Below are 108,837 nucleotides of genomic sequence, written 5' to 3'. Positions count from 1 at the left end.
CAGCAGGCTGCCATATGGAGGATTGGAGTGTGGCTGCTCCTATGGATCCAGTTTTGAGACTCATGGATCATGACTAGCACCCTCACTCCCCTACTAGTGCCTTCTGGGTCATGTAGATCCAGGTTTCTCATAATGGTGAGAGTGTGAATGTTTTCAGCTCGCTCCTAAGTGTGTTCGTCTGGGACCTTCCCCATCAATTAGGTACTGTAATTTGCCCTGCTTGATCTTAGAATTGAGGGCTTTTTGGATAATATATACATCCTGATCTTGTACTTGCTCTGCTAGTGGTGGTGATTGGACTTTATGGGGAAATGTGTTCTCAGCATAGGATTTTAGAAGTGAGACATGGAGTATGGGGTGGACACTAAGGGATCAAGGGACCTGGAGTTCAAAGGTGACCAGGTTGATTTGTTGCTTAATCTGGTACAAGCCAAGGAAATGGTGGTCTAGTTTCCAAGAAGGTCTGACCATGTGGAGGTGTTCTGTAGAAAGCTATATCTTTTGTCCTGTGGTATAGGTGGGGCCTTATTGTCTATGTTTATCTGCATGCTTTTTGTAGTCCTCTTTTGCCTTCTCAGGGTGTCCCTTCACCTCCTCTTGGATGTGATGGATGTATTGTACTAGATCTGAGGCCAATGGGTTGGGGGGAAGGAGGTTGGGTAGTTGTGAGTGAAATTGGGGGGATGGTACCCATAGTTGACAAAGAATGGACTGTGGCCTGTGGATGCATGGTCTGCATTAATATATGAGAACTCAGTGAAGTGAAGACCAGCCATCCTGGTGATGGTTAGTTATCACCATAAAATTTTTTCTAGGATCTGGTTGATTCTTTCCATTTGGCCATTTGACTGAGGATGGTAGGCAGAAGACAGGTGTACATGGAACCCTAATAGATGTAGGGTGTCATACCAGAAGTGGGCAGCAAACTGGGGCCCCTAGTCAGAGGTTGCATGATCTAGAAAGCCATGAAGATGGATCACATTATTTATCCAGACCTGGGCAGTTTTCCCTGTGGGGATTCTGGTAGGTCCACCATAAAGACTAGGGAAATGGCCTTCTAGGGCTGAGATGGGGTTTCTAGAGATTGGCATAATTCTGATGGGCAAGTGGCCTTCTGTTCTTCTCAGTGAATGAGGGGATCATGAAGGGCTAGCCAGGAGATGCCAAGGATCCAGAGAAAATGCAGGGAACAGATCACACCAAACTGTATTATTTCTGTGTCCCTGAATAATGACCACCAGGGAGACAGTCTCCTCCATAACCAGACCCAAAGACAATGAGGAGCCATCAATAGTTTCAACCATGTCAATCTTGGCTTTGTGTTGCAGGGGAATCTGTAGGGCCTGAGCTGTAGCTGCATCCATAAAATTGTCCATTGTTCCCGAATTGATGTGGGTTTGTTGGTGGGGAATCTGTCAGGGCCCCCCCCCAAGATGCACTGCTGGATAGACACCAGCTCCTAGGTGGGGCTCAGGGTGTGTCTCAATGAGGACTACAGTACAGGGAAATTCTATTTTCTCAAGCACCAGGTTGGTTCCACCCCCACCATGCCTGGACCAGATTGTTTTTCCAAGGTCTTTAGTGTTCATATTAGGTAGGCCAAAACAGCCTGGCCAGGTTCGCTGCAGTAGAAGCACAAGGGTGCTGATGGCACTGTTCTTTTTCTTCAGGAGTGAGCCACTGATAAACCAGATTGGCTTGCATAGGAGCAGGTGATACAGGTGAGGTCATGGTAGAAGGACTGCATGGAACCTATTTTCTCCTCTCTTTGTTCTCGCAGCCAATCACAGCAGCAAGATCCACAAGTGTGTCTAGGCCCGTAGGAATCTCTACATGGGCCAGCAGCAGAAGTGTGCCTATAGGAGGCCACTGTGCCTGTCTCCTCAGGGTGGCATTGGCCATTCAGGCTCAGTGTGGGTTATCAAAGATGGTTAATATCGACTGGAGAAAGGCATCTCAGTTCTACAGTACTGGGCTATAGCCTTCCAGCTGGGGTGAGACATAGTCTAATGTATTGACTGTCAGCAGGCTAACTACCAAGGCCACCTTGAACTGATCAGAGGCACAGATTTTGAGACACATCAGAAACTGAAGGCGGTATTGGTTCATGAAGCCCCAGAACTGCCTGCAGTTCCTGTCAAACTCTTCAGGCAAGGATATTGCAGACCCCTGTTTGGGGCAAGGCACTGTAGTCTGTGTTCACAGGATTGTAGTCTCAGCACTGAGCTGCCTCACTTGTTCCTGCAGCTGCTGGTTTTCCCAATCAGCTGTGCAACTTGGACCTACAGCACTTGATTATCTGCCTGGAGGAAGATGGCCCATTTGAGTGAATCCAATGGTTATGGTGGGTGTAGTGATGCTGCTGGGTCCATCCTTCTTACACTGGGCTCTGTCCTGCAGGGTTATTGTAGTCCAAATGAGCAGTCATGACCAGGTCATGGGCAGCCAGACTTAGTAGTGAGAGCCAGAATCCACACTCATAAGACAGGAGTCAAGAGTCAGCGGGGTCAGCACAGCCCACACCACTAAGTGAAACCCCTGTCACCCTCCCAATCCACTGGGATCTGCCAACCAAACCCCTTACTTAGCGAGTGCAGTTCAGTTGAGAGTGACCAGTGCTTAATTTGTAATGAAAGATGTGTTGGGGCTCAAGAAAATTTTTTACTTTCATAAGTGATGTGGCAAGCCCAGAGGTCCCAGGGCTATGAACTGCCAAGTCTAGAGGTGCCGGGGCTCAGCCCTGGCAAAAATTAAGCACTGAGGGTGACCGCCTCAATCAGGTAGGCTAAGTATAGTTCTGCTGCCCTTTACTCATACAATAAGGATAACATTTCATGACCGCCACATTCAATACTAAAGTGATTTATAACCCAACACCAGCCAAAATTGATCATTTGGGCAGCACAGCTCTGTCTGCTGGATACCTAGACAGAGTAGGTAAGTTGATGTAAATATAGCCTGGTCCTAAAGCATTCCTCCAACCCCTGGCTCATCACTAGCTGGCAGCAGAGAGCTCATTCAGACCTTGCTTAAAAATCATTATTTGAAATTATAAGGTTGGCCAACATTGCCGAAACGAATGCGTCAACATTGTCAGAAAAAACAATATCTGTGTGAAGAAGCTAGTCTTTGTTCATACTTTTCAAACCTATTATACTTTTTCAGGTACAAGTATTTTATCATACACTGTATCTGCTTCTAAGGTGTGTATTAATGTTTCAATTTCAATTCAAATTTCCAACCAATGACTAAATTGCCACACTGCATGTAACTAGTTAACCACTGGGGGGGGTGTTGGGGAAATTCAGGGGGGGGTATACACCCCCACTAGAGGGTGGGGGGTGTAGGGAGATACACTTGAGATGAGAACCATGAGTCAGGAACCGGAGTCAAGCCGGGTCAGGATACCAGGGGGTCAGAGGCAGGAGACAAGCTGGAAATCAGAACCACAAATCAGATACCAAAAGTCACACTGGGTCAAAATACCAGGAAATCAAGCCATGGGAGTGGGATGCACAAGGCACGCAGTCCAGAACAGGGAGAGGCCCAGTGATTCGGACAGCTTCCTTCCTGCTACTGGCTTAAGTAGGGCTAATGGGACTCTCCCAATTGGACTGAGCCTCAAACTGGAGCTGGGCATCATGGGTCCTAGGCAAACCCATGTTAGCAGACTGCTGCATGAGGGGTTGGAGTGTAGGTGCACCCATGAATCCTACAGAACCAAGTTCAAATCCTATGTGTCATGCCCTCAAGGGCAGAATTTGGCCCAAGGCATTTTGAATTCTTAACTAGATTTTGTGTCTGATTCTCCGTTATCTTGAATCTTGTGTAGTAATTTACACCTGTAAAAAGTGGTTATGAAATGCTATCATTCTGATTTGGTACCATTTTGCACACTCCTTGCATACACAAGGTGCAAGACAGTGGAGAAGCAGACCCTCTGTATTTTTGAGAACTATGAACCTGATCCTGAAAGTTGCTGAGCTCCATGAATTCCTATTCACCTCAAAGGGAATTGAAGCATCTCAAACTCACTGGATAAGATTCTCTATGATTTTCTGTACAAAGTAAGAAGACATAAGAGCATTATGATTATTAAGCTGACTTTTCTTAATTTTAAAAAAGCAACCCAAAGTGTTGTTGATAAACTTCTGTGTAAGAACATTTTCTAGCTTTGCAGAAAGGAAGGAGTAGGTAGGTATTACTGAATGAACAAACTGCACTATACCCTTTGAATACCTGAGGACAACAACATGCAGTCATCAAAAGAGCACTTGCATAGACTTGTGGTTGTACTTTGTACATTATGTCCTGATTAGAAAGGATGTAAGCTTAACAGAGAATGAAATTCAGACAAACAATCCTTTAGTTTTACCTGGAAGAGCTGCAAACACACTGGAGTTCACTCCTTAGGATAAAAAGCAAGCTTGAAAATTGCCACTGTTTATGTCAGTGATTTAACTCTTTTAGCAGAATGAAACCAGTCTAGCTGAGAGATAGAAGTCAGTGCGGTCTGGAGGAATGAGAACAAGTCTTGGAATTGGGGAATCCAGAATTCTAATCTTGGCTTTGTCAATTACCTGTGTCTTTTATCTATCTAATTTATGTTAGGATTTTATATTGCCTCCCGTCACCATAGTATCTGAGCATCTTCTGTGCAAAACCAATAGCAATAGCAAAACTCCTACTGGACTTCATGGCGTGTTTGACACTTCTGCCTTTTCTGGGGCCTGGTCTACACTGGGAACTTACTTACATCACCATAGCTTTGCCTCTCCGGAGCATGAAAAATCAGCACCCCTGAGAGACATAGCTGTGCTGACCTATCCCCGCATGTATACAGTGCTAGGACAATAGGAAGAGTTTTTCCATCAACCTAGCTACCGCTTCTAGGAGAGGTGGATTACTTATGCTGATGGTAGAACCACTCCTGTCGGAGTACGTAGCGTCCACACGGAAGCGCTACAGCAGCAGCTTTGCTACTGTAGCATTTTCAGTGTAGACATACTCCGGGTAAAAATTATGCTTGGAGTAGGGTTTTGGGATCTTTTATTAATTTTTTAAAAGGTTGATTTGTTCCATGTTTTTTCTTGAACAGTGACTTAACCTTTTGTCTCCACTTCCCCATCTATAAAATAGGGATAATACTTATTGATCTACCTCCCAGAGGCTTTGAACTTTCTTTCTGGATACCTATGTAGCCTCTACATCCAGTAGCATTTTATAGTGTCTTCATAATGTTAAATGTATACCGCACTATATAAATGCTAAGTTATTATTACTAGATCCTGAACCTGCCCTGGACCCCGATGGCCCAACCATCTACCCATTTTAGGTATTTCTAACAATCCCATCACATTAGAATCTAAAGTATTAAAAAATTTTTTAACTTGCATTAAATTTATGCTAAAAGACCCTGCCCACGACAAGTTGTTTACTTGTTTTTTATCTTTTGTTTGTATTTCCCCCAAGATGATACATCTGACTACTATCCTATCATCTTTCAAATCTCTTTTCAAGACTGACTTCTGTTGTGATAGCTACAAGAAATTAGCCACCTAATAGTTGTTAGGTAACAGAGTAGTGGGGGAATAATTTATGAAAAACAAAAACTAAACTAAACCCTCCACAAAAATGCTGATTTTTTAATTTGTGCCAACCATCACCTTGGACACTATGCTTGTATATTGTATCCCTTTCCCCCATCGTTTCCATCCATTGTTTCAGACAACAAGCTCGTTGGGGCAAAAACAGGGTCTTTATAAGTTGGGACGTTTCAGAGTAGCAGCCGTGTTAGTCTGTATTCGCAAAAAGAAAAGGAAATAAATTGGTTAGTAGCTAAGGTGCCACAAGTACTCCTTTTCTTTTTATAAGTTGGGAAAGCACTTAGCACATTGGGTGCATTATAGCAATATAAATAATACATTTATTTTCATTCAGTTCTCTCACATTCTTTCTTCAGCTTTTGTAATTGCAGGAAGATTTTTATTAAGCAGTTTTGTTTTGTGTTCTAAACACATTAGGGCTTGTGCTCAAGTAATTTCCCCTTGTAATGAGTTGCATAGTCATGAAAAATACCTGAGCCTTTACAAGTATGAAGCTTGACTCTGTCAGCTTTAGTGTTTCTTTGTAGTACTGTTTTGGGGGGAGTTGTAGATAATTAAGAACCTTAAAAATCACGACCAGGACCTTGAACTGTATCCCTTAACAAATGTGGTGGAGCCAGCGGACTGTGTGAGGCACTGGTGGCCTCTTAGAGCCAAATTGGTCCCTGGCTTAATGAGTATTACTAGTTACCCCAGAGATAAATGTGGTGCTTTTTCTTGCTTAAGAGATGAGCTGTTGCGCATTGCAAGAACTGTAGTTTCTGTGGCCTTCAGCTTCATTCCTAGATAAAGTGAGTTATATTTGTTGAAGCAGAAGGCAACAACTGCATTCGCCTTTAGCACTAGAGTTTTTCTCTGGCAGAATATAGCATCATTACAATCATTTCTTAAAGTTCAGAAACTAATGGGCCTGATTCTCCTGTCACTTGTGCCAGTTTTACAACATTGTAAAGCCACTGAATTCAACTGAGTCATTCTTGACTTAAATCCAATGAGGGGAGAATCAGGCCCAACGTTTCAGAAATTCAGTTTTCTCTGCTTGTAGTTAAAGAACATCTCTCAGGGGCAGGTGAAGTATGAAAACCCAGGTTATAACATCTTCCCACTTTATATGATGGTCTTAAAAAACCCATTTTGACCCACCTCCCTTCCCAACTACCTCCTCATCTCCCTTCATCTTTAAACCCATTAAAAGTCCTATACGCAAGCATGGCCTCAAGTTCTTCTCCTACAACTGTGTTCTTGATTTCCTCCAATCTGGTTCCCACCCCTCTCAAACACCAAGATCTTCAATAACCTCGTGGCCAAATCTCAGGGCCTTTACTCTATTTGCTGCCTTAGACACCATTGGTCATACTCCCCTTGAGATCTTGTCCTTTGTGCTTTCATGATCCTGTCCTCTTTTCATTCTCCTTCTGACTCTCTACTAATTTATTCAAACCTCCCTCCTCCCACTTTCTGGGAGTATCCCACACTTGGCACACTTCTGTCCTCTCTTTACATCCTTTATTTAGGTGACTCCATCTGCTAACATTCCTCTAACCACCATTTCTATGCCAATAACTCTCAGAGCTACCTTTCCTATGTGTATTAGTTACCTATATGGCCTGCATTACCATAGTATCTGACTGCCTCATAATCTTAATCCTCATAGCGCCCCTTTGAAGTAGGGAAGTACTATTATCTCCATTTTACAGATAGGGAATGGAGGCACAGAGAGGATAAAGGTGGAATTCACAAAAGTATTTAGGCACCTAACTACCATTGAAATCAGTGGGAGTTAGGTGCCTAAACATCTTTGTGAATCCCACCCTAAATGACTTGCTTAAGGTTAATGGCACAGCAGCAGCGCCATCCCTAGCGGGGTGCAGGGCCCAGGACAACTCCCGCTCGCCACAGGCCCTGCCCCCACTCCATCCCTTCTCACAAGCCTCTGCCCTGCCTCTTCCCACCTTGCTCTGACCTTGCCCCCACTCCAACCCCTCACCCAACCCCCCGCCTCTGCTCTGCCCCCTCCCCACCCCCATTCTACCCCTTTCCCCAAACCCCAGCCCCGCCTCTTTCTGGATTCTGTCCCCTCCCCTGAGTGATGCCGGGAGCCAGCGGGGCAGGGTGGGGCCAGATTGCTTGCTGCTGCCGGTGGCAGACCCCCTGCTAACTCTCCAGGCAGCCCTGGACCCCGTGTCCCGAAGCGCAGGGCCCCCCAAAGCGCAGGGCGGTTGCTCCAGTCTGTCCTATGGATGGGACAGCTCTGCACAGCAGAGACTCAAACCCAGGTCTCTCAAGTCCTAGGCTACTTACTAGATCAGCCGCCCTGGCTGGCCTATTTCCAACTATACCTACATCTTGGTCCATTTAGCTGACATCTTTTGACTTTTACAACATCAGCTTGAAATGGCAAAAATTGATCTCCTGGTCTGCCCTCTCCACTTCCTCCTTTCTCCATCAGTGTCAATAACACCACTAGGAACCATCCCTGTCACTAAAGCCCAGAATGCAGATGTCATCTTTGATTTGCTCTCCCTATCTCAAAACATCTATGCTGTTGATCTAAATCCTTTTCTTGCTGGTGTCATTTTATAATATTTTGTACTTATGTGTAGGGCCCGACCAAATTCATGGGCATGAAAAACACATCATGGATCGTGAAGTCTGGTCTACCCCCATGAAATCTGTATAGCATTGGGTAAAAGCACACAGAAGAACAGATTTCATGGGGGAGACCAGCATTTCTTAAACTGGGGATCCTGACCCAAAAGGGAGTTGCAGAGGGGTCACAAGGTTATTTTACTGGGGGTATTGCCATTCTTACTTCTGCGCTGCCTTCAGAGCTGGGCGGCCAGAGAGTGGTGACTGCTGACTGAGGGCCCAGCTCTCCAGGCAGCATCATACAGGTAAGGGTGGCAATATCTTGCCATACCATCCTTACGTCTGCACTGCTGCTGGTGGTGGCTCTGCCTTCAGAACTGGGTTCCTGGCCAGCAGCCGCCACCCTCCAGCTGCCCAGCTCTGAAGGCAGCACCGCCACCAGCAGCGGCACAGAAATAAGGGTACCAGTATCACAACCCCCCACCCCCAGTAACCTTGCGACCCTCACACAACTCCTTTTGGGGTCAGGACCCCTACAGTTACACCATGACATTTCAGATTTAAATAGCTGAAATAATGAAATTTACAATTTTTAAAATCCTATGACAATGAAATTGACCAAAATGGACCGTGAATTTGGTAGGACCCTATTTATGTTTATCGCTTTTCAGTGCAGGAGTCTGGTGCACTTTATTAATGTGGATATGTATTATTAGCTCTCTTACGGATGAGGTTACTGAGACACCAAGAAATTAAAGGGATGCCATTAATCTGTAATCTAATTTTTTAAAAAGTAGTTTCTATCCCCTGGTACCTGTTGTCATTTAACAACCAAATTGTCTTTCTTTTGAGGAAAAAAAAAGGGGGGGGGAGGTTCTCTCCACTGTTGCTCTGCAAAACACCCCCCTCCACCCAAAATAAATGAATAGCTAGACAAACGAACAAGAGGGGGAACTATGTACATGAGAAACCATAGTGTAATTGACTATTCAGAAAGTGTTGTCAAATGCACAAACAATTTTGCTAACCTTTCCATTATAGTAACGTTAGGTCTTATAACTATAGTAAGTAAATAATTTTCAGACAAAAGTGTGAACTAAAGCTCAGTTTCCCTTTAAGTGACTTGTCTAAGGCCATTCCGTAGATCAGTGGCAGAATTTGGGACTACAAGTCATGTTCTACTATGTACCAGACATATCACTTCTTATGTTTGTACAGCACTGAGCACATGGCTGCTATTAGATAAATAACTGCAGTTCATTTAGCAGACAGCAGCGCAAAGCACAGAGGAGTGGGGAGGGGGAACTGAGATCAGAACATAATTTTGTAAAATGTGGGTGCTTGGTTCCAAGGTTTTGGTTTGGCCTCAGCTCCAACTGGGCTTGGGAGAGAGAGCAAAGGGGTGTCTACTCATGTCCTGGCAGGGCTGCTTAAAGTGACTGAGGGCAAAATCCACCCCATCTGCCCTAATACAAACAAATCACGGCCTTTAGGTGGCTGACGAACTAAAACCACCCCTCAGGAGGGGTGTCACAGCCCCACCCCCAACGCTGCAGCAGTGCTGAGCTGGCCCGCACTCCCCCCTCCTCTGCGGCCCCGCCCCGGCCGCGCTAGCTGGCTGGAAGTGGCGTACGTGCAAAGCGGGCAGAGATAGTGGCGCCTCCTCCTTGTCCCTGCAACCCCCCCCCCCCCCTCCGACTCAGGCAGCGGCGAGGCGAAGGGAGGAGACGCCGACCCGCACCGGGAAGAGGAGGAGACCCTAGTTCCCGGCGCAGAGGGGAGAGGCCGCGGCCCCGGCACTCCCAGCTGCTTCCCTCGCCGGGGCAGCGATGAGGCGGTGGCGAGCCTGAGCCCCCCGGGGAGATCAGAGCGGCCTCGGCTCCCGCGGCTGCCCGCTCCCCACCCAGGAGGAGGCCCGGGCTTCGTCGCGGGAGGGAGGGAGGCAGGCAGGCGAGCGGAGGCCGCCGCGAAGCAGGGACGGCCATGATGCAGTAAGACCTACCCGCCCTCCCAGGCTCCCTCCCAGCGCGGTCCGCCTGAGCGCTGCTGCCCGCCACGAGCCCCCGGAGCACCAGGGGCGGGCGGCGCCATGGCCAATGACAGCGGCGTGGGCAGCGGGGCCGGCCAGGGCGGCGGCGGCGGCGGCGGCAGCGAGCGGGACCGGCAGTACTGCGAGCTGTGCGGGAAGATGGAGAACCTGCTGCGGTGCGGCCGCTGCCGCAGCTCCTTCTACTGCAGCAAGGAGCACCAGCGCCAGGACTGGAAGAAGCACAAGCTCATCTGCCGCAGCGGTGGCGGCGCGGCGGCGACAGGGGGCGCTGCCGAGCACCACGCTGGGGCTGCCGCGGGAGCAGGCGGCGGCGGCGGCTGCAGGGAGGAGGGAGCCGGGGCTAAGAAGGTGCCGCTGGGCGCGGGCCCCGGCGCTGAGGAGGAAGCTGCGGCGCCTCTGACCAACAACCATGTTCCCGCTGCCGCTGCTGCGCTATCTGAGGCGGCGGCCCCCGCCGAGGAGGAGGCGGCGGCTCCGGCCGGGGAGGCGGGGCTCGTCTACCGGGACAAATCCAACCTGTACCCGGGCGGGGGCCAGGCCGGGGCCGGCGGGGGCGCGCTGCGGCCGAACGGGCAGACCAAATCGCTGGTGCCGCAGCGGCTGGCCTTGGAGTACATCGTGCCCTGCATGAACAAGCACGGCATTTGCGTGGTGGACGAGTTCCTGGGCAAGGAGGTGGGTGGGCGCATCGCCCGGGAGGTGCGGGCCTTGCACCACACCGGCCGCTTCACCGACGGGCAGCTGGTCAGCCAGAAGAGCGACTCCTCCAAGGACATCCGCGGGGACAAGATCACCTGGGTGGAGGGCAAGGAGCCCGGCTGCCAGACTATCGGACGCCTCATGAACAGCATGGACGATCTCATCCGCCATTGCAATGGCAAGCTGGGCAACTACAAAATCAACGGCAGGACGAAAGTGAGTGACCCTCCTTCCCCCCACCCCGTCTCGCGCGCACACACTTGCGGCTCGGCCTCGACCCCCAGCTCCCCAGTACCTGGGGCTTCTCTCCTCGCCCATTTCCTCCTCTTGCGCGCATCCCCCTTTCTAGCAGCTCCTCTGAGGCCAAGCAGCTCCCTGGTTAATGCGTTAGATCATCGCCTCTCGCGGCCCTTCTGCCACACGCTGAAGGGGCAATTCAAGTGAGAGCTGAAAAATAAAATAGTGTAGTCCTGTTTCCTCTTGTCAAAAACGCCACCGACAGGCGAGCTCCCCTGATGCCAATATTGAGAATCTTAGTCAATTTTGTCCCTGTGCAGCACCAAAGAAACTGTGCTGGAAATAGCAACAGTAGGATTGCATGGACAGCGTTTTAACTGCTGTGTTGTCTAACCCTGTTTAAAACTCTCTCAAATTTTCATTTTAAGTGTAAGCATAGGCTTGGCAGGGGCCAAGGATTGGATAGTCCTGGAAACCAAATAGCTTCTCATTCCTAGAGGGTTGTCCCTAAAGTCAGGGTGGAGTAATGTGTATTGCTGGTGAGTGAGGTAATATTTTTTATTGGACCAACTTCTGTTGGTTAGAGAGAGAAGCTTTTGAGCCACACAGAGCTCTGGGAAAAATCAGACCTGAAGAAGAGCTTTGTGTGGCTTGAAATGTAGGGAAAAAAAAAAAGATACCTCACCCAACTTGTGAGTCTAATATCCTGGGAGCCACATGGCTAAAACTATGCTGCATACAACAGTGATTGCTGCTGTCAGTGCTGTGCCTGTTCTGTGGCTGACTTCCATTTCTAGGACAGTCAGTGGGCATGCTTTCATGAATGCTACCTCCCGTTGCAAAACTAATATGGTATTAAATGTCTAAACTCATGCAGCACAATCCTTGTTTGTGAAACACCGCTTCAGAAACACAGCTTCAAATAGAGCTCTCTCTTTGCATGAGAGAGATGAGGCAGGTCTGTAACTATACATGAATGTCAAGGTTGCTACAGGACTTGTTAGTTCTAATTTTCCTCTTCTCTATCCTCTTATATGCAGGGCAGTTTTTTGTTCTGAATGTGGCAGAAAACTCATATAGTACAGGTGGGAAAATAGTTTTGAAAATGATGCAGTTTTAATTGAGTTTTTTCCTTTTCTTCATGAGTAAAAGACAAGTCTGAAGTTATACTGTATCTGCTGCACACTCTACACAAGGGTGAAAATGATCCTCCTTTAAATTCTGTTTGAACTGGTGGCCCCTGAAAATTTGGAATGTGATGGTCACTGTCTGTAGTGCTCCCCTTAGATATTAAGTAATTTGATCACTTTGGAGATCTCATGCTACAACAGTGTTTGATCAGTTTCTCATAAACTGAAGCAATTATAAATTCTAAAATAGTAATTCTTGTTATGAATACTTCTAGCATTACTTACTGGGTATTTGCTTATGAATATGCTCTTGGCAGTGGAAGTTTTAGCATGTATGTAAATTAGTTATTAAATTACCATGAGTTGGATTGGTGTAGTAATACAAAAAGTGCTGTAGATAAGTGTTTGCATAAAACTGCCAGATATGAGACTATGGCTTAAAGTGACTATAATATGTCAGGTTACAATATTTGGCACACTTACGAATACAACAAAATAGAAATTTTTGGGTAAGTATCCAGGTTTTTTTTTTTAAAAAAAAGTTTGTAACTTGTTCACCTGTAGTGGAGTCATCATGAAGTGCTGTTTTTATAATCTACTGTAAAATGTAAGTGGTAAGGAGAGGAAAGGTGTGATTGTTTGTGAGACGTTTTCCTTGCCAGTTTTGCCAAAAATGAGTACATTCATATCTTCCTTAGTGTTTTTTTTTTTTGTTTTGGTTGAGACACTAGCCCTCTTACCATGGAATTCAAAGTTTCTTGTCATAGTCATCCTGACTTGCAACTGTTTTCTTTGGGTTCTTAAAGGAAAAAAAATCACAGCCTTTACAGAATACTGTATAAGACATCTCTAAGTTTAATAAAGGACTAGTAATAAGAAAAAATATCAAACATTTTAAACATTTGCAAAAAAGTTGAAACATCATTTTCACCTAAATCTCTGACAACTTGCTACTTCTGTTGCAACATAAGAATGTTAGTGTGAACTGCTAAAAAGCAATGTGTGTCTTGTTGCACTGTGACAGACTCTTGTTGCTGCAGAGCATCAGCTAGTAGGAAGCTATGGGGGAGAGGGAGAAACTGGAAGTGGGGTAGCCCCAGACTTCTTTTGGATTTAGTAAATTAAATAATTTCCTGGCTGATGGAGAGTATGTGTGGAATTTTGTTTGTGTACCTTGGTGTCCTCACACTTAATTTGAAAGGTTATTACATTGGAAACTGCTGGCTGACATACTGTGATTATGTGGGTTTCTTGTGTAACTCCATAGCGTGGGATTTGTTAGCCAGTTCATCCTTCAAGTAAGTATTCCCCTCAAACAATCCTCAAAGTTAAAATATTACAAAACAGCCTCTTAAAATCTGTCGCAGTTAGATCTGAAATTGGAGTAATACTATTTGAATGGTAATCCTGCATTATCCATAGCCTCTGCCTTTTTGTAATTCAGACCCCAGCCCTAAAAAGAAAAGGAGTACTTGTGGCACCGAAGAGACTAACTAATTTATTTGAGCATGAGCTTTCGTGAGCTACAGCTCACTTCATCGGATGCATACCGTGGAAACTGCAGCAGACATTATATACACACAGAGATCATGAAACAATACCTCCTCCCACTCCACTGTCCTGCTGGTAATAGCTTATCTAAAGTGATCATCAAGTTGGGCCATTTCCAGCACAAATCCAGGTTTTCTTACTCTCCACACCCCCCCCCCCCAAACTCACTCTCCTGCTGGTAATAGCCCATCCAAAGTGACAACTCTCTTCACCCCAGTCCTGCAATTTACGGTAGATGGGTAGTGTGTTGTAAATAGCAAGACTGGGGCTTAGAGGAAGGGTTATTGGAGTTGCCATGCAGCATCAAACTACTGGTTCATTTAGTCTGGTTCCTACCAGCTTCTGGCAGTGGCCAATACCTGTTGCTTCAGAGGTGGTTACACCTCCACAGCAGAAACTACCTGGCTCATTGTGAAATGATGTACATGGGCAGGAGAGAATTCCTTCCTGCAGTTAGTTCTAAATGGAGTAAGAATAAGACTGATGGAATGTGGTTAGTCCTACTTGGATGCAATCTATACCTTCTGACATCTCTGGGGATGTATTATGGACAAGATCCCTCCAAGAGATATAGGGGTTAGAGAGAGGTTGCTTTTCTCTCCCCTCTTTTTCCCTTGCTCTCCTTATAGTAGAGGCTAATGCTTGTGCTGCTGGGGGTAAACTTACTTCCTCAGCAACTTCAGCAGGGACAAAGTGGAAGTCAGTGGATTGACAAGAATCGTTCTCTTGAGTGGGTTAAGGGATAGACAAGAGGAGAGAACAGGTATATTTCTGAACCAAGTTTATTCACTTACTCCCACAGCTAACAGGGACTAGGAGTGCTATGAAAACTAATATTTATTTCTTCGTACCTCAGCCTCCATTAACTGTACAGAATTGCACTTGTGCCACTCCTTCAGAGTGCTTTCTCTGTCTGGCAAGAGTAGTTTCACTATGCTAATCAGGATCACCTGATTGAGTAGTACAGTTCTGGGGAGGAAAATAGTAGAGATGGAACACACACAAGGTGGATAGGACAGAGACAAAGAGGAGAAGATGTGAGGATGATTGAGACCCATGAACAGCAGGGGGACTGGCTGTGCGCCAGCAGCAATGTAATAAATACAGAGCCAGCAGCAGTGTAATAAATGCAGAGGAGAACCCAAAAAGTAAAGCATGGGGGAGGGGTAGAGTAGTGGAGACTTCTTACACAATTCCAACCACTGGCTGCTTGGTAGGAGGAGGGAAAGAAGGCTCCACATTTATTATACAACTGTTACATAAAACTGTTATGAAAAATGAGTCTCTTCCTTCCTCCCCCCTTCTTTTTGTCCCAGGGTTGAGGGAATTGCAATATGTTAAGAATCTGAGCATCCACATTCCTGGCAGATCAGAGAGCTAAGGGAACTGCCATTTGGCCTTGCTGGTGGGGCACCTTTCATTTTGACCTCTGGTTACCAGGCTTAGTTCTGGGTACTCTGTAGTCTAGTAAATTTTCAAGCCCTGTTCTGAACAGTCCTTACACCAAATGTGTGCTTTTTTTGGTAGCAAAAACTGCTTTTCTTTTTTTAAACAAACAATGGCACACTAGAAGTGTGATTATGCTTGATTCCCAGCTATACCTACTGATCCAGCTTTGTGTAAGCCCCAACATACATGGGTATCTGGTATAATGCACTTTGCCACGCTATAGCTTGCATATTTTTTTACTGTATTAAGTACAATTCGCTTGTTATAGGGACAGTTGCAGTCTTGCCTTCCAAACATTCTGTTTTTTATATTTGTGTCTGTAATATTTTGGATTGCTTAGTATGGGTGTATGGAGAACATAAAAGAAGCCTTATAATGTGTATCATAACGAAGTACTTTAACAGCATAGTAGGTAAATCAGCATAAAATACCCTGGGCTACAGGGATCGTTTTAGAGTTGGGCTTTGCTCTGGCAGGACAAGAATGCCCTGCTTTACTAGCAAGGTCTGGTGCAGTATACTCCCGTAGCACAAGTACTCTAAGTAGTTCTATTAAGTGATGTCCCTAAATAGGATTTTTGTAAAAAATTTTGAAATACAAAACTAAAAGTTGGCCTTCAGAATTGTCTCTTCAATAGTGAAGGTATTTTCTTATGTTGGTTAAAAAAAAAAAAAAAAAGCATGCGTGTACTTGTCTTTCAGCAGTTTTCTCTACATTTTTCTGACTCTAACCTTGATGTTTAGACACCTAGTCAAAACAGTCCTTATAACCTGATTCAGTAAAATCTCGTCTGGCCTTTTGTACTTGCGACTAGAAAACTGATGATTTTTGTTGTTGTTGAGGGTGTGGAGAGGGTGAATATTGGCACAGAAGTTACCACAGCATTTTTATTGAATCTTTGACCAGCACTGGTCCAAGCCCTGTAAACAAACTTGTTCTGTTAGGAGAAGAAATGAATCATAAATGACTCCAGTCCATAGCCTGCTGTAATAAAAGGGTAGGAATTATGTTGAGTTTCATAAATGTTTCATTGGTTGAAAACATCTGTAATATTTTACACCTTTCTCAATCTTCTACCTTCTTTTTTCTAGAGATGCAAAAGCAAAAACTCTCTGCTTTAGCTAATAGCTGGGTACCTTTACAGAAGTGAGTGGATTGCTGATGAAAGGACAAAATGCCATTTTAATGGCTAATACTATTGAAAAACATCCAAACATTTAAGTAATTGATTTCCGTACTGAAAGCAGTTGCTTTCCATACTCACTAAGCAGTTGAGACATGACCATTCACAAGATCATCAGTTCAGATTCAATCAAGGCTTATATAGTGGTTGGGGGGGGTCATTACCACTAGGAGGCTATTTAGTAAGGGCTAGTCTACACTGGCAATGCTAAAGCGCTGCTGTGGCAGCGCTTTAACATGCCTTGTGTGGTTATGGCACAGCGCTGGGGGAGAGCTCTCGCAGTGCTCTTAAAAAATCCATCTCCATGAGAGGCGTAGCTAGCAGCAGTGGGAGCACGGCTTCTAGCACTGGTGCACTGTCTACACTGGTGCTTTACAGCACTGAAACTTGCGCTCAAGGGGGTGTTTTTCACATCCCTGAGCGAGAAAGTTGCAGTGCTGTAAATTGCCAGTGTAGACAAGCCTTAAGTGTAAGAAAAGAAGTAGTAGCTGGGCCTTGAAATGTTTACCCAACATCTACTAGCCTGAGGAATGAGAGGTCGGGTCTGTTAGGGAGGGTAGACTGATATTTTGGGAGAGGGAGGAGAAGAAAGGAAATATAGAGGTGGTAGAGAACATAAGCAAGTGGAGGGACAGAGAAAAAGAGACGGACATTGATGACGCAGGAAGAGAGAGATTTATGATCTATTACAGGGAAAATAAAAAAAGGGAAGTGCAGCCCAGGAAGGGAAAAGACTATAGAACAAAATCAAGAGGTGTAGTAAGTTAAGTTTTTTTTTAAAGTTTTATTTAATATAAGTGATGTGTTACAATTAAATGCAATACTCATCTGTTGTACTTTTTTTACATTGCAGGGAGTGTGGCTTTGTGGACATCACCTAAAAAATATTTCTTACACTACTTAGTAGGCTTAGTTTAATTAAGTCAGTTTAAATTTATTTTTAAAATCTACTTTAAACCAGTGTAGATGCCTAACAGATGCACTTGTTTGCCTTAATTTGATAATTAGCTGTGCAAACTAAAATGACTTAAACTTAAACAAGAGTTTATTTACATTAGGGGCTTGGCTGGTTTAAGTAGATCAATTGAAAATCAACTTCCTCAAACCACAGTGACTTTAAAATCTGCTGTATTTGCATTCCTGATCACATTTAACATCACGGTGTGAAAGTTTCAGGTTTCTCAGATGACCTTCAGGTAGTCAGAACTTCACAGTATACTCTTTTGCAAAGATAAGGTACAAATGTGACTATTCTTTTCAAAAAGAAAAGGAGTACTTGTGGCACCTTAGAGACTGACCAATTTATTTGAGCATAAGCTTTCGCGAGCTACAGCTCACTTCATCGTTGCATCCGATGAAGTGAGCTGTAGCTCGCGAAAGCTTATGCTCAAATAAATTGGTTAGTCTCTAAGGTGCCACAAGTACTCCTTTTCTTTTTGCAAATACAGACTAACACGGCTGTTACTCTGAAATCATTCTTTTCAAAGCATGCCCTTTTTAAAATCAGAAAGAATGTATTCCTAGAGCAGTGACTAAAAAGTGGGTAGCACATTTAAAACAAATTGTACTTGATTCTCCACTGCACTTGAGTTCTGCTTAGAAGCAATGGGGAGGGGAGACTGGGAGGGAGTCATCTGTAGCTTCCTGGTTGCCTATTATTACTTAATATTTGTATTTCTGCTGCACTTAGGGCCCTACTCAGAGAGCAGGACCACATTATGCTAAGCCCTATACAAACACAGAACGAAAAGGTGGGGTCTCAGCTATTTTGTCCTGGTTTACGTTAAAGCTGCAAGGTGAGCAAGTTTAATTTACACAGTTGATGTAAGGTCTCTCAGGGTCCTTAGTCCAGTGGAGAATTGGGTGTGTTAGAGCCCCACTCTGACATGCCCCTTACCTGCCCAAGTGCCTCCTCCTTCTCTTTACACTAGGGTAAAACTCCAACACATGGTGCAGTAGAATTGGCAGAGAAGGCTTCTAAGATGATGGTGGAGATTCCCCTTACACAGGGGGCATTCTCTAGAGACAATCTCCTGGGTGCTTCGCACTATATAAATTCTCTTTTCACCACAAAAATAGTGGAAAGTGAACTTTGTGGACTGGAGATTCTGGACTATTGGTTATGAACCCTTAAGTGTAACAATATACTGATTTCTAAAATTACCATTATCTTGCTAAATTGTTAAGTATTATGGGGAATTAAATCCAGTGATACAGCACGTACCACTGGATTTAATTCTGAGTCTGTAGCCAAGTTGCATTCTGGACAAAACGCTGTTTTATTCATAGATTCATAGATATTTAGGCCAGAAGGGACCATTATGATCATCTAGTCTGACCTCCTGCACAATGCAGGCCACAGAATTTCACCCACCACTCCTAAAAAAGACCTCACACCTATATCTGTGCTATTGAAGTCCTCAAATTGTAGTTTGAAGACCTCAAGGAGCAGAGAATCCTCCAGCAAGTGACCCGTGCCCCATGCTACAGAGGAAGGCGAAAAACCTCCAGGGCCTTCCAATCTGCCCTGGAGGAAAATTCCTTCCCGACCCCAAATATGGCGATCAGCTAAACCCTGAGCATATGGGCAAGATTCATCAGCCAGATACTACAGAAAATTCTTTCCCGGTAACTTGGATCTTACCCCATCTAAAAACCCATCACAGGCCATTGGGCATATTTACCATGAATATTTAATTACCAAAACCATGTTATCCCATCATACCATCTCCTCCATAAACTTATCGAGTTTAATCTTAAAGCAAGATAGATCTTTTGCCCCCACTACTTCCCTCGGAAGGCTATTCCTCATATTTTGGACTCCTCCTCATATTTTTTCTCTCTAAATTACACCATATGAGAATCTAATTATGTGTCAGAGTACTATCCTCACTGTTTTTCCTGGTATTGGTATTCCTGGCAAGTTGGGGATTTTCTTTTTTTGGCAGTATAATTTCGGCTGTGATTCTGATCTTTTCCAACCATTACACAGAGCAGGCTTTGCATAAAAGGTCTTTTCAGTTCCCAGTCTGTAGAACTTGCTTACATTAGTAGGATTACATCATATTACTACTTTTGGAAAGTTAGTTTCTACGAAGTCAAAATTATTTCTAGAAAGTTAGTAAATCCAATCTAATCTTACGAAAGCTCCAGCATCTATATCCTAACTTTTACAGTACATATGCCCCCAAAATCTATCCCTACTATACTACTCTTTTATATTGTCTACTCAGTCATAATTTATTCTCCTGCTGTCAGTCTGCTAGTGGTCCTTTCTGGTAAAATTTTACTTATCCAAAGCTATGGAGAAATCTTTTTCCTTGTGTGGTAGTTCATTGAAAGCACATTTCGTATTCCAGTATGTGATGTGGCTGGACTAGCTGGATCTTCACTCTCTTCTGCCTTTTGGTAGGGCAAAGGGTTGGACACAACCACCACAGTTATTTCATCCCATCACAGTTGGCTAAATCTTGGTTTACACACAAAATTTAGGTTGACATAGTTCTGATGCTCAAGGGTAAGAAAAATCCACATCCCTGAGTGATGTAGCTATGCCAATCTAAACTCCTGCTATAGGTGTAGCTAGGTTGATGGGAGACTGCTTCTGTCAACCTAGCTACCATTGCTTGGGAAGGTGGTGTTCTTACAGAGAATGAAAAACCCCTTTCATTACTATAGGCTGTGTATGCACAGGGTTATGCTAGCATAGCTACAGCACCGTAGCTGTGCTAGTGTAGTCCCCAAGGCATAGATGTGGCCTAAACTTATAGGTTCTCATAGTGTCTACTTCCACCTTCAGTGGTTGAATTACAGTGGGTGAGGAGGCTGGTTTATATGTTAAGCACAAAAACCGTGCTAATTCAGCATTAAAGTGAATGTTTTAGTCCATCTTTCACTCACTTTTTATTCACCCTGATCCTCGCTTTTACGAAAGGTGATTATATAGGTAAAGAACCTTTTTGTTTTTAAAAATAGGGTCCTCAAATGACCCTCTCTCCATTGCATGTGTGCTTGCTGCCCAGTTCTTTAGAAAAAGAATGTTTGGCCATGTGCTTGTCCTCATTTTTGTGAACAATGGTTTAGCAATTAAAAACTGCATTTTACTGTGTAAACTGAGTACTGACATAACCACATTGTATATCTGTGTAATATTTTTGTAAGTAGTTGAATTGATAATGTGTACTTTAACATACAATAGGGGCAATGTGGGTTAGTTATAAGAACATATACTTTTGCATAGCCTTACTTCATTGTTTTTAACTTTTGTAACCTTAATGGAGAATGAACAGAAACACTACGTCTCCGTCCCATTGTATCCTTTCTCAGCCTCTCCTTGCCCTCTTCTTTTTCTTGGCATCTTGTCCCCTCTTCTCAGTCCATGTTTTGTTTAACGTTCGAAGTACAACCTACTTTCTGCTGTTCTTTGCCTGCTCCTTCAGAAAGAACCCTGCTCCTTCTCACAAAGGTTGTGATGTGCAGCCCCCTTCTGGCGTCTAGTTCATGTTTGAATTATTGGTGGAAAAAAATGTTATAAACTTCTTTTAGATGAAAACTTATTTTTCCTCTCTTAAAGATGGCATATTGACAAGGTCTTTGCTCGTGGCTTGAGTCAGGCCAGAATTCCTCTAGGTCTGAAAAGATTCTTGTTCCTTTCACTTTGAGACACAAATGGGCCTGCCTCCTTTTGAGACCAACTGCCAGTGTCTCAGCTTGTCTTTAAAACAGCTTGTTTTACATTGGTACTGATGCTGAGGGGGACCAATGAGGTTCATGGTTCTGAAGGACTGCGAGGGTTATGACCAACCACTGCTTCCTCTGCAGCTTCTCCTTTGGTGATGGGAATATCTTTCTTACTTCAGACTCCCAACAGTGAAGGTGAGTCGCCCACCTATCTTCCTAGAGGCCCCCTCCAGATTTTGACTCAGAGAGTGATTCCAGAGTGTCGCCTATTCTACACATCGTAAGAGTCTACTTCCTCCATGTGTCTTGGTATCCATCGCACTGAGGTCCTATCTCATTCCTTTATAATGCCCTTTCATAGCCATACTGGAGCCCCGGGGTTCCTTATTGGAAACACAATTCACATACACCATCCCAGAGAGAGAGTGTTTATTTGGAGGCAGAAAACTGCTCAGCCTTAAGAAACCCCTCTTGAGATTCAGCATCCTGAAGAACCCTCTGAGGAGGAACAACGTCAAGAGGAGGAGGACATCAGTCTGTGCCAGGATCGGTTACTGTCCCAATAAATGAGGTCCCTTTAGAACCTGAAAAAACTGGCAGATGCCAGCTACTATAGCCCCAACAGCCAAGAAAGCTGACAAAAGGTATTTTGTGTCTTCTGGGGGAGCTGTATATCTGTATTCTGATCTTGTAGTAAGGCTTTCGTGTAGTAGCAGCTGCAAACAAAAAGAGCAGACAGCATCACTCTAAAATAGCCCTAACTGAAAGAGGTCCAAACATTTTGGATCCATTTGCTCATAAAAATTATTTATCTCCAAGTTTGCAGTTGAGAATCTGTAATTATCGAGCACTCGTAGAATGGTATGTTTGTTTTTTTTTCTCAACTGCATTGGATTTGCAGACTTTATTGAGAAATTGCCACAAGATCATAGAGAACAGTTTCTGTAATTACTGAAGGTCAGTTAATAGCGAGTGTCTTTATGCACATCTGTGGCTGCTGCAGATGCGACTTCATTCTCTATGGCAGTACCAGTGGTGATGCAGCGCTCATCCTGGCTCTGGACATCAGTAATCCCAAGAGAGGTCCAGTCCATGGTAGAGGATCTTCTGCTTGAGGGCCCCAGTTTATTCAGTAGGAAGACAGATGATGCCGTCCATGCTCTTTAAGAATTTCTGCACTACCTCTGGGTGCATATACAGCATGCTTCCTTTTCACTGCAGATATGTCCCAGTCTTACTCAAGGCAGAGAACAACCCCCCAAGCTCCTTCTGTTATCAGAAACTCTCAGAGCTTCTTAGGAAGTGGCACAGATCTAGAGGGGTAGGGGGAAAAGATCAACCACAACTACTATCACTTCACAGTCAAAATTTTCCAGTAAACAGTCCTTCTGATTTGTTGTGTGACAGCTACAAACTGACCATGACTCTGACTCCTATTCCTCCTTCTCTAAAATTCTTGGAAACCTCCTCTTCCTATTTTGGGGGTTATGGAACATTATACCTAAGGCTACATTTTAATCATGGCAGTCACGGATTCAGTGACTGTACCAGACCTCTGTGACTTCTTCAGCTATCAGCAGCTGAAACTGTGGCAGAAGCTGGGGCTGGGGCTGGAGCCGAGGCTATGCTCCCCACATAGCCACGCGGCAGGGGCCGCTGCCGGGGCCATGTGCTCCTGCCCTGCAGCATGTATGGTTATTTTTAGTAAAAGTCACAGTCTCCGTGAATTTTTGTTTGTTGCCCATAACCTGTCAGTGACTTTTACTAAAAATAATCGTGACAAAATCTTATATCAGACCAGGGTCTGAGAGATCATTACTTCTGATTATACAGTTCAGTTCTGTACTACACCTACCCACAACCCACCTTCCCAGTCCTTATTCAGGCACCCCTCTCACATGAGACTAGTCATCTCTTGGCTGAGCTCTCTCTCCTCTCTGAGCTGAAGAGGTTCCTCCACAACACAGAAGAAAATATTTCTGTTTCAAATACTACTTCATATCTAAGAAGAATGGCAGTTGGGAAACTATTCTGGACCTCAGAATGCTCAGCATGAATGTTCAGTGGGAGGGTCCGAGATTGAAAGTCTGCACCACAGTTAAACAGGTCGTTAGCCTGAGTCAGCTGGCATGGGTCAGCCACAGGTGTTTAATTGCAGTGTAGACAGAGCTTGCCTGCCTTAGGGGAAATTGGAGACCATGTCCATGCTCATCACTCGACTTCAGACGGTTCCTCAAACAACGGGAAGGACTTGTGACAGTGTACTGAACCACATGGTTTATTGCATTTCTGTTATGTTGCATGCCAGACTACGCCTATGTTGCATGCAGGGTTGGATGAAGTCCATATTCACCTTGTTAGATTGGGTCGTGGCTTCCAAATCACTAAGAGTGGACTATATATAGCACCTGAAGAAAAAGCAATTGCTTACCTGTATAGGAACGCAGGAGTGGAAGCAAGAGTAGTCAATAGGTGGACCGTGGGCCAAATCTGGACTGCCAGAAGCTTTTGAACAGACCATGAAATCTTTTTATTTACTTATCATCATTATTCTTCTTCTTTGTATTATTTTTCTCTGGAGTCTGGACCTTGACTATACTTGAACAAGTAATTTGGACCTTGTCAAAAAAGAATTGATAACTCCTGATCTGGAAGGGACCTCCTGGATCAGAAAGTCCAGCCTCCTGCTATTGCAGGCAACCTAGTCATGTAATCCTGTCTTTAAATTTATTAAGCTCCATCTTAAAACTAGTTAGGTTGGTTGCCCCCACTACTCATAATGGAAGGCTGTTCTAGAACATCACTCCTCTTTTTGATAATTAGAAACCCTAATTTCCAGCCTAAACTTTTGTAAACGTTTGTAACTGGAGTTTTTAGCTATTTGTTCTCCATATAAATATATATTCCAGGACCCACCCTCGATCCCTTCAGTTATGGAGTTCTGTAGCATGTGGATTTTGCGGTGGAGAAGGAACTGAGAGGTGGTTGGGCCAGACCTACCTTTATGCCTTCAGTACAAAGCACAAAGACACTCAGTGCATGCTTGGCCCTACTGGACACTGCTGGCCAAAAGATTCCAATCTATCCAAGCATGGTGTGTGTGTACAACACATCTCAAACTTGAGTTACTGTGCAGATAAGTAATTTCTCTTTGGCTGTGCCTCAAAGGGCCAGAAATTTTGAGCACTAAGGTTGTTCCTATTGTTATGAAGGCCAGGAGTCCATATCCAAGAGTAGGAATCTAAGCAAACATACTTTTTAGAGAAGCAACATTTCAGGTGAATAGTTATTTCTTCTCTCACTAATAATTCAAAAACCAGCTAAATAAGCTTTCCTAAAACTATTTGGAAAATAAACTATTTGGAGATTTGGAAAATCTCTCCTTAGGGTGAAGGCCAAACACATTTTATCCACAAAGAATAACACTTCAGAAAACTCTGACTGAAAAGAAGGCTTTAAGTAGGTTTTGTAACCTAACCCCGTGGCTCTCAACCTCTCCAGACTACTGTACCCCTTTCAGGAGTCTGATTTGTCTTGTGTACCCCCAAGTTTCACCTCACATAAAAACTACTTGCTTAAAATATCAGACATACAAATACCGAAGTGTCACAACACGCTATTACTGAAAAATTGCTGACTTTCTAATTTTTACCATATAATTATAAAATAAATCAACTGGAATATAAATATTGTACTTACATTTCAGTGTATAGTAGATAAAGCAGTCTAAACAAGTCATTGTTTGTATGGAATTTTAGTTTGTACTAACTTCGCGAGTGCTTTTTATGTAGCCTGTTGTAAAACTAGGCAAATATCTAGATGAGCTGATGTATCCTCTGCAAAATCTGTGTGTACCCTCAGGGGTTGAGAACCACTGATCTAACCCATGTCCCTCAATACTCTAATCAAGGCTCCTCTACCTCTTGTGCTGTTTGGGAAATAACTAATATGTAAGCAGATGAACGGTTCTTGGAGTTTCTGAAACCATGATTGGAAGCGCTTGGTAATACCAGAAAGAGACTTACAGATTAGACCATATATTAATGCTAATAAAGTAATATATTAAAGGAACAGACCTTTTCAATGAATGGACAAGAAAGTTATGTGAATTCCCCAGCTTCTGCTACTTATATGAATATACTGGATATTCTATTATAATAATTATCCATAATAATTAATTATCCATAATATATTATCCATAATAATTCTGGATGCCTCTTGTTAATGTTGTTTCTTTGGCTACTATTTTTCATTTGCATGTGAACAAACTAGAGGATGAAATAAGGTCCATTTTGGAAGTGGGGGAGAGATGTAGAGAATATTTATTGCTATAATTGGATGGGTTTTGGTAATGCAGAATGCCAAATGATTAGAATATAGATTTCCTTTTGATGGTATAAATAGTATATGAATTTAACAGCCTTCCCCCCACCCCCCTTTTCAGGGACTCCATATTCACTTTCAATGGACCTTTTCAAATCCCATTCCTTTTTGCATAGTTTTTCATAGCTCTTTAAAGGAGGCACTGTAGTGCTTATTGCTTAGTCATTTAAGATACCCCTCCTGGATTCTGAGGATGACTGGTTGCATTTTACTGAGCAAATCGTCAGTAGAAGATCAGAATTAGTTGGCCCATGACCCTGCAAAAACTGCTGGCAAATTGGGGTCATAATCTCAGGTTGAAAACTCCTGAACAGGACACTAAATGCAGTGACTGCAGACGAACTCGGTAGCCATTATGTGCTTAACAGTGTTGTTTTAATTTAGGATTTCATTACTTTTCGTTGTTTGCATTGGGAGTAAATACTTGAGCAATTTTAACTCAAAATTAATATTTTTATAGGAATTTAACTATAAATAATACAAAATCCCTTTATTACAAAACTCTACAGCCTAACATCTCAGATTTCTAGTGGGCACTAACAGCAACTCTTTAAGACTGGCTATTATTTTTATAGTTCAGTTAATATAGTCCAAACACAATTAGGGCATGATTGAGCTAAAAGCTACTTTTTATGGCGACTGACCTACAAAAGTTCTGATCTCTACAGTAGAGGCTATTCAGACTTTTGAGGACCCATAGAATGTCTGCACCATTTCTTTCCCAAGACCAGAGACTGATGCTATCCTGCATTTCAGTAAATGTCAGTCAGGATTTTGAAAACAATTTCAGATGAGTGCAATGCCCGTTTTAGGGACCCCTACTATGTTTTACAGGGAGTGGGTGGTTAGCTGGAGTAGAGTTTCTAATGGGCAATACATGGACCGAAGATTGCAATTTAAATATATTTTAAACCCAGTTACTGAGGGATCCCACCCCACAGCCCTCCACTTGTTATTTTCAATTGTCCAGTTAATAGTTTGGGGTTCTTAGCAAGGGGATGGAGATTTCTGTATTGACGTGCCTTTCCTGTGACTACTAGGTTGACCTGTTGTGGAGCCAAGATCTGTGACCTTGCAGTACTTCTGCAGTTCAGGAGGCTGCAGATATTTTTGGCTAGATCAGCTTTTTAATTGGTATAACGATGAGTAATTTAAATTGATAGTATTCAGGAGTTGAATGTGCTTGGAAGTTATGTAATGTAGAACTTTAATTTCTGTAGGTCTTAAAACTCTCCATACCCCCATACTGACAAGTATCCTCCTCTAAAATTCCAATAGACGTCTCTGCATTCTTAAAGATCCTGTAGATGTGGAAAGAGGAGAAGATGTAGTGGCAAGAAAAGTTTTCAGAGCTGTTCCTGGTCAGTTTTGCTAAATCCTGAGTTAATTTTTTACGGTCTCATTTTAAACATCCATTCAGCTAACATTCACCACAATAGTGAAACTCAACAAACAGCTTGTGCTTCATTAGAACATTTGATCTGTTTTTAGTAAAGGGTATCAGGCTCTTATTCATTTAGGTTGAAGTTGTTCCATTGCTGTTAAGATAGCTGGCACATAGCCATGGCATTGTGAGAAAGGAAACTGTGGCCAGTTGATAACGGAATCTTGAGCTAATTAAATTTCAGCTGGCATGTTATATTATGCCCAGTGAAATAAATGGTCAGTCATACTGTTGGATGGCTTAACCTTATTTATGGTCTGAAGGGGGGGTGGAGCCTGAGCCAGTTTTGAAACCCTCTTATTCATAAAAGTAAATCCATCCTTTTTTTTTTTTTTTTTAAGTACTGTTGTTTTGATTGATGGAAACAGAAGAAGCAAATCTTATGGCAAGTCAGTATGCATCTTTTCAGTAAAGGTACAGTGAGTATTTGTTGCTGTACTACAATGCTGCCAGAGTAAGTTGGCTGGAAGTCTGATTACTACTTGCCTTTTAAAGGTGTGCTGTCAACTTGAAATCTGATTAATTTAAAAAGAGTTAGTCTCCAGTATTAAACCTGCCATGAGTACTTTTGCCAGTTTTTGTGGTTGTAAAGCTGTATTTTTTTTCCTATTTTTAAAAAAATTATTCCTTTTCTATTGATGTGTGAAAGATCCACTGAACAGGGAAAGGTGACTACAGTGAAATGATACAAAACCTCCCAAACTTTCAAATACACAAAACAAAATGTTGGGGGAGGATGGCCCAATCTCCCCAAATCTCTAGTTTATTTTTTTTACAGTAAACTTAGGTATTACTTATAAGAGTAGGTAAAATATCTTCAGATAGGAGTGTTTCCCCCCCAGTCTCTCTCCCTCCCCCCCCCCCAAAGACTTATACCTTATAATTTACAAAATCAAGCTCTTTCAAAGCCCACAATAAACTGAAGTGTTTCAATTAATATTTAAGTAAAAAATGGTTCTTGTTAAACATTTATCTGCATTATTTGCACCTCAAACACTGCAGCATTGAGAGCTTGAAACTGATTATAAACAAGACTAAAACTGACTTCATTTATCTTGCTTGAGCTGAGAGAAATTTTAAAAATAGACTAGTATCAGTCTAAAAAAAGAATTTATTTAAAATATTTTTAAATTTTAGGTATAGGCAACATAAGGAAATACAGTTAGTAACTTGATAGTGTACCTCTATATAAGGAAAGGTGGCACTCTGTACATTAATTCACTGTCACTTTTGGATCCTTGGTTTACATTCCATGCGAGTGAGCATCATTGAATCACTTTAACCTTCAGTAGACATTTGTCCTCATTACATAGCTATCATTTGGCAGCCTTACTTTGAGAGAAGCCAGGAATGGAACCAGAGGAATGTTTCAGGTTAGGATTGAATAATGTGGGGAAGTTTTCACATTACTTTCCCAAAGCATGCCGGTTTCTAATCACTCCTATTTATTGAAATTCAAAGCAAAAGGATAGGGATGAGAAGGAACTTAAGTAAAAACTGATATGTTCAAATAGGCTTAAATGGAGAAAATACAATGAAAGTGGATAGGTCTCTTATGTGCTCCATGATACCAATGGGATGAGCAAACTCTACAGTGGAGGACTCTGTACAAAACTGGTGGTTTAAGAAGGCGGGGGTGAGTATCCCAACTGATCTAAGTTGTCTGTGTACAGCAGGAAGGAAGTGGAATTTCCCAGAGGAACTGTCTGGTTGGAGAGCAGACCCTGCCTCCGATGGGTTGATGCATGGGAATCTGAAGAGATTCTCTCAGAAATTCCTTCTCAACAAGTCTCCTCTTGTGGCTTTTACCACTGGAATGGATAATCTGGCCATTAGAGCTGTTGTTTCAGTTCGTATGTCTACAGACTGATGAAGGCTATGTTGCATTCAGAAGGCTTTCTTAGTAATCAAATGCTAGAAAATTACTCTTTTTATAATGTTGGAGCCTGATACCAGGCCTCAGTCCACTTGGTGGGCTTGCTGTTTACTATTATAGGAAATAAAGTAATTATGAACTTATGGGAATGAAATATTGTTAGCCTGGTACTTGAAAAATATAAATCTAATTTTATGCCTATTTTTAGCAAATGCACACTCAAATTGTTTCTGCACTTATCTTTGAGCAGCAGATCACCATTTGGTCATAATATTGCAATTCTGTCAAAATTAAGCCAGTATTGTAACAGTCTGCTATAACAACTTATACAAGCACAAATGGTAACTGTTTCTGGAGGTAGAACAACATGTTAGCTTTCCACTCCATTTAGTGTACTTGGGGAAAAATAGAAGAACCTATCATAACTGAGTAATTTTACCAATTAGTTACAGTAGTTTTTGATTTAGAATTAGCTGCATACGATATGCTTAGTTTTATTCATAATACTTTTTTATTTTAACGTAAGTATTAATATCTAAATATGGGATGATTCGGCAATTCAAAGCTCTTGTGTTAAAAGGACACAAAGTTAAAACACATTTTTCTGACTAAGTTTGACCTACTGTTGTAATGCATAAGATTAGTTATGCTTAAGATAAGAGAAAATATATACTTTTCTTTTCAGTTTTCTTTGTGCATTTGACAGCTCTCTGTGTATCAACAGTTTCCTCAATTGTGTTATCTAATCATTCAATCTCCTGTTTTGAATCTTTCACACATCAGCAAGGAAGAGATCTAGTTAATACTTAATATAGGAAAAAGTGAAGTAAAACTACAAAATTGGCAGAGGGAACTTGGGAGTAGGGGTAGTACTTGAAGATGCATTTAACTTGCTTTATAAATTGACCATGTTTCAAGTTGATGGTATCCCTTTGAAAATGACCAGCCAAAGCATTACTGGGTCTTGTCCCCACTAATAAGCTTTTTCTGTACTGTTGCAGAAAACCACAAATTTTTGCAGTGTAGGTACACTCTAGAGTCTGGAGATTAGCTCCAAAGGAAAAGTTGAATCAGGGCTTCTTTAAATAGGATACAAAAGGGACTGTTTCTTCTCCAAAAATGTTTTTATTTCACTTAAATTTAGGCAACTTCATTTTTTTTTTTTTCCCCCTGCACTGCATGAAACAATGTGTAACTCCTCTTCAATCCTGTAGTGGAAGGAACAGGGTCAAGTACTCTGTTCTCACTTCTCTTTAACATTTCATTTTTTAAAATACCCTTTCAAAAGCTTGTCAATGACTCTTTAAGGCAAATGGTTTGCTTTGTTTCAAATCTGTGAATTTAACTGGAAAGCATTATTTTTTTGAGACCATTGTTATTTACATTGTGGTACTGTCTAGAGGTCCAAGGCCGTTTTGCTAGGCATGTACAAACATAACAAAAACAGTCTCTGGTCTGAAAAGCTTACAGTCTAGGTAAGTAATGTAAGTGACGTCCTAACTTAAAATAGTTCTGGAGATAGCTTTCTGTTCTTTGTTGTTGCTGTTAAATTAGAAAAAGGTCAGTGTAAATTAAAGAGGTGTGTGTGGTAAATTTAAATTTGTGCTTCTAAGAGGTTCCAGACCAGGGATGGGTAAACTTTTTGGCCCGAAGGCCACATTGGGGAGGCACAACCTTCCCTACCCGGCCCTCCATACAGTTTTGCAACCCCAAACAGCTTGGCCCCACCCCCTATCCAACCCCTCCCACTTCCCACCCCCTGACTGCTCCCCTCAGAACCCCCGCCCCTATCCAACCCTCCCTGTCCCCTGACAGGCCCCCCCGGGACTTTCACGCCTTTCTAACCCCCCCCCCCCCGTTCCCCATCCCCTGACCTCCCCCCCCGAAACCTCTGCCCCATCCAACCATCCCCTGACAGGCCCCCCAGCAGTCCCACACCTATCCAACCGCCCCCTGTCCTGTAACTGCCCCCTGGGACTCCCTGGCCCCCTTACCATGCCACTCAGAGCAGCATGTCTAGTCGCCGTGCCGCCTGGCCGGAGCCAGACACGCTGCCGCGCTGTCCTGCAGGAGCGTGCAGCCCTGCCGCCTAGAGTGCTGCCCACGTGGCGGCATGACTGCAGGGGAGGAGGGACAGCAGGGGAGGCACCAGGGGCTAGCCTCCCTGGCGGGGAGCTCAAGGGCCAGGCAGGACGGTCCTGCAGGCTGGATGTGGCACGCAGGCCACAGTTTGTCCTCTGTACTAGACTTACAGCACAGAAACTGAAGCAATCCTTTTAGCCATAGAATAGAGCCTTTTCAAGCAGTACCAATGTGCGCTTCCCCTGCTCTTCTGACATGTGTGTTTCAGCTGTGTTTAGGGGGAGCGTGTTTTGGAGGAGCATTGTCCATGCCCATTCTGTCATTGTTATATTATCCGGAGACTGCTAACAAAAGTGCTAATTATGGTGAGCTTTCTACTTGGAGCTGATCTGTGGATACCCCATTCATCTAGGCCATTGAATGATGATCAGATAGTACCTGCTCTTAAGTGCTGCTCACCTGGGCCAGATTTGAACTGGTGACCTACAGGTGAAGAAATTGATGTCCCATTATTTTATCTGTGTTTAGCAGTCTAATCTCACCTAACGGACTTGAAAAATAAAATATGAAAAATTTAAGTAAATATTGAAAATAAGCCGGTTACACAGCCTTAAAGAGAAGCTATTATTTAACAAGGGATTCTGCATTTTTTAGATTATTAAATTTAAATTTTCAAAATTTTAAAGCAACTAGTGGGATACTGAGATAAAACTAAAGCTTCACTAGGAAGTAGATGCTGCTTCTCTTAATAGAACTTGGAATTTGTGCCTTTGGTTATTGAAGATGAACCTGGATAGGAACCAACTAGCTGTGACAAATGCTGTACAAGATGGAAATAATGCTGGTGGGTTACAGGATTCATTTAGAGGGAAACTGTCATCAGCTTCAATTGAAGGTATAGGGTTGCCCTTTTCTAGTGTGGTTTGCAAACTTAGGATGCTTTTGGATCCTTGGCTGTATCTTAATATGGAGTTACCAGCAGTAGCTCATAGTACTTTTTCCATCTGTAACAGACTGCAACTTCTTGATTATTCTTTGATCTGGATCTGACCAGAGTTATCCATGCTTTTGTCACTTCCAGACTGGATTATTGTCCTGTGCTCTATGTGGTGTGGCCTTTGAGAAATCTCTGTAGACATTAGCTGGTGCAGAACTCCATGGCCTGCCTTCTGAGTGTTTTGGATAGGCATGAGCACTCAATACTTCAGCTGTATGCTCTACTGGTTTCCTGTTTAGTTTCAGGAGCATTTCTAGGTGCTACTGATACACTCCCAAATCTGAGATGTTTTATAATTCATTTGTTTAAAAGATTGCCTTCTTTCCTATGTCATGCAATTATAGTTAAGGCACAGTGGAGTGCTTCAGTTGTTTAATGCTTGGCACTTGGTTTCATGGGGTCAGTAGCCGGGCATTCACCATTAAAAAACATGCTTTTGGAACTTGTTCCCTCAATCGTCAAAGCCTGTGTTTGGCAAGCTTTGGATCATGGTGTAAGTCTTCTATTTTTTTCCCCCCATCTCCCTTCGGTCAGATTCTTGTTTCAACATTTTTTGTCTTGTTTGTTGGATATCTTAAGTCAGTGAAGGCTTACGAATGGTACTAGAGTTTAAGTTTTGAGATCAGTATGTTCTTAATTGTAATAGTCTAAAAGACCCATCAATTAAAAAATACTACTTCAGTGTATCAATTTGCTGACCAACAGGGGTAGTGTTTCTGAAGTGTCATCTGCCATTAAGAGACGAGCATTCACAGTGTGGGGGATGACACATCAGTGACACGTACTTCTTAAAGGCATGTGAAAGACTGTGTGTGGCCATTCTCTGTAGAGGGCAAATTTCCATTTTTAAATTATAGTCCTTGAGTTGCAGTAAAAATTTGGGACTACTCTCCTCAATCCATAGCATATCTTCTATTAATTTCAATGGGAGGTTTGCCCAGAGATCAAGCGTGGTATGTAGTAACTAAACTGATCTATTATTTAATTTGTTCAATGTTTTATCGTTGCATTCATTATTATTACTGAATGGGGAAAATTTGCTAACCTTTAGAAACTTCTATTTCTGGCCTTTGTTTCTCTTCCTTTCCCCTTCTTTTTTGCTTCCCTGTGTCTTGTCCTTTTTGCATTTCCTTCCTTGCAGCAACTCCCAACTCTTCCTCATTCACTTTTTAAACTAAGTAGTGAGAAAGATAGTTTACACTTTGAAATATCATTAGGTTTTAGAATGAACACCCTAGTGAAATTAGTGGAGTGGGGAGTTCACACCTTTTGAGCCATTGTTTCAAGGTTTCTGCTGACTTGGGCTGACACTGCATTGATTTATAGCCTGACATTTGGAATACTTGTTTTACAGCCACTGGAAACGCTTTTTTAAATGAAGACTTAGATTCTGCAAATTCTGAATCTCCCATGTTGTTCACAAATATATTGTATGGGCCAGATCCTATCCATGGGGTGTGAGTATGACACCTTTGATCTGAAGTATTATAACTAGTCCTTTGTAGTCTTTCTCTAGGAAGTATGGTATATTGAAAAGCCTGTCTATCCTCCATAATGACAGGTTTCAGAGTAACAGCCGTGTTAGTCTGTCTTTGCAAAAAGAAAAGTAGGACTTGTGGCACCTTAGAGACTAACCAATTTATTTGAGCATGAGCTTTCGTGAGCTACAGCTCACTTCATCGGATGCATACCGTGGAAACTGCAGCAGACTTTATATACGCACAGAGAATATGAAACAATACCTCCTCCCACCCCACTGTCCTGCTGGTAATAGCTTATCTAAAGTGATCATCAGGTGGGCCATTTCCAGCACAAATCCAGGTTTTCTCACCCTCCACCCCCCCACACAAATTCACTCTCTCACTTTAGATAAGCTATTACCAGCTGGACAATGGGGTGGGAGGAGGTATTTTTTCATATTCTCTGTGTGTATATATAAAGTCTGCTGCAGTTTCCACGGCATACATCTGATGAAGTGAGCTGTAGCTCACGAAAGCTCATGCTCAAATAAATTGGTTAGTCTCTAAGGTGCCACAAGTCCTCCTTTTCTTTTTGTCTATCCTCCAGTTTGCTGAGAAGGTTGCTGCTAATTGGACTTGTGGTGCAATATATGTAAGAACTCTCATCTTGAAGGAATACATCTGAGAAGATGGAGGTGCATATTTGCTGTCTTGAAATCATTCTTGGGTCCAGATCATTGTGTTGCTCTTTCTTCCAAATGTAAGACGGCTTAAGAATGAGCATTTACTGTTTTGTAAGGCTGCCAAGTACTCGGCCTCCTTGTTCTTTGTCTGGTGCGGGATTCCCCTTTCTATTCTTTCAAACGGGTGGAAGAGGAGAAAAACTGCTTTTAGTCACGTTTTATTTCAGCGGAATCTTTTAACTTTCAGTTCCTGCTAACTAGTCTTTCTCCTTGGTTCATTCTGTTCTTGAATGGTGTCTATTTGGCTCACTTTCCTTGACTTGTTTTCTCACTTTTGTCCCTCAGATGGTAGCAGTTACCCAGTGTTGTCCACAGCAATTATGATTGACTCTTGTGACATAACTCTAGTCAACAAATTTAATGATTACTTGCTGTGAAAGATTAAGTCAGTCTTGTGGAATCCTATCCCCCCATTGGTATAGGAAGAACAAATCTTTTTGAGGGGTATATTCTTTCTCTTTTCATTAGTCACTATAATGGTAAAGGGCAGCCTAGTAGACTTTTGTGTCTGGTTTTGGTAACCTTTCATGATGGTTTTTTCAAAGTTTGGTATAAACAAATTTGGAACAGATCTAGCCAAGTCCCTTATTAGATTGCTGACATCTGGTGGTACAACTGATTGACTTTTTGTGGTGTGTGTATGTGGCAGGGGGAAGTAGGTGTTTCTTCCAGAATTCCTTTGTTCTCTTCCTGTTGACATCCCTGATTGCAAGTGACCCTCCCAAGGAGAAATGGATGCTGCTCCCTCTTAACTAGTCAGTACTTATCTGTTGGCCAGAGTGCATTACTTGAGCTTCTGCACTCTGAAGTGGTGTCTACACTAGGGAATCCTAACGAATAAAAATTCTTACAAACTGATTCAGTTGAATCTGTGGTAGAACTGATCGTTTTTCATTTTTTGTTTTTTTTAATCTAGTATAGACCAGGCCTGAAGGTGCTGTCATTGAAGCACTCCCATTTTCCATTGCCTGAGAGAGGAACAAGGGATTCTAAATCTGATTTCCCCACCACAGCTACATGCACATGTGCTTTGTAAAATGCACAATGTTCTTAAAATGGTAAACATTCTGAGCTGGCCTTGGCACAAAGTCATTCTATGGTTATTTATTATTTTCCCTCAGACACTCACTCTTGTTAATGTTGATCTGTCAGTAAACAGAACTACAAAAGAAAAGCCTCACTCTTCTGCATGTGTGGCTGTGGCACATGGGTCAGATGTGGGTGCTGAAGTTGTGGGGAACAAAGGTTTAAGGTGCCCCTTATGCAGTCTCTTGCCCACTGGGCTTATGTTGTTGCTTGGATTGATGGTTTCCAGGCAATGATACATGCTGTTCTTTGTTCCTTTTAAACCAGGATTTGAATTGTTGTGAAGTGTTCAGTGGTGAATGTCTGAACTGGTTAAAATGTTTACCTTAGAAACTCTCTGGTTTTAAGAAGCAAAAAATAATTTCAGAGGGAAGCTACTTTTGAATGGTAATATCAAGACTTATGGTAACAGCATGTGCAGTGACCAACATTTTGGCTTGTCTTTGCTCCGAGTAGGTTGAGATGATGTATAGAAAAAACACTTATCTATTCTCGAAACTCCCATTGTCTCTACCATTAGTGGGGTTGCACATGTAATGATAAGAAAGTAAAGAAAAGTTGTGTAGACACATTTTATAGGTTAAAACTTATAAAGCCGAATGTCATCACCATTAGGCTGTATGTTTCTCTTTGGTCACAAATATTATTTTATCAGATTTAAGTACAGTTGAAAAGTATTTTAAAGCAGTAGTTTCTCTTTTTCGGTATTACCGTCCTCAGGGTGGATTAATGTAAATTACTGATTTTAATCATGATATAAATCAGCAAGCAGGAAACTTTGATTTAAATAATTTCTATTAATCTTGTCTTGCATTTGTACTTTTAATTTTTCTAAAGAGCAGTTGATTCTCATTGGCTCGTAACCATTTAAATGGGTGTGTATAATATAGCCTTTACACTAAATTTGATGCCTTTTTTTTGTTGCCCAGGAAGACACACTGTCTTGCACATTTATTTAAGCAATTATAAAGATTATCTACATCTATTCAGTTTCTTAATTTTTGCATTTTTTATTATGTTATAAATGGAGAATGATACTTTTTTTATTTACTGGATGTTTGGGGTTTTTTTTACTTGTGATTTGTGACGAAGCTCAGTTTGGATGGAAGTTCAAATTCAATTTGAAATGCATAAAAACAGCATTTTTAAAATGTTTATTTGTTAAATAAAATTACCTTAAATAAGCAAGATGCATAAGAAAGTTTATAAAAATGTGTTGCATTGAACTAATTGAATTATTAAAGGCAATGTTATCAGTAGTTTGTGAATTGAGCTGATTGTTTCTAGTCGTCATATCCTTCAAAATTTTAGAACCAGTAGACCCACAGGCGCTGACTTTCCAAAGTGACGAGGGGCGCTTAACCCCTGGCTCTGCCTCAGGCCCTGCCCTCACTCCACCCCATCCTCCCAGCGCACTGCATCTTCGCTCTCCCTCCCAGCCTCCTGCACACCACGAAACAGCTGATTGCAGCGGGAGGGAAGCGTGGGGAGGGAGGGGGAGGCGCTGATCTGTTGGGTCTGCTGGCAGGTGAGAGGCACTAGGGGAGTGGGGGGGAGCTAATAGGGGAGCTACAGGTGAGTGCTCAGTACCCACCATTTTTTTCCCCGTGCCACAGTGTTGATGCCTATGAGTAGGCCACCTCTCTCACGTAGCTTTTATTAATCGATCGGAAGAGGGAAAACCAAACCAAACTAAACTAGATGAAAAAACTGAAATGAAGAAGATATTCTCTGTTTTTGCAGAAGAGGCTACTGCTATCATAAGCTGGTTTAGCCCTTCAGCAAATACTGATTCCAGTTGCTTAGTCGGTGAGTTCCACCAGTTCAGTGGCTGACTTTCTTTAAAACTTGGCAGCAACTTGTACTGCTTAATATTACATTATTTAATCTAAATTATTTTAATAATTATAATAAGTTTAGGCCTTAACATAGGTGGTCATAATTTCAAATAGGCTCATTTAAAAAAAACAACTTGTATTTCATTTAAATATTTTTTTAAATGATTTTTTGAGATTTTTTAACAAACATTGGTTTTTACATTGACCTTTCCACGTAATCAGCTACTGTTTACATTTTTATCAAGTTTTCATTCAAAAATTGTATAAGTACCAAGATGCTACCCAAATAATCAGAATAAATATTGGGTAGTATGTCATGCCTAGACTGGAGCACAATTGGCAGCATTAAATGATATACAATATATACAAATTGCCCACTTTTAAATGTGCTTTTTACACATTTGTGCTGAATATCTGTTTTAAAGAGGTGTGATTATAGCAGCAAGCCTTTCTGTTCATTAAGACTTTTAGTTAGTCTCTGAGACTTTGACCTGGGCGCTAAACATAGATTGTGTAATCTTAATCTGTTTTCAGACATATACTGTGTACCTCAACGGTGTTAAAACAAACATATACTAATATGTTAACCTTCTTATTAAAGTGGGTCCAATTCTACTAACTCTCCTTGCACAGAACTTTTATTTTGGTCAAGAAAGCTTACTTGTAAGCTAAACTCCAGTATTAGAGTTCCTGTTGTGCCTTTAATTAGAAATAAGATAAGTTTTAAACAAAAAATGAAGCAGCTGGCTAAATAGGGTTGCCAACCCTCCAGGACTGGAAATCTCCAGGAATACATTCAACAAAAATTGGCAATCCCATGGCTAAAGCAAGTATTAGTGATTCCTTTTATTCATGAAGTGTCTCCCGGTACTAGGAAATAGTGAATTATCCTGCTAATCTTTTATAACATTGAGTGGGGAGGGGGAAATCATTAATTTTACACACAACTCCCTATATTAAACTTGTAATATCTTATTCAAGGATGGTACTCATAAGGGGTCTAGTATAGATTTGAAATGCATGACTTGACACTGCTAGTATGTCAGCCACACACTGTTAATTATTGCAGAGAGGCTAAATTTGATTAAATTTTAAACATCTACTCTGTATTATCAAAGATTGTTTGTCAGGAAAAGGCCTTGCAGTTCTAAATTACAGGGAAGGAAACAAGCTTATTTGGACATAAAGGGGACATTGGTACCAGATGTGGGTTTTGAGGGAAGTGGAACACTTTTATACGCTTTGAATTTATACAAAGTACTTAACTTAGTCTCCAGAAATCTATACTGTAAATTCTGTTTCAAAATCTTAGGTGGGGAAAAGCTGTAAATTAATTAATGCAAGAATAGGTTTAGGAGAGGGGTCTATTTTTTTGTGGAAAATGTGTCCAATTTTTCTAGTACAAAGTGAAACACTAAAATGTTAGTTACAGATTATAGGCGAACATTTAACAAGTGCCCTATGCTCATGTTATTTATTGTGGGTTTTTTTTTAAGGTTACTGGTGTTGCTGTTCATACAAACTACGTTTGTGACTGTTATGGTACCTTATTTCTGGTAATTACGAATTTTTCAGGTACTATAAATAAGTAAATAGAAATTTGTGTCTGTATCCTAGCTGTATGGGGAAGGAGAGGGAAAGTACAAAGTAAGAAATAGACATAAACTTCCTACATCAACAATATAAATAAATAATAAAAACATAGGGACACACTGATAGTCATTTGCTTTCAAAAGCTTTTAACATCCACCAATTTTGACAAAGAAGGTGTACCCGCAGAAGGCTTGGAGATTTGCTTGGAGTGAGTGAGCACCCAAACATAGATAGATAAATAGATAGATATATCAGTGTTTGGGTGCTCACTCACTCCAAGCAGTAGGGAAAGAGAGAAGCAATAAAACATGGTACACTAGTAAGTAGTTGGAGACTGGGTCCAGGGCTATAGACCAAAACCAATGAGATCAAACTCCTCTTACTAACTTCTAAGCAAAGTAAAAGTTGGATTACTTTAGGAAATCAGAGATGGATGAACCAGTTTCGATAAAGAGAACATACTTGACCAATATTTAAACTAAACCCAAGCCTCTGTTTTTTGAACTCAAGTTAAAAAATATCTGGCTAACATAATTAGACTTTTAAATGTGTGCATCTACACTTCCTGGTTCCATCAAGGTCTGAAAACAAGAATGTCAAAATACTGTGAAAAGGCCTGTTCCTTTTCATGATACTTTGACATTCTTGTTTTCAGCCCTTGAGGGAACCAGGTTTTGTTCGTGTGTAATATAATATGTATGTATATAATGTATTAGGACTAGATTTCCTGGATCTCATTTAAAAGCCCATCAAGATTTCTGTGTATGTGTATATGCATATAATATGGAAGAGATTACTGTGTAGATCACCTATCATTATCATATGCACCACCTGGAGCTCCCTATTGCATAACCGTGTACTGTTGAATACAAGAGAATTCCATTTTAAAGGGGCAGTTAGGAGAGCTTTGTGGAGACACAATGACAGTGTCTGAACTCTTCTCTGCTAAATGATACACCAGTTATGTATAGTGTGTGCCCGGATGGTTTAAGGCTTGGTAATGTGATATGGAATCTCAGCTCTTGGTTGCTGGGTCATATTTAGACTATTTTAGTAACCTTAAATTTTCTACTTTCTGACCAAGCAGTTATGAAATGCATTGATTTTTAATCTATCTTAATGGACATGTCTATTTTCTTTAAACTGCCGTTACGATTGGAATTAATTGGTGGCCCAGAAGGGAAGTGAAAGAAATTCAGCAATCCTCACACTGCTAATTAGGCTTGTGTGCAGTATGTCAAATCTTGCACTGTCTATGCTTTACCTGCTTTCGGATAGATTAAAACATGTTAATCTCTTGGATTAAATTAATTAGAACCAAAATCCCATGCATCATTTAGGGGGCAAGGAGAGTGGAAAAGCAGATCCTGAGCTGTCAAACTTTCTAGGGTACATATGTTACTTCACTTATTTTGCTAGGTATCCTATGGTAGACTAGTATTAAAAAATAGCTCTCAGAAGAAATCTTGTTTTGACTGACACAATGTGGGACAGTCATTCATTCATTCATTCATTCATGGACTGCATGAAAGCTCCCTAAGAGAATATAAACTACTGCTCATATATAGGCATCCATTGGTCATTCCACCACTGTAGAGGCTGTTTCCGCTTTTGGTTTTTTCCCTTCCTTCCTCAGAGGTCAGACTACCACATCATACCATTTGACACCAGTTTATTTTGCTTCCACCTGAGAGGGCGGCTTTAGGATCACTGTTTTCCATCTTGCAGATTGCAGAGAACATCAAATAGAATTCTGTTTTCAGTAATTGAAATTTGTTGACCTTCATTTAAGGGCAAGCTGTGTTATACCAATAAAATAAAAAATAGCAGGATCTTATTAAAGGGAAAAAGGCAAAATACCACACTTATTGTGAATACAGAAGGAATCATAGTAAGCAGTTAGTTATAGCGATAACATTCCATTCAATCTCATATTTATTCACACATTCATTCATACAAACACACACACACACAGGTTCTGCAAGGTTGTTATCATAGTTACCAGCCTTAGAGTTGCTCATGCCAAGCCACTGGCCAGGTGGCCTGGACATGAGGAGGGAGCAGGGCCTTGTCAGATGCTCATCTGATGCTCCTGGAAGTTGGTTTGCAGAATCAGACCCCAAAGTTCTCACTTTTTAGAGTCTATTTTTATAGGAATTTCTTCCTATGCCAGTCTATGGGAATTGCTTCATCATGCTGTTGCTGAATCAATCAGCAGATAGCACTTCCTGGCGGCTCCGTGCTGCTAGATGTTATCTTGTTCTTTGGTTCTCCCATTCTTGAGGCTGTTGGGTGGATTCCAGTCTGCCCTCTGGGGGTCCTCTGGTTATTTCCACTTGACGCCTTCTTCAGCCAATGGACACTGGATTCTTAGCCTGGCACCTCCCTGATCATTCAGTTATTATCCACACCAAGCATCCATCCACATACATCCTCTATCTCTATTTGAATCACAATTGTTAATACAACAAAAGGGTGGGGAGTCTCTGGGTGCTGTTTCTGTTGTTAGAGTATTGCTTTGAGTCTCTCTCTCTGTGAATTGCTTTGAGAACAGACTCTGTCTTAGAATGTACTAACACAATTAGCAGCTTGCAAGTTTCACACATAGAGGGAGAGAAACAGTACCAAAAACCAAGAGACCTCTTAATTAGTAATACCCTGGAATTTAGACTATGGGGAATCAAACTCATTTGTGATTTTAATACAGAACTTCTTTAATATGATCCAACAGCTGCAGTGGAGATCCTCTGTGCTGAATCCTCATTCCTTCTTGCTCCCTCACTGTGTGTTTCAGTGCAGCCTAGCCTAGCCTAGCCTAGCCCACTATCTCACCACACTCTTTTTCAGTGGCCATCTTCAGAAACACAGTGGAGCAGTCTGTCCCATTACACCAACCTGCCTGATCCAGGAGATCAGTTCCCACAATGTATATGTATATGCACACGTGTGTGTGTGTGTGTGTGTGTGTGTGACGGTGGCCAAGTTCAACCTAGCTCCCACTTCCTGGTGGCTTTCATCAGCAGAGCAATCTAACCCATACCTACTTCAACTAGCAGATAATCCAAATAGCTGGAATCTTCAGGGAAAGGTAAGCCTAGGCTTCGTCCTTCCTCATTCCTCCATCCGTGTTCACTCCAGACCTGCCAACCAACACCTCCATCTTGTTCGGCCTGCCAGCAGTTGTCTGCAGAGCAGTGCAGTGGATAGTGGTTTAGTAGCTCATTCTGTCTTGCCTCTGGACAAATCAAATGGCTGTAATCCTGTAAAGAGAGATTGCTCTTTGAGGAGAAAAGGGCCACAAATGCAGTGTAATTGTAAAGCCACTGAATCAGCACCAGTCTGCACATTGCATTTTAGAATAAGAGAAGCTTCCCAGATATCAGTGCTCCTGTCCAGCCTTTCTAGACACCTACAACTTCAATCTCTACCTTGGCAATGGACACTTCTCTGTCCCTTCAAGGTAATCATGTACTCGGTCAATAGAGAATACCTGTAGAAGTGACTGTCTTTCTACCCACCTAAAACATTCTGAATCTTGAAGTAATCTCATTGAAATGTTTGATCTGGCCAGAGACCTGGAGGATCATTACTATCTTTTCTCTTGCAGCTTTTTTCAGTCTTGGGGCAGGACTAGTAGGAGTTTTTTTCCCAGTTTCTGATGTTTCTTATTGGAGACTTCTGTCTCCTGTTACCAAAAACATCCAGTAAAAGGGGCATCAATTCAGGCTAAGTCTTTGGACACAACTTCTAACCAAATGGAAAATATTCCAAGTTTACTTCTGCATTATTTTCAGTATTGCCTTCCAAAGGGTTAGATAGAAATAAAAATAAAGGTATTACACCTTAATTTTATATATGTATACATACACACACACCTATATCATATAAACACAGTGTGATTTCATTGTACATATATATAACTGCTGTATCCTTAAGTAGCAAAATGAAAACTCTCTTAAATATGAATAACTTTGAAGTACGTGAGAACATATTTATATTGTTTGGGCAAAGAAAAAAATACATTTCATGGACACTGTGGAAACTGTAAGCTTTCTAGTTTTCCTTTAGAGTAATTCAGTTGGGGGGAGGAGCAGGAGAATGAATAATAAGGCAATATATGTAAATATATGTAAATATAGTATGTGATATCAGTTTATTGCAGTTTGCTTTCCATTTTGCTCCTAAATGCTGAGTTACTGATATGACCAATATATATTAGCTAGATAAAGTGTCACAGCAAAACTATTTTCTTTTAGTATTTGCTTCTGCTACTAATAGACTGTAAAGTAAAAATAAAGTTGGTTTCTAAGCATTGAGAGTATTTTAGATTCATATGAATCATAGAAAACACACTCAAGCATTACTGACAACTGACTTTAAACATATTTATTGGAAATCCTACATTAAAGGATTGAATGGTGATAATTGGGTCTTCATTATACTATCTTAAAAAGGGCTCGTAGGTCTGCGTCTTCAGATGGCTTTGAAGGCTCTCCTTTAAATTCAATAGGCAGAATTGAAACTGTACAATCCAGTCTCCTGGATCACGTCAAGAAACAGTAAATTAAGAGAATCTTCCTGTAACTTACTCATTTGGTTTCCTTCCAGAGTTACAAATTTGTGGAAGCTATGTTATTCTGAGTAACTTGTCTTCCCTGGATGCACTTAAGGGTCTTAAAAGGAGTATTTTCTGGTGGTTAGAAGGGACTGGTATGGTAAGCAGGATTTGTAGGTTTTACTCTTGATTCTCACTGATTCAATGAATGATCGTCAAGTCATTAGGAGAAAACTGAGACAGAGGTTCTGTTACATGCGTTTAGTAGTACTGTTTCATCTGGGTGTTGAGGCTTAATATCTGTAATGGAATTATGTGGCACTTCTCATCCAAATATCTCAAATAACTTACCATTTAATATATTTTAATATTCCTTAACATTTGGATGGAGGTGCAGATGAAATTATAACAGCTGGGGATAGGTGTGGGTGAGACTGGATCCAGCAAAAACTTTACTCAGCTTTTAAAGCTGTGCAAGTTCTAGAGGACCAGATACTGGTTCTGTGGTAGACTGACATTTTTCAAAAGAGAGGTTGGCTTTCTACGGAAGCCAAACGTCTTCCTTTTCAAAACTAGCTTCATTTTTCATTCGTTAATTCCTGTTTATAAAAAACAGGAAGTTACAGAACACTAATATGACATTGTTTGGTACCATAAACCCACAAAATCTAAACAATACTGAATTAATCTTCCTGTGGCAACAGTGATAAATGTTGACCTTGCCAGATATTAGGTCACATTACTCTGTGTAATATGTTTACATAATGTGAGGCCCTGTAACAGTGAATGCATTTAAGGGATTAAGCAAACTCTGAATTTTGTGGGTTTTGTGGCTTTGAGACTTCTGCTGTAATGTCAAATTAACTTAGCTTTTTGCATTAACGTGACTATATGTCCATACTTTATGTTAAGGTTCACCAAATTTTAAACTTGTATTTACTGACACCATCGTTAACAAAGAGTATATTCTAATTTCTCTACATAGGACTAGATTTGTGTTTTAAATGTTAAAATACGTAGGTTGGATTTTACTCTTGTAGCAAGATCTTCTTTTCCATTTATAATTAACACATGGAAACTTCAGACTGTAATAAGTTTTTACTGAATGAACCTTAAGTGCTTTTAAAATATGCTATTAAAATACCCTCCGATCTGTGTGTCAAACAGCAATTTCTTGCATTTGGAATAAACTCTATAATACCCTATGTTGGTCTATATTATAGAAAGAAACATTTTTAAAAAAGCTTTGCCTCGAGAAATCCTCTCCCAACCACAGTATCAAAACATAGTGCCAGCAAAGCATGCATTGAAAGGCTTCAAATTGTGAGGGGCATGTTTTTAATGTGTTAAGCAAGGCATAAGCTATACAATTCTTGTTGATTATAATAAGATTAATATGACTGAAACTTTGCTCATCCATTTGAAAATTTAGGGTTAGGGTTTGAAATTCTGAGCTAAATTTGTTAGTCTAACTTTAACTCAGTTAGTGATGCCTTGGCTTAGAAAGGATCTCTAGACAATGGACCTTCATTAAGTTTAGTTTGTCAGGGTGGGGAGGAAGCCATCATACCCTTTCCATAAATGCAAAAGTCATAATTGTCGTTTAAAAGAAACAAAAAATATGGTGTATGATTATAGGTACCAAGGTATTATGATGATGGGTGGCAGTATAAAATCCTTAAATTTTTCATGTGAAATTGCTTAGCATGGGAAATAATTCAGATAGATCTAATTCACAAAAAAAATGGAATCTGCCACTTGTCCATACCCATCTTAACGAACTATCAATTAGAAAGCATAGATGGGGTTCTTCTATGGCAGGTTTGTTTTATATAAAAAAATATTTTGAAGGAATGATTTTTATAATATAGGCTTTAAGTTTTCATTTGCAGATCTGCCTTTCATTGTGGAGTCATTCAAACAGGTAGGGAGTAAGAAGTTCTACTTGATATTTCCTGTTGCTAGGATTTTTGTTCAGAGTCTTTCAGTGAGTCAGGTCTTGTGGAGCTGAAAGTAAAGAGAATGTTTTTCATTTTTGTAAATTGTTTCCATAGCTACACCAGTTCAGGGAGCTTTCAATGGATGCTGATGCCTATTAACAGGTGTGAGTTGGAGTAAAAGCTTTAAGTGTGAACTGACATAGATGAAGTGAAGAAATCCATTTTAACAGGTAGGAGAAATGTCCCTTTGGTTCATATGGTGATTCTTTGATTGCAGGCAATGGTGGCTTGTTATCCAGGCAATGGAACAGGATATGTGCGTCATGTTGATAATCCAAATGGAGACGGAAGATGTGTCACATGTATATATTATCTTAATAAAGACTGGGATGCCAAGGTATGTAGTTTCTCTTCTATATAGGAGAAGTTATTAACAAACTTTTTCCACTGTGTGTGTGTGTGTGTGTGTGTGTTTAGGAGTCTTGCTCCTGGTCCTGAAGCTTTTCGTTGAGCTCCATGTCACTTATTTTATTTAAATTAAAATATAAAGTAGGAGAATTCCTTGTAAACCTTGGTGAGGTGTACCAAATATTAAGCATTATTGCTTCGGGGTTTTGAAGGATATTGATAGAACCTCCTGGAGTGGGAGGCTGGAAGGGACTAATAAGCTTAATATGGTATACTTTTAGTACGTCTTCTTTGATTTAAAAATAAGCCAATTACACTAGTATCTGAGCACCCCAGATACCTAAAAATTATGTTAAGCTTATGTATAAATACACATTAATGTAATATAAACAGAACAAACCTCTCTTTCCCAATTGATATTAAACAAAAAGTAACTGAAGAGGGAATGTATTAATGAGATTCAGTATGAAAGTATAAATGAAGGATACTGTATTTGCTTCAACTTTGTAGTGCATGTGGATTTTTAAATTTTTATTTTTTAAATTTTTTTTTAGTCAAGCTGGCATTAAACAGTAGCCAACACCTATTCTGTCTGAAGGGAGAAGCTGGAGGTTAAGGAGTTGTTTTAAAAACACCAGTTGTACCATTTTAACTATATCAGTATAGTTCAAAGCAATACAACCCCCTCTAGTGTGGACACACATTATACCAGCATTAAGATGCCATATATATAGCTTGTACTCATACAGGAAGCGGAATAAGCTATACTGGTATAAAGCACCTTTATAGCGGCATAACTGCAACCATCCTAGGGGTTGTACCGGTGTAACTATTGTGTTGGGTTGTTTTAAATCTCCGTCAATCAAAATAGTCATACCAGTACAAAAACAGCTTATAGAGCAGGTCTAAGACTTAGAAAAGGTCTTTTATGAGCTCCCAAAAAGTCTAATGTACTTTATGGCAGAATTAATAAATTCAGGTTCTGAAGGATATCTGCCTTGCCTGGAATCTTGTTGATGGTATAAGATAATGTCTTCACTATATTGTTGATATACTGGCAAAGCCTTTGTGATATAATCTAGCTCATAAACTACTAGATGGGTACCATGGCTGTAGCTATCACTGTTCTGATCATTCTGTGTGCAGGATCTAATAGAAATCTCCATTTGGCTTTAGCCAGTAGTTTTCTAGTTACTCTCTAGGATTTGGGGCTTGACCAACATGTCTAAATGCAGTTAACACTTTGGAAATGTTGGTAGCTAATCCTGGTTCAGTTTCGCCGAACAAGAGATGCAGAACTATAACATGAATTCAGACCCTGACAAAGATTGCATTGCCAAGGGACTAAGGAGCAATAAATTATGTAGAGATTATTCCCTATTGTTAAGTACAGAAGAAAAGCTCACTCATGATTGTCGGAAAAGTCATGTGATTTATCAATACATTTCTGTTGCTTAGCCTTAAAAGTGAGAGAACTGATAGGAGGAGGAATATTAACCAATCTGATCTGATATGCAAATCCCTGTGCTTAACTGGCCACAGCTGAGTTCAGTGATGATAATTTTCATGTTCAAAGGTTTTCATGACACACACTATTTCACTCTGCAGCCCTGTGGGGTAGATGGTATATTTGTGTACAATTTGAAGATTTTAAATCTGAGTTGGAGTGAGTGTAAGTAGCCAGGTCAGGGGGAGCCCACAAAGCCTGCACCTCTGACCACCCTATGCAAAATGGTAAACCTCTTTCATTTAAAAAGTAAGTTACTAGCCCATTTTGGCATGGTTGCATCCTTCAGACTGTAAAGAGATTGGTAGGGTTATACATTTTGGTGATTTTCCTTAAAAAATTACACAAGGGTCTTAGCAACAGCCGCCCAGACTGGCATTTGGAGCACTAATTACTTTGATTTTATTGGGGGAGTTTTATGCCACAGAAAAGGTGCAAAGATCAGTTCATGGCTTTGAGGAGGCTTTCACTAGGTGTAGTGAGTTCTTTCCTGTTCACTGATTAAACTATCTGTAGCTGACCTGCCTCGCCTGAACTACCAGTATGATTTCTGGCCCCAAGGAGAAGCACAAATTGGTGGAGGAGCAGAATAGAGCCAGTCCACTCCATATCCTCGACAGTAGCAGCAGCCTTCCTAGGAGAAGGATGAAGGAATTACAGGGATGAAGAATAGGCAGGCTCTGGTGAGGTAGAAGGAAGGCATCATTGGGTGGAGAAGGGACAGAAGGAGGGGGGGAAGAACCATAGCCTCCGCATAATCACCGAACTACTGTCTTTCTCTGGAGAAAATGAAGGCCCATTGAAAACAATGTCAGAGTTGCTCTAGAGGTGCCACAATAGCATATATACTAAAGTACTAGAATGGTTATGTATTGCTAAAAAACTAGGGATATGATACCCTCAGAGCAACCAGCTGGAGGGAGGCGTGATGTGACCAAAGACAACCAGGACAGGATCTTTAGAAAAATATTCATTGTGAGTAACTCTCTCCTTTTTCTGGTGTTGGTATTCTGTAGCTATGCGTACTCACCCACCTATTTAAGAGCTCCAAGTTTGGAAGAGCTTGAAATAAGTGGACAGTGACATGGCACCCAAAGAACAATGATTCCCAAAAGCTTAAAAAAAGAGTTGTCAATTTTTTTCTTATTTTAAATTACAGCTTCGTGAGTTTTAAAATGTATCATTAGCAAATCAATAATTGCCCTTGGAGAGAGCGAAACCTAGTGGGGCTCAGAATTAGAACTCTGCTATTCTGAGCTGTGTTGATTTTGCTTTGTGGTTTCGGTCATCACTTTAACATCTGTCTCGCTTCCTCAAATGGGTAATGGTTAAAAAACAAAAAACCTTTTTAGTGTAAAACAGGTGTTGAGAGTTGCTATTTGTAAAGCACCTTGAAATCACTGGATGAAGAGTAAATATTTATTTACGACTGTTTTTTTTGTTTGTTTGTTTTAAATCACTTAGGTAAGTGGAGGTATTCTTCGAATATTCCCAGAAGGCAAAGCTCAATTTGCTGATATTGAACCCAAATTTGATAGACTGCTGTTTTTCTGGTCTGACCGCCGCAACCCTCATGAAGTGCAACCAGCATTTGCTACAAGGTAAGATGAATGAGATGTAAGAATCTACTTCACAAAGCTTCTGTTAAAGGAAGAAGAACATATAATGACAAACTAAGAGCAAGGAGGAAATTTTAATATAGTATGGCCTGAAACAGAGCCCATTTCTTGTACAATTTGAGGCTCCTTTGCAAACATACAGAGTGCCATCGTGCTGTTGTCTTTCTATGCATTTTCTCCTCTTTCTAGAAAATCTAGTTCTGGGTACAATTTTGAGTACTCAGAAAATCCTTTTTTGTACATAAATACTCAAAACAGGACACCACTGGTAATTTTGATTTCACAAAGCTATATCAGTCTCATAAATGGGCTGATACAGAGCACATTGTTAGGGCTACTAAATTCACTGTCCATTTTAATCAGTTTCATGGTCATGAGATTTAAAAAAGTCAATTTCATGGTTTCAGGTGTTTACATCTGAACTTTCATGTGTTGTAACTGTGTGGGTCCGACCCAAAATGCAGTGTCGTGGGGGGGTGTTGCAAGGCTATTGTAGAGGGTCGTGGGATTGCCACCCTTACTTCTGTGCTGCTGCTAGCAGGAGTGCTCCCTTGAGAGCTGGGCAACTGGAGAGCAGCAGCTGCTGGCTGGGCACCCAGCTCAAAAGCCAGCAGAAGTGAGGGTCACAGAGTATGGGGGGTGGGTTACCATATGTCTGGGTTTTCCTGGCAATCTCGTGCCCAGGGCAGGCAGCTGGAGCTGCAGCCTCCTGCTTGGGTCAGGGGTTGACAGCCAACCTCACTTCTGCGCTGCTTTCAGAGCTGGGCACCCAGCCAGCAGCCACAGAGTTTCCTGCAGCTGGAAGAGGTTCCTGGAGGTGGGTCTGACTCAGCTCCAGGAGCAGCCCCTGCAGGGGAAGAGGAAGTCCCCTCCCTCTCTAGCCCAGGCCAGGACTAGCAGCTGGCGGCTGGTGCACAATAGGAGTCCCTAGCTGGGGTGCCCCCAGCCCTGCCCCTCCCCTACAATAACCAGATTTCACAGTCCGTGATGTGTTTTTCATGGCCGTTAATTTGGTAGGGTCCTACTCATAGTCAGTGATGTCTTCTCACTGATTACAATTGACTTTTTTTATTAGGCCTGTATTGTATTAATTTTCCTTCTTGCTCCTAGTTAGACACCATGTGTCTGAGATTGGCTAGTCACAGCAATTTTCTTTGCCATTCTTTTAATTTGGGGAGGTTACTGTCTTTTTTTATTTTAAAATTTCCTTCGTTCTCCCCTGCCAGCTTTACACCGCAAAAGTGGCCATGGCTGGGGAAAGGATGGGATGCTCCTCTGTACTCAACTCTCTCTATTACATGGAGTACTACGTTGCTCCTTGTCTGAATCGCAAACAGAACTTAACTAATGCGCTACTAATTCTACAGCAGAGCGGTAATGGTGGTGAACACATCTGCGGTCACTGCCAAACCTGGGTCTCCAATGGGGCATTACCAGGTGTTATCTGCCAATCCACAGGGGGGACTTTAACTACTAAATCATTGTAATTATTAATTTTGTAGAACCCACATTTCATGTTGCACATTTTGATAGGGTCAAGATGTAAAAGCTGGGATGCTAGTAGTGAAACCCATACCAAATGTTGCCCCGAATTTTAATTCCTTGCTCTTTGCATAAAGGATAATTAATTTGAGCAAAAATGTTTCAGGCTTTTTTGAGGACAAGGATCCATAGGTAGAAAATGTGTTTTCCTGTTTTTAAATTCTTGCTACCTTTTTAGGAGTGGCTATAGTCAAAACTGCTGGGAGTAGAAAGCTGAAATTAGGTAGGGGGGGAAAAAGATGAAATAGCCCTCATTGAGCCTGTTGACTGTTTTGATTACATGGATTTGGTGAGGCAGTGTGGCCTAAGGGATACGATAGTGGGCTGGGAATCGGGAGATGTCAGTTCGATTCCTGGCTCTGCCACTGGCCTGCTAGGTGACCTTGGGCAGATCACTTCCTTGCTCTGTGCATCAGTTTCCTCATCTGCAAAATGGGGTAATGATATTGGCCTTTGTAAAGTGCTTTGAGATTCTACTGATGAAAAGCCCCTTATAAAAGCTAGATGATGATGATTACGTACTGTTTAGCAGTGTTTCCTGCACATCCAGAGTAGGATAATCCTAATCAGAACAAAAGCACTTTTTAAAGCAACGCCACAAGGGAATATAGGTATGTGTGTGTCAGACTAACTTGGGAGCACAGTGTATGTGTTTGATCTTGTAGGAAGTGAGTACATTGGATGAATTGCATCGTAAGACCAACGTCTCACTCAGTATGCACCTTCTAAGGTGTGCACTCGCGCAAGATGCACATTAGGTGAAGTGCGTGAGGAGGAAGAGGAGCCCTTGGCAGATTTACTGAGCACCTTGCACAGAACAGGGCATTCTGGTGGTAACTAGCCAAATAGAAATTTCATAGTCTGAAATTTTCCTTTTATTTGAGGGGTGGGGGATGGGGACGGGGACGGGGGAGAGAGAATTCCATTTAAAAAAAAAGTCTAAACCTTTTAAGAGAGTGAATATTCTGATTGAAAGTTTAAGTACTCAAAAGTTAAGAAATATCAAGGTCGATGTTGCCCATAATTACTTGTGGCAGCAAAGGTTACTGTATTTCAACACTAGAACAAGAATGATGAAAGTCTAATGACGTTGCTGCTACTCCCTAAAAATCTGTTTTGTGGAGAATTTCACATCCAGAACCAAGTATCTGGATCATATGGAAAATTTAAGTTATGTAATCAGATATGTCTATTTTTATGTGAAGAGTGGAGTAGAAAAAAATTCTAACAAAAAAATTAGCTCATAATTTATCTGGACTGGATTTTAACTTTGATTTTCTACTATACTAAACTGTGGTGCATAGCAAAGGGGAATTCTGCTTAACATCATTTTGAGACTTTGGACTTCAAGCTATTTGCTACTTCTAATGCTTTAAATAAATCAATGTATATTTAAACATTAAATTTTCAAGTCAAAGCAGAAATACTCTGGCAGTATTTTGTTTGTCTAAAAGAAAACCTTACTAACTAATGCAAGCAACAGGAATTGGAGAATTCATGTTTCTCTACATGTTAAGAATGTAAACTAGAAGCATAAATAGCTTCCATTTATGGAACACTTTTAATCTGAGTCATAAAGCAATCTACATATTTCAATTTACAGAAATCAGCTGCTCCTGGGTTGAAGCATGTTATTGTTTAACAGTGTACAGCAACACTACATGACCGCGAAGGACAGGCAGCTTGTTGAAAATTTGTGGGTTTTTGATTAGGCAGAATGTAATAACTAAATAGGCTAGAGCATAAAGGTTCAACACCCCACCTCCTTTGCAAAAAGTACCATAGGATTTTTAAATACATGTGTGCGGGACCTCCTCTTTATTCTGTCGTGTTTGAAGATTGTATTTGCAAAGGCACAATACCCCTGGAAGCTATGTTGGGGCATTGGTTCAGTACTAATTCAGATGAAAGGGTGCCACTTACTGAAACTACTAAAATATTTCTGAAGTGCCTATCGTGCACTATACGGGGGCTATAGAATGCTGGTTGATCTGTCTGGAAGGGATAATTACTTCTCCCTCCCAGTGAATGATCAGCATGACACTACCTTGAACCTGCTTAATTTATGAAATATGAGACCACAACCTAAGATGGTCTGGCTGCAGACTATACAATACAATTTCTGAATGTGATTTGGTTAATAATTGTATAGCATTTACTGGAAAAATGCAGATTCATAACATCAATGGCAAACCCACTTTGTCTTTTCAAATGACAATTTCCTTCATATAAACGTTATTAAAACAGTAGAAATTAACAGAAAATCTTCTCCCCCTATTCCCCATAATCCTACTCTATCAAATGTACTGAAAAAAACTAACAATTAAACGGGTTGTATTATGTAAATAAACATCACTGTTTGTTTTCCAGAGTTTAGGAATTCATTTGTTGTATTTTCATCCATTTTATAGGTACGCAATAACAGTGTGGTATTTTGATGCAGATGAAAGAGCACGAGCTAAAGTAAAATATCTAACTGGTAATGAATCACTTTTGTATATTATATATATTCTTGGCTTTCTGGAAAAGACATCTAAATATTCTTAACACCAGTCACCAAGAGAGGGTTAACGTGACTTGTGTAGTCATGTTTTAGAAGAACGGTGGTCCAGTGGTTAGGGCTCTAGCCCAGTGGTTCTCAAACTTTTTTACTCATGACCCCTTTCACATAGCAAGCCTCTGAGTGTGATTTCCCCCCCCCCCCCATAAATTAAAAACACATTTATATATATATTTTAACACCATTATAAAAGTTGGAGGCAAAGCAGGGTTTGGGGTGGAGGTTGCCAGCTCACGACCGCCCCCATGTAATAACCTCGCAACCCTCTTGAGGGGTCCTGAGCCCCAGTTTGAGAACCTCTGCTCTAGCCTGTAACTTGGGAGACGCAGATTCAGTTCCCTGCTCTGCCAAATGCTTTCTGCATGACTTTGGGCAAGTCACGTAGCCTCTGTGTATCTGTTCCTGGTCTGTAAAACTGGGATATTACTTCTCCCCATCCCTAATATCTAGGATAAATACATTAGAGAGTAATGGGGGCCTTCCAAGTACCTAAAATATAAGTTAATTTTAACAGTTGGACAGGACTTGATAAATCCGCTTGAATGGAGTGTGTGTATTGAAAAGCAAAGAAAGCTAAAACTGAATATCTGGAATAAAAGAATTGAGAATGTATTCATTTACAATTGTTGATTTTTGTGATAGTCGCTGCTTCTGCAAGGCTGCCCTAAGCCCACTTAGCTAAAATCTGCCTTCCTCTTGTGGTTTGCCCTTCAAGAGGAAGTTGATTTAATTTTCCTGTGCAAATAAGCAGGCTTTATCAGAATGAGCGGCTTAGCTCTGCTGCCATCCATGAAATTGATGTGAAGTAGTTGATGGCATTGGCAGTAAAGGTCAATTTAAATATTTTTGCATATATAGTTATAGGGCCAGATTCCCAGCTGGTGGGAATTAGAATACCACTACTGAAGTCAGTGGCTCTATGGTGACTTTCACCACCTTGAGAATCTAGTTCTAATCTGACTTCCTCTGAGTCCATGAGAATTTTGACTCTGATTTAAATGGGAGCCAAATGTGGGAGCAGATGCACACACTGCTTACGATTCCTGTTTGTCTTGGTACAGTTGATGACATCACAGACTCCTAAAGCAGTATGAGGAATGCAGCTCCTTCTCTGCTTTTGGTGTCAGTTTTCCAGGGAATGCAGAAATCTGAGCACTTCAACTCTGGCCTTGGTAGATGATAGGTCTTTCTTTTGGTTTACCATTAATATGTATAGATTTAAAAATTATAAAACTAAATACTTGATTTCTGTTAATGATTTGGAGACTTAAACAGTTCGATTTTACTTTAAAGTATTTCTGTTCACTTCTAATGAAAAGGGCAGGAGAGGTGGCAATTTAGGGTATACCTCAAATAGGATGTTGTATATTAAAAAGGATAAAGATGTAATAAACTTCTCTTCAGTAATTCTCTTCACAAAAGTAAAATGATGATGGACCAAATGCTGAGGTTCCCTTGACTTCTTTGCAAGTTTACCTGTGTAAGGACTGAGCCCTACACTTTTGAAATGGACTGTCTGAAGTTAGGCTCTTAACTCCATATTTGAACAGTTAAGTAAATGACTCCGTTTTCAGCCATAATTCAGTCAATTGACACCTACGATCCAAACTTTAAGCACCAAGGTTTGAAAAAATTTCTCCTGAATATAAAAGTAGTTGCTCAGAATTTGGCTCATCAGGAGGTAATAAGTATATGAATTTGTATTTTATTTTCTGAAGCGTGTTAAACACCTTTTGAAAATACCTATTTTGTATGGTACCAAACTTTCAACAGGAAGGCATAGAAGTGGCACAGTAGTTTTATTATAGCACACTCTTTAGCACATGCCTAAACATTATGCTGATGTATTTTTTTTATTTTTCTGCAGGTGAAAAAGGTGTGAGGGTTGAACTCAATAAACCGTCTGACTCAATTGGGAAAGACGTTTTATAAAGCATTTCATCTAGCCAACTCTCCTTGCTACTTTCCCCCAGTAAACTATTAACTTTTGAATGTGAATAATGGGATAAAGAAAAATTGACAAGAAATCAACGTTTTAATAAGGAAACAAACACAGCGTTTCAATGTTGCATCGAACAGAAGATTTTGACTGCTGAAGCATTGTGCTATGTGATTGTGACTCCAGACCTGTGACTGCTTATGTAAAGAAGATAAGCAATCAGTAAGAAATAGCGTACACATATGGACATGAAATAAGTGCCCTACATAGAATTTTTCCATTCTTATATTTTGCCAGACCTGTCATCCAATTCATCTCTCCCTTTTTTTATACGGTAAAGTTTGGATTTGGGGTAATTTTTGTATGACCAGGTACAATTTATCAAAATTGAGTAAAAATACAGTATTCTCCAAAATATCATTGATCTATTTTTGTAAAACTGTTCATACTGTTCTCTGCCATGAAATACCTAATTTAATATAAGAATTGCCAGTAACTGATGATCACTTTAATTTTCTTTACATCTAAAGTCAGAAAAGGAGCACTTTAATTACCAGCTAAAAACCTGATTGTTTTACGTTCATATCTCACACTAATTTGAACTTTTAAAGATTGCTGCTGTATTGTTTTTGACTGTCCTTTATGAAACTTGTTAACAGAAACAAATCACTATCTTACTATCAGCAACTTCTAATTCATGGTATTGTATGTTGAATCCACAGAGGGGAAGGATTCTGTTTTTGTTTTTTTTGTTTTTTTAAGTGACTGGCACTAAGTGAACTTGACACTATCTATGCTGTAGGTGGCTTTGGGGACCTGGTAAATACCGTCAAGTTCCTAGGATACATAAGGGCTTTCCTAGGCTTTTAGAGGTACCCAGAACCTCCTCCCTATGTATTTGACAGGAGAATTCCACCTTTTTCTTCCTTTCTGAAAGTTGTTCTTTTACTGTATATAAGTTAATAGAACGTTGAAATTCACAAACTTTGTGTTCTTGCTGAATATTGGTGTCCCATCTGGTCTGCAGGCTGCCGCCTTGGTCTGTTATAGAGTATCAAGGGAACATTCAGTACCTTGAGGCTGAAGTGCATCACTACAAGCCTCATGTGTAATACATTTTCAGATGGTCACTCTGCTGAAGGATTTCCCCAAAAAGGCACTGGCCTTTGATCAGTCCTGAGCATTTAGCGGGAAAAAATTACTTTATTTTTACATTTTCATTTTTTGTAAAGGAAAAACGGACTTTACAGAATAAAGATGAGACATCCAAAAGCTTTGAAATTCTGTTACTTCAGAGATGGATGCTCTAGTCTTGAGCTTTAAAGTTTGAGAGAACAAAGAAAATCCTAAAAGGCAGCATCCAAATGTCTTTGGTATTTGAGCTCACCTCCTTCAATTTTTCTATCTGTCCTTGATTTCCTTACATAGCCAAAACAATGTGAGTGTACAGAAATATTTCTGTATATAATATTACAGCTTATGACAATTTTAGCATCTGTATAGTTTGTATTCAATCAGAGACCTTTTCTATGGAAAGCTCAGTAATTTTTATTAAAAAGATTACTATTCATGTAAAACATGAAAAAAAGACCCAACAACCCTAATTTTATTTAGTGACAAACTGACTGGTGTGTGTGTGGAGGGTGGGATGGGGCGTGGGGGAAATTCAGTATTGTGATACACTGGAGGAGACCATACGGAAAAATTCTCATTTTGTTCAGACCTTAATTAGTCCTCACCTTTTACAGTTTAGTTTCTCTTTCCTCCATTCCCAGAAAATCAGACAAGACACCTCTCTACTGTAAGTGCCTCTGCCAGCCTGACCAAGGAGTGCAGATCTTCATTACTGTCTGGTCTACAGTGTAGTGCATTGCATTAGGCCAGCTTTAACAAAACAAACAAACACACACAAAAAAGCCACCACTTTTCATTTTATCTGCTTTTGTATTATTTTGATGGAGATTTGATTGGTTTTGTTTCAGAAATGTACAGCATAAACCTTTCAATTCTGTTCCAGTCCCTCTGTAATTCAAATGTCTATTGCTGCAGGTATGCAAAGTATCAAATTCTAATCACTGTATAGGTTTCTGCTTGCCAGAGAGGTTAAAAAAAAAAAAAAGTGCTTAATTTTTTGCTTCATCATTTCTTGTCAATCATTACAAAAGGGTGAACAAATCAGAGCAGCCATTTCTTTAACAGTATCCTTTTAGAATCTGTTCATTTCATGTCAGTTGAAATCTTCAATCTTAGCATCACAAAGCAGGTCCCTGTTTAAAACTATTTTTTAAACTGTCTTATGACCTGTATGTGTTTAGTCCTGGTTAAATAAAGATAAAGCTTCATAATACTATTTTTATTCATGACATTAGCCAGCTGTAACACACGAGACCTTTTTCTATAACAGGCAAAGAAATTCAGGATTCATTTACAGATTGCTTATAAAGTCATGTAATTTGAAAAGCAGTGTTCGTTATAAAGAGCTCTCAAGTTGCTTGTAAAGCTAATCTAATTAAAAAGATGTATAAAGGTTCTTGGAAACAACGTGGTGGTTATTTGTAATTATGTAACTTTTTAAAGCCTACTCCGCAGCAGCTAATTTATAATCTGATAAAATAGGGGTGTGTGTGTCTGTTTTTAGCATTCAGTGATACTACAGCTACAGTCAAGGGTCTGCCATTTGTTTCCTTGATAAACTCTGTTTTTAATTATCCGGATGTGTGGTGTGTGTTTGTTTTTAATTGAGAGGAGGTTAAGAAAAAATTGGTGTCAGTTTTTAGACTTCGTGGATGAGCTGTATTGATGCAAATCGTGTTTTACACCAGTGCAATGAGTCTACATAGGGTGGGTGGTTTGTATTAGTGTAGCTACACTGGTGCAAAAAGCCCAACCCTTTACAGACAGGATTTTAGCACCTTAATGGGAGTTCCGTTGGTTTTGCAGAGTCTTCATGAATTTTGACCCTTGAGGACAGCAGTAGCATGGTACAGTGTGAGCCAGGCTTCCTGCTGCATGTCGTTCACGAACCCATGCAGATTATAAATGCTGTTCTCCAAGCCTTCTAGTCAGTCCTTTCCTGGCCACTGTTTGGTAAACAGGTTTCTGTTTTGCTGTGCTTCTGCATCACTCCATCTCTTATAAAGTCTCTTAAATGTACTAGTCTTCCTTGCAGTTGGTTCAGTAACAGGCCTAGAAAATTAGGGAACTATCAGCCTGTGTTCAGTTTGTACTGCTTCAGTGCCTGGGGTTTTTGGTACTTTGGCACTTTGGCACATCCATGGCATTTCTGGCACTTGGACTCAATCTTGCCCTGTTCCATTTTCTTTTATCAGTTTGTTGATGGCTACTTTAAAGCACTTTTTCAGCAGACCACCTCAGTGCTTTGAGGTCTGCTCGGTAGTTCAGTGCCAGGTAACTCGCTCTTCGTGTGATCTTTCTATCAGATATGTCTAATTAGGAAAAAGGCCTCTTGGCAGCTTCAGATCATGTCTGTGGTGGACTGATATATTTATTGTACAGTAGACCATGATGTGCAGTGGGTATCAGATTTGCCATCAGTGTCACACAGTAGAGTAAAAAATGGTGAGAAGTGTCTCTGGACGCTTGGAAGGAAGACACCTGTAAGCCTGGTAGCAGGCTGGCACAGAGTGCTTTCAAGCAGAAATACTAGAAACAGAAGCCTGAGGCAGTCAAGACTTCAGGTTACCATAATTTAGTCCAGGGACTGGGAAGTGAAATGACCATGTTTGCATGCACACACATCTCTTGAGAGTCACATTAGAGTTTTGAAACCAGGCTAAAAAAAAAAATTGCATTTTAACAATCTATTCAAACAAACAATTGCAAAAAAACAGCAAAGATTGCTAATGGACTATAATACTAACCTCAAAACCACAAACCCCAGCCAGTATGGTTTAAAGCAATATCCGTGTAAATGGCCTTCTCACACATACGCAGCTGCAGATACTCACAAACGCATTGTCAGTTCCCCTAGCAAATCAGGCACTGAGGCAACCAGACAACCTTAACACTGCCCTGTATTTTATACCACTCTTTCCTAGGGGATTAATCATTAGTTTCCATTTTCCGAAGGTTCCCACAGGACTCTTAACTAGTATTTTGCAATATTAGAATTGTGAGCTACAATGTTAGTAATTCAGGACCAAAACTTCAAAAGACACATGGGGTCTTGTTCTGATGTACCAAACAATGAAACATTATTCTTTTTTGTATTTGTATAGAAAGTAAACATGTAACATTATACAAAAATGGAGTCTCAGAACCAAAACAAAAAATTGTCTTACGTTTGCACGATGAAACAAACTAGTCTGTTGGGCAGGGGGGAGTGGTTAATTTGTTTTGTAGGTAGGCACTCACTAATATTTTTTGTCTGAACTAATTTTCTGATGGTGTTAGTATTTCCAGTGAATTGTGGTGCTGATTGGGATCTGTGGTCTGGCTTTAGTTCTATAAATTTGCATAGTTTTTGCTGGTATTAAAATTTCTATTTTTATATCATGGTAATATAGGTTACTTCCTACCACTCTTGCTTAACCCAAAAGACATGTAATGAAAACAACTTCTATACAAAGAATCCATGTGAGGGAAAAGCAGTTCAGCGCTATAAAGTGGTAACAGTTAGAAAAACAGCTGTTAGAAATGAGGTAGCCATTTATCTGATTAAGTTAATTAAGACATTATTGGGACTTTCACCTACCATCTGCACTTGGTCCTGTGTGTTGGTCATGAACCTCCGAGGGTGAAGAGCCCAGATAACCTAACAGTGTGTCTTGCTTACATTGACATGGCTTACCTTCTAAAGCAGTGGCGGGCAACCTGTGGCCCATGGGCCACGTGCCCCATCAGGGTAATCCACTGGCGGGCCATGAAACAATTTGTTTACATTGACCTCCGTAGGCGTGGCCGTGGTTCGCTGTTCCCAGCCAATGGGAGCTGCGGGAAGCAGCGTGGGCCGTAGGGGTGTGCTGGCTGCCACTTCCCACAGCTCCTATTGGCCAGGAACGGCAAACCGCGGCCACTGGGAGCTGTAGGCGGCCGTGCCTACAGACAGTCAATGTAAACAGATTGTCTTGCGGCCCACCAGCGGATTACCCTGACGGGCTGCAGGTTGCCTACCACTGTTCTAAAGTGTATCTTACAGTAAAGTCTTCATTTCTTTATAGATCAGCCTTGCAAAACTCCAGTCTCCCAGCTTAGTAGGAGATTTTCAAGAGACTTATTAGTGCCATCAACTACTGCGGAATCTCAGCTTTGATTACAAAATTTTTTTTTCCTAGTCCTTGTGGTTGTGAAGAAAACTTTAAATGTGAACTGCTACTGCACCAACATAGTCAGTCACTGTAAAGGGAGCTCTGTTCACTCAGCAGTGGGTTCTGCTGAACCTTCTGTGACCTTGGCTTCCCTTCTGTTCAGCATAACCTACAAGTCCTAGAGCTGGTAGGGCAGGTTACTTGGGTTGTCATTTCACCTGTGAATTAGTTTACTTGTGTTAATGTATTGAATATGTTGAACACATTAAAAGATTGTTACAATACTGTGACACTGGTGTCACTATAACATGGGGCATGACGGGAACTAGTGAGGTCAAATTAGAATATAGGAATCTTAGCTCTGATGCAGCTCCATTGCAGTCATGAGGAGTCCTCAGTGGGAGTTGGCTTGAGCCCATCAAGGGCACTGTCCGCTTACATAGCATTTCTATCAGGTGGTTTTTGGTTTGTTTGTTTGTTTTTTGCCTACTCCTACCAGCAGCATCTACGATTATGGTAACTGAAAGGCAATACTGAAAAATTCTCTATCAGTTGTATCTACTTTTAATTTTACTTTGTGTATTTGGCAGCACTTGCATGTCAAAGAGAAGAGAAATATTTTCAAAGGGACAATGTGATTGTAAAAACCCTCCAAATTGATTGGGGGCGGGCCTCAGGAGCAGGTATAATAGCTGAACGTGCTTTTAACTTTTTCCAGTGGACTAGATTTCAAGGTGACTGTGTACCTTTTAACTAGGGAAGTTTGAGACTTCAAATGTTGTTTATTTCTTGACTTCTTGTGAGTAACAGACCGCTAGATACTAATACTGAGTCAGGTAGGTTTCCCTTTTAGAAAGGTTGATTAAAATCACACGGGGTTGAGCAAACCACAATGCATAATGTTTAGGGAAAGAGCAATAGAAAAGCATTTGTATAACAGGGTTGAAGAATAGTTTTGTGAATTTAACACTGTGTAACTTTTGGCTGTTTTCCATTCTTTGCAAGTAGCCTGGGCTTAAGGATTTGATGCTTTTTGTATGCCACACGTATTTAACAGAGCTTTGGGCATGTATTCAGTAAAAATGTAATTGTTGCACTGTGGGGATGTTTTGGGGAGATACTGCAGTAAAGGTACCCAGAAATGTCACAAAGCTCTTGGCTATATATTTAGTGGGAATAAACAAAAGAATCTCATAATAAAGACAGGTTTCAGAGTAGCAGCCATGTTAGTCTATATCCGCAAAAAGAAAAGGAGGACACCTTAGAGACTAAGCATAAAATCTTCAGTTTCAATTTTTTAGGCCCCTAAACCACTTAAGTACTGTTGAAACTTCTACCCTAGGACAATGTTTAAAAAAAATTCACAACATAAAAATGAAAAAGAGGGGTCAATGATACTTTAGGTGGCTGGATATACATCTTTTTCTTCACCGATCATTTCATCTAATGTTAAGATCAAGAGTTTTCCTGTGACTTTAGTGTATGATACATATCCTAACTGGTACAAATAAGGAAGCTCATACAAGTTCAGGAGAGAAACAAGGATGTTTTTCTTTATCATATTCACTTATGCTTCAGCAAAGGCTGCCCAAACTGTCTATTGTATGTAGAATACTTGGCAAAAAAAGAAAAATTTACTAAGTCCTACAGGGGAAACAAGCCAGCAGCAGTGAGACAAGGGAACTGGGTCCCTCTGGTGGTTGTTTAAAATAAATATACCCTTTTTTAAAAAAAAACCTCTTCTACATTTCCTACTGTTTTCTGCTAAAAACGTCTTGGGGTAATGAAAAGGAGAGAAAAAGTCAAATTCTTCTATGTATTTTAGGCCATGAAGTGTGGTCTAAGGCCTGGCTTACACTAGAAAAGCTATACTGCTATAACTGTCGGGGGGGGTGTGTGGAATTTTTTTAACCGATATAGTAGTACCAATCTAAGCACTAGTCTAGAGAAATGTATACCTCTATAAAAGTTACCTTACACCCATATAGCTTATTTTGCTTCATAAAGCATCAGAAGCTATATCACTAAAACACTTTTCCATACCAGTATAACTGCATCCATGCTATGGGGCTTTTAACTACACTGGTAGAGTTAGAGTAGACAAGCACTTAGTCTGACAAACCTTAATGTAGATGATAACTCGGCTCACTGTTTCTTCAATGCTCCCTAGAATGCTTTTCATGCTGCTTGGAAGAGCCTCCGTGCCCTTTGTTAATTTTCTTTTATTCCTTTCATCCTCTTATTAAAGCCACCTTCTTCTCTAAAGGCTCCTTATGTGATCTCATCAGATCTGCTGGCTCCAGGCTGTCTTATCCTTGAAGCATTATCCCCTGGATTGTCTATCCAGCAATCTGTCTATCCAGGCTCTTATACTATACCCATTGTTGTGCTATCCAAGAACGACAATAGCCTTGGTACAGGGCCTTAATAGTAATACAGAAAATCAAGAATGTACCAAAGAGCATATTGAACATGAAAACACTTAGATTCAAGGTAGATTAAAAACTAAGTTCTTCAAAATTCAAAATACCATTGAAGCAGCAATAAACTACCTTCATTCATTCCCTGTCGTCCCCCCCTCCCTCCCAGTGGATTTACTTTTTTTCTTTTCTCCAGTGGGCCATGTTCTCACTCTTCAGTTCAACAAAATAAATAAAGCCTCCCTTAGCTGCAGCTCAGGGCTGGGTGCATACCCACAGGTAGGACAGAATGTTGTACATGGGATGGTGGGAGAAATTGGGTCAGGAGCAGAGGATGGTTATGCAGGCACGGGAGGGAGATTAGTTGCATCAGCCTGCAGCCTACTCAACCTGCTTGCAGTGGCCCCAGGGGTTAGCACAATTCGTCATTCAAAAGACTAATGCTGAGGCCAGATCTCAGCCCTTTATTCCATGGCTGGCAGAGCCTGTTTCCACTAGATGGCAACATGCTCAGTCCCTGAAGGAAGGGAAAACCTTGCGTTGGCCTGATCATGAGAAGAACGGAGTAGCTGAAACTCCCAGTGAACTCCCTAGGAGTTATGGGTGTTGGGTTCCTCCTCAGTGTGGCTCTACAGCACCCACCCATTCAGGACCCTACATATGGGTTTATAAGCAACAAAGAATGCTCACAGGATGGTTCATTTCTGGATTTTTCTTTGCGCATGAGGTAAGATGAAGAGCTTGGTCTCTGAAAAGTTGTCTAAATTTTCTTCCAAGCCCCCTTGAACTTGTTTCTCCCTTCTGAGGAATTAGACTAACCATTATGGTCTGTAGACAAGGAAAAGGGTCTAGCCACAATTGTGTTAGAAGCCAGAGACCTAATGAGTGTAGGAATTCTGCTTTCTGAATGCCCTAGGAAAAATTTAATTTTAAACACCTGTTTCTCCGGTCTCTTTGCTGTCTCAGGCATCCTCAGGAAGAGCTACTGGCTGGGCTGAGTTTCTCCACTGGCCCATTGTGAGAGTTGAGTGTCCTTGATGGGCCATCAATACATAGCTGTCTAACCCTAAAGTAAATCCATCTGGTGATGAGTCACCCAGGGATACAACACAGGTTTAGGATACAAGTACACAGCCAATATTCATAACTTCAAATACAAAGATACCAGATTTAACCAGGATAATCATACCTGCTGGATTGTAATGTTTCTATTGACACCTTACATGATACACTTTGTACAAGATTGATGGCAATTATATAACAGTGGTAATATAAATGGTCATCTTTAATCATCCAGCATCATAGGAGGTACTATATTCTTCATACATAAAGTTGAATCATTGATAGAAGTGTAAAACTTAACCTTCTACAAGAAGCACCCACAGCAATATGCTGGAAAGAGAGCTTAGAGGCATGCTAATACCTTCCAGTATACAATAACTATGGAGTCTGTTGCTTAAAGAGCTTTGAAACTATCTTCTACAACTATTGCACAAGAAATGCCTGGCTACCATTATACTTAATCATACAGCTTTTAACAGGCAGAAAGCCAGATTTTTTTTCAAAATGCTGTCCATGATTGCCAAATTCTTTAGGCAATCCAGTTTTGATTGATTGATTTTTTTTTTTTTGAAGGTGTGACAGGCCAACCCAAAAGACTTCTCAGAATGCTTTTACACTGTCAAAGATAGAATTGAGAAAAACTCTCACTATCCCCCAAACATCCCCCAAATAACTGACATGGTAGTTTTTGATTCTGTAAAGAAAGTATACACGGGTAGTATGTAAAATAACACTTGTTAAATGTGTTGTTACTGACAACTGAACAGGTAACACCTAAAATTACTTAACAGCTTAGAAAAAAAATCTGTGTTCAATTTGTATACTTTGACCCTATCCAAAAAATGTTGTCAAATGCAGTTTCACCGTCTCTGGTTTCTGTAGGTCTTTCATGCTGTACTAAGTGGAAAAAAATAGTGAGGGGGAAGATTGTGTAATTTTAGGGTTACACAAACAGACAGAACTTGAAGTGGATAAGTGCATACTTGAAACTACTATTAAGTTATTTTTTTAAGCCAACTAATAACCTGTAAGTCAGGAAATTTGCTTTCTTTCACTATATATTAAGTTTTGTGGAGGCATTTGTACAACTAAAATACATATATGTCCATCTAAACAAAACTGATGATAAAGAACAGGTCACATCAAGTCCTAAGATCAGTAGTTGTGTGATCATTTTAAACTTACTATTTCTGGCAAAGCATCGAAAACATCCCCTATAACTCTGTTAAGTAAAAGATGGAGACCGTGGAAGTTAGTGCAGCCTGTTTTTAACCAAATCTACACTATTTACTCCTGGGGGAATTCTGTACCAAAAAAACTAAAAATACTGCTGAAAGTATTTTAAAATTCTGCATATTTTATTTGTCAAAATAACACAATATAATCACTCCAGTTTCAATTATTCTGGTAATTTATTTAAACTACAATGCAGAAAAAAGGCACAACACATAAACTAGATCCTGAGCTGTAATTGAGCCCCACTGTGCCACTCTGGCACAGGAAAAAAGCCAGAAAGCACATAGCTCTTCCCAGCTGAGGGTTCCCTTGGTATGAAAAGAGTCCTGACTCCTGTTCACTGCCTGTCCCTACACAAGAAAGAGGGAGGGGTGGGGAAAGGAGCCCAGTCAGAACATATTACACTCATGCACTCTCTAGGGGGGGAGGGATAGCTCAGTTGTTTGAACACTGGCCTGCTAAACCCAGGGTTGTGAGTTCAATCCTTGAGGGGGTCTTTTAGGGATCTGGGGAAAAAATTGGGGATTGGTCCTGCTTTGAGCAGGGGGTTGGACTAGATGACCTCCTGAGGTCCCTTCCAACCCTGAGATTCTATGATTTCAAAATACCTGAAGATCACTGGGGACCCATCAGCTGGCATATTTTGGAATAACAGCCCCCTTCCCTGTACTCCCTACCAATCAAAAATAATGTATTGATGAGTTTAAATCAAGCATGTGCTTGCCCAAGAAGATGGCCGTATCACTCAGGGGACAATAAGATTAAGCTATATGCAAAAGTGCCTTCTGCTATTCTTTGATAGTGCACAGGGAAAAAGAAACCAAGTCCTAACCATGTAATGCTTTGCACTGTAGATCAAAAATAAACCTTGGAATTGCACCCAAAAACAAATGGGAAGACCATGCAATGAGAAAATGACAGAAAAGCAGCTAGGATTAAGGGCTGCTTATAATCTACTTTGCAGCATCAGTGGATTCTGGGCCATGTTCAAGAATTCATGGTGCCTGCAGCAGATGACTGACAGCCTTTTGGAAGAAGAAATGACTCAGGCGAACTGCTGAGATGGATGGAGAATGGGAGTGGGGAGCATTGGAGACAAAATCCCTTTGTCTAATAGTAATGTGCTAGGTTTGACCCTTTATTTCTAGTTATTAGTCAACAAATACGTGCAGCCATATGCTCAGTATTAAATCATAGACAACTGAAGACCAAGTGAAAGCAGGAAAAATCAAACTCACAATTTATGTTGCCTACTGACCATCTCCAGAAAGGTCAGTAGTAAACAGTTCATGGAGCACATTTAATAGAAGATTTTTCAGTCCAAAAATTTAGACCAGTTCTAATCATTTAGATTATGTCTACACTACAAAGAGAAGTCAACCTATGTTAGGCCAACTTAGAGCAACCACAGTAATTACTGTGGTGGCTCGTGTCCACAATACCTTCCTTAGGTCAGTGGGGCACATCCTCACCAGAAGTGCTTCCACCAACCTAAGAGGGGCAGTGTTGAGAGCTCTGCTGGTAGCTCCCTGTCAGGAGCTTGGATACCCCACAGGCTCCTACTGGGCCACCCAGGGCTTCTCAGCTCCCTGTTCCCCACCAGGAATGGGGTCCAGCCACCTGGCTCACCAGGGGAGTGGGGGCAGCTGGGTTCTAGCTGCCTGGTTTTCTTGTCAATTTCAAATTGGCTACTTACACCACTCTGGCAATGTAAGGGAGCCTTTAAACTTTTACACCTGTTTTATACTCTTGGGGGAATTCACTAACAATGGGAACAATTCACTAAGCAGGTAGTGTTAACATTCTGCTCTGTCTGAGAGGACAGGGCCAGCCCACACCTACCTCCTCAGAAACACCCTGAAGCCTAGCCCCTCCACACCAGGACCATTGTGATAGCGAGTGACAGAGTCGCTTGCTCGCACAGTCCCAATCCCCCTCTGGCAGTGATTTACATCTCCCCTAACTACTCCTGATGCCCAAACTGACACACCTATGCTGCCCTGGAGGGGTGCATCAGCGCTCTTATGGCTTCTCTTTACTTCCTCTTCAGAAATCTTTTTTCTGCGGGGAAGCAGAGAAAGCTGCAGGGGACATGAACTCTGCATACATGTGCAATGGCACAGAATCCCCCCCAAGAATAACTATCACTCCACAGCAAGGTTTGGGTTTGTGGGGTAGTTAAGAAGGGAAGGTTGTGCAGATGTTGGAGTGAACTGTTAAAAGTGACTACTGTTGTACAAAATGTGTTTAAAGAGCAAATAAAACAGTCATTGACAGTCACGTGAAAACCAGACTTAACAACCCAAGGTTCAGCATCATGATTTATTCAGAATATGCAAGACATTTTTGTTAAGGTCATTAAAACATTTCAGTAATGTCAGTATTTTAAAATTCAGTTTCTTGAAAAAAAGTACATTCTATGCATTCTTAGGGTTTTTTTTCCCCCTATACTTTGAAACTAGATATTAGTTAGCACAGGTCAAATTCCGTAACTGTCTGATCTGTTTATTTCTCATCTCAGAGGAAGTCAATTGTAAGCCACGTTACATTTATAACAAGACAACCTGTATTTACACTTTTGTCTGCATCATAGCCACCATATATACCTACCAGCAGTTCAAAAAGTAACCTAGTGTATAATAAGTTCATTGGGAAAGCTAGTTTAAACTGTGACAGTATTGCCCAAACCAGTCAGTTAAATACCTTTAGTGCACCAACAGAACTGTAAACATTTTAGTAGGCTTTATACATCTTACTTGGTATTCATAACATGTAATAGAATGCTGTTAGCATATACTGACTGAACTATTAATTAGGCTGATAAGGAAGCAAAGCAAAGCTCTGCCAATGATTGCAATGGGAATTCAATTGGAAATCTGCATTTAAATTCAGGCCTTCAGTTAGAATTCTGTAGCAGGACTAGTGATATGACACGGTCTTCTAGTTTTGCTACTTGTACTCAGCCCTATTTTTACTCTTGGTGGTTTTAGCCTTTAGCGGTCAAATATACAGAAACGCACACTACACATTCTTGGAGTTAAAGAGTGAAAGCCACTGAAGCGTCAATATATGCAGCAAGGCCAATGTGAGGGACAGAAGGAAAAAAAGTGGAGATTGTTGGACCATGAATTAGCTGTCACTGCCTGCATACCATCCACGCACATTAAAAACCAACCGAAGCGGCTAAACAAAAATTATCCTATTCCTGTCCCTCTTAACCAATGCTTCAAAACCCAGTATGTATCTCTAATAGGGCCTTAAGTCTACAGCCTAATGCTTCATCAAATGCATCAAGCAGTGTAAGTATCTAGAATCCCTCCCCTATCACTAATTTTCTACCCATGCTCTCCACTTACAAGATTATGCTAAAATAGACTTACTGTATTTTTTTTTTTTTTAAACTTCTAAGCTGCTCCCCATTTTTGCTGAAGACTTAAACTATGTCTACACTGCAAGCAAGAGGTGTGATTCCCCTGGTTGTTTATACATACTTGCACTCTCATCCAGCTAGTGCAAATATAAATAGTAACGTAGCAGCAGCAGAGATATGGCTGAGCAGAGTGCATACATTTCTACTGGTTTCAGGTGGGTATTGAAAAGAGCTAGAGTGAGTATGTGTACATGAGCAGGGGAATCACATCCCTCGCTGGCAGTGTGGATACAACCATAATTTAAATCTAATTCCATCCTCATTCCTACCTGCCCTTTAAAAAGTTTTGGGCAAAACTGGTATCTGGAGAGTCGGTAGCTGTGGCCAAAACACAATATTTGGTGTTATAAGAATATAAAAAAATGCCCACTATTTAACACATTTTCATTGTGGTAAACTGATAAGTTGGTATCAGTTTATGTGGAAGGGGACAATTTAGAAGTTAAATTTAAAAGGTGGCGAGGGATGAGTTAAAGAACATTTTGGGGACTGAGGAAAAGTACAAAAAGACAAAACATGGTTAAAAACGTTAAGTTGCTTTTAGAAATCATCTAAGATTTCAGAATCTAGTAAGTGTTACCATGGGAAGAGACCTTCTTAGGTTCTGCAGTAAAAATGTAACCCAACCACAATTGCATTTACTAAAATCAGGAGTGTATTTGGCCTGGTCTACACTTCAAAATTTATACCGACATAGCTATGTTGGTCGGGGTGTAGAAAAACCATACCTCATAGCGACACACTTATTCCAACTATACCACCAGCACAGACCACAGCTATATGGACAGAAGAGGGCTTCTGCTGGCACAGCTAAAATCGTTCAGGGAGGTGCTGTTCCCACACCAACAGAATTCCTCCTCCTATCACCTGTGCTGGCATAATTTGCTGATGTAGGCTTGGTAGCGTACATATACCCTTAGGCTCTTTGGGACACGAGCACCGGGAGAGTCTATACATCTGGTTTTTTTTTTTTTTTTTTTGAGTTGCATGTTAGGATCAGAACTGCCTTCCCTTCATGCCGAAATTCAGACTCCACTTTACACATATAGGAAAGTTACCAGCTTGGACAATACAGGCCAGCGTACAGGCACACAACAACAATCATAATTGGATAAATCCTGAGCAATGTAATTTGAAGATTTCAAACAATTCTTAGTACTTAGTTGTGATATTGCATTTCAAAGGTTATGCCAGACAAGAGTCTAGGTGTTCATTTATTTTGGTCTCCAAAACCTCGGTCTGGCAAACGGGACAACTAACTTTTTTATTCTGACTAACAGCAGAACTACAACTTTCAGAGGACACTGTTGGTTCAGCATTGTTTTTTATAGGAGTGTTAGTTCTAGAAGTGCCATCAGTACTCTCTCTCTTTATAAAGTAGTTTACAAAGGCAGATTTGTCTTCCGTTTTCGGCCGTTTCTGTGGTATACCACCACTTTCAAAGCTGCTATTTCCCTGGGATGAAACCCAGGATCTTAGAGTTGTCTCAGCTTGTTCAAAGGAAGTTTGTTTCGGTGTCTCATTAGAAGATGGAAAAACCGACTTGGCATTTGTAGGACTTTGGTTCAAATTTCCTCCATTAACAGGAGAAATTTTAACAGGCGACCCATCAACATTCCTGTAAGCTTTTGTATTAGCGACAGATATTTTAGGAAACTTGTGGTTCAAAGCAAAGCTGTTTTTATGATTGGAGCGATCAGTAAAAACTGGATGGGAAATGCTGGTACTGAATGTGTTTGGTTCAAATTTTAGTTCATTTTTAGGAACTGATCTTGCGGTTCCAGCTGCTGAATAACATTGTGGACTGGGTATTTCTCTGCCCTTAATACTGTTGGAACTTTTGTGTCTCTCAGAGGACCAAAGGCCTGCTCCTCCAAGCTGATATCCTTTTCCACTAAAAGGAATTAGGCTTCGTATATCACCTCCATGTATCCTTCCTGCAAAAGATGAGTGATTAGTAACTTTGTTCTAATCTACTACATTTGCTCAGTATCAAGTCTGTCAACTCAACAACTTGCTATTTGATTTTTAAGAAGTCAAATAGGACTTGAATACCAGACTCTTATTCCACAGCAGGATGGAGCTAAGTTCTGTGGTAAGATCCCCCAAATTCTGACACACTCGTGTGGCAGACAAAAACTTTTTCAGCAGCTTGATTTAAATAAAAAGGAGCTTTTTAATTAATATAAGCAGGACATATATATATGATTAATACAGTACCCTTCCTGTTTTTTATATTCAATTTTACGCTGTCACCATATTTCAGTCTAATATATTGTATATTTTCATATTGATAATGAAGTAATGCATCAGTAGATGTCAAGTGTGGGACTGGTGAGAAAAATGTTGATTTTGGAAGCTGGGTAGAGGACAGTTGTACCACTTGGCAGGTGGGAGAGAGGTGGGCATTGTGGGTTAATCATCTTAGCTGAAGCTTTCTGCTAAAGTCATCACCTGTGAAACAGTGAATATTGAAATTTTACACTCGTTTTCAGGAGTTAGCAAGCCACTGCGATAAATAAGGTGGTTAATTCATATTATTTCTGGCTAGTTAGATTCAGAAAGATAACATTGCTTAGCAGGTTCTCCTCACAATGATAAGGACAAGAAATGTCTAATAGCATTGTAGAACCTAAGCCTTTGACTCTGCTGTGCAGGGTAAAGATTTTGCTGCAAGTTCTGTGGCCCTGAAATACACAGGGCCATGCCTGCATAACTAGTTTTCTGCTTAAAATTCTGGGATGAAAGTTAATACGGATGGAATGACATTTTCATAAGCTGCGTCCCTTTGAATGGCCAGGTGCTGTGATTCTAATTATGATTCGCTAATAGTAAGATAGATCACAAGTAAATCCAGAAATCTGAGTTATTTATTTAGTCCAATATTTTTGCTCTAAAAATATGAAGATGACTACATAGTGCTGCACAGACCTTTAACTATGCTATAACTTTAATGCAACACAAGCATATAAAAAACCCCCCCCCCCCCCCCCCAAAACCATGTGAACCAAATCCAACATTACAGAAAATCTGAATACTGAATTTCTCCAGTATTTGATCTATTTTCATTTGTTGGAGTACTGTATAGGGCAGGAGTGGGCCTGAAGGGAAGAAAAGTGAAAACAGAGTTACATACCTTTGGTATCAGATGGCTCAGAGTTTGAAAGCTTTCCTAGCTGGGTTTTCTCCTTGCCTTTTTTAGAATAGTTCTCTGGCTCCTTTACTTTTGAGAACGTTCCTCCACAGGTCTGTTGGTGGTCAGACCACCAGAAGTCTCGCGCAGAGGGTGCCCTATTCATTGCGCGTTTCACATATCCATAATAAGGTTTTCTACTCTGACATGGGCCATTACATCGCCACCAGTGTTGGCGATATGAATCCACCTCATCATGAAAGTCGTGATAGATCTAAGCATAAAACAAAAACACAACAGTCATTTCCATTTCATATTAATCATTCATCTTTACATGTTTGAAATGTGCTAGCATTCTTTAACTACTTACTACTACCTCTCATGGGGAAAACCCTCAGAGAGCCAGGAGGAAAACAGCACATTATTTACCTGCTAGCAGAGAGCCTACCGTATGCATAGCAACCACTTTCAAGTAAATAGCATTTTTCCCTCCCTACAAAAATTAAAACGCCTGATATATGGACAGCACAATCTTGCATACTAATAACCATTAAATATTAACTAGCACTCTGTGCACTAAGAGATATTAAGCAATAATGGATCAATGCTTGTTTCCCTTTCATGAAGCTTTATTCTGCACCTAGACAGAGGAATAAATCAACTCCCCTCCCTGCATCTTTAAGTTAGTAACTGAAGTACAGAATCTTCTTGAATTTTAATGTTATCTATTCTTCTTCTTCAACTAAAGGAAAATGGTTGGGTCAAATTTGGCCCAAAATTTAGATACTGTAAAAACAAGGCTTTTATAAAACTTAAGACAAACAGAAACTTTCGCTGGATATTTTGTTTGAATTCATTAAAAAGCCCTATCTGCAACTGCTTTTTGCTCCCAATCAGTGCACTATAGTAAGAATGTGTGAAAACCAGGAAGTAAAATACCAAGTTTTGACTATAAACAAAAGAAACTGATGATTCTGTTTTCATTTTCTAAAAAGAAAAAAATATGGAGGAAGAACCACCATAATAAAATGTAAATTGGAGTTTTATTTAAAACTTAAGATATTTATCTAAGGCATTAGTAGTAACATAGATGTGAGCTTTAAAATACAAAATTTATGGTTAACGCAACAGTCTCTCTTTTATTAAATCTTAAAAGCAAACTGGATTTTTAGTTCCCAAATTGTATCCTGAAGTTGAAGTCTTTTTCCTTTAAGAGTTCATAACACTAAAAGTTTAAAAACAAATATTGAGCCAAAATGGCTCCAGAGATTTTTTTCTAAAAAAATGTATAATACAATACAATATACGTTTACAAGTTACATATTCCCAAACAGGTTTTACTGCACTCTCCTCAACCTGCTTGCTCCTCCCCTCCCCATAACTAGTACAAAGCTCTCTCTACCCAAAGCTGTTTATACCACCTACGGACTGGCTAACAATAAGTGCCAACATATTATCATACTATATTTGAAATATCCAGTTACATAGTACCTGAATAGAAAATATAGTTTAAATTTTCTAGATTGTATTTTGTTAAGTAAAAACGACTTACTGTAACATTGGCTCCAGTCATGCGATTGATACGACGCATGTGTTTGCAAAACTCTGGCCCATGGGATTCATGGTCTTTGTCATTGTTAGTGACAAATAATAGGGCATGAATCATTTCATGTAAGAGTGTCTGAAACAAAAGTCATTAAATTGCTAGATGTTTTCTGAAAAACATATGATATATTATTTTAAAATAATTTAGCTAATAGCCCATTTTGTCTTTACTATTTTCTATTTATCTTGATACAGATTTTATTTCCGTGCATTTGCAATCTAAGTATGGGTCATAAGAATACAATAACAACTCTCTGCTAAAAATCATCCTTTCTCTCCATATATCCTAAAGGGCATTCAAAGGGACATTACTATGAAAAATGACATTCAAAATCTGATCTCCCCTGACTTAGGCTCTTTTAAAAAAATTACTTCCCCAGGAGAAAAGCGATGCTTGTGAGCCTGCAGTAGGATGCAGATTTTGCAAGACTGCAGATCACTGAGCACTTTAGAATAGGAATCTTGTCTAACCTTAATTTCCAACCAGCTCACAACAACAGAACTGGGAGAGAACTGAGGAACAGCATGAAACTTACATGCATGATCAAATCCTCCTTTTTGTGTTACTGGGCTGCTCAGCCAGGAGATTGAATTGAAATAGTTTCATTTTGCATTCTGAAGCCAACTTTATAGTTTTAACATTAAGGAAGGGGATATTTTAAATCCCTCAAAAATATTTTTCCTATTTCTGGGAGTAAAATGGGTGAATGACTTTGGGTCTTACCCATAAGGGTGTCAGTTCAGAAAAATTGTGACTGAGATTACCATAATTTTGCATACTTAGACAACCACCATTAAGCAATTAATACAAGTTTCCTATCAAAGCAAAGACTATTTTATAATCTAGATAACATTGTGCATTAAGACCTCCAGTGCACAATTTAAGATAGGATACACTTCAGGAGATTTACAGTAAGTTTACACATAGATGAAATGTCTTAAAATACCTCTACAAGATCCTTTCTTGGTCTTAGCTTTAAGAGTGGCTCACTAAGGCGGATGGAACACATCCCACCTCTTCCTTCATAGCTGCACACTCCAGCACATCTAAAAAAGAAAAATAGGCAGACGGTAGACTTCTATTTGTTTTTGTAGCTGGTGGAGCAGAACTGAGAATTAAATACACAAATACTGGTCCACTTAACATTGCCAAGTAAACCAAGATTTTTTTTAACAACTCTCCAAAGAGCACAACATTGCTAAACTCCAAGACTTATCCAGAGTTTAACCAATAATTTTACAGTACAAACTAGGAAATGGCAAAAAAAAAAAAAAACCTACTTCCAAAATAGTCCTAAAACATATGAATCTATTGCTACTGCTTCGACCTGAGTTTCCCTTTTCTGAAGCCTTTCAAAACAAGTAATTGGTGAAAACGAAAACGGAGGCGCTACATCTTACAGGTTTCAGAGTAACAGCCGTGTTAGTCTGTATTTGCAAAAAGAAAAGGAGGACTTGTGGCACCTTAGAGACTAACCAATTTATTTGAGCATGAGTAATATGCAGTCACACACACCTTGAGTTTACCACACACAGACTAACAGCACTGACTGTGCAGCCAGTTCTAATCCCCCGCCAGGTTCACCTACTCGAGGGGGAAACACGCTCCTGGCGTGCGAAGCCAAGGGGGGATTCGCAGTTTGTGAAAGTGTCCAGGCGGGAGAGCGTGACACATGCCACTGAACAGGTCACGTCCCGAGCGGAGGTGGCAGGAATTAACTATTCCAAGTGAGCTAGAGAGGTTGCGACCCCCGGGGCCCCCTCCCGTCTGGCGGCCGCGGCGATCGCGCTTTAACTGGAGCCGCGAGTTCCTGGGATCAGCGCGGCCGCTCGATGCAGCTCCCCGGGGCCGTTCACTGGGGCCGGCTGCGGCTGCTCCCGCAGCGCCCCGAGCCCCGCCGCCGGCCCGTTCCAACAGCCGCCCGCAGCCGTTACCGTACAGCGTCATGCGCGGGCTCCACGTCACCGCCACGGCCGCCAGCTTCCCCCAGAAGAGCGTCTCGTTGAACTGCACGAAGAGGCCGCGGACGTCGGGGCTCGGGTCCAGCAGCTCCCAGGCCTCGTCCACCACGGAGAGCGGCCGCGGCGGCGCTGCGGAGCCGCGCGGGAACTCGCTACAGGCCGCTACCGCCGCCGCTTCCTCCTCTTCCTCCCACTGCGCCTGTAACCGCAGCGCCAGCAGGAAGTCTCTGTCCATCCCGGTGGAGCGCCGTCGGCCCGGGCCCGGGCCCGGGCGGGAAGCGCACTGGGCGAGCCCCTCAGCCTCCCGAGCGGCAACCGCTGACTCGGATTCTGGCGCACGCGCAATACAGCTGGGTACCCTCCTCTTGCCCCCTTCTCAGCACATGCGTATTCTACCACTTTCCTCTTGCGCGTGCGCCAAATAGCGTCCCGCACTCAACTTCCGCTCTGTCCGACGCATACGTACTACCCGGCGAGTACAGCCCCCTCAATCAGCGCTTGCGCAGTGCAGCCTCTGACGTAGGATTATTACGCCATTCAAAGGAGGTCGCTGTCTAGGCGCACGCGCAATAGGCCGCAGTAGCTGGGGCGTAATCCTGGCGCATGCGCCCTTTCCCAGCGCCGCCGTACCTGCTGTCACCCGTCTTCCGCTCTCGGTGTGTTGCGGCCTCCCTGCCGGCGGTACCGATGGCGCTGCCGCTGGGTGAGGGCGGGGGCGGGAGCCGGCTGCGGCGGCAGCTGGAGTCGGGGGGCTTCGCGGCGGGCGAGTACGTGAAGCAGCTGTCGCAGCAGTCGGACGGGGACCGGGACCTGCAGGAGCACCGGCAGCGCATCCAGGCGCTGAGCGAGGAGACGGCGCAGAGCCTCAAGCGCAACGTCTACCAGAACTACCGCCAGTTCATCGAGACGGCGCGCGAGATCAGCTACCTGGAGAGCGAGATGTACCAGCTCAGCCACATCCTCACCGAGCAGAAGGGCATCATGGAGGCCGTCACCCAGGCCCTGCTGCTGCAGGCCGACCGCGACGACCCCGCCCTGGGCGCCCGCCGCGCCGCCGCCGACCCCCACAGCAACCCCTTCCTCCCCCTCTCGGCCAAGGAGGCCGCCAGCGAGGAGGGGCGGCAGCGCACGCTCACCACCCTGCTGGAGAAGGTGGAGGGCTGCCGGGACCTGCTTCCCGAGAGCCCCGGCAAGTACCTCGTCTACAACGGCGACCTGGTGGAGTACGACGCCGATCACATGGCGCAGATCCAGCGGGTGCATGCCTTCCTCATGAACGACTGCCTGCTGGTGGCCACCTGGCTGCCCAACCGGCGTGGTGCCTACCGCTACGATGCCCTCTATCCCCTGGAAGGGTTGGCTGTGATCAATGTCAAGGACAACCCGCCCATGAAGGACATGTTCAAGCTGCTCATGTTTCCCGAGAGCCGCATCTTCCAGGCCGAGAATGCCAAGATCAAGAAGGAGTGGCTGGAGGTGCTGGAGGAGACCAAGCGGAACCGCGCCCTCAGTGAGAAGCTGAGGCTGGAGCAGGAGGCCCCGCCACGTACTGCTCCGCCACCTCCTGAGGCCACTAATCCCTTTGACAGAGAAGATGAAAAGGAACCCGCACCTGAGGAAGAGACAGTAGATCTGTCCCTGGAGTGGATCCAGGAGTTGCCTGAAGACCTAGATGTCTGCATTGCCCAGAGAGATTTTGAGGGGGCAGTGGACCTGTTGGATAAGCTGAATGAGTATTTGGGAGAGAAGGCTATGAGCCAGCCAGTGAGGGAGCTAAGAGCCAAGGTAGATGAGCGAGTCAGGCAGCTCACCGATGTGCTGGTGTTTGAGCTATCTCCGGATCGGTCATTACGAGGTGGTCCTAGGGCCACTCGCCGGGCTGTGTCCCAGCTCATTCGCTTGGGGCAGTCCACCAAGGCATGTGAGCTTTTCTTGAAGAACAGGGCAGCTGCTGTACACACAGCCATCCGTCAACTGCGCATTGAGGGTGCCACTCTGCTCTACATCCACAAGCTTTGCCATGTCTTTTTTACCAGTTTGTTAGAGACGGCCAGGGAGTTTGAGACAGACTTTGCTGGCAACAGTGGCTGCTACTCTGCCTTCATTGTGTGGGCCCGCTCGGCAATGAGGATGTTTGTAGATGCCTTTAGCAAGCAAGTATTCGACAGTAAAGAGAGCTTGTCCACTGCTGCTGAGTGTGTGAAGGTAAGCGTGTAAGGAAGGTAGTATGGTCTGGTGAATTGACCCCATTCCTGGAAGAAACCAGTAACTTCTGATTTCTAATCCTTGTTCGCTTACTGATTACCTCTGTGGCTTTGGTCTGAAAGGTGTCCTGCTTCTTTAGGATGTATGAAAGGCTTTTTTGTTGTGGGTTTTTTCTGCTTGTCTTTTGTTCTGTGAATATCAGCAATGCCAGGTTTGGTTTTCCCATGTTTTGCCCAAAGACTGATTGGAGATTGCAAAAGTTTGTCAGCTCTTTCACATCTTAATTAAAGGGATAAGATTTATTTGTTAAAGTTTGAATATGCCTTTCTCCAAAGAGTTTATTGGATTGGATTCGACTATGGATTAACAAAAGTTTTTTTAAAAAATACTAAAAATCCTTTATTCCTTAATTCCCCAGTTTTCAGGCTCTTACGACATGATCCTATTACTGCTCTAGTTGTCCGTAGTGTTCTGTGGCAGAAAAGATCTGCATTTCTAATATATATAAAATCAGTCTATTTCTTTTTTTTGAAGGTACATTTAATCTCTGCCTTATTTTTCATATCTATAAAATAGGACTGATACTTTTAAGGGTAACATGGTGATTAACTAGATTAGTCTGTAAAAAAAAATTAGTGTATAAGATATCCAGATATATATTAATAAATGTTGTTATTGAAGGTAGCGAAGGAGCACTGCAAGCAGCTCAGCGAGATTGGGCTGGACCTCACTTTCATCATTCATGCCCTGTTAGTGAAAGATATCAAAGGAGCTTTGCAGAGCTACAAGGATATCATAATTGAGGCCACCAAGCATCGCAACTCTGAAGAGATGTGGAGAAGGATGAACCTGATGACCCCAGGTGCTCTGGGAAAACTCAGAGAGGAGATGAGGAGCTGTGGAATGAGCACTTTTGACCAATACACCGGTGATGACTGCTGGGTGAACCTTAGCTACACTGTGGTGGCTTTTACCAAGCAGACTATGGCCTTCTTGGAGGAAGCACTCAAGCTGTATTTCCCAGAGCTGCACATGGTTCTGCTGGAAAGCCTAGTGGAGATTATCCTTGTGGCTGTCCAGCATGTCGATTACAGTTTACGGTGTGAACAGGACCCTGAGAAAAAAGCATTCATCAGGCAGAATGCGTCATTTCTTTATGAAACTGTCCTTCCTGTTGTGGAGAAAAGGTTTGAGGAAGGGGTCGGAAAGCCAGCGAAGCAACTACAGGATCTGAGAAATGCTTCAAGACTAATGCGTGTAAATCCTGAAAGTACAACTTCTGTAGTATAAATGAAACCCGTGTGTTCTGTTCAGAAGTCTACAGCGTACTTTCAATAGTGTTGTCTATGAAGATATATTTTGTAAATCTTTTCCAAATCCCTGAAAGCTGTAAAATTCCATCTGCAACCTTGTTTTAACTAAAGATTCATGAACCAAATCTGAAAACAAGGAAGGGAAAGAAAAATCAAATAATTAAGGAGAAAAAGCATTGGGGTCATATAATCTTGTATTGCATGTCTCCTTTCCCCATTAATAGCCTCTGTTGTGATGTTTTATATTCTGCTTTGGGCTGAATAAAATGTTAGTGAAATATCTACATACTTGTACTACATATAGCAGTAGAATATAACCTCTAATCACATTTTGAATTGTGTGATTTTAAAAAAAAATTAACATATTCCTGAAGGAGTACAATTGCTAGGTTTACTGAAGAATTCTATGAGTGTGGTTCTTTGTGAAGCTCATCCACCTTTCAAACATGAGTAAATTCTATGGATTTGCAGAATTCACCCTCTGGTAGTTTTTAAGCAGAGATTTGCTTGACAACAAGACAGGCAATCAGCACTACAAAGAGCGCATAGTCACTTCAAAAAAAGATTCTCCCGTCAAAGATGTTATTAAAAAAGAAAACATTTCCCTACCTAGTTTAGCAAAAGGACATTGTCAACTTAAAAATCCTACCTCCCTGATGAAATGCTCTACTTACTGTTAGAAAGATTTTTTGTGGGTTTTTTCTGCTTGTAGAAAGAACACCTAAGATTATTTATTATAACTAAGAGAATTTTTTAAAGTTATGTATTTACTTTGTTTTTCTGTTGACTTCAATGGGAGCAGGAGCGGGTCCATTACACACACACAGTGTAGTTTATTGAGGTGTGGGTATAACTACTTTTCCATCCCCTATCTACCTGTAGAAACCATAGCAAAGAGGGCTTCTTGTTTCAAAACATAAATGAGACTGAGTTGTGTGGGTTGGAGGAAAGTTGTCATTAAAGTACGATTTCATGTTTAGGAGACCTACATTCCAGCTTCACTTGTGCAAGGGCATGGATGGTAGAGACAGGAAGAAACATTTTTCCTAAAGAGAATGACGCTTATGTAATTCTTTTTAAAAACATATACGACATGGCTGTTACTGCAAATTTGTTAGTGTTGCTTTCTACAGTATAGTAATTCATTATAAAAATTACCTGTTTCAGTCTTTTTACAACCTTCCCCCTCTTCAAACACCAAACCATACTATATGTGTTTGATTACACTGAAAATTTGAAATGCTTTATCCACACCACAGATACACTACCCTGCCAATGTCCTTTATCCCTGTTTGTAGAAGGGACCACAACCAGAAATAAGATTTTTTGATCTACTTGGTTTCACTGGTGTGACTGCCAACTAGAGTGCCAGTTTCATGGGTATTTTATGTAGATGCCTGTTCTCTGGAATCTGAACAGTGACTACTATCTCATTCTATATAGGTCTCTGAAAATAACTGGTAATTTTCTATTGACTCAAACCATTGCCCAGTCTTTTGAATTCTCCCTTCCTCTTCTTGTAACCATACATCTTCTTAATCTTGAGAAAACAATATTGTTACAAATGATTTTGTGTTAGAATCTTAATGGGCATAAATGAGAATCATACCCCTGCACTTTTAAACTTGTCTCTTTTAAATGAAACTTTAGCAACTTGTGGTGATCAGCACCTTATAAAAGCATGTGTTGCAAAACATTTAACTAGTAAAAGCAATTGAATAGCTGATTATATAGAGCCAGCCCATTGCCGCATTTTCCTAGATTTTTCATCTCTTTATTTAATGGCTCGTTCTCACGCTGGTGACTCTTGGACAGCACTGGAGCTTACAGACTCTGCAAGGCACCCTCCCACTCCATTCATTCACTCTCAAGATTATTTCTGGGTTCACTATACAATTATTTTGCTGGTCAAGTTGCATGAAAAACAAGAGTGCATTTTTACAGTGTAAGAACCAGTTCCATGGTCTAAGTTAGTTGAATGCAATTGAAGGCCACTAAAATAATAGTATTTCTTTTATGCCAAATTAGGACAATGAGAGTTACTGCTCAGGCAAATATTCCTCTTAAATCCATGTTCTGGGGTTATTTCATTGCACTACCCTGAAAAGCAGAATCCAACAGTCCAGGGTAGTTTGTTGGGGGGGGTTTATAGCTAATATGTCCTTTGAAACACACACCAGTGCATGGTAGATGCATCAGCCTTAATGAGTTTGGTTATAAAAGAGAACCAAAGAGCATCATTTATGGTTATTATTTTTAATGCTATATATTCTGTATCTTTTTTCCCCCCACTCCTGAAGATAGGATTTTCATTTAGGAGTACAGAATAATCGACTTAAAGCTCATTTGAATTTGTTGCAGTTCAAGAAAGGTAACCTGCGAGACTAAATATTAAGGCTCTGGTTCTTCACTGTATCTGAGGGCTTGCTGAAAGGAGCTGGGTTGCAGCACCCTGATTCAGAGCTTCCCAATAAGATACAGTAGGAGAGGTGTCCTCTTCTAATTGATGCTGTTGTTGCTGCTGATGTAACATTCCTTACTGCCAGCAGAGGATTGAGCGTAGTGGATCTCAGCTCTGCCATATCTTCTTCTGCCCCTGATGTGATCCCTCTTTATACCAGAGGTTGGGAAGCACTCGATATAAGATATAAGAGGCAGAATCTGTCCAGTAACTTTAGCAGACCAGAAAGTCCAGGCTTTCCTTCGATTTTGTTGACCAAATCTTGTATTTGCTTAGACTGCTACAAATTCACACTAATTTTTGCATATGGAGTTTGGGCTGTCTAGACCACTGTAGGTAGCATTGATATTTTATGCCTTGTGGTTCTGTTTAAGTCACGACTGAGAATTTATATAGGGCAAAATAAATTATGGCTGAGACAAGTGATGTATAAATTAAATTGAACACACACTTTGTATGCTAACTGAAATAGCTATGATTAAAATAAAAATATTTTGAAAGTCCCTTTTTAATAAATAAAATTTCAGATTTGCTTACTCTAATGTTAGGTAGCACTTTTCTTTTCCTAAAACAAAATGCAGGTAGGGAGAGCATTGTTCAGCTTTTAGTTTAGTATTTGGATTAACTATTAAGATGATACACTAATTTTGCAATTTTGGTGGTTTGGAGTGAAATAATCAGTTCTGTTGTTAGAATTTTTTCATTTTGAGAGGGTATTGTGTGTAAAATTCGATACTTCCTTTAGCTGCTTTGATGAAATTGTGAATGTCTGAATACAGTCAAGACACTGTTACTCATGGGAGTTGATGTGTTTCGTATAATTTAATTCAGTAACATTTCTTAGTGGAGAGGACCATACCGTAGACTTTGTATGGATACAAATTCATAGTCATATGAATAGAAATGTTGTAGTAGGGGAGTAGAAATGTTGTACCAGTCTCCTTATCAGGAAAAAGCTATTGAGGACTTGATCCAAAGCTTATTGAAGGCCATAGCAAGACTACCAGTGATTTCAGCAGGCTTTGGATCACACTTTTGAGATAGATGAAAGAGGTAACTAAGTAACGTATCAGTTCAGTTACTTGCATACAGACTAGGCAATTGACACAACAGGATACAGTTTAGAGGAACAATTTCTCAGCATCTTAAACGATGGTTTCTTGGAACAGCTAGTTCTAGAATTGAGTAGAGGCTATTCTCAACATAGTTCTAAGTTACGCACAAGCATGGATTCAAGAAGTAGCTGTAGTTGAGTCACTAAATAATAGTGACCACAAAGTAAGTATGTTTGACATCCTGTGGGAAGAAAATGTAGACTGTGATACTAAATGTTGGAAAGGGAGATTTAAAAAAAAAATGTGGAAGTTGCTGTAATGGGCTCTAAACTCAATATTAAGGAAAGTAAAATTGTTATTCTTAACCATTCCATAACAGAGTCATTGAAGGCAAACACAACCCTTAAACCAAAAAAGAAGCCGGGAAATAAAACCCAGTATGATTAAGGGATAAGTTTCAAGAGGTTATTTGAATAGGCATTTTTCAGGAAATGGTAATCCAACAACCCCAGTGAAGCCAATAGAAAACATAAACAGTAGAGGGTAACATGGAAATGAGGAAGGCAAAGAGAAACAGATGAAAACGAAAAAGACACATTTTTAATGTATGCCAGAAAATTGGTGAATCCATAGGAGTGCTAGGGTGGAGAGAGCCATTGAGGAAGATAACATCTTTACTGAGAAGCTAAATAATTTGTTTGTATCAGTCTTCACTACAGAGGATATTGGAGAGATGCCTACCACCCCAGTGCTATGCTTTAGATGAAATAAAAGCAAAGCACTGTTACAAACTGAATTGTCAGAAGAGGAGAGGAACAAGTCACCAGGGCTACCAACCAAGAGTTCTGAAGGAACTTAAGGAACTTGGGCCAGGTGATGAACAGTATGATTGCACTGTTTAGGACAGTAGTTCTCCAACCATTTCATTCTGTGAACTATTTAATAGGACGAAAGATCTCATGGGGTGACATCCTAGTCCCACTGAAATCAAGGGCAAAACGCCTATTGACTTCAATAAAACAAGGATTTCATCCATGGAATAATAATACTTAACTACATCCCAGGGGGTGTACACCTAAATTCACCAGTGTTTTTTATACAAGTGCTTTCAGATCCTTAGATGAAAGTCTCTTCAAAAATGTCCATAACTATTAACTATTGACTGTTCAGGGTTTGGCCATGTGCCCCCAGAAGTGCACACCCTATAAGGATACTGTTCTCCCTCCCCAAAAAACCTGTTAAAATCTGCTCCTATTTAAATCAATGGCAAAACTCCAATGGGGCTCACTAGGGAGTTCGGTTGGGCCTATAGTGAAGTCAGATATGCATACCAACACCTCCAAACTTCGGCAAAGTCTAGATCCAAACTTCCTAACTGGCTCCTAGCTTTATAATGGGCCAAACCAAAACCTTGCTTCAAACACAGCCAAACTCAGGCAAAGTTCAGATCCAGTTCTGAACTTTGCAGTGGCTCATCTCTATTATATCCAAGATGGTTACCAGTTTGCAGCCATATCTGCCAAGTTTTAGTTTAGGCTTCATTTTTATTTCAATTTAAAACCTTTAATACGCTTTAAGAAGGCAGAACAAGGGCTTCTCTTGTTACATTTATTGCCAGTTTTGACATCAGACTGGCTAGAAAAGAGGTTATTACACTTGGTAAAAAGTAACTGGAGAGCTGGACCCATAATAATTGTTTGAGCCTTGGAACAGATGGTGGTGGGGGATGGGAAAGGGAATTTTAATTGTCCTGATCCCACAAAATGAGTTTCTTAGGAGAGTATTTGAATAACTGTTTCCAGACACATCCCTCCTGTTTCAAGGATTTGATTTCTTTCCCTCACAAAATGTGCCTCCTATAAGTAAACTGTGTCTGTATTTTGTTACCTCAGATCCCCTTTTGGCAGGGCTGTTTATCTTCCCATTCCATGCGGTAGCAGGGTTTACAGCAGGGGTGTTAAACTCATTCTGTGAAGAGGGACAAATGAAATGTTGAATTTACAGTCTGTGAATCAGGCCTAAAAAAGTTTGGGCCCTACACTACTCTCTATATTCAGGGGAACCTTCACTGATGACAATAGGAGTTTGCATAAGGATCAAAGATAGAAGACAGCCCCTTTTATAATAATTAATCTTTCAGGCCTCCATCCAGTAAAGCACTTAAGTGTGTGCTTAAATTTAAGCACATAAATAATCCCACTGAAGTCTATAGGACTACTTGTGGCCTCAGAGTTAATTGTGTTGAAGTGCTTGGCTGGATTGGGGGTTTAGTTAGTAAATATCTGTTGCATTCAGCAAACCTCACTGGGAAGAAATGATGGAGAGGCACTTCCAGAACCACTGCTTTTCTGCCTTTTTTAAATGAACTCTTTGCAATTATCTGATTTGTGTGCAAAACTGCAGCAACTGCATGAGCAAATTAAGAGTACCTTTGTTTGGCACCTCTAGTTTAGTGTGACACAGGGTATGTCTACACTATACTGCTATGCTGGCTTAGTTTACAGCCATAGCTATGTGAACGTAGTCACACAGGGCTTGTCTTGACTTATCAGGAGATCGATGCGTGGCGATCGATCCACCAGGGGTCAGTTTAGTGGGTCTTAGACCCGCTAAATTGACCACCGATCACCCTCCCATCGACTCTGATACTCCACCAGAATGAGAAGCATAAGGTAAGTCGACAGGAGAGTTTCTCCCATCGACCCAGCATGGTGTAGACACTGCAATAAGTCAGCTTAAGGTACATTGACTCCAGCTATGTTATTCATGTAGCGGGAGTTGCGTAACTGAGGTCGACTTAGTCCCATAGTGTAGACCGGCCTATAGTGTCACCGCAGCCTATGCCAGTGGAAGGGGATGGGGTTTCTCCGTGGGTAGGGTCACCACTACCTCCCCGAAATACCGTATCGAGGCTAGCAGAAGCATTCTTTTGACCTAGCTGCATCTACACTAGGGATCAGGATGCATAGCCACAGTGCTCAGGAGTGTGGATTGTTCATGTAACTGAGTGGCATAGCTCTATTGACCTACATTTTAAGTGTAAACCAGGCCTCACCCCCATGTCAGCAAAATCTTTCCTCCAGGCTTCATCTATGATAGGAAAACTAGGACCCATAATTCATCACCAGTGCAACTTCACAGGAAGTAACAACCACCATGGTGTTTGGAGGGTGAACAGGATTCAGGCATTTGTATAACCCATCTCTGAAAGGGGTTAGACAATACCATGGGCAAAATGCTGAGGGTTTGTCTAGGGGGAGACAAGTGAAAATTCAGAAAAGTGAAAATGAAATGAAAGTGCATTAGATTAAAGTGAATTAAATCCCTGTGTGGATGGTCTCATTCAGAAGTAAAGGCGGATTGTGATTCAACAACTGCTAATGGAAAGAAATCTATTTCAGCTGTGCTAATTGAATAAGACTATTTGGTTAGAAGACTGATATTGTGTCTAAATGATCATGAGGATGTGTAACACCTGATCTTCACTAATCAGAGAATAAACAAGGGTCATGACCCCCCCCCCAAAAAAGTGGAAGGAACAATAGGGGTATGTTTACATTTCTCCAGTATCAGAGGGGTCACCGTGTTAGTCTGTATCCACAAAAACAACGAGGACTCTGGTGGCACCTTAAAGACTAACAGATTTATGCCCAAATAAATCTGTTAGTCTTTAAGGTGCCACCAAACTCCTTGTTATTTCTCCACTAGTGGAGGCTGCAGACAATACTCAGGGTGTGACTACATGGGGCTGCTCAGGAAAGTCAAGATGAAATAACTTAAGTTGTGAAGTAAAAGTGCCTTAATTAAAGTGCATTAAACCTCTGTATGGACACTCTCATTAAGAAGTAAAGTGTCCTTAGTTTGCTGTAGTTTATTTGCTCATATCTAAATGGTGTAAGTGAATAGACAATCAGCACCTAGATGCTGTCTAGTATATTCTCACCCAGTGGCCACTCTCCTGCTGTGCTGTGAACAACCATTCCTTTTTGCTTAAAGTCTGTTATCATTTAAATAACCATTCACCCTGAATATCCCGAATCACCCCAGAATATCCTATGTTTCCCTGGCTATGTTGTTACACAACCTGAGACAAACTTTAATTCTCCTAAGGTCTTGTCTACGTGAGAAAACTGTATTAATTTTAACAAAACTAATTTAGAAACTAAGGGATAGATCTACAAAGGGATTTAGATGCCTAACTTCAAAATTTAGATCCTCCAAACCCCAGTTTAGCTGCCACCTAACCCTTTAGGGACCTAAATTGCTACCAGATGGCTTCATAAAGCCTTCTAAGTCCTGATGCCTCCAAGCTTTTCAGTATTTAAACCCTGATGGGGTCCTCAAGATGTTCCATCACCTATCTGTGGAGACTGATCCGGTAGGTATCCTCAGAGGCCCCCTGGGAGCACACCTATGGGATGGGGCCCTGCACAAAACAGAGAGGCAGTACCTTGTGTTCAGAAGTGTAGTGGTTAGTGAAATTCCCTAATGAACCAGCTGGATCATTTGGTAAACTGGGCGCAAGCAAATCATATGTGTTTTAATACGGCTAAATGTAAATGCATGTATACACCTAGGAACAAAGAACATAGGCCATACTTAGATGATGGGGGACTCGGGAAATTGGTGACTGAAAAAGATTTGGGGTGTCTGATGGATAATCAGCTAACATGAGCTGCCAATATAATCCTTGGATGCATAAAAGGGAATCTCAAATATAAGTAGAGAGGTTATTTTACCTCTGTATTTGACACTGGTGCAGCCATTGCTGGAATCCTGTGTCTAGTTCTGGTGTCCACAATACAAGGAGGATGTTGAGAAATTGCAGCGGGTATAGAGAAGAGCCACGAGAATGATTAAAGGATTAAAAAATAAGAGTTACAGTGCTAAACTCAAGGAGCTTAATCTACCAGTACTTATTTTAACAAAGAGAAGGTTAAGGGGTGACTTGATTACAATCTATCAGCACTTACCTAAGGAACAAATATTTAATAATGGGCTCTTCAATCTAGCAGAGAAAGTTTAGCATGATCCAATGGCTGGAAGTTGAAGCGAGACAAATTCAGACTGGAAATAAGGGGTAATTTTTACCAGTGCGAGTAATTAACCGTTGGAGCAATTTATCAGGAGTCATGGTGAATTCTGCTTCACTGATAATTTTTAAATCAAGATGGGCTGTTTTTCTAGCAGATCTTCTCTAGGATTCATTTTGGGGAAGTTCTGTGGCCTGGGGTAAATATGAGGTCAAAATAGATGATCACAGTGGTCCCTTTGGGATTTAAAGGGTGCTGCACACTCCCTCCTGCATGAGGCCTGCTAGCTCTTCTAGCCAGTGCATATGGAACAGATCCATAGGTCTACTCCCCATCGCCTTTTGGGAGAATTGCTCCCAAGCAAGGAGCAGCTTCTTTGCATCCCATGTACTCCTCAGAGCTCAGGGACCTCAATTCTAAGCATCCATTACTTTGGTCATGTAAGGTGGAAAGGCTCCTTACTCCCCTCCTCCCCACCTCTGTGGTCTTGTAAGGGCTAGGGATAATCTAGCCCACAGCTGGAGTTAAAATCAAACATATGAAAGTCAGCTTGTTAGAATGCTGTGCTTCCACAAACCCTAAATGTCAGAAAGTCTGGAATTACCCTGTAAGGTAACTGTCCTCAGAACTGACCCAAAACACCATTTCTCTGTCTCACTTCCCAAGCTAGGCTACACATCTAGCCTGTCCTACATACTGGCCTGTAAAATACAAACTCACTAACTAGACCTCTATTACTATAATTTACAATCTAAAAGCAAGGTCCCAAGAAACTTTTCTCTCCACACACAACTCCTCCTTGTTTGATTATTCAAGTTGTATTTATTTGTCACACTACAGTTCTAAATAAGACATTAGCCTACTGTAAGTGTTTATTGAAGTAGAACCATAATCTTTGGATGAATTAAATTAGCTCTCTCTAGAATTTACATTCCTTTCACTTATTCACTTATTTGATCAACATAATGGCTTAGAGGAAGAGTTAATTGGAAAATGACATGCATTTACCCTCTCTACAGAGGAGAAGATGCTTATCAGGTATTTTACTACAGGCCAGTTTAATTAATTCCAATACTTCTGACAATGTTGGAAAACCCAGCAAGAATTTTAAACAAATTATAAATGAAAAAAGGGCTCCTAATTTCTACTCTGTCTCTTTCCTGGCCTCTCTACAACTTTAGCATTATAATATTCATTGTATAAAAGACAGGGATTTAGATACAGTAATGATCTTCACCATTCTGTCAAAAGCATCTGATATTGAAGATCAATTAGTTTTGCTTCATAATCTTTACCTAATGCAGTGGAGACAGAGTTGTTAAATTGATCTGGATCATGATGGCCAGAATGGAAGGATGTTTTTAAAGGAATTCTTTCCTCATTCCTGGTGAAATTCACCCCTGTGAACAGAGCCAGGGCAAGGCCTGCTGGTTTAAATGGGACATAAGTGATGCATAGACATGTGGTAGCTCTCTGCACACAAATGAATTTCACCTTTCCATCCTAAAGCAGTGGGAAGGGTGTGTCTGGTTCATCCAAGATTAAGCAATGATAATGAATGAAGAAAAAGATTATTACCTTGTATGCCTTTAAAGTGTGATGCAGTAGCTAAGAGAGTTAACACAGTCTTTGGCTGTATGAGCAGGGGAATATCAAGGAGGAGTGGGGAAGTGGTATTACCTTTGTATACAACCTGAGTGAAACCATTACTGAAATACTATGTTCTGTTCTGGTGTCCCGCTTTTAAAAAGATGTTGACAAACTGGAAAGGGGTCCCCTGGCTGGCACCTGTAGTACTCAATGGGCCCAAGTTCCCCTACCAGTCACTGGGGAAGTTGCACAGTCAGGACAGTGGATTTGAAGACTGCCTGAGAAGGTTCGTCCAGTGGGACTTTGATACCCTAAAATGGGAAAACTACATGACCTGGCCAGAAGCCCAAGCCAGAAACAGGGAGTAACCAGAGTCCAGAGAGAGCATGGGGTGAGCAACTGAAGGAAGGGGTGTCAGACTGGTTGAGTGCTAATCCCCACATAAGCCCCAAGGAGGTGTCTGACCAGTGAGTAGCACAACCTGTTACAGGGCTCTTTAATCTAGCAGATAAAGACGTAACAAGATTGAATGGGTGAAAGCTGAAGCTAGACAATTTCAGGCAGGAACTAAAGGGCAATTTTTTTTTTACAGAGAGGGTAATTAACCAATGGAATTACCTAGGGATGTGTTAGATCCTTTGTTAACTCAACCAGAAGGTAGAGGTCTGATGGAAAAACTACTGGGTGGAATTCTATGCCCTGTATTACGCAAGAGATCAGACCAGATGATCATAATAATCCCTTCTGGCCTTAAAATCTATTAGTCTATGAATAGGTCATGGAATAAAAACTATAATCCATCCACACCCTGCTGGAAAGCATACAGTATACTTGCTAATGTGTACTGCTGCCCCCTTTTGGAAGGACTGTCAGAGCTGCTGAAATAGTTGTATATATTGTATATAAGATATTTCTCCTGCTAACGAAGATAATTGCTTGCTCAAGTAGTAGGAACACATGGTTTGGAGCTTAAGGCTCTGAGTGGTACATGCTGTTCCCACTGACAATTCCATGTCCCTGTAACCACTTTGGGCTGACAACTGTGAAGTTCAGACTGCTAGGACATTGTTACCAGCATTCATAATAAGAACAGGAGGACTTGTGACACCATAGTTCCTGTTCTTTTTGCGGATACAGACTAACACGGCTACTACTCTGAAACCTAGCATTCATAATAATGCTGTAGATATCGACGGGTGTTACTGCCTTACATAGATTCCACCTGCTGTATCTGCGTGACTTCTGTTGCTCAGATTGAAGTCAATGGCAAAAATCCCATTAAAGTAAATGGAAATACGAGTAGCTCCTTAATGTCATGTGGTAGTGCGATCTCTGAGATGTGACTGGTGCTGTGCGTGAGCAGCCTGATATAGGGACAGAGGATGGCATGCAGGGAAACTGTAAACTCCTTTATTGACTGATCTATTAGCAACAGATAAAATAGCTCTGAAGGTAGAATTGAAGTGACAATTTGCATTTGACTCCTGTTTTACTATTGGAATAGCAAACTATCAGAAACTCTCTTGTGAGGTTACTTTGTGGCATTTGTTTCTGTCTGCGGTCCCACGGCGGTCAAGCCTACTCAGACATATACCTCATCTTCAGCCCATGCTTAATTCCCATTGAAGTCAGTGAGACTTAAGCACATGCTTTGCTGAATTAAGGCCTAAGAAAATGCTATGAGATTTATCAGTGAGGGCCACATCGCCTTTGGAGATTGTTTATACTCATTTATGTACAAATGAGTTTCTAACACAGTTTGCCTGGTGATTGTGACCAAGGGCCAAACTGTGTCAGAACAGTGATTGAAAAATGATGCTCCAGCTTTTTAGGCTTTGTCTACACTAGATTATCGCCCCCCAAATTTCCCACTGTTGCTAATGCCGGTGCAGCTCCATACCTTAATAGAGACTGTCTCATGGACACGTCCATACCATCTGCAATCACCTAACTACCCGGTGGCAACTACAGCAGTTGCTTACACTGAAAATGAAAGGATTGATGTATTTTTATCTGCACAATGTGTGAGAAGTGTTTTGTCCTTCATGAAAAAACGTTAATCAGACTGTGCGCTGTTGATCTTCATTTCATCTTCTTCTACCCAAGATTTTTTCTCTTTTAGCTGGAAGGGAGGAAAACCACCGCAGCATGACCAGTCCGCTCTCCCTGGACTAGCAGAAAGGGCTTCACAAACCACCAGTGTTCACAGATGCCGGTTTGGGGACCACTGGACGAATTGAAACTGAAGCACTTCTCTAGTCCATGCAGCAGAGGGCAGCCTTGTCTGTCTGAAATCATGAGCAAGCACATCATACATAGTGGTCACTTTCCAGGCCGGGTCTATGCTAGAAGCTTTTGCTGGTACTGTACCGTCACTATTTTTTTTTTTCAGAGTAGCAGCCGTGTTAGTCTGTATTCACAAAGAGAACAGGAGGACTTGTGGCACCTTAGAGACTAACCAATTTATTTGAGCATGAGTTTCGTGAGCTGCAGCTCACTTCATCGAATGCATGCTTCCAACAGAAGCCCCGGTATAGATGCAGTTATGCTGGCATAAAAGCGCTTTTGCCAGTGTAGTTTATTTTGCTCTAGCAACTGGTATATGCTCTACTAGAAAAAACAGTTTTTGCTGGTATATGCTGTGTCTACCTGAGGAGGTTTTGTCAGTTTGGCCTTATCGGGGACCAACCTTTTCTAGTGTATACCTGGCCCTAGGCTGAGAAAACCGTCTCTATGTGGTATGAAAAATCTCAACTTAACAGGGCTCTATTGATCACACTTCAGTACACAGTTTTGCTTCATAATCTTTACCTAATGCAGTGGAGACAGAGTTGTTAAATTGATCTGGATCATGATGGCCCGAATGGAAGGATGTTTTTAAAGGAATTCTTTCCCCATTCCTGGTGAAATTCACCCCTGTGAGAAGAGCCAGGGCAAGGCCTGCTGGCTTAAATGGGACATAAGTGATGCATAGACATGTGGTAGCTCTCTGCACACAAATGAATTTGCGAAAGGTAAGTATTTGTAACCTTGGCCACTATAAGTACAAGTATCAGTAGCTTTACCGACTGCAATGTTGCGATCTGATTCTAAGCTGTCAGTGTGTCCGAGTAGAGCCCAGTCCTTCCCTGATTATATTAACAGATTTTCTTCCGTGTTTTATAACTGGAAATGGATACCAGTAACTTGATGCTTTCAGTGTAGTGAGATATTCTTTCTACTTACTATGAAATTAAATTAGGACTTGAACAAGAATTACTCCTTCTTTTTCTTCTAGTGTCTAATTTTTATTTGTAGCGTACTGTGAAAGTTTACCAAGCTGTCTCTACAAGAAAGCTATGCACACACTCTGACACATTAGATTTTGCTGACTCACTCACTTTCTCCTTGACTAATAAGGCAACCCCTGCTATACACATACAACTATGAAACAGGTGCCCTGCTTAATGGGAATTAATGTAATGTTCATATCTGGACTCTCTATACTGTGGCTTCATTCTGATTCTTCCATCCTTTCTCATTCAGTCAGATAACAACTGCTTACTGTTTGGTGGTGGTGGTGGTTGTGGGTTTTTGTTTGTTTTGGTTTGGTTTTTTTGAGGTTGTGTGTTCTAGGCATTTTTCTTAGCTAGGGCCTGATCCTGTTCTCACTGAAGTCTATGAGAGTTCTCCCATTGACTTCAATGGCCTCAGGACTGGGGTCATGTTGATTTAGGTCTTGTCTAAACTTAGAAGTTGCACCAGTTTAGCTAAAGGTATGATATTAATTAGGTTTCGTAACCTGGTGCAGCTTTGTGTGTGGACAGTGTTATATGGATTTAAACCTGGCTGTATTGGTGTAGCTTGCCCCTGTAAAATAATCCTGCTCAGGAAGCAGGCAGTCTGTCACCAATTACGCGTCATCACATGAAATAACTTCCTTCCAAAAGGCAGGCTAGATGTAGAGCTGGGTGGGGAACATTTCTCCTGTAGTGAGAAAATATTCAAATTTCAAAAAAGCTTCTTGTCTCAAAATGGGACAAAAATCAAAATCTCAAATTTTTGCAAACTGACAAACCAAAGAAAAGTTGGCTCAGGTCAATAATTTTTTTTGTATTTTGACTATTATCCCCCCCCCCCTTTTTTTTTTTACTATATAATTAGTTCAAATTTAAAAACAAGGTTATTTTGAACTGGGAAATCTCAAGAAATCCTGGCTTGACAATTTCAAAACTTTTTCTGAGTTGAGAAATCCTTCAAAAATCAATCATTTCTCATAATGCTTTTGATTCATTGACATTTTTTATGGGAAACCCATGTTACCCCTTTTTGAGTGTTCCTCCTAGAAGCAGAAATTGGTGGAGTCTGGTATTTTCTTTGCAATCTTGTTTACTGTATGTACAAAGTCCTGCTTCTCCAAAGGTAGGAGGAACCCAGAACAAAAGGGCCAGTTTCTTAGCTTACTGTCCCAAGCTTTCTTAGTGAACATAATAACCCAAGTTTCAGAGTAACAGCCGTGTTAGTCTGTATTCGCAAAAAGAAAAGGAGGACTTGTGGCACCTTAGAGACTAACCAATTTATTAGAGCATAAGCTTTCGTGAGCTACAGCTCACTTCCTCAGATGCATATCGTGGAAACTGCAGCAGACTTTATATATACACAGAGAATATGAAACAATACCTCCTCCCACCCCACTGTCCTGCTGGTAATAGCTTATCTAAAGTGATCATCAGGTGGGCCATTTCCAGCACAAATCCAGGTTTTCTCACCCTCCACCCCCTCACACACAAATTCACTCTCCTGCTGGTGATAGCCCATCCAAAGTGACAACTCTTTACACAATGTGCATGACAATCAAGTTGGGCTCTCTCTCTAGCTTTTCCCAGGGTCATGCTGTCCTTATAGGCTGTTGCTTAGCTCTCTTTCCGCCTCTTGCTCTTGCTGTTTCCAGCTTGTCTTTTTTACACGCCCATCTCCTACACACCTGCTCACAAAACCAGTGGAGCCCCTTCTGTCCATGGGGTGCTAGTTTCTGGGTAGATTTTAAGAGTACGTCTACACAGCAAATTAAAACCTGAGGCTGGCCCATCCCAGCGGACTCAGGCTTCTGGGGCTGGGGCTGTTTCATCGCTATGTAAACTTTCAGGCTCAGGCTGGAGCCAGAGCTCTGGGACCCTCCCACCTCCCAGGGTCCTAGAACCTGGCCTCCAGCCCAAGCCCAGACATCTACACATCAATGAAATGGTCTCACAGCCGGAGCTCTGCGAGCCTGAGTTGGCTGGCACAGGCCAGCCACAGGTGTCTAGTTGCTGTGTAGACATACCTATTAAGCCTTGTTTTAGGTGTGGCTCCTCAACTGTCTCACAAGTATCTTAGGTGAAAGGTGTGTTTAGATATGAATTTGAAGGAGGTTTTAGCGCAATCCATAACAAGGTTTCACCCAGCTCATAACGGTTTGCTGAAAAATTTCCTAACTAGGACAAGCTAGAAATTCTCTGCACACTTGAAATGTCTTGTGACAAGGTTTGAATCCACAGCTTTTATTCTGTCCCCATTCACAAGGCAATTTCAAAAGAGCCCAGGTTGTGTAAATACATGTACATTCTCTTATATTTGTGCTTATCAGTATAGCTGCCATTTGCAAAGTATGTGTCAAGGCTTGCTTCCGTGGAAGTTAGCCATCAAACTCCCAGTGTCTTCCATGAAAGAATCAGACTCTAGAAGAATATTGGGTGTTTTTTTACAATTCATGCTTCTAATCACATTAACAAGGCAGCAGGGCACCTAGGAAATACTTATGTCCTGTAAATATAGTTCCCTCTCTACATTCCTTTGAGTCAGTGTCCACTCCTTAAGTCCTGTGGGTCTTAAGTCAGAGGGGAAGGATGCTCTTGTGACTAATGGCTGCACTGAGAGTTAGGAGACTTTATATTTTGAAATCTATTCCTTCCTTTTGTTAGCTGATGTCTATAAAGAGGCAAAGTGAATCCCCGTTGGCATATTCCAGCTGCAGGCATTTTTAAGCTGCTGAAGAAAATGTACCTGACATTTGATATTGTTGCTGCAGCAACATTGAACTCTGGGGTTGTTATTAATCAGTTACTTAAAAAAAAAAAGTGTGTGTGGGAGGGAGTGGGGGAGTGCAACTATCAAAATATGCTCCTGGGGAATATGGGAGAAATCAGGCCATCCTGACTCAGGCTTTATGCAGGCAAACATCCATTGACTTAATTGGGAATTTTGATTAAGGACTGCAAGCTTCGACCCACTATGATCCGGAATGACATTACTCCAGTCCATTACCAGTTAAATTGTGAGGAGTTAAATCAGAATGCAGGATACAGCTACTGACCGTTTATCAGCTCTGACTCCTCTGAGCAGCATGTTTATGGGCAGATAACCTACAAGTTTGTCCTTGTTTGGGCTCTAATTCTTAAGGGGGATTCAGTAGGTTGTATGTGTAATGGTGGTACATAGATATAAAGCCATCTGAAAATACATAGCATTAAACAGAAATCCTTTAGAAATCAGTCATTCATTACATGTCGTTTAGGGTCAGTTTGTGGGTTGCTAGCCACGCAGGAAGCTAAGAATGACTAAAACTCTTAAAAAAAAAAAGTCACTGACAGTTCAATGGCTGTAGTCAAAGGAATATTTTCATGTTCTGGTAGTTGTTACTTTTCTGTACGGGCTCCCATAGCTGTTGAGGATTGATATTTTAGCCAATCACACTGATGGCTCCATTGCAACAAATCCACAACCCCCGTCACTTATTGGACTTTGGTGCATGGAATATGCTTCAGCAAGTCTTTTGATTTTTAAGCACCTTTCATGTTACTCCTATTTGTCTTAGTGTAGCGCAGAGGAAAAAGTATGACTAAACCTTGCTCAGACAGCTCCATTTATTATTGTCATCTAGCTTTTGAGGCACCAGAAGTACAGATGTGTATTTTGTATCAGAGGGCTTGCTGTGTTAGTCTGTATCCACAAAAACAACGAAGAGTCCGGTGGCACCTTAAAGACTAACAGATTTATTTGGGCATAAGGTTTCACGAAAGCTTATGTCCAGATAAATCTGTTAGTTTTTAAGGTGTCACCGGACTCTTAGACGTGTATTTAGTTTAAAGTGTAGTTGTCGTCAGAGAAGTTAGGCCTGGATCCTGCAAACGTTGTGTGCTTACAGTGAAGCATGGCCTTAAGTGTTTGCAGAATTGGCTCCTTAGGGCATAAAGAAATTGTGTCACCTGATTTTCATATCTGCATTCAAGTTATGTCTGCTCAATTTACTGACAAAAGAGGCTTTAACTGTTATTAGCGCTGCAGAGCCCGTGCAGCTAGGGCAAAGGCAGGGAGATTCCAACCGGAATTGGTCTTAGGCTTTGTTTACACCGGCACTTCATTGGCAAAACTTTTGCTGTTCAGGGTGGGGTGTTAAAGAAACACCCCCCACAAACAACAAGTTTTACCGACAAAAAGTGCTGGTATGATTATGAACAGTGCTTCCTCGGCAGGAGAGCACTCCTGCTGACAAAACCACTGCCACTCATGGGGGGGTTGAAGTTTTTTCTTGGCAGGAGAGCTCTCTTCTGCCGACAAACAGACACTACATTGCGTGCCTTTTAGCAGCACGGCTGTAGCGGCACAGCTGTGTCGCTAAAAGCCTCGTAGTGTAGCCATAGCCTTAGATACAGAAGCACTGTCTCCTATTAGACTAGATGAAATGCTTTGGACTTCTGACTTAGGTACTTATATGGCCTTTATTACATAGTACCTGATCACATCACAGTCTTTAATGGGAGGTAGGAAAATACTATTCTCCCCCTTCTACAGGTTGGAAAATGAGCCAAAGAGAGGCTAAGTGACTTGCCCATGGCCATACAGGAAGTCTGTAGCAGAGCGGATAAATGAACTGGGTCTCCGAAGGCCTAGACTAGTGCCCTAACCACTAGACCATATTTCCTTTGGACTTCAGTGCCCAAAACAATCCAAAATTCAGGTATTTGTGTACAACTTGTACACAGGAGACTGCCCAAAGTCACCGGCAACTGAAGGCACTCAGCACTTGGGACTGTGTATTGCTTTAGGTTTTTATGGTGAGATAATAGACAGCAGTTCCGCATCATAAACATTCCATCATCCATGTCCATGTCTTCTGTGTCTAGGAGAAGTGGCTGATCAGTGTTCCAGCTGCAAGTCGATCTTTCTAGGCTTTTATACCATTCTCATCACCATGGTGTCCATGGCATTATATACAATAACTCTGCAGTTTTAATTTAGATTGTATTGCAAGTTCTTTATAAAAATTAAGTTATGCATTTGTATTTGGAGTGTTTTTTTTATAAAGAATATCACACTGCAGGTATCTGAGAAACATGATTTAATCTCTTACAGAAAGTCTTTGTCTTTTCCAAGTAAAATTCCTAGATGCCTCTTTTAAGTCCAGGGAGTGGTTATTTATGCCCTGACCCTGCAATTAACTCTGCTCAGGTGGATCTCTGGATGTGCACAGAGCCCCACAGACATCAGTGGGGCTCTAAGTGAATACAGGGTACACTCACATGGATCCAATCTGTGGGCCATAGGCTTACACTAGCCTCCTTTCTCTTAACATTTTCCCGCTGTTGCTACCACCTGGCACTAGCAATGGTGGGAGTGTTGGGATACAGTCTGAACCTTCCTCGAGTTCATGGCATGCATGTCTCATGAACAGATCTGGCCCATTAGAAAAAGAGGCTTGAGTTGCAAACTTGGATCCTAATAAGGATGTGGAATTTGGTTTTGGCCCATCTCTGTCCTTGCTACCCTTGCTGAGGCTGTTCCTTGCCCTGTGCGGACTGATAAGAGAACTGTTTCTCTTCTGTTATACAAACTGTTGAAAACAATAATGAAATCTAGGCATTATCCTCTTTAGCTATGTTAATTAGCAGTAATGAAAACAGTAAAAACAAAAGCAAAGTGAAAGCTTGTTATGGAAGCAATTTAGGCAGGCTGCTTTTTAAGAAGCAGGAGTTTAGGGAGTCTGAGAAACCACTAAAGAGAACATCAGCCTCCCATAATGCCCTAAATCTTGAGTTCTAGCTCTCCCCGGAGTCCTACTTCATACCAAATCAGACTTGAAGGTGTAATTAACACAGCTGTGTTCCATACTATTTTAATAGGCCATATCTTCACTGATGACAGTAGAATGGAACAAACCAGGCAGTATTCCTGCAAGCACAGCACAATTGAATAAAATGAAACAAACTGCCTTTTGAAGTCCTTGCTCTGCATTTCAAATGAGCCTTTTCTATGAAAAAGATCAGCACTTTAAAAAGGCAAAAAAAACCGTTTCCTCCTTCCCTCTAATGAAAACTCCTCTGCCTCTTTCCCAATGACACTTCCATTTACGCAAGCTTGTGATAAGAAACTTCTTTCCCTGATACTTAGCTCAATTTTCCATGATGTGGCTTCTCTGCTGATTTGCCATGTGCCTTGCCTGAGGACTCAATTTACTCATGCCTCAGAGTGTCTGGATACTTGCTCAGTTATCATTCTAGCACAACCAACTGCTTATCCTCTGTTCCTGTTGACTATACTTTTACTAGGGGAAGCAGCTGTAATGCATTTTAATGAATCTATGTTTATATTCAACAGATTCTGGGCTTTTGAACCTTCAGATGACTGGCCTGGGAAAACTTCTTTAGTTAGCTGTTGCATTTTTTTTTTTATCCTGCATTTTTTATTACATTCTTGCCCACGATTGTCTCTGCTACGGAGAGCTGGTGGGAGGGAAGAGTGGTGGAAAATAATTTGAAAGCAATATTAAATGAGGATTTCCAACTTTCTAATCACACAAAACTGAACACCCTTGTCCCGCCCTTCCCCAAGGCCCTGCCCTCGTTCGCTCCATCCCTCCTCCCTCCGTCGCTTGCTCTCCCCCACCCTCACTCACTTTCACCGGGCTGGGGTAGGGGGCTAGGGTGCAAGAGGGGGTGAGGGCTCCAGCTGGGGGTGCGGGCTCTGGGGTGGGGCCAGAAATGAGTGGCTTGGGGTGTGGGAGGGGGCTCCGGGCTGGGGCCAAGGGGTTTGGAGTGCTGGAGGGGGTTCAGGGCTGGAACAGGGGGTTGGGGTGCAGGAGTGGGTGTTGGGTGCGGGCTCTGGGAGGGAGTTTGGGCATGGGAGGGGGCTCTGGGCTGGGACAGGGGGTTGGGGTGTGGGAGGGAGTGCAGAGTCAGGGAGGGAGTTTGGGCATGGGAGGGGGCTCAGGGCTGGGACCTAACTACTGCCTCTTGGAGATGGATTTACTCCAGCAATTGGAGAACCCCTCCCCTTGCTGCAGTGAGTGTCTACACTGAGGCATTACAAGCTGCAGCACTGCAGGGGTGCCACTGTAGCGTTTGAAGTGCAGAGATACCCTGAACGATGAATGAGATTAAAACCATCAAACTTTAGGGCACAGTTGTCACCAGTGTCTAGATAAAGGTGCCGTGTGCTTAACTTGTTTAATCCTTTGCAAAAGAATTCTTAAGTGATGCTGTCTCCAGCTATCCAAACCAGAGGTGGGCCTGAATCTCAGCTCTGAATCCAGACACCTTTGAATTTTGGGAAGTGTGTCTCTGAATCCAGACTATCTCTCCTGCAAGCAGAAAGCCTGATCTGACATTGCTTGTGCAACCAAAATGTCCTTGTTTTTTGTTTAGTGCCAACAATGCATTCAGCTCTGTGCAATACACAAAAAATTAAGGCAGCACCAGCCAGGAAGAGCTTACATTGTAATGGACAGATACATGGGCCAGCCGTGCCACTTGTCCATTTTTCACCCAATCGGTCCGGGTTTCAGCTTGTGTGTCTGGATGCCATTTAACAAACCCTGATGTCTGTTTTTTTTTTTTCTCATCTGGGCAGGGAAGAGGAGGAGCAAGAGGCGGGGCTTGGGGGAAGAGGTGGAGAAGGGGACAGGCCTTGGGGGAAGAGGCAGAGGGGGATGGGGCCCTAGAGGGAAGAGGTGGAGCAGGAGGCTAGGCATTGGGGATCCAGTTACCAGCCATTAGAAAGGTGGCAACCCTAACATGGGGTCTGATTCTCATTTACACTGAGGCCCCCTTTCACTGCTGTGGCAGCATAAAGAGGGTTTGAAGTGGGTATAAAGTATTGTTACATCACTTGAAGGTTCCTTCAGAGCAATGAAAAGGGGCCTTAGTGTAAACAAGAATCAGGCCCATCAAACACAAGACACACCGGGAAACCCGAAGGGAGGAATAACTTGTATGTTTAATTGTATTACATTTGCATGTACTTCTTGGGGGCGATGTAGACAAAATGACACTTCAGGAGGGGTCTGAATCAGGAAAGGAGGGTGATCTGGTGCAGAGCTTTTGAGAGAGAATTCCAAGCAACAGGGCAGCAAGGAAAAAAGACATGAGTTTTTCTAAGAACTGATATGACTTGAAATGTATGGCAGGTATTTACAGGGTGCTACTCACCATCATGTCTAGGTATGAAATACAGGTTTAAGTTACGTATATTGAACAGGAGGTGTGACCTGGGGTTGCCTGGGGCAGCCCTCACTGGAAATGCCAAGGACAGGGCAGGCTGCCAAAGGTAGAGCAGATCTCCCAAGACTGGTGGGTAATGCTGAAGTTATTCTCCTCAACCAGTCACAAACAGTGCTTCTGATCCCCCCTACTGGTTATCAAGAAGCAAAAAAGAAATCACACAGCCCCCTTTATTGCATTCCAGTTCTCTGGCTCCCAATCAACACCTAGGTCCAGTACAGTGAGAAGTTATTTTAAACTCTGCTCACATATACAAAAATGTTATTCTGACCCCAAAGGGTCAGCCACGTTACCAGGTCAGTATAGGTTTGGACTTTACGCAAAATACCATGCTTCCAGCCAATCCTTTAGTGTCTAAAACTAAAGGTTTATTATAGAAAAAGGAAAGAACAAGAAGAGAGATGTTAAATGGTAAAACAGCCACATATAAAGACTTCAAAGTCCATATATCAGGTTCCTAGCAGTATTGGTGAGTTTGCTGGCTTGAAAGTCCCTCTGGAACACATCCATCGCTTGGATGGGTCATTCAGTCCTTTGTTCAGAGCTTCACTTTGTAGCAAAGTTCCTCCAGAGGTAAGAAGCAGGATTGAAGACAAAATGGAGAAGATGCAGCTGTCTTTTATAGTCTTTTGCCATGTGACCTGGGCTTCCTTTGTTTCAAATACAAGCTGCCCAGCACAGGGCTTGGAGGCCTTTTCTGTCCATAGGCATGCCCATGCATGCCTTGCTGAGTCATAAAGTGTATCCTCTGCCTTCTCTCAATGGGTCAGTTGTATGGCCCTTAATGGGCCATCAAGCAGGCTAGGCAGTGCTGATGCCAAACTGTCTGGGGGTGTCACCTAGAAATATAGCACAAGTTTGAAATACAGACATACCTATCTATAACTAATAGAACAAAGGTGATACAAACATATAAATAAGATCATCATATTAGGCAAATCATAACATTCTTGCAGATACCTTACATGGCCTATCTGGCACAACTCATTGCAGTTTTACAATATTAATATTCATCTTATCCTCAAGTGTCCCCCAGATTCCATACAGCATCTCAGGAGGGTACAGTTGGGTTTAAGCTATTTGTTTGCAACGGAAGACTTTTTTTTCCTCCAAAATGAATCACAGTCTTTGCTTTCCTGCCTTTGTTTCAATGTACAGAAAAGAATCAATCTTGACTTTATTATCTCTGGTAAGCTTCCATAAAACTGGATGCAGAAGCAGTGCAGTTGTATATCTGTGTGCTGTAAGCAGAACTGCTATCGGGGAACCACCACCTGTTCACTTTCAATATAATGGACACTTGTGCCAGCTTGTTCCAATACCTTTAATCCACACAAAGAAAAGCCTCGAGCTTACTTTTAGAAATGATTTTAAAATGTGGAAATGGAAATATTTTTCAGAAGATGCCAGGGGATTCTTCCATGTCTGTTACCAACATGCTCCAACAGAGAAAAGCCTGTAAGAGACCATAATTTTTTAGTGTTAATAATCAACAAAAATTGCAAGAACTAAATCTTTAGTTGTTGCAAATCAACATAGTTCCATTGAAGTCCATGGAGTTATGTCTATTTATACTAGCTCAGGATCTGGCTCTTTCCATGCCAAAACTTTAGTCATTCAGGGGTGTGAAAACATCCCCACCCCTCATTCAGGGTGTGTATTTTTAATTGCCTGGAGAGCTTTCCCCTGGTGCTGCTGGGTCTGTGCTGTAACATGGACAGTGTAGACATACCCTAAGTCTTTAACTCTTGTCAGCTCATTTTAGAGATAGGCTTAAGTGACAAAGTTAGGCTCTGGATCTGAACTTCTCCAAAATTCTGGTTCTAGTTCAGGAGCTTTTCATCTTCAGATGTGTTCATAATCATGAAATGAAATTCCACCCTTATGAATAATATAGTCTTTTATGGATGAGGATACTAATTTGAGGTGCCTCAGTTTTTGGTTGCCCAGTATAAGATACTTTGGTATCCATGACCTAGCCATTCCCACTTACTCCCTCTTCCCTTCTGTTCCTGCTGGTAAAAATGCTCCTCCCACCTTGAGCCTGGGAGGCATTCATGGAGCCATCTCTGGAAGGTATGCAAGTCCTCCCAATGTATCTGATTACTCCCCCTTCCCTCCTATTCCTTCTTTTTTCCCAGCACCTACCTAACACAGTTAAGGCACCCAAACAGCCTCAGCGCTGCCCTTTAGTGACACCATACAATTGTAATTAATATGTTTGTGATCCCAGTTTAAATTAAACTGATTTTTTAAAAACATATTAATTTTGTTTTTTAATTCTCTCATGTCGTCACTACAGGGCAGAATTAAGGTTCAGTGGGTGACTTAACTGTGCATTTCCAACTTGTTCGGATTTCATTTAAGTTTAACCTTAACTCTGAATTTCTAAAGTTTATTATATTTGTTTTGAGGATAATGTATTTAACCTAAATTATGTAATGTATTTAACTTAAATTACTGATATGTTCTCTCAGTTTTAACTCTATCTTAACAAAGATTTTTGTCTGGGAATTTCTTTTTGATTTAAATATTAAAAATTTCATACATGAACACTAAACAAGAAACCCAAAGAGGCTTGTAACTATATGATGTTTCTAATGAGGTAAGATATGTAGTATCAACTTTAAAACATTAAAATGAAATGTTTTAGGACCATAGTCACTAGTATACTTTGACTGCTTCCTGCCACTATAGGAGAAGTGCAAAGCAGCCAGAATATAGTGACCAGTTAAACTGGGTTTACAGTTGCTATGAATCACCAGAACAGCACTTGTTGTTTGGTTTAACTATCAAGGACATGGGGGGCTTTTTAAATGTTAAAAAATATATAGGCAAATCTACCAAGTAAACTTCCTGGATATGAAAGTGTGAGATTTAACTATTGTAATGAAAAGGAAATAGATATTCAAATTTTTTAAAAGGTGAATAATATCTATAAAGCCTGGAGGCAAACTGGACAGCAGGGAGTATGAGGCGAGTGAGTGGGGTGTGTAGGAAGCAGGGATGCGGTGTCTTGGTAAGCTAGGGGAAAAGGAGGAAGAAGGTTCTGTGAGGGGAAGATTCAGTGACAATATGAAAGTGCGGGGCCGGGGGAAGGGAGGGCTGTGTGCAGATTGTCTTATGTTGAGGAGATTATGGCTCTGCACCAGGTGTGTTGCCCACTCATTCTGTGACAGGGAGTTAGTGCTGTCCCTGGCACTCCTGACCTGGCTTCATGGTGCCCTGGGGAAGCTATGCCAGGAGTGCAGGGGCAGTCCTTGAAGTGCAGAGACTGGTCTATTTCCCTTCCTTTGGTCCTACCTTTACAAGGATTCCCATTAAGTCCACTTGATCATTTTCAAACTGTTGTTGCAACATGGAGCCCAAGCAGAACACCTAGCTCGTGCTTCTTGCCCAAAAAGAAAGGTTGTTGGAACTCTTGAGAAGCCACCACGAGGCACCCAAGGCAGCAGCAGAAAGGCATTATTGGTTAATCCAGATGCTTCTAATCTCATATTCACACTGGCATTTGAACATTTCAGAGTTAGCTGTTTTATGTATGGACGTGAAGATTTTTATAAGTGTTCATAGGCCCAGTGTGGTGAGGCTGTCCAAGGTGGCTGCTGCTGTTAGAGTGAGTGTGTGTGTGTGTGTGTCAGTGACATACATTGCTCACTCCCTCTCTGTGGCAAACTTTATATTTGTTCTTTTTTGTTTCCCCTTCATCTAAAAATAGCCAAGTGGACAGAAAGTTCAGGTTTGGTCTCTGCATGTGGAAAGAGAAATTGGATGAGAGAAGGGCAAGAGGGAGGGCTGGTTAGTGAGTCCATAGGGACAGAACATGGGGGAGTGAGACAGGACTGCAGTTTCTAAGCTGCATCAGGCCTGCCTCCCTCTCCAGCTGCCATGGTTACCCCCTTTCCACTCAACTTGTTCCTGGGGGCCACTCCAGTTGCACCAGCTCGCTCCTTCCCAAACCCCACGCTAAGTCCTATCATTGCCCACTCTAATGGTTCATTTGCAAAGCAGGCCCTTATTTTTAAACCCATGCCCTTGTACAGGGCTCAGCGAGAGCTTATAAAAACCTTTAAAATGACTTTATATAATCAAACTTTAACCATTGCTTAAATCCGAGGTCTCAGCACAATGGGTCATATAGAAACAAGTTCTGTGTGACCCATTAAACAACTGGGAATCTTTCCCTCTTCCAGTGCTAGAGGGTTGTGAGATACTGCACCTTAAATCTGCCCCTAGTCCTGGACTGTCATTTGGGGGAAAGGAGTGTCAGGCTGTACCCCTGGGGTGCAGTCTGGAAGCCGTTGGAACCGCTGTGCCTTCTGGGTTGGCCTTTCTCACACTGCTCTGCTGGTTATTCAGCCAGCCTCTTCAGGCCCTGTTATCACCCAACCCGACAGCAGGTGGCACCACACACCCAACTGAATTACCTGAGTGCTTTACCTAAGCCACTCATAGATCCACAACTGAGAACCAGCTAATTTCCCAGCTCCCCAGCCTTTTACCCCTACTGGAGTATAAACCCAGAATTATACCATCTTGCACTGCACAGGGATCTATACAGTGCAACCTCATTAATATAGTTTGTTCCCCCTTTGATGTGGGGGAAGATATGCAACAAGCCTGTATTAACCAAACAGATTTTTCTCATACACTTCACTCAAAATGCACTGGTTAAAATAAAACATAAAACAAGTTTATTAACTACAGAAAGATAGGTTTTAAGTGATTATAAGTTATAGCAAACAGATCAGAGCACATTACCTTTCAAATAAACAAAATGCAAGCTAAGCCTAATATATTAGATAGATGGGGCTTGAATTAGCAATATCTCACCCTGACTAATTATACAAGCAGACTTGCATTTCTTAAGGCACAAGCTGCATCTGCCTTGCAATTTGGGTTCCCCTCCTCCATTCCAAGTCCTTTGTGTGCCAGAGCTTCTTTCAGGTGTTGAGATGTGGGGGAGTGAAGACCAATCATGATGTTACTCCCCAACTTACATAGCCTCTCCTATGGTGAAACCCATAGTTTCAAGCTAAATTCCTAGCCCAGTTTGTGGAAAAATACAGGTACCAAAATGGAGTTCAGTGTCATGTGGTCTGGTCACATGCCATTGCATGCCTTGCTGAGTCATAGCAGCCATTACTCATAGGCTGGCTGAAATGTTCCCAGGTGAGGACAAACATTTTCCATGGTCCATTGTCTTTGCTGATGGGCAATAAGCACTAACTAGCTTCTTCATTGCTGTACCTGAAAGGCTAGCTGCGGGTGTTTTCAACATCTTTCAGTAACACATATCTAGCAAAACTTCACCTACAATGATAACACATACAATCCAACGGATATTAATGTTCAGAAGATTAAGACTTTTAGAATGATACCTTACAAGACATACTTTATACAAGATGCCACATAATTACATCAAAATCATATTATGATGGTGAATGTGGGGTGCTGGAGTGTCACAGAAGGAAACCTTTTTCTGGAAAGTTGCTTTAAAAATTGGTGGCTGTTGGAAGCTGCTCCATGGTTTGGTATGACAGAAAGGAGCTGGATAGGTGGGCAGAGTGCAGGTGTGGTGGTTAAAGGTGCCTGGTAAACTTCAGCTAGCATGTGGCTGCAATTTAACACAGAGATGTCACCACCACATATGTGGTATGTATGTAGGTAATCAAAATGGAAACAACTCATATTCTTGTCCTAATTGCTAGGAGCCAAATATATAAATGCATTTTACATAGACCAGCAGAGATTTCTAAAGAGCAAAGACACTGGCTTTGAGAATGCCCAGATACTACAGTCACTAGTGCTTCAGAAATGCAAATAATGATAATAAAGAATGGGGTGAAAGGGTTCATGGGAAAACATGGATTGAAATCTAAGCTTTGTCTGTGCTGGGAGAGGCATGATTGCTATGGAGAATTCAGCAGAGATTCTCACGAAGCGAAGAAGCAATAAAATGCAATTCCCCTCTGTCAAGGTTCCTCCCCCACTCTGAACTCTAGGGTACAGATGTGGGGACCTGCATGAAAAACCTCCTAAGCTTATCTTTACCAGCTTAGGTCAAAACTTCCTCAAGGTACAAAATATTCCCCCCGTTGTCCTTGGACAGGCCGCTACCACCGCCAAACTAATACTGGTTACTGGGGAAGAGCTGTTTGGACACGTCTTTCCCCCCAAAATACTTCCCAAAACCTTGCACCTCACTTCCTGGACAAGGTTTGGTAAAAAGCCTCACCAATTTGCCTAGGTGACTACAGACCCAGACCCTTGGATCTTAAGAACAATGAACAATCCTCCCAACACTTGCACCCCCCCTTTCCTAGGAAATGTTGGATAAAAAGCCTCACCAATTTGCATAGGTAACCACAGACCCAAACCCTTGGATCTGAGAACAATGAAAAAGCATTCAGTTTTCTTACGAGAAGACTTTTAATAAAAATAGAAGTAAATAGAAATAAAGAAATCCCCCCTGTAAAAATCAGGATGGTAGATATCTTACAGGGTAATTAGATTCAAAAACATAGAGAACCCCCCTAGGCAAAACCTTAAGTTACAAAAAAGATACACAGACAGAAATAGTTATTCTATTCAGCACAATTCTTTTCTCAGCCATTTAAAGAAATCATAATCTAACACATACCTAGCTAGATTACTTACTAAAAGTTCTAAGACTCTATTCCTGGTCTATCCCCAGCAGAAAACCAGCATATAGACAGACACACAGACCCTTTGTTTCTCTCCCTCCTTCCAGCTTTTGAAAGTATCTTGTCTCCTCATTGGTCATTTTGGTCAGGTGCCAGCAAGGTTACCTTTAGCTTCTTAACCCTTTACAGGTGAGAGGAGCTTTCCCCTGGCCAGGAGGGATTTCAAAGGGGTTTACCCTTCCCTTTATATTTATGACACCCTCCTTCCTGGGGGATCAGTTGAGAGTGGGCTGAGCAAAGGGTGCAGCCTGTTAGGGCATGAAGATTGTTAAAGCAGGTGTGTGGGGGTCAGGAAGGATGCTTTTAGCACTCAGATGATCAGGAACATTGTGTGAACTGGGAGCTGGGTGTGGGGGAAGGAGGGAGGTTACCACTGAAGTGCTACAGCAGACAACGAGCACTGAGAATGGTTTGGCTGAGAAACCCATGTCAATCTGAAAGGAGTTGGAAGGGGGTTAGAGACTCTGTTCTTTCCTGTACCCCCATTGCATCAATCAACTAGTGGAAAGAGGGCTCTTATATTGGGAAGATTGCAACAGCTAGGAGTGTGGATTGGGGATTTTACAGCTGTTCTTGTAGGATTGAGGAGGGGGCCAGTTACCTGAGGGATTTCAAGGTTGCAGAAACTAGCAGGGGCTCACATATAAGTTGATCAGCAGAGTCTGGTGGTGAGTCACCTCACATGTAGCATATATCAAATCTGTTTTCGTCTTTAGTTATTCTGAATCTTGCTTCCCCAGAGATTTGCATCCAAATGAACATGCCATTCTTCTCTTAGCTTCTCATCTGTGATTCCCATGTTCTCCAATAACATGCTGCACGGTACCAAATAAATTTTCCCCAATAATTTCTTATCTCAAAAAACCTTTCCAGTTTACTTGATTTATTTCCTAGTTCAGGCTGCCATTTATGGTTTCTCCACACGTTTTCCTGGTAAATATGTGGGATGCAGGAACCCACAGACAGAAATATAATACTAAAATGAGTTGCATGTTATGAAACAATGTTAACAAAATGAAAGGGAAGTTTAATATATTACTGGTGCCCTGCAGCAGCCAGAACTTATATAGCAAAAAGTTATATGGAACTTTATGTAATTACTGTTTGTTCTGGTGTTCAGTAAAACCAATGCCATTATCATGGTTCCGAACAAAATTATTTCTTTTGTCAGTACTAAGGTGACCAGGTGTCCTGATATTATCAGGACCATTCTGATATTAGAGGCTTTGTCTAGATATACAATTATACACCACTGGCCCCAGGGGAAAAAAGTGTCCTGATTTTTCACATTTGCTGTCTTTTCACGCTAGTCAGTACTGAGCTCATCACTTTCTATTCCTACCCAGCCAGTTGGCCACAGGGTGACCAGACAGCAAATGTGAAAAATTGGGATGGAGTGGGGTAGGGCAGTAATAGGAGCCTATATAAGAAAAAGACCCAAAAATCGGGACTGTTCCTATAAAATCAGAACATCTGGTCACCCTAATTGGCCACCTGTTGTTGCTGCCAATGCCAGCTGCATCTGTGATGCTGAGATCCAGCAGGGGGAGAGCCAGAGGAGAGGCCACTTGGCTGCCTGATGCCAGGCTTAACAACAGCCTCTAGCTGCCAGCTGAAGGAACTGCAGGTCCTGCCTGCAGCCCGGAGGACCTTTTTGGCCCCCATCTTATGGCCCAGAGAGATGCAGGACTATCCAGGTGGGGTATGGCACTGCATAGGGCTTCCAATATATGCATGACACATGAGATGCATGACATTCGGCAGCCTTGCATTCCTTTAGCATTTGTGGTCCCAGGCTAGAGGAAACTGATTTTTTTAAAATGTGAGATTAGTTTTTTTCTAGAGCTGTCAATTAATCGCAGTTAACTCATGCAATTAACTCAAAAAAATTAATCGTGACTTAAAATAGTAATCATGATTAATTGCACTGTTCAAGAATAAAATACCAATTGAAATTTATTAATTTTTTTTATTTCTACATTTTCAAATATATCAATTTCAATTACAACATAGAATACAAAGTATACAATGCTCACTTTATCTTATTTTTGATTACAAATACTTGCACTGTAAAAATGATAAACAAAAAAATATTTTTC

At 41.4% G+C, this 108,837-nt stretch overlaps 3 protein-coding genes across 10 annotated transcripts; 2 read left to right on the top strand and 1 right to left on the bottom strand.

Moving 5' to 3' along the window:
- Positions 1-9,818: 9,818 nt before the first annotated feature.
- Positions 9,819-57,454, top strand: EGLN1 (egl-9 family hypoxia inducible factor 1). Of its 5 annotated transcripts, XR_012158146.1 has the most exons (6): positions 9,822-11,160; positions 45,449-45,568; positions 48,551-48,687; positions 52,659-52,726; positions 53,869-53,979; positions 54,675-57,454. XR_012158146.1 is itself a non-coding variant. In XM_073338067.1 (5 exons), exons 1-5 carry the CDS (start codon positions 10,285-10,287, stop codon positions 54,737-54,739), a joined length of 1,266 nt encoding a protein of 421 aa, XP_073194168.1. In that variant the 5' UTR covers positions 9,824-10,284; the 3' UTR covers positions 54,740-57,454. The 5 variants fall into 5 exon arrangements, 3 of the variants coding, with proteins under 3 accessions (XP_073194171.1, XP_073194170.1, XP_073194168.1); XR_012158147.1 differs by lacking the exon at positions 52,659-52,726 and having other exon boundaries at positions 9,821-11,160; XM_073338067.1 differs by lacking the exon at positions 53,869-53,979 and having other exon boundaries at positions 9,824-11,160.
- Positions 57,455-67,039: 9,585 nt separating this feature from the next.
- Positions 67,040-76,029, bottom strand: SPRTN (SprT-like N-terminal domain). Of its 4 annotated transcripts, none has more exons than XM_073338063.1 (5): positions 74,840-75,782; positions 73,847-73,946; positions 72,847-72,975; positions 71,298-71,568; positions 67,040-70,098 (listed from the first exon to the last, which is right to left on the bottom strand). In XM_073338063.1, the coding sequence occupies exons 1-5, from the start codon at positions 75,094-75,096 to the stop codon at positions 69,347-69,349; spliced, it is 1,509 nt and encodes a 502-aa protein (XP_073194164.1). In that variant the 5' UTR covers positions 75,097-75,782; the 3' UTR covers positions 67,040-69,346. The 4 variants fall into 4 exon arrangements, with proteins under 4 accessions (XP_073194164.1, XP_073194166.1, XP_073194165.1 ...); XM_073338065.1 differs by lacking the exon at positions 74,840-75,782 and adding an exon at positions 74,416-74,828; XM_073338066.1 differs by lacking the exon at positions 67,040-70,098 and adding an exon at positions 70,493-70,615 and having other exon boundaries at positions 74,840-76,029.
- On the top strand, positions 75,436-78,663 carry EXOC8 (exocyst complex component 8). The gene is made up of 2 exons (XM_073338062.1): positions 75,436-77,066; positions 77,748-78,663. Exons 1-2 carry the CDS (start codon positions 75,465-75,467, stop codon positions 78,354-78,356), a joined length of 2,211 nt encoding a protein of 736 aa, XP_073194163.1. The 5' UTR covers positions 75,436-75,464; the 3' UTR covers positions 78,357-78,663.
- The last annotated feature ends 30,174 nt before the right edge of the window (positions 78,664-108,837 follow it).

The sequence above is a fragment of the Lepidochelys kempii genome, chromosome 3 (genome assembly GCF_965140265.1).
Source record: "Lepidochelys kempii isolate rLepKem1 chromosome 3, rLepKem1.hap2, whole genome shotgun sequence".
In the NCBI taxonomy this organism is placed as follows: domain Eukaryota; kingdom Metazoa; phylum Chordata; order Testudines; family Cheloniidae; genus Lepidochelys; species Lepidochelys kempii.
This window is presented reverse-complemented; position numbering and strand designations above follow the sequence as displayed.

Coding starts and splice junctions, on each gene's coding strand:
- SPRTN (XM_073338063.1), bottom strand. CDS start 75,096: ATGGACAGAGACTTCCTGCTGGCGCTGCGGTTACAGGCGCAGTGGGAG. Junction 73,947..74,839: donor TGGAGCCCGCGCATGACGCT/GTACGGTAACGG, acceptor TTTCTTTTTTAG/ATGTGCTGGAGTGTGCAGCT. Junction 71,569..72,846: donor TGACTGGAGCCAATGTTACA/GTAAGTCGTTTT, acceptor TTTTATGCTTAG/ATCTATCACGACTTTCATGA.
- EXOC8 (XM_073338062.1), top strand. CDS start 75,465: ATGCGCCCTTTCCCAGCGCCGCCGTACCTGCTGTCACCCGTCTTCCGC. Junction 77,067..77,747: donor CTGCTGCTGAGTGTGTGAAG/GTAAGCGTGTAA, acceptor TTGTTATTGAAG/GTAGCGAAGGAGCACTGCAA.
- EGLN1 (XM_073338067.1), top strand. CDS start 10,285: ATGGCCAATGACAGCGGCGTGGGCAGCGGGGCCGGCCAGGGCGGCGGC. Junction 11,161..45,448: donor AAATCAACGGCAGGACGAAA/GTGAGTGACCCT, acceptor CTTTGATTGCAG/GCAATGGTGGCTTGTTATCC. Junction 52,727..54,674: donor TAAAGTAAAATATCTAACTG/GTAATGAATCAC, acceptor ATTTTTCTGCAG/GTGAAAAAGGTGTGAGGGTT.